Below are 144,179 nucleotides of genomic sequence, written 5' to 3' on the forward strand. Positions count from 1 at the left end.
TCTGTCTGCATGGCTTGCTTGTTCCCTACGTTATAGTTTCCACTGTGTTGTCCAGTCACCTTTAAAAGTCCTAAGTACTGGAGTTTCCACCATTTCCTTTAGGGGACTGTTTCACAATTTGAAATGTCTTGCTGTCAAGGAGGTTTTCCTGACATTCATCCTAAAATTTCCTTCTGTTAATTTCATTTCATTATTCCTAATTAAACACTCATGTAAATAATTCTTTCCCACAACTAGAGCCAGATTGCAGCTGTTTTTTCATGTACATGTAAACTGAAGAAGGTAAAGGGAACCTGAATTTACTCCTGCCCTGTGAGGTAAATGCAGAACCAGTACCAAATGAATCTCTAAAGATTCTTCCAAAATTCTCTAAATTCTTCCAATTTTGAAGTGATGAACATATTAATATATACAGTTAGTTTGAACTCAGATGCTGTAGAAAATATGAATCAGAAATGAAAACAAATAGGCAATTCAAGAGAAGTAGAAGGTGTAGTGGATGTTCACTGACCTAAATCTTTTTTAAGAATGCTTACTGCTATTTTGTACTAAAGATACAGTGCCACATACGTATCTGTTAATCTTTCTTTGAAAATGTATTGTCACACTTAAGTATCCCAACTGTTTTGTAGAGCTTCTTGTGAAACTCCCTGACCACAACAACAACTCTTAAGTGTTTAACAAGTTACTCCAAAGCTTTATTGCTTGTAACTTAGTAGTAACAGATTATCCCTCAAAGCAGGGATTTGTGATTAGGCATGGTGATAAGAAACCCTGGATTCATAGATTTGACTAAAACTCATCAGCACTTTGGGCGATAATAAAAGATTAGGTCCATGTTGTCCTGGTTAAGTTCTGATTTATCTCTCTTGTGCTGACATTTAGTTCTCCTTTAGTTTCAAATTGACTGTGCTGGTTTTAATATCCCTTCTCAAAAATGGCTGTACAACATTGCTTGTAGACAGTGGCTGCTTTGGTTACATCTATCTTAAACACTGAGACTCAACACTGAGTGGAATAACTGGTTAGATACTTCAACCCTTAAATATTCTGCAGGGAAACAAAAAGCTCTATCCATATAGAAAATTAGCAGTAGACACATTTTTTTGTTAAAATGAATAACTGTTCACAAAGTTTGCTCTTAATAAACTCATGCTTTTCCTTGCATATGTCAAGTTTATCTCTGGTTTGATTTCAGAAAAATCAGAATAGTTTCACCTGAGACCCAAAGGGACTAAACTGACTTTTAGCACTCAAAAGCCTACAGAAATAAAAATTAATTCTGAAAAATGCTCTAATTCAAATGAAATAATCTACATTTAAAATATTCTTGTATTCTTTAAGATATCTGGGAAGAGATCAGCTTGTCTTAAGAAACGGTTTGGCTTTAAAAAGCACACCAAATACCAACTATTGAGACTTAGGTCTGTTAACAGGGATAACAAAAAAAATGATGCTGCTTTCATGGTTTTTCCTGCTTGGGACAGAGAAGCACCACACAATTGAGAGCCCAAGCAAGGATGGCTTTTCCTACTCTGTGCATGGCTGGATTTGTGGCTTTGTTTCCAGCACCTGGGCATGCCAAGGAACATTGGTTAATTACCTCCCCTGGCTCATCTCAGCAGGGTGGATTTGATCTGGGGATGGGCAGTAACACGATGCTGACCCTGATTTCAGGGTGAGTTAGGAGAGCACAGGTCCAGCTCACTGTCCCTGCGGATGAGCTGGGGCACTTCTGTGGATTGCAAGTGGAAAGCCTGCTCCCTGCTCTGCCTGTGTGTTGGAAAGGGCCTTGTCTGGAGTAAAGCAAAGCAGGCAGGGAAATAGAAAGAACAAATCTGGTTTCTTTGAGGCCTTACAGAAATTTTGAGTGCAAAACAGGTATAGTAATAGCAATATTTTTTTCTTCCTTGGGTGCAACGTGAAAAAGGAAGTGTGTAAAGGCTGAGGTGAGTAGCTGGAACAAACCGGGTTCACAAAGCTCTGTGGGTAGCACTTTCATGCTGGTAGGTTATTAACAATTTGTGACAGCCTATCATTATGATCCATTTCAAATCATAAAAGGTGCCCATTAACTCTGTAAAGAGTCATCATGAGAAAGGGTAAGTTTTATAGACTGTCAGAAGTTCTGTGTTTCATTACTTTCCGGCCTCAGAACCAGACTTTTGACAGGAGGATTTTTCCCTCTTTCATGCTATATAGAAAATTATTCTGAATGAGCAATTATGTTTATTTGAGCATAATCTATTCTTAAAATCAGATGGACTATAAGAGGAGGATAAATATTAAGCTACAGAGTTTCTATCCAATAGCCATAGAGGATTATTTTTATCAAATATGTAACTTTGGGACAAAAGAAACACCTATTGTATTAAAGCAAGGCAGATAGAGCAACTCTTCAGAAGCAGATCAGTGGCTGGAAGAACTAACACAGCAGTCTTATACAGATCACCTCTACTTAATATGTTTTTGAATTCCAATGGATAATCACATAAACTTTTGTGTTCCAATAGGTAATCACATAAACATCATCTGCATGCTTTCATGTTGAATTTAACATTTCAAATCACAAGCTGGATGCCTCTTAAAAGCTGGTGTGAAGGACTTAGCTTGGGAACCACAGCTTATGCAGAACACTTGCATACACATTTGCTGTGCAGATGAAGAAAGTGGCTCACCTTTGGGGTACTACAGCAGTTGAGTCTTCAAGTAACTGTTTCCCTGCTTGGGAGTAGCAGAGGCCCTTACCAAGGATCTGGCTGAGTATCCTCACTTCCTCTTTTCAATGAGAACTGGGAAATTCAGCACCTTGCAAGAACTGGGCAATGTTAGGGAACTAGTGTCATGTTTTGCTGTGATTTGCTGTAAAGCTGAGAAAACTTTCCTTTGGTAAATCATAGCTGAAGTATTATTTAAGCAAACTGCAAGTCAAATTTTTGATGCTCTAAGCACTAGGACTATTTTCTGTAACCTACTTATCTGCAATTTTATCCAAAACACATTGAAATAAATATTCACAGTGTCTGATATTAGACATGTAACATATGTGTTCTGACTAGTCTTCTGAACAGACCTGTTTCCCTCTCCATTAACTCTGTCAGGAGCTCAGGTATCCAGGCTCCCCTCTTCTGCATTGTCTCTCACTGTTACAAGCCCAAAGTGGCTCAAAATATCAAGAGCACACAATTGCACAAGCCACAGCTCCACTTTCCTGAGCTCAAGTGCCAGGAGCTGCTAGCTGGTGCATGAAGAAAAACACCCTCATCATGACTTCTCCGGATGGACAAGCCTGTGCTCTGCATGGGGAGGGACTGGGGGTGAGGAGGTGTGCCCGTCAGCGAACACTGCTGAGCGTTTACACCCACATGTTCTCTGCTGTGCTCTCCTGGACAGATCCCTTCACCATGAACAACCATGCTTGAGCTTCCTCTGTCTTCCAGGGGAATGCCGCAGGGTCCCATAAAGCTAGGACAGTTATAACAAAGGCACACAGAGCACAGTAAGAAGCCTAGCAAAGCAGCCTTTTTACTATTTTTCAAGAATAGGTGATATTATTATGAACTGTTTAGCTCCTGCTTTGTTCTCTAATAGGATGTGATCTGTCTTGCAGTTGCAAAGTGCTTTAAATCTTATCCTTTAGTGACATAACGTTTTATGAAGCCTGTGAAAATGATGAGACACGTCAGAGACTGAGGACTGTTTGCTTAGTGAATTACAGGAGCAGATTATTAGTGCTAACACACAGAGGATCTTTGTGTGGTTGATCTCTCCATCTATCTGTTTTAGTGAAATCTGTTGGCAAAGAAGATGAAAAGGGAATCTATGTTACAGGCAGCCATGGGTGAATGAAATGAAAATGAAAACGTCTTCATAGTCTATGAGTTGTTTTTCTACTAGTGCATTGAAGAAGTAGAAGTTTAAGGAGTGTGCTCTTTGCTGGTCACAAAGAAAATGTTACAAGTAACCAATAAGTTCAAGTCCAAATTTTACTGCTCCCAAACCCAATAAAATAAAGGTTTACAAAACCTAAAAATTATTGAAATATCTTTCAGATGAATGTGTTACTGAAAGATAATTTTTACTTTGGATTTTTTAAACACCAGTAAATGATACTACACCTGATTTATAAGAATAGTTTATCTGATTAATCCTATTTTTCTGAACTGAATGAAGGCAAGCACTGAGCAAACATGGGAAATAATTATAAATGTATGGACTTGAAAAAGTACGACTGAAGTTCAAGAATCAAATTCTAGATCTGCCAATGCAAAAATTGTTAACTGAGTTTACGGTGAAAATGTCTGACTGTCCCTTGCTAGGGAGCAGGGATCTTCATTTGCACAGAGACATGGTGGCATTCCTGTTATGCCTGAGCAGGTGCTACTTTCCACCCCGGCCATGCATGTTAAAGGAATGGTGCAGACATTGCACAATGTGGATGCAAGGAATCAGTGTGGTGTGGGCCGCTCTCTGTCAGACTACAACCCTTCATCTCCCACCCACCCTGCTCAGCATGGCACAGAGCTCGTCAGTAATTCTATCTGCTGAGTAAAAAAAAAAAAAAAAGATAGATCACCTTCTTTGAGTCTATTTTTTAATCCTGTGTTGAATCACATTCCATGTACATTCTTGAAAATGCCATCCTGTGGAAAGATATCCAAAACATGTGGTCTTACAAGGACAGTCCCTTTTTCCCCTGCAAAAACTTGACTGTTCTTAGCTTCCCTTCACCCTTGCAGAATATCTTGATTTGTCTCTGGTTTGAAGAGTAAATTCTGATAATTTTCTTTAGCTATACTGATCCTGCAGATACTCAAATGGTATTCTGGAGTCTGAAATTTGATCTTGTTCTCCTTCACTCAGATTTAGGGTATATTCCCTGCTATTCTAAGTTACTACATGACAATTTTCACCCATGGAGAATCTGTTTCCTAGGTTCTGAACCAGTATCAGATCAACCCTAAATAATCTTGCTTTTTAATCCAGTTCTTAGCAGAAATCTCTCACTCCCTTTCTGGGACCATCTCTCTCCCACATGTGGGACATTTAAGGCTCCAGGTTTTTTTTCCACCGTGACTCCGGAATTGTTCTGTTTACTTAGAGTGAAAAAAATCAAGACATAACCAGAATCAGACATTCAGTTTCTGATTTGGTTTCATCTTGAAAGTGGACTTTGCATGAAAATTAGCCATTTCAGTAAATTCAGCTAGCTTTTTCAACATACTATCTGCCTAGCCTAGCAGCTGGAAAAAACAGATGTATTGATCTGAGTAGTTCGTAGTACACACACGAACTGTAGCACAGAACTTTCCAGTGAGATCAATCACCATGAAAAGAAGACATCCAGACTGGCCAAGCAGAGATGTATCATAAGCCTGCATATATGTTCCTTTTGCACACAAAATCAAAACTCAGGCTTTTGGTTGGGAATATACATGATTTAGGAGATGAAACCCATAAAACAACTGAAAGTTTAACACTTTATGTTTTAGCAGGCTAAGTTTAAACTTTTGTTCATCTTAGACTTAAAGACAAAAATAATAAACAGGAACAATTTCATAAGTGATCTAACAATTGGAAAACAATTAATTCAGGGACCAAATAAAATCTAGATTTATTGTTATGTTATTTCTGCTGTATAAAATAGGTTTCTAATATCCATAACATTATTTTCTTGTAATGTGGAAAAAAACAATTACAAGAGAAATCGCTGGTGATGGGTTTTGTGATGCTCTGGCAGCACAGTAAATCCAAAAACCTCAGGAAATCTGAAATATTTTGGTGGACTTCATAGGATTCATGCTGATGTAAGAGATTAAGATTGTCTTCACAGTTATATACGGCAGGCAGGCATCAATCTTGCTATGCATTATAAAAATCTTAATCTACATAATAACTTTACATGTGGAAAATTAACAAAAACAATATTGCAGTTGAGCACAAGAATTATGTTACTACCAGTTGCATCCTGTAGACAGCTATTTCCAGTATTGTCTTGAGAGTGCTGATTCACTCCCACAGACTGAACTGTGGTGCTAAAGTTATCAGGGAAAAAAATAACACAGAGAAAACCCCTGCTCCTTAAGTTATTGCTATTTGTTAACCATCTCATTTGGAGTCACCTGGGCATGTACTGTGCAGATACAGCCTCTGTGGATGGTGTGGCTGCCAAGCAGAGAACATACAACCTCTCCTCCCTTTCTCATGCTCACTGCCTGGTGAATGTAGGTTGTCTCACTGTGCAAGCTAACAACCTTTGCAACGTAGGTGGTTTCAGACATGTAGAAGAAAGTCAAACAGCATGTCTGAGAAGGGAACAGTAGGCTTGTCTGGCATCCCCATGCTAAGGGATGATTCAGGAGCTCATGTGGGTTTCTTTTCTCTTTTCCCAGCTTATTAACCTATTCATTGTCAGACATCTTATGACAAACCAGAAATGACAATGCAGAATGTAGATTGACTGTTCAGCTTCTAGGTAGATTTCCACAAACTGGCACTTACTGGAGCTTGCTGAAATTTCTGTCCAGGGCACGCGTCTGTGTTCACTTTACGGCTGTGTTGTTGGTCTCACTCCTGAACAGAAAAACAATAGAGGCAGAGTGTGCCAGGGCCTGGGGAGCAGCCTGTGCAGCTGAGGGTGAAGGCTAGAGAACTTCTGCAGCCAAAGAATTTGATTTTCTCTTGATCTGAGACTTCAGTCTTACCAAAAAAACCCACCAACCACAAGAAAGGGAATTATGATCAGACATTATTGTCTAGGTCTGATAGCATTTTAGACTGAGAAAGTCTCTCAGAGGGACAGTCCAGTGAGGAGGAAACCATACAGCAACAGTACCGTTGTTTTAGTGGTCTAATCTATCCCCGTGAAAAGGGACCAGTTGTGATATACATTAGTGAGAAAGGAAGAACCAGTCCAATGAAGTTAAGAGACTTGGAACAATGTAAAGTAATCAGGCCTTACAGCAACTTTTATGAAGGATTTCTTGTTGGATAGAGACAGCGAAAGGCAGAAAACAGTATGTAGACAATCACTGTAATCATTGGTGCAAATGGGTGATTTAGATCACTTAAAGAACCACTGTCAAAGTGCAAAAGTGGTTTTAATATGATGTTGTAAAAGTGTGACTTAACAGAGTTTGATGTTTCCTCTATTACTGTATGGCACAATAATTTTAACAATGATTCAAAACTACAGAGGCACAAATCAATGTTACCAATTCACAAATCAAAGTTACCAAGGCAAAAGCAAGGTCACCAAAGCACAAATTAAAGTTACCAAGACAAAAATCAAAGCTACTAAGTCACAAATAAAAGTTACTATACTACAAGTTTATGCATGGTATTGGTCGCTTACCAAAGATCTGTTGTTGGTAAAAGGCATCTCTGCCTCAAGGAGCAACCTAGAGAGGTATCCCAGCTCAAGGGGAGATCACAGCTGTACAGCCATGCTGCCTAGCAGTGAAAGCTCAAAGATGGCTCACTTAAACTGTCAGATTTATGAAATAAAGTGGTTGGCTCATAGTCAAATTTCATGCGATGGGAAAGGTATGCCTGAGACTCCTTGTACCCATAACTTTCTTTGTTCCTTGATAAATGAATATTGGAAAAGCCATCTGCTATTCATATATTAATCGCATGATCGGTGTTCCAAGCTCATATGGATCAATGCTCACTGTGTCACTCTGCTTCTTTGTGGGTTTTCAGAGAACAGATTGAAAACAGAGGAGTTCTTGGCCTGTTAAATGCTTAGGCCTTTACCTCCTTCGGAGTCTGTACCAAACTACCACTAGTTTGGTTAAGGGGTTGAGTGCATCTGTCACAACAGTGCTTCTAGCTGCAGTCCATTAACAGTGCTCTACCTCAAGCAGCAAGAGAAAACGTCTAGCTTTTTGAGTCTGTGGTTGACGGGAGATGAACAAAACTGCAGCAAATTCAGCACATAAACATACAAGCCTAAGAGCCCAGAGATAGTAACTGTTCTGTAACTGCAGTCTTCAGTTCTGCCCCATGTTGTTTTTCCATCCTCCTTTTTAATGACTGTTGCCTAGGACCAAGTGTTGCCAGTCAAAAATCTCAACAGACTTTAAAAAATAAATAAAACTGCCCTACCAAATCACACTGTTATTTATTAGTCACTACACACGCACACACAGACAGCTTCTTCAGAAATATTCTGGAGCTATCCAACACTATTTACTGAGCAATAACTTCTTAGAAGGGATATTCTAGTATTATGTATACACAGAAAGGCCATCAGTAGTGTTGTATTGGTATGTTTTTTGTGTAGGACCTGAAGCGAGCAGCCCTGATGAGCAAAAGGGAAATGCACAGCTGAAGAAATCCCAGTGGCAAGTCTTCTAGTGTAGTCTGAGGTTTTTCCTGTAAATGGGGTTTTTTCCTGTGCTTTAAGTTATAACCAAATGCTTGACTACAAAACAATAGCAGTCTCAGCAAAAGTGTTTTGTTAAAATGAAAAAAAACAAGGACCAAAACCAAAACCCATTTAAACTTTTTGAAGAACAGAGGAAATCTAACAGACCTAAGAGCTCAACTTTTCTTTTTCCATACTTATTCTTGGCTAGATGTCTTAACACTCACTTTTTATTTATTGATAACTGCTTTGAACTCCTGTGAGCTCATGTGTCAATCCATATGCGCTGTCACACACAGTCAATTAGTTTACATTGTCTGACTACTGGCTGCAGCCTTTAATACGTGTGGGACGTAACACAAGTATCTCCAGTTAATGAGAAGTCTTACATCGGTCTGTAGGAGCATCAAATGAATGAGGACTGCAGGAGTACAGTGTTTGCTCTGTCTAGTATTTCCTAAGTGTCAAGGTGAAAAACAAACTCTGAAACACAAAAAATCCAAACCCAAACCCCAGCTAAAGAATCAGACCCTCAAACTCCAATCTAAACACAAGTATAAGGATTCTTCCTTTCTTTCTCTAAAGCACAGAGAGTTTCAAAAAGCCTTAGAGACACAATTTATCATCATTCACACAGGTGTGGAATACTGATTTCCCAAGAGCTTTCTTGGCTCTCCAGTCTAACAGTTATAAATCAGAGGTGCACTGCTTGGTAGCAGAATTGTTGGGTTTTCACTATTTGTGTTTTGCTACCAGAAAGGGCCTTTTTTTAAGTGCCCACAGCACTTCAACTGTAGCACAAGCACTGAATACTTTGGGAAAATATCATAAGCTAAAGGACAAAATCATATCTCAAAAATCATTACAACTATTTATTTCATACAAGACAGAGACTACATTAGCTAAGTGACTAAAATAATTAATATGAAAATGAGTGCAATTGCAGATTGATTACAAAAATTTGATAAATTCAGATCCATTTCAAAATTATCTTGAAATATACTGTCAGGCTTCCAGAAGAAGTATTGTCATGTTATCAGACCTAACAACTTAAGAAACATCATTGGATGGGGAAGAATATGTAAACATATATTTTCCTTATATTTTCTAGAGAGTCAGATATTTTTCAACCTTAGATGCCCAGCCTAAGCCTGTAAACATGTTAAATAATTTCAGATGTTACAGTACATTTAGTGAACATTAGAGTACATGAACACTCTTGATCAAGTAAGATCACCAAGAAAGATCAGAACAAATGTTGAATGAACTTCCCAGTCTAAGAGGCAAAACTGAAGGCTTTACTACTGCCAAATGGCCAGCTTTGAGAAACCACTAAAAACTTGGTGGGGTACTTTACTTTCCACATGTTAACACTTCAAAGGTGACACCAGATTCAAACATACTGACCAAAGCCAAGTTCTTGTCCACCTCTGACCTGAATACAATCCTGCTCACATAACTTTAGGTATGTTAAAAGATGAAAACACGTCCTCTTAATCATACCATCTTATTTTAAAATAGCTTTTGATGGTATTGTTTTAATAAAGGTAGTTGTGATGATTACACACAGGGTACAGGAAAAGCCTGTCTTTAAATCACTGCAGCCAATGTCATTTACCAGAAATGAGTTTGGCCCAGGATGAGTTATAAAGGCCACTTTAAATTATACTAAGGTGTTTATTGTCAGGAAAGCTCCTCTCTTTAGTACAAATCCCCAATTTCTCTCCCCAAAACAATTGACAGATGTGGTTGGTCCAAAGTTTATAGTCTGCAAATATTCATTCAAGTGGTGATTAGATATTATTTACCTCAAAAGTAAAAAATATGAAAGATGGGTAGTAGTGTAAAGCATCTGGAATATTTTCTAATAGTCTAATATTTTCCAATCTGAGAAACTAAATTAAATACATATAGTATGACTACAATAATTAAAAAAAAAAAAAAAAAAAAGTAGCCCTGGAGATATATTATTGAGTAACAGTGTATACAGGCTTAATGCGTAGCAATACAACAAATCACATATATAGCCAAATATTGGTAACTAGAGCCACGTTCTCCACATGATGCAGCACAGAAGAGAAGCCCTTTAGACTCAGTTCCACTTGTCTCTGGTCCCATTAGCATTCTGCCAGCTCATTCCTGAACAGTCTACAGTAAACATGCAATGCAGACAAGAAACCAGGAAAGCACAGCAGAGAGTGACTTACGGAAAACAATTAGGTGTCCTTCAGTTTTTTTGTCTCTAAGTGAGAAGGGTATTATTTTTACTCAGTTAAAATGCCACAGGTATACTGTAGACAGGAAGGAAGATATTAATCTTGTTTTTTTTACAGAGAGTTCAAATGTATATGTTTATTGTCCTAAAGCAATCAAACAAAACAGTAAATGCCCCTGGTCTCATTTTCTCAGGATGAAGTGACATGTTATTGCTGCTGCAGTTATCTCTGTGTTCTATCTATGCTGGATTCTCTTATATCTATGCTGGATAGGGCTCAAATTATTTTTACCATACTGAAATGTTTTATTTCATTCTTATTTTGAACATATAGGAAAACATCCCTGCTGTCACTGAAAAGAGCCTCTGAAACACAATTTATTCCCTACTGGAGTTAAAAAAAAAAAAAAAAAGAAAAAGAAAAAAAAATCAAGGCCTTAACATAAATGTCAGTCTGGTTGAAGATCTAGTCTAATCACACAGGCTAGTACAAGAGGAAACTTCCTTGTGCTCGGTACTTACCCTGACCATGACCACAAGAATGTTTTTTTCCTGGCCACTCCTCACAAGAGACTATGTACTGGACCCAGGAAGCACTTACACTTGAAGTTGTTCACTTATTTGCATTGAGGATGGCACTGCACCTTTCTGAATTTGTATCAGTGGCTTCATTTTGGTAACAGCACAGTGAGAAAAGGTCAAAAAAAGAAGGCAGCTAACACTTCTTCGGAAATATGTTCTGAAATACAGCTTAATTTGTCCCTTAAAACCTGGGTAGATTTCATAAATAGTGTCATCTGTTGTGACTTGGTTTGCATAACTCTAGGTATCAATGATTTTGGCTAAGCTTTTCTTTCTCCACAGTCAGTGACTGCACAGGCAGCAATATTGCAAGGTATTTTTCTGGCATGAAAATCACAGTTTCAGTGTCTCTTCCTCCTTTGGCTGTGATTTTCTGGCAACAGTTGGAAGAAATTGGCAGAAGTAAGAGCAAGACAAACATTACAGTGGCTGCATGCTGGGAAGCAAGATTATTCTACCGGGCCTTGGATGTGGCAACTAAATCAGTCCTGAAAACTTGGATGGTGGAACAGCTGCTGAAAATGGGACCTGAGGTAGGATTAGCAAAGACCTTACATCTCCTGCTCTCCTTGCTGAAGTAAGGGGCTCTCATAGTGTCCTTCAATCAGAATAGCAAAGTCTTATAACCTGTTGAAGATGTCACATGGATGTTTGTGCCCAGCTTCTTAGCTTTGCAATCTTCAAGAAAGGGAAACCTGCTACTTGAAGTAGGGGACATGTGTGACAACTAAGTCTTTCATAAAGGACTACACAGACTATTACACAACCTCAGTGACTTATATAAGAATTATCCTAACTTGGCCAGTATAGGTTTTCAGCTAACTACTGCAGTGTGTTCCCAGTGGAGAGAAACAAAATGATATGTAATGGCAGTCTTCAGGGTCTCATTAGCTTGGCATGCCTGACAAATAAATAAATAACACAAACTTAAACAGCCTGGAAGCTGCTACCATCTTTAAGATCTTGAAAAACAATTTCAAAACAAAATAAATTTTTTTAGCTGTTCGACTGACCCCACGGAACATTCATTTGTTGGCTTCCCAGGCCTCTTTATTTCCCTTGTGTTTAGCATGCACTAGAGATCTGTTTGATTAGGTCCTCCAGCCTCAAGGGTGTATCAAGGATTTAATTTGCAGTATATACCCTAAGTGCATTGCATTCCTTTGCTTTTAAAATTCACCCTTCTGTTCCGCTTTCGCCCACTCCAGGGAACACTGGTGATGTTGTAAGGCCGGAGATCACTCATAGCACCTGCATTGGTCTGTCATATACTGATGTCCATTATCAGAACTTTCAGTTTCTGAATATTAAAATAAAAGCCTCTCCAGCCAAATCGCTGCTAGAAGTCTTCTGGAAATAGTACCAGGAACTCCATGAAGGTACACAGGTGCCAAAGAGCTATGTCCTATGTTGGTTTACAGCGTATCAATTCTCATTGTACAGTAAAAGAAATAATAATTTTTATGGTGTAGCTTCCAACTCATCCTCCCATTAACACTGGATTTGCACCAATAACTCAGTTGATTTCAGCAGCATTCATCTAGCTATTGCTCCTGGATCAAAGTCTGGATGGACAGTTTATAGGACAGGGACATTTAAAATGAGGGTTTTTTTGTGTCTTTCACAGAACTCAACCCTGAATTGCTCGCTGATGATCAGCCCCACCCTCGGTACCACATTACAAGGTCAAATGAAAATGCAGACCCAGTGACAGTGTGAAGGTGTTTACTGGCAAGAATGTTAGAATGAAAAAAAAAAAAATAGTGGGGGAAAAAAAAGGGGAGCATCTAATCACTCTAAGTGGACTTCAGATTATAGATAAAGTTAGGGGAAAACACACAAGCAAACAAAAACACAATGAAGCACAATGGACTAAACTTATCCCAAGTATAACTCCAGCCAGCTGGCCAGTATCTGGTTGTCAAAATACGTTTAATGGGAAAAGAAACAAAATAAAGTACAAAATATGTCTTAGAACATAGCATACTGGTTTTGTTTGTATAAATCAGGATGTCTTTTATAATGCAATTCTTTGAGATAAATTACTTATTACTGCAACTCCAATATCAAGTTAGGATCATCACCATTTTTGCGACCCCTTTGATCCCCCTTTTTATTTCACAGCATTCTATAAATACCGAATGTGCTATTTTTTTGTCATCGCAGTAAAAAGGGGTTTTAGGAAATTTTATACCTATATCACCATGGAAACAAGTTATGTGTATACATCTATGATCACTCCTTCTCTAGAGTAAAAGCCTACAATATCTGTGCAAGCTTATGGCTAATTGTTCTGCATAAGACATGAGTGTCTTATTCCTACCCACTGCTTCGGAAATTCATTTCATGTAGTTACACATAGCAAGCTGTAAAATAGGTTTTATGAAGCCAATAATGCAGATATAATACTTGAGGAATTCCTTTTGCTTTGGATATATTTATTTTTCCAAACATTTTGTTTGAGAGAAAACGAGATTGTTATCTGCTGTTTCCTTATTTTTTTGCAGGAAAGCAAAGGGTTGTTGACTTCCTCTCCCCTCCCTTCCTTCCTTCTTTCTGAAGGTACTGTACTCATCTGAAAAAAAGAGAACAAAATGATTGTTCCTGTTCTCTTTCTTAAGTCATTTGAAACACTGTCCCTGCTAGTTTTCTAAGTTTACTGCAATCTCTGCACAGGGGGAGGGAGAGAGAGGGGGGGGGGGGGGGAGAGAGAGACAGAGATTACCAACATGAGAGCAGGTAGAGAGTTTAGGGCAAGACTCCTTCCAGCTTCAACAACTGGTAAGTTAAGTAAAAATGCTTTTATGGTTAGCTCTTTAGAAGTACGATATATATACTTTTGTATTAAGAAAAGGCATTAATCAGATACACATTTAACTGATAAGAATATAATAACCCTCTGCATTGACAAGCAGCATATTTATGCTATACCTATAGTCTGGTTTTTAGATACTGGTGGTAATAGCATACGGTTTAACTAATGAAGACAAGAAAGTGTTTTCCATTGAGGCTGATAATATTCATAACATAATCTGCTGTGAATTTTGCATATATGGCTTCTGCTACCAGAATCTTATTACAGGCTTCACTAACTTTATCTTGAATGTTTCAGCAAGATTCACTGGGCCATTGGTGAAATAAAAAGAGGAGCTGTGTCATGTGTAAATTGATGTATTTAATATATCATCTGCCACTACTGAAGTCTGCTCCAACCCACCAGCTTGTGCTATAGTGGGAGAAGAATTACTAGGACTTTTTTTTTCCTTCAAACTGTCTTGCGTTTATGATTACAAATGTTTATCTCTACTCATCTGTGTATATGATTAGTCTAGGAACAGTGACCTTTAAGACATGGTAAGACAGTTCCAGGTTCTCACTTGAAAAAAAAAAGAAAATGTTCATGTTGTGTAGTACATAGCAACACCGAGTCTGGCCACCAGCATCACTAATAGGATGATCTCAAACATGTATTTGTTTTTTTCATTGCTCTATATATCGGTAATATATTTCATGTGGGGCATAAATGTATCAGAATGATCACAAGTGGCACATAAAATGAGTGATTGAATGCGAGAGTGTGTTTCAAATATTGGAAGAGAAAAATCCCCACCACCACCCCCCCAATGCTTTTATAAAACCAGAATGCAGAGCTGAGGGGAAGAATTAGGAGACGTGTCCATTTCTCTACAGAAGGAGAGCTTGGTCATCTTCTGATCCAGTATTTCTTCCAGCTGCAACTCTCTGAAGTGCAGGGTCCACTGCAGGGTGCCCAGAGCCCAGGCAGAGTTGCTCCAAAGGGTGGGCAGGCATCATGTAGGGCCAGCAGGCAGATCGAGCTGCCCGCTCCCGCTCCCACCGGGGCACCTGGGCTGTGCTTCCGTCCCGGGACAGCCTTCTGCTCCCACCCCTCGCTGAACCAACTAGTGGAAAGGATTTTCTTCCCCCTCTATCTGGTGTCTTTCTGCATTTTTTTCTGTAGGAAGGAGTGATCTACCCCAAATTCAGCCTGATTTCTGGGTAAGTTGTAGATTCCCTTGGGTGTAGGAGCAGCAGATGGGTTCTGCCAAAGGAGGTGGAAATAACTTGTTTCTCAAACTCCGTAGCTTAGTGTTGCAACTCGGTCTAGTTTGGTACCAGTTATTAGGTTTATTTGATTATACTTAACACACAATAGCAAGTTAATGCTAGATACTGGCATGAAAACCACTTGCCGTATCTTTTGCTCAGATACCTGGGTTTATATTTTATGTGACTAAATACTGATTCAAATTAAATAGATGATTTGGACAGATATTTTGACGGTTACATGTCAAACATCTGGAAAACTACTTTTCACTTCAAGTAAGAAGTAGAGGAGTCTCTAAAATATTAAAAAACCCATAAGGTCTGTGTCTGTAGTGGCATTTTGCTAATACTGCAGAGTGTTAGTCTGGTTTCAATCACCTGTAAGTTTTGATCTGGTTAGTTCAGAAGTTCAAATTATCATATAGGTAAGAGACAATTGCAGCCTTTAGGTATAAATTTTGGTTTTGAAGATACTAAACATTGATGTATTCTTGGTTTGGACCCTGTATACGACAAATGCTTTCTCTTGAGATATTGTTTGAAATACATAAATAAGAATATGTATGTTCATATTTATAGTAGGTTGCCAAAAGCAGTACATGCTGTTTTCAAACCCATTCCCCAATAAAGAGCACACAGAAATATCATTTTTAAAGGAATGCTTAATAGTTTGACAAAAAAACAGACCTTGAATTTTTAACTTCATTCTTAGATTTCACCTATTGGGTTTACTTTTCCTCCAGATAATACATCTTTGCAATCATTTGGACTTTATTTGTTTTCACACAGTATAATTTATTGTTGGGATGAGAGTAACATGATTTAGTATAAAGGTGATTTACAACATTAAAGTAAAACAACTACTATCTTTCTTGAGGTATCTGGAAGAGGAGATTTTTGTCTGCTGTGTTATCCTTATCCCACATTGCTGAGATATTTACAATCAGAGAAGAGTATAGTCTGAGGCTGAAATGAGTACACATCTACCACCATCTTATGGTACAAATTAAATGTTTGTGAAATGAGTTTTCAGTTATTCACCTCAACGTTATAAAAAAAAAAAAATACTGAAGCAATAAACCAAGAACAAAAAGAAAGAGGTGCTGTCTATTTTGGTTAAAGTCTTATTGCTTCTATTGCTAAGAGACATATTTATGTATATAGCATACATAAGTAAATGGTCAGTCAGCATATGTATTTTCCTAGAAAATTATTCAAAGCCATTATTTCCATTTGTTTTCTTCTCAATTATAATGAAACAAAATATACAGAGATTTTGGTTTTGTTCAGAAAAATAAAAACAAAACTACACCAGTGATGGAAAAGATTTAACAGAAAAAAAGTTGTAGCCCATGTGAATCCTAAGTTAACAGGTCTGATTCAAAAAGCATAGTCATTGATAGAAATCTTTCTGTAAATGTCAGTTGGATTCTTATAATTAGGACTGGCCTCTTTAATGGTGAAAACTGAGGACAATGTGAGTTTTAAATGCAGAATAGGAGCACTGAGTTACATTCCTAGTAACATTTTGGCATCTCTAACATAGATTTTTGATCAGGAAATAGTTTCAGTATTTGAATTTTAAGATTTTGTTGGTTTCACATTCTTTCAAACAAGCACACTGATAAGAGCCTTGCTTTAGGACTATCTGGATGTAGAGCAGATAGTGGTGGACTGAGAGGCATGATGTGCATCTCACAGATGAACATATGGGCATGTCTTTTAGGTGCTGTTTCTAGCAGTGCCAGATAGATAGGCAGGATTTAGAGTGGGAGAAGCACAGCACAGGGGGATGGATCATGATAGCAACCCGAGACAAGCCTCGTATACTGAGGCAGAAGGGTATGGGTTACTCCAGATAGCACCTGTATTGTTTTCAAACTTTGATACTGCAAAGCCTCGATGATGCAGAAAGACATCTATCTGAATGGACCTCTACACTCAGCCAGACATGTCGGCAGAACACCACCATGAGAATCAAAAGCAGTAAAGGCTGTGTAAGGAAAGAGGGTTTTTCTGGGCCCATAGTTTAATGAGACATGTCAGGCAAAGGTGTGTAAGAAACAGTAGCTTCTTACTAGTTGGTAAGAAATGATCCATAGCTTCTGAGCACTAATGCATGTTCCCCAGTACTAACTGGTTGAATGAAACAAAACAGCTTCTTCAAACAAACTTTACAAGTGCTCTGCAGACTGCTATAGGTAGTTGTAAAGCTATTAATTTGTTTGATGGACTAATTTTATACCCCAGCTGATTTTTAAAAGTAGACCACCTGTTAAAACCAAATGAACATTTTCTTCTTAAATGCAGTGGTTTTTCCCATTCTACTTAACCATCCCAGAAGACCACTGAAAAGGAAGGAATGACAGCTTGGAGAAGAAAGAATTATAGAGACAAATAATGTGAAGCCTTTATTAAGAAAAAAAGCAAGTCTAAAAAGAAAGATGTCTTGGTATTATCCTCTTTCTGCTGAAAAGCTGGTATTCTGAAACTGAGGCCGCAGCTTTCCATTGCTATTAAAATGCAGTGGAATTTGATGAATGCTACTCAGATTTTCATCCAGTGAAGAGGCCTAAGTCAATACTTATTGGTTATTTAAAACACGTATTCAAATGCATGCTGAATGTCTGATTTTTCTCTGTATCTATCTAGCAGGACTAGTACTTCTTGCCTGGTTTCTAAAATGCTAAAGATCCAATGAAAAATATTTAATCTTTGTTTGAGTTCCTTCCAAGCATAATATCTTTGTGACTTGATTTTGTAAAACAAATGGTTTTATACTAGTGTTACCTTGATCTTGATAAACAAAATACAGCATTTTCCTTCTAAACCATGTTTAATCTATTGTAAAGAATTCTAGTGTGACTGGAAATTATTAAGCTAAGTAATCATATATTGAAAGAAAATACTGTCATACTCTGAAGGTTACAGGAAGAAATTATGTGAAAATTTGCCTTTTTTTTTTTACTTTCACTCATTATTTCCTGCTTTGTATGTTAAAAAGACACATTATTAATTATTTGAATGAAGGATGAAAAAAAATATTATTCTTACTTTCTCTTTCCTCCCTTTTCAACTATGAAAGCTGAAACACTGACACATTTTCTTCCTACTTTGTAGGTGTTTATGAATTCATACGATTTAAAGAAAAAAGGATAAAAAGTGTGCTTCCTGAAAACCTATTTTCCCCTTGCCAATATTTATAAAGAGTTAACGTGGAAACATCTAACTTTCCAGCTGCTTATGCTCATTAACAGCACTAGAGTTCAAAGAACACTAAAAAATACAAATGTTCATTGAATCTGAAGGTTCATTTAGTTAGAAAAAAAAAAACCTACAAGGTAAACTGAGTGTCATACACTGATAACATCACTTTTCACTAGTGGATTAGAGAAAGTTACAATTGACTTGAAATTGAAATAGGCGGGCAACTTATTCTGACACCAGGCCCTCTGATAAGCCACAGGTGTGTTTTCTGGGAGGGACAAGACAACTTCCAGTCTTCCGCTTCACTGGTTTGTTGCTATTCCTGACTGTGCAAAAAGCCACTGGTTAGGGTTGCAATGTAACTGCTAGATTCTTTTTGCAGTGATGAAAGACCTTTTGTTTTGTGCAGGGCTCTATGTTGGATCTGCTACTAAAGACTTTGTAAATTGGAAACAGTATGTCCTTTTACCAATACCCAATATACTAGATATAAACCAAATAAAATATACTATTTCTGGTTTAGTTTTCTGTCTGAGGTGCTTTCAAAAGCAAATATTGTTTCAGCTTTCTGTTTCAGTCCCAGGTAAAAGTGACTTGAAATATTTTTTTTTTATTTGAAAAGCGTGTGTCTTTCATACAGTACTTCCAGGTAGCACTATACTTTTCTACCTGTCTACTTTTTCTTAAAAGTATTTGGATTACATGTGTAATGAAACAATATCAGGAGGTGAAAAGGAAAGGGATGACCTGTTTTTAGAGCATCTGTCAGCTTCTAAGAAACAGCAGAACGTGTCTGAACCATCTGGTAGTCATCAGCCCATGCTGGGTTACTTCCCTAGTGCATGTTTCTGAAGCTTTGAAGAGTGTCCCATATTTGTTCAAAACTATTACCCTGTGATAGGAATTCCAGAAAACTGTGGAGGACCTCCTGGAAGAGCAAGTTGACAACAATGTTCTTGTAGGTTTACCAGAAACTGAACCCATTCATTTTTAAAGGTGCAGGAAAATAGTATTTTTTCTGCAGCACTACAGCAAGGAATCACATCATCATGAGTATCTATCAAACAGTTTTTCTGCATAATGCTGCATCACATGAAGTCACCAAAGTTTCCAGAATATTTTTATGTCTGTAGGTAGCATTTGGTCAGGATGCTATGGAAGCAGTCACATGCATCAGAGAAATGGTGCTGACTGACTTCTCTGTATCTCCTCTTCCCTCTGCCAGAAAAATCAAAATACTAATTAAATTCTTTTGATCCCAAATACATTAATTTATATTTTCATATCCCATGAAAAGGAAACCTCTCATAAGCTAAAGCCACAGGTGAAGAAATGCAATTGAACAGATGTCACTGTATTCTGTAGACAAATTATCAGGCCTTGGGATTCCTTCTAATGACTGTAGTGAGCATTTTCACTAACTTGTTCCCTAGTAAACACAAAAAAGTTACATGGACAGACACTCAGGGAAGGCACTGAACATGGTTAGGACAATAAGTTGGTACAGAATTCACAGAAGTATTTATCCTCTGGATAATATCCCCCTGACCATACTGCAGCCTTGCCTGTTACTCATCCCAAAACACAACAATAATTTCTATCACATATTCCAGGGTTTTGTATGTGGCACTTGGCATTTTTATAGGGAAAAAGCCCTGAATAGAATCATTGGGGATGAAGGGGGTGGGTCAGGACTGAGAGAAATAGTTACATTAATATATACAGTGTTTTTTTTAAGAAAACTTAATTTTATATTACTCGTTGGCCATTCTTATTCATGGGGCAGAGTCACAATGGTTTGATGTTTTATTTTTGTTTCTTTTTTCTTGTGATGAAAACCTGAACTGAGATAGCATGCCAGAAATTTGGCATCAGTAATGGTGAAGGATTAGTACTAGTGTGGTTTGGGAACTGTTTAGAATTTTGGATTTCAAACCATGTTTCTTCTTACTGTCTTTTTTAATTTTTTTTTTTCTTTTGGCAAAAATTAATTTCTTATTTGTTTGTAGTTCTAGTCTCTGTTATGGTATATGCTGATGAAATCTGGCTAAATCTGAACTGCCATTCCCACTCCGTATGCTAGTATATTGAATTCAGTAAAACTGCCATTTTAAATGTTTCAGCTTAAAATAATTAACCTCAAGAATTTTTCCCTGCTAGTTGATTTACATAGAGATTTATTTTCCAATTGATCAAAATTACAGCAGTAATATAAAATTTGCTTAAAATTTCAGATTTTCTTTAGTTGTGGCAACAAGCTAAAGCTTATTTTTAAACCTTTTTAGAAGTTAACAAAATAATTAAGAGCAATATGCAGGATGCATTCTGAGGATGAGAGAGGGAAAGCATTTGCTTTTTGCTGTTCAGTCAAGGAGGAGATTCAAGTTTGGCATCACAGGTGAAGGGCAAATCCAGAGAGGAAGTTATCTTAAATTACTTTCTTGCAGGCACTTCATAAGATCAGTCAAAAATACCATTTTATCCTGGAACTGAAGAACTAAACACATTCCTTTTTAAACAAAATAAACTGATTTTTAAAAATGAACTCTCATTTGAATGCAATTGTGAGATGTATGTGAAGGTGATAATTTTTCTAAATACATATTCAGCATGGTTTCAGTGCTTTAACACAGATATTATGCTCTGGCAGTCTGGAAAAGAGAGCTCTCTAATCACAGTGCAGATACATCAAAAGTAGTTTCCTCAAATGCCCCAGTAATTTGCCTTAGAAGCCATTTTTAACTCTGTTTCATTGCTCATGATTCTTAGCTTTTTTTCTATTTGGGTAGCAATCAAATAAACACAGGGGTGTCCTAGGAATAGCACTAACATCTCTAGTTCATTTGCTTTGTTTCCTACTGAACTTATGTTCAGAGTGAAATGCCTGAATCACTGCTGAGTCAGTTTAATTTCAAGTGAGTAATAGAGATTAATAAAGATTAACCAGTGTTTTCAGCTAAGTAGCTTTTCCAGCAAGAATTCTGCTCAAACTGCAGCTGAAAACAAATTTATTCATATTTCTTAAATGATTAGGAAAGCATCATCTGCTAATGACTTTTAATGAACTGAACACCAGCAGACATGTCTAGTAGCAGATATATTTTTCCCAATTCTCTCAGTTTCTGGATGAAATTCTCTTTTTTCAGTTCTTGTAGGATACAGCATGTCTTACTGTAACATGCGATACCTACCACTTCAGCAACCTTCAGTTTCACTATGAATTTTGAATTGTGTGAAAGAAATAATTGAACACAAATTAAATACAAAAAGCAATGGTCCTGCTGAAGACTAATAATACTACCTCATGTTTAAGTAAAACTAGACTTTAATTGAAAAACTAATCTGTTTTGGAGACTTTATATGGCAACTCTCCCATACAATCCTCTTCTCCCTTGGCCCTTCTCCAAGCATATGTACACAATTTACCAGGTACTTTATTTTTTGAGGTACCTGTTGCTCTACACATTCAATGCCCAGAAGGTACAATTAACTACTAATAGTATAGGAGTGTGCCAGCCAGCTGGCTTGAAGAACTAAAGCTGAAGGTGGCCCTTAGCTACCCTTTAAGATAACAAAGAAGTAGGGGGAGACCATACCACCTCTCTGGCCTCCATAGAGGTGATAATGACACTGGGACTACAGTAGGAAGGAAAGCTCAATCTATTTCCTTTTTAAAGTTCATGAATACCAGTGAAAGCTTTACTTTCAAAACAACAGCCGAAGCAGGACAGCTTAAGGGTTATGGCAGGGCATGATTTTTTGATCATTTAATTTTGGGTGTTCTGCACAGCTTCATTATTTGTTTTAAAACAATATTACTGTACGGCTTAGTCCCCCTCTGTCTCCACTTCACTCTGTGGCGTTTAATGATTGTGCTTTGTAGGTGGAAATTTTATGTCCAAAGTGTTCTTTCAAGGACTCCACACTCTATTCAATATTACTATTTTACTACCAGATCCTTCCTTATACTCTTTATTTGTTCTTCTGTTCACCCTGTCTCCTATAATATCTGTATGGTGAGAAAAAAAAATCTGAAAACTGCATTAGTTGTATTTGATAATTTTCCAGAGGAAAAACTATTTATTACATAGGATTCCTATGGTGCCAAAAATGTGCTGTTTTATTTTGCAGTGGTAGATATGAAAGTAGACAGGAAACAGGGATGGAGTGTTAGGACTTCTATAAACAGTGATTAAAGTGACTCCACATACTTTATAAAGGCAGGGGCAGATCCATGGTTCCAGCCTTTGACATGTGAATTTCTTATCCACTTAAGAAGAGGAAGAAATTTTTCTTATTGGCATCACCTCATAACAACCAAATCCAAATCTTGTTCTCAGCTACACCCCAGATTTTCCATAATGATTTCGGTACAACATGGATGATTCCAGGGAGAGAATTAGGACAGTTACTTAGGATGAATTACTGCCATTGTTTAACTAAGTAATTAACTGAGCTGGCCAACCCATCCTCAATTCCAATAACTAGTGAGGGCAGGATCAAATTGCATTTCCACCCAGTCTGCTGGCACCAGTTTAGCTTTGCACATTTGAAGGTTTGCTACTGTATGTGCTCCCGATGTCACCATCATGGCCAATCTGGTCCTGTCGGTCCTGAACTCTGGGCAGGGTCTGAAAACCCAGTATACCTATACCCAAATGTTCTTGGGGACCCAGTCCTTTAAGAATATTTATATGAAAATGAATATATACCAACGTCATCAAATCCAGTGCAAAATATAACAGCCACAAGGCAGGAGACTTTGATTCATTTCCTTCTTCCCCCCTGAGGAGTTTGAACCCATATGTCTACCCTCTTAGGGGATTGCCCTAACTAGAACCTGGGAGGGTAGCTGCTGTCCTCTGGCTGGAGCTGGGCCATTACACAGAGAGAGAAGCAACTGCCAAGGGGCGGGCAGCGGAGAGAAGCCAGACAGGGCAGTTAGGGTCTGCAGACTACATCCCTCTACAGATAGGTCTGGGCTCCCCTCCAGGTGTCACTTCTACAGGTTTATCAGAAGTTAAAGGCACTTCACCCTCCTGAGCGGATGCATTTATGGCTTGGCTGCGGTGTCAGGCTCCTTTCAGTTAATTCTTCCCCGTAACCCTTTCTCTGCAGTACCATAGCTCTGGAAGAAGGGACGCAGGGTCCAGTAAGGGTGAATGCAATTTGTTAATGTACATGCTCAGCCTAAACTCAGACCTGTACTCATTTCCTGGAAAACAGCTCTCAGCCCTCAACCTTGTGTTTTTGTTTTCTTTTCAAAACAAGCAAAACTAGTCTGGGGTACCTAAGATAATTTCTTATTGACATGAGCACAGGAGCATCTTCAAAAGCAGCTCAGTGTCACACACTCGTTAGCCTGATTGAGTCGATAGCTCACCCTCGCATATTCTGCAAACTTCTATTCAAAATATGAATGTATTTCGCTTTCTTGTTTTGGTGGAAAAAAAAGAGAGGCATTGTACATTTAAAAAACCCTAACCAATAAAGACTATGCAATTAAAGGGTTACCACCAAAAATGACCCATTTTTTCAGTGGCAAAATAATGGTCTCTAAAGATGTGAGAAATTTAAGAAGAATGGGGTCATCTGTTCAGGTAGTTGGCGGGGAAATGGAAGATGGAGCATGAGTGAAGTAATCTACAGTACACATGAATTTCAGGGGATTTTAAGGAGAGGAAATAGAAGTATTTCAGGGAGAAGTAGGTTGAGAAGAATGTAGGTGGGCATCTGTTCTCCTGCACAATGCAGCTTTCACTGCCCTGGCTCCTCTCTAAATCTCTGGAGGTATAAGACCCTCTGTCAAAGCACACACAGATATTTCCATATGCCACTCAGCCCACAAGAGAGAGTTGTCTTTGGATTTTTGTATTACATAACTTCTATCTACATTCATCCTCCATGGAATAAAAAAAAAAAAGAAAAAAGAAATCAGAATGCAACATCACAGCCACAGACAACTGGAGACCTGAAGACAATGCTGGGAAGTTATCAGGATACTCTCTCCTGTTTCTTGCATTCTTTACAAGACTAGTAACTTGGGTTAGCTACTACCGAGTACGATTGGGTTAGCTTGGGTTAGCTACTACTGAGCTGATATGACTGGTTTTACATCCTCCTGAACCTCGCCAGCAGCTATGTTTCAGGCTACACTTAGAAGATTTCTGTGGAGGGAAAGAGAAAGACAAGAGGGTGGGCCAGAGCCCACCCTGCTGTGGGCAGAGGTGGGGGAGAGCTGTCCTGTGGACCCAGAGGTAGAGTTCTACCAGCAAATGGCTGTTCAGACCCCACTTCCTCCCTACCCCAAAGTAGCCTTGATTTCCTCGCTGGTACCAGGCAATCAGGTAGGTCGATGTTCTCAGCCAAAGACATGTAATCTTTGTCCCCTTACACACTTTCAGGCCAGATAATTTGTTGTGCTTTGCAGGATCCCACCATGTGTAGCTGTGGTTTGGGGTGACTTTGTGTAAATAGCTAACACTTCAGAGCCTATGGACTTAACATCCACTTTGTTATCCAGGTTATATATGTATTGCTGACCATTTTAGCAGACAGAATAGAGAAACAGAGAGGGACTGAACCACAGATGGAATAGAGAAGTGAAGAGGGAAGGAAACATAAGAGAAGAACTAAGAAAACTCATAAAGAGGAAGAAAAAAGAAAAAAAAAAAAAAAAAAGAGAAAGGAGGATAAGAAAAAGAGAAATAATAAGCCATAACAGCAGTAAGCCTACACTGTACTCAAAGGGCACTTCATATATACATGTACATATGACTAGAGATGGTCTGTGAGGCTTAAGTACTGAAAGGGGCATTACCAGTAAGACCCTATTGCAAATGTTCAGTGGTTAACTCAGCCATACTGCTCTGTGACCTCCACCCACTGTCTTGTTAGGCAGCAGAAAAGTAGTGAGAATCATAGCAAAGGTTTTGCTAAACTAAGGACAGAGCACTCCTAAAAGCAATGAGAGGGATAGTGCACAATTTTGCTAAACTCAGAACACAGCACTCATACTGGAGAGAATAAAATTATCTACAGCTCCATCAGTAGAGCACAAGGCAATTTTTTTAAAATCTCATCAATGCCACCACTTAAAAGCAAATTATGCTATAAACCACTCTATAAGCACATCTGATGTCACAAACAGTGCCCCAGCTTTGGCAGGATGGTAGAACTGCTCCAGGCATTTGGCTGAGGAAATCTCAGAATCTAATTTAACACTTTCAATAATTATCAAAACAAAAATTATATGTAAGTTGTAGGAAAGTGAATGTGCATTCATTGTGATATTATTTGAAGCATTTTCTCTAGTACAAGAAATATCAAAGTAACTGTACTCCTGTAAAAGTGTTTATAGTGTCCTTCTCCCTGAAAATTGAGAAGAAATCCAAATTACACATATATCCAAGATGATTCCAAAAGCCACTCCATAAGCAGTGCAGGCACATGGGTATGTTTCCTAGAATTCTGTATTTCCCATCTGAAATAAAACTAAGATTATGTAAGTTAAAATCATTAAATTTGGGAATAACAAAGACAATGCAGGTAGGGTATTTCTATTGCACAGTTTTCTGAGAGAAGAATCATTTCTTTGTATTAGTGCCATTTCCCAGGCAGTTTTAATGCAGCTATACTGCATAGGAAGCCCTTAGAGCAGAAGGAACATTGAAAATGATCAAACTTCAAACACGAAAAAAGGAAGACATGACAAAACAGAGTCAGTGAAGGAAAAAGAATTATTATTTAATATATGATACCTTTGCAAGTTTGTTCCTTGTTTACAGTTCATCTGTTTACTGTGTCATGTTAAGCTGTTTAAGCATGTCAGATTTTTTAATCAATTAAGTTTCTTAGGTGTGTGTTTGTATGGTTTTCATTAAGCTTGTCTGCAAAGGTTATCATCTTTTAACATACTGTCTCAGGACACAAGTTATTTTTTTCTGTATATATATACAATACAATTGTCAAAAGTATAAAATTTTTGTCATGGCATAGATGGGTTCATATCTCACTGGACAACAGAATCCATAAAAAATAACAAGGAAGATTGTGAAAGATTAGTTTCAGGGTTCATTGAAAGTCTTTCCATAAACCTTAGTGAGCTCTGATTGTGCCCTAAGATGAGTTACCAAGGCTGTCAGTTTTCTTTTACCAAGCATTTGCTGAGAAAAAACCCACATTTGTTGCTGGAAAGAAGAAGTTTTATCCTGAAGCCTGATACCAGCAGATGAAGGTAATTTCCCAGGGAGAAGTGAAAAGGCACCAAGCTCCTCAGGACTATCATACTAATGTAGGAACCACAAATCTGATCTGGTCCACTTCTCATTTTCAGTCATTCCAGATCATTTTCATGAACAAGTTTACTTATTTCCAATTATAATTATATTAATGATGGTAATCCAAAAGAGGAAGAGAAATATTTATGGCAATATCTTTGTCTTGATAGTGTTCTTAATTTAAGCAGACATATCTATCTCATAAAAGTCATGGGACGAGAAGTCTTATCTCAGACGACAATTAAGCTGGTGGTTAAATCATGGACTTCACTCAACACCAGGTCTACATGCATGTGTGAGAGAAAAAAACAAGTGTTTGTAGAAGCAGTATTGGAAAAGATTTGACTAAACTCCACAGTGGCTATTATTCCCAGCTCAGGCCGTTTTTTTTAAGGCTTCCCCAACATTTGTGTCCCCCTAATCAGTATCTGCATTCATTGATTTTGGATACTTTCCCTAAATCTGTGTTTATTTTTGCAGGATAGTCCAAATTTCTGTCTTTTCCCAGATCCACACTGTGGCAGAAAAAGTGCTATCTTCATTTAAAATTTAGGTTAGCTTCAAATAAGGTAGCGTAAGGACTTCAAGGCTGACTGGGGTCTATTAACATATACTGGATTTATATATAACTTGTACTCAGTTTATATATTCAGTTTGAGTATATTAACGTACACTCAATATATGTTAATGGAGTTGTTTTTTCAGATTTGTGTGCTTCAGATGTGGATTTTTATGCCTGGAGAACATGGATGAAAAACACAATTTGCATAGACTTCTCTAAAGAATAAGAGAGTAGGATTGACACTGATTTCAGAGAAGTTCTGGTATGGGTTTGAACATGGACTTTTACCTGCTGCCCTAATCTATGATTGTAATTATGCAAGCCCATAGTAAACAGAATAACTTAATTTGAAACAAACTATACAAATAATCCATAATTGAATAAGAATAGCAGTTGAGCCAGTATCTAGTGAAACTAGTACTGAAATAAATAAATATTCTGAGCATGTTTTAAACTATTGCATCATTCTTCAAGGCAGCACCTACAAACAAAAATCTGACTGTACAAATGACAAGCAGGTGTACTGATTTTACAGATATGAAACATTATTATAGTCTAATCCAAATTCTTACTCAAGACAGGCCATAGAACCAGAAAATCAGATAAGACATACTTGAAAATTACATGTTAAAAATATCCACATGGTTGTTTTCCAACTCTCAGTAATTATGAAATTCCCTATAGAAAAGGAAATGAGGAACAGCAACTTTATTGCATTACTTCACTCACACACTGGAGGTAACAAGAAAAGAAAGAAAAAAGCAGTTTATGGAGCGTTCATGCTGTCACTGAAGGAAACTAGCAGGGAAAATCATAAAGAGGGATCAGATGTGCACTAAATGAAAATACTTGGTTACTGGTAATGGATACATTAATGTTTGTACAGATATTCCCAGCATTTTCAAAGTCTGACAAATAACTCAAAGCAGTGTAGATTCAGTAAGAAACACTGCTTTGCTGATGAAATGAGATTAATTCATCATAGTAAAGCCCCTCGGGTCAGATCCTGAGACTGATGCAAGTTTTACATAAATAGCAAATGAGTGAAAACTAAGTGAAATATTTGGTGCTTAGTTCAACAGCTGTATGAATGAATACATTTAAACCCCAAACCTATTTGAAAATTTGAACTGAATGAAGGACATCACATTAAAATCATTAGGACAGCCATAACCATCTCTGTAACAGTTTACAAAAGTCAGTGACTGAAAAAAAACAAAACAGCTCATTGTTTTATAAGGCTGAAGCTCTCCAACTCTTCAATTTTAGCTCAAGGAATGAAATAGTGTGTCATTTGTCACTGATCCTCATCATATCCAACACAGAAACAGATGTTTAATTTCATTATTTTGTTATAGATGCCAATATTTCAGTACCCAAGAGGAGAGCAGAAATGCACTTTTACAGGTCACCGTTTCTACAGTCATACTTGTTCAATTAAATGTGAAGTTTCTCTTCCAGCTAAGAGAAGCTGTTCAGCCTATTCAGCCACCTTTAGACTTCCTACACTTTCCTCTGTTTCATCTTCTAAAATAGCAGCCACAAGTGCAAACCTCCTGATAAAGTAGCCTGTTTCACTTTGTCAGAGGGTACATATCACTTTCACTCATCTTGGTCTCATTTCTGGTTTTACCATTCTCTTGCCCAAGAGCAAAATTACAACAGTAGTAGTCAGTGTTTAAGCTTGAGAGACTTCATAACCTCGCATTTTTATGGCTGGGCTTATAAACAGAAGTCTATAAACAGGAGACATTTTCATACAGGAAACAGAATCTTGGTTCTACTGAAGTCTAAAGAAAATTTTCTGTTGACTTCAGCACAGAATATTAACTGGAGACTGTAACAATGCATGTGCTTCTAGAGTGAATATCATGACTTACACACATTTTTAATCCTTTGTAGAAATGAGATGAGTGGAAATGAGAAAGTAAATCGTGATTCACATTCTGTATTAAAGTCTCTTCATCTTTCATGGAAGTTAACAATATTATTAGCTGATGCACAGATATTCAATTTTGGAAATACCTCAAAAACTATTTGAACTCATTGCAGCCTTTCCTTTCTTTTTTTGAAAGGTCAGAGAGAGAGCATTTGTGGTTTTATTTTTCAAAAGAATATATTTCCAAATATACTTATTTGTATAAAGAAGGAAACTGTGAAGATTTTTGCTTGTTCTAAAGAAATTAATTTTTTAATAAGCTCTGGAGTGATAGGTTTAGGGGTTTTTTATGCTTAAGTGCCCATATAGCATGGAAACCTTTGTCTCATTGAGCTTTTCAGATCAAGTTTTCAAAACTGGGGAGCTGAAATACTGCAGATAAAATTTAATGTCTGTCCAGGTTTAAGATAATATCAGTGTTTAGAATCACACCCCATTGTGCTGCATAGAATTACTTTTTAAATACTAAGTGCTGAAGAAAGAAAGAAGTTTTAAAGTGCTTGTATAGGAAACACAAAATGTCCCTAAGAGCTATTTAAACCAAAGCATTTTCAATTCACCCTTCCTTATTTGTTGTTGAGTATTAAAATGAGATCACATCCAGAGTCACATAGAATAAAATTATTGTGGAACTGTGCTATTAAAAGCTTTAAAATTCTCCACTGAAGTTATTTAAATAAGGGACTGATCCTGAACTATTTCTTACATGGTGGTCAAATTTGCAGTGTCTTCTGCGGTTTCCTCAAGACTCACACTTTTATACAGTTAAGTTCTGGCCAAGGTGAAGATCATACCTCAGTTCAAATTAGCAAGGGTTTGCTACCAACATGAAAGGAGATGAGAAGAGAAGCTGCATTTAATCTTTCCTCAATTTCTACATCATGGGGTTTAGCAGATTGGAGGGGGGAAAAAAAGCAACAGGGTGATCCTTATTTAGACTGGAAATCTGTACTTTCCCTCCCCTTTTAGGTGCTCTTTTGTTGGATTATATAGCACCTCTTTGATTGTGCTGGTCATTTACTATTTAAACTCTTTCCCTCGTAGGCTTGGTCCTGTGATGTGTGTCGCTGTGGACAGTGGAATAAATCCATATGCTCAGTGAAAGCAGCCAGAGGTTAGTATTGCAAGGAAATTATTTCTTTCTAGTAATTTCAAGCACTTCTACAGCTTCTGCCATAACTCCATGTTCCAGAAAGATTGAAATTTTGCATAAAACAGACTGTGGAAGAAGGGAGTAACCAGCAGCCAAGACAAGAAAGCAATTAGACATAACTCACTGTCACTTCTGTGTATTTTTGGCAGCATTTCAATAATCTAACAAAAGCAGTAAATAACATAGCTGGGTTCTCAATTGCTATGGGATTTCTGAGGCATTTTATACCCATATTGCTGGGATAGATTCAGATACACAGGATGAAAGATATCTGAGGGACAGGCCCATACTTCGAAGTGAAGATTTTGGTCTACAGGCATATTTCATGTACAAATTGTGTGAGTTTAACTTTGTTTAAAATGAATTTTGAAAGAAAACATTTTCCCTTTTGGAAAGAAGTGGTCTTTTTTGGTATTCAGAGGATTCCTATCCCTTTCTTCCTTTTTAATATGTCAAGCCTTTGTGCCAAAGAGTCCTCAGTATCTAACTGTTCCTTATTTTGCCCAGAGACAGAGTGACAAGGAAACAGCAGAATGCATACTCCCTAACAATCCTCTCTGATGCAACATACACACTTATATATATATTGCATATATATGCATACAGACACAAATATAGTATACACATATATATATATATATATATAGTGCATATATATATGTACTCTATTTCCAATCAGTAAGCTAGGGACTGAAAGTTACATCCTGATATAATTATTAGATACTTGTCCCAGATGTAAGAAAGTTTTTTTAGCCTTTTCCACTATCACAAGTGTTTTCTGAATCATTGTTTTAGAGACCCAACAATTTTTGCTTTAATCACTACTCTTCTTCTTTGCATTGATCGATCCCTTTGTCTAAAGTTTCCATCTTAAAGTTTCATCACTGGGCCTTTGGCTTCACACAGTATCTTAAAGATAATTCCACAGTCTACCCTGTTAGAAGGAAGTAATCTGTTTGCATGCAGGTTTTTAAGATGCCTTCTCTTGTCCACAGACTAACTAGGCCACAGAGATGTGCTTTTATCTATCTTTAGAAACAGGTTTATCCAGCACAGAGCTTCCTGAAAAAGAAAGAGGAGTGTCTTTAGTACTACAACCATCTTCATGCTCTCCACCCAACATTTCCAAGAATGGTGTTTTAAATAGCATCAGTATGTCACAGGTGACAGAAGGAAAATATGTCTAATTTTCCAACCTAACATCTGCCTGGTTGTATAGATGTGTGTACCCAAACACACATTCAGATAAGTGCATCCCTCAGGATGACTACAAGGATGCCATAAAGTTATGCGGGGTAAAAATTAGAAGGACCAAATCCCTGCTAGAACTTAACCTGGCTACTGCTGTAAAAGACAATAAAAAAATGTTTCTATAAATACATTAGGACAAAGGAAGGGTTAAGGAGAATCTCCATCCTTTACAGAATGTGGAGGGAAACATAGTCACAAAGGATGAGGAAAAGGCTGGGGTACTTAATGTCTTCTTTGTCTCAACATTTTATAGTAAGACCAGTTGTTCTTGGGGTTCCTAGACCCCTGAGTTGGAAGACAGAGACAAGGAGCAGAATGAAGTCCCCATAATCCAAGGGGACATGGTTAGTGACCTACTACATCACTTAGATACACACAACTCAATAGGACTGGGTGAAATCCACCCAAGGATTCCCAAGGATCCTCACTGAGTGAGCTGGTGAAATTGCTCACCAAGCCACTTTTCATCATTTATTAGCAGTCCTGGATAACTGGGGAGGTCCCTGATGACTGGAAGTTAACAAATGTGATGATGCCCATCTACAAGGGCCAGAAGGAGGTTTCAGGATGCTATAGGCCTGTCGGTCTGACCTCAGTGACAGGGAAGGTTATGGAGCAGATCATCTTGAGTGCCATCACATGGCACATACAAGACAACAAGGTGACCAGGCCCAGTCAGCATGGGTTTATGAAATGCGGGTCCTGATTGACTGACTTAATCTCCTTCTACAACAAGATGACCTACTTAGTGGATGAGGGAAAGGCAGTGGATATTGTCTACCTAGACTTTAGAAAAAATTTGACATTTCCCACAGCATTCTCCTGGAGAAACTGGCTTGGATGGTCATACTCTTTGTTGAATAAAGAAACCAGCTGTATGGCCAGGTGCAAAGAGTTGTAAATGGAGTTAAATCCAGTTAGTGGCTGGTCACAAGTAGTGTTCCTCAGGGCTCAGTATTGGGACCAGTTCTGTTTAATATCTTTATCAATGATCTGGATGAGGAGATCAAGTGGACCCTCAGTAAGTTTGCAGACACCAAATTGGAAGAAAGTGTTGGTCTGCTTGCAGGTAAGAAGGCTCTACCAAGGGATTTGGACAGGCTGGATTGATAGGCCAAGGCCAATTGTGTGAGATTCAACAAGGCTGAGTGCCAGATCCTTCACTTGGGTCACAACAACCCCACACAATGATACAGGCTCAGGGAAGAATGGCTGGAAAGCTGCCTGATGGAAAAGGACCTGGGGGTGTTGGTCGACAACCAGCTGAATATGAGCCGGCAGTGTGCCCAGGTGGCCAAGAAGGCCAATGGCATCCTGTCTTGTGTCAGAAATAGTGTGTCCATCAGGACTAGGGAAGTGATTGTCCCCTTGTATTTGGCACTGGTGAAGCCAAAACTTGAACACTGTGTTCAGGTTTAGGTCCTTCATTAGAAGAAAGACATTGATGTGCTGGAGCACATCAAAGAAGGGCAATGAAACTGGTGAAGGGTCTAGAACACAAGTCTTATGAGAAGTGGCTGAGGGAACTGGGGTTGTTTAGTCTGAAGAAAAGGAGACTGAGGGGAGACCTTATTGCTCTCTGCAACTCCCTGGAAAGAGGTTGTAGCAAAGTGACTGTTGTTCTCTTTTCCCAAGTAACAAATGATAGGACAAGAGGAAATGGCCTCAAGTTGTGCCAGTGAAAGTTTAGCTTAGATATTAGGAAAAAATTCTTCACTAAAAGGGTTGTCAAGCATTGGAACAGGCTGTCCAGGGAAGGGGCTGGATAACCATCCCTGAAGGCATTTAAAAGAGTAGAGGTGTTTAAAAGTGTAGACGTGGTGCTTAGGGACATGATTTAGTGGTGGACTTGGTAGTGCTATGTTAACAGCTGGGCTTGATGATCTTAAAGGTCTTTTCCAACCTAAATGATTCTATGATTCTATAATTCTAGAGAGCTCAGGCAAAAGGTAACAGCCTTATTTATCATGAACCAAAATTCATAACCAATATTTTAGATGAACTCCAAATTCAGGTGAATTTCCCTGTATGATCAGTGGAACATAAAATTTTGCTGGAAGAAAATTATTAGTCTGCCTTGTCACACTGTACCACTAGAAAGGCTTGGAGCATTCTTAAATGTCAATGACTCTGAAGACCTGCAAGGTTTTTGACATTAATTCTATATTTAGCTTTAGAGTGGAGACTTTGCCCACCTATTCAGAAATGAAAAACCCCCTAGATTAAGTCTATAAAACTGAATGCGATTTGGAGAGTCGTCAAAGGTCTTTCCTCCCCCTAATCTACAGGTAAATATCTCTGGGATTAAAACAAAGAAAATAAATTAATGTCTGCCTTCTTATTACAATACAAAGTGAGAGAAGCCAGGAAACATGGTGCAAAACCTGATGGTACACAGTGTCCTCAGATCACTTGCCCATTGTTTTCTCTCACAGCAGCACATGTTAATGATACAAAGAAGTTTAACATTTTTTGGCTTTGGCTTTTCATGTCAGAACCATAATAAATGTGCACATTATTGTTTGTATTGCCATATCCTTTAGATGCACCGCCAATTTCTAGAGCCTGTGCATGCACAGCCAATGACAAGATTTTGCCCCCAAGTAGCCTGGCTGAATTAAATTATGGAGAAACATTGCCATATAGATTTGGGTGCAAAGTAGTGTGTCACAGTACAACATGTTTCTGTTGCAGAGATGTTGCATGGGTCAAACTTGATTTAAACCACCAATTCCACTGCAGGAAGACCAACGCTTCTTCGTTCTTCACTAAAAATTTAATTCTGCCTTAAAAAGCCATTGTCTTATATGGGCTTAAGACAATCTTTGTTGTATTTAGTTAAAAAAAGCCAGCAACATCCAAAACAATAAAACAGACAATAAAATGTTAAACCTAGGAGAACAGGAAGAAATAAAGATATTTGGTCTTTTGTTTGTTTTAAGGAATTTGGGCAACACAGAGAAAATCAAATATGATGAAGAACGAAGAAATGAATTTTAACATGGACACTACCCGAGCCCCTCCCTTCTCCCGCTGCCTGCAGCCGCTGAGCCCTGTCACAAAGCCACAGAGAACAACTCCTTTTGGTGAAGAATTTAGACCGCACCTCTCACATTTCCGCTATGGCCCTCCTCCTCTTGGAGACATGGAAACATTCCAGGGATCCTTGGAAGGAGGGTCGCGGAAACGCAAGAGCATGCCAACAAAAATGCCTCCTTCTATTGCCCTTGAAGGTTCCTCATCACCACCAGATAGACCTGAAGATCACAATGACATAGGGCCTTCCAGTATCCCCCTGGTGTTCCAACAGCCAACACAGCCAAAGTACAGTTCTCAGATGATTGATCTCTGCAACTTTGGTTTCCAGTTCTACAGAACTCTGGAGCACTTTGGAGCCAAACCCATTAAGCAAGAACCAGTGAAGTCTAACATGTCATGGCCCAGTAGCCCAGCATTCATGCGGGCTCCTTACCCCTATTATCCTAAAGTCCACCCTGGATTAATGTTTCCTTTTATTGTGCCACCAAACTTTCATTTCAGGAACCCCTTTCAGATGAAAAGACCTCCAGATCCACCCTTCAGGAAGGCTGAAGTAAGAGAAAGTGGTGAAAATAAACAGAAGGTGGAAAGAGTAGATGTCAACCTTCAGATAGATGACAGTTACTATGTTGATGTGGGGGGTGAACAAAAACGCTGGCAATGTCCCATGTGTGAGAAGTCCTATACATCCAAGTACAATTTGGTCACCCATATCTTGGGGCACAGCGGCATTAAGCCACATGCTTGCAACCGATGTGGCAAGCTTTTCAAGCAGCTGAGCCACCTGCACACACACATGTTGACACACCAAGGCACTCGGCCACATAAGTGCCAGGTGTGCCACAAGGCTTTCACTCAAACGAGTCACCTTAAAAGACACATGATGCAACACAGTGACATCAAGCCTTACAACTGCAGGATCTGTGGCAGAGGTTTTGCCTACCCCAGTGAGCTGAAAGCACATGAGTCTAAGCACGAGAGTGGCCGAGAAAACATCTGTGTGGAGTGCGGTCTGGATTTCCCAACCCTGGCCCAGCTGAAGAGACACTTAACAACCCACCGTGGCCCTATACAGTACAATTGCACTGAATGTGATAAGACCTTCCAGTACCCGAGTCAGCTGCAAAACCACATGATGAAGCACAAAGACATCCGCCCTTACATCTGCACTGAATGTGGCATGGAGTTTGTGCAGCCCCACCATCTCAAACAACACTCCCTAACTCACAAGGTAAGCCGGCGTGGGTTGCGCTCTCACCTTGCATCAGAAGGTAGCACAAGGGTTACAGCCTACTAGAGATACACGTATGCACCTCCTCGGAAAGAAGGTAATCAGTCTTACAGAGCCTCATGCTGGTCCTTTGCCAGCTGCAGAGTTTTATGCAGAGCAAAAGCCCCAGCAGCTCTATCAACAGTAGAAGCTAGATGTCTCTGTCAGTCTTAAGAAAGTAAACACAAACCCCACTTTATTATAAACAGCAGTTCAATTAAACCACCTGTATTACTTCCCAAAACTGTATTCACATCTCTTTGTTGCTGGGTTTTATCTTCAGAATGACCTTCTGTAACATAACATAATTTTGTAGAGCTGTATAAGCCCCCCAAAATTTTAACAGAGATTTTCTACTGAAAACCAATTCTATTGCTCTGCTCCTGTAATTGGGAAGTAGGTGGATTTGTAGTAGACTGTATGTGTGCAGCAAAAGAAAGTGTACTATTGCTCAACAGATTTTGAAGAATCATTATAATGCAACATTTAGGGAAAACAAACAAACAAACAACAACCTAAGAAAAATTCCCCTTTGTGCATAAGTTATCCAGAATGCCAGTTCATAAAAGTGGACTAGCAGGACCATAATCCCGGCCAATTTGTATCAAGTGGCAGTCTTGCCACTGCTGAAAGCAAAGACAGCAGAGTCAGTTTAGGGTAGGAGAGGGCATTGGAACACATCCAGAATGATCATTTTCAAAAATAGGAAAAACGTAGCTGTTCCACTCAAGAATGTCTGAAATTGCTTATCCACCTTCACAAAAAAGTTAAGACAAGTCAAACCCCCAAACATTTTATAAAAAGTTTCTTCCAGCTTTGCATATTTTTCCTTTAACACTTGAATCTTGGCTTTTATATGAAAAAAATTAAAATACAGAAAGCTACAACATTTCAGCCTTATGGACACATTTTCTTTTAAAAACCAACGACCCCTACTTCCACATTTGCTTTTGCTTCCCTACTATACAATAATAATTTCAGCTCTTTTTGGAGATTCCCTGGTCTCTGGATTTACCATGCAAAATTCTACTAATTTAAGACTTGGTCGTTTTTTTTGTCAAAGGAAATGCAATGCCCCTGAGGCTTTAGAGCTTCTGCTTCTTTGTCGACAGCCACAGGTGGATTCAGCTGTGAACGTAATTAACAGTGCTTAGCTGACCAAATGCAGTATAACATCTGATAGGCAGACATGTATAATTGCTGTTGGTGCTCACAGTTTTAGCTTTGCAATTGACTGTGAAAACCAATGACTGCCACAAAAGTAGAGACTGTTTCAAGTTTTCTTTGTAATGGGGGCCTGCAGGAGGAGTAATTGCTTTCGGCACTTCAGTAGTAAATCCTTACTGTCTTCAGCAAATTATACTCAAACTTTTAAAGTGTTTAGTGATACGCTCATTGATTTTCATAGCACCTAAATCTTTTTTGTAGGAGCTGACAGTTAGACCACATAAGTGTGAGCAAGAATATTGAATTATACATTAGTAAATTGACTGGGTAGCATAAAAAGTGCTAGAAATGCTCTGTAAACACTGGGTAAATTGAGATCACTCCATTAGTGTTAATGCAAGTCCCACTAACAGTGAACAGTTTTTTCTGTTCATTGAATGTAACATGTATATCTTTATTTGGTGACATTACTTACTACTTCTCAATTACTTGAGATTCTTCTCTATAGCTTTCTTCAAATCAGGGCTATGTCTTTTTTAGAAGCCAGTGATGTTCAATTATCAAATGCAAGTACTACTTTAGTCTCTTAAATGATTAGCTTTTATTCTTGGTCAATAAGTGTACACATTTGACCAATATGTTACATAAGCAGCAGAGTAGGGCAGAGAAACTCTACTACTGACTGTCTCATTGATTTGTAAACTTACTGATGGAAACAAAGCTCATCATTTCATTAAACTTATATTTTGTCCTTCTTTGCTTCTCAGATTCTTGTAAGAATTTGCCAGGAAAAAAAAATAAGTATCTATTACTTGAGCATGTCATGTTAAAAGTGAAATAATCTATTACCTGCTTTGCTAACGCAGAATGAGTAATTCTGCGCTGAAGATTACATGATCTAGAAAATTTTCCATCTACAGAATTTTCTTATCTTTTTTTCTTTCCTTACAGGGTGTGAAAGAGCACAAATGTGGAATTTGTGGCCGGGAATTTACTCTGCTGGCCAACATGAAACGACATGTCCTGATCCACACCAATATCAGAGCCTATCAGTGCCATTTGTGCTTCAAGAGCTTTGTGCAAAAGCAGACTCTCAAGGCCCACATGATTGTTCACTCTGATGTCAAACCTTTTAAATGCAAGGTAAGTGCATTTGGTGGCAGAGGCATTAATCCACTGGGTATTTCTGTGATATTATCATCTTGTGATATGGTAGAATTAGAAAAACAAGACTTTCTAACACATACTGCAGTTGCATTTAAATTAGCATAAATCAGCCTGGTTTTCTTTCTTTATCCAGGCTCTGCTTACATAGAACAAAATAATGGAGGCAAATATCAATGGTTTACTGCCTTCCTCTTTATTATCAGCAACTTTCATCCTCAATTTTTTTTTTTTTTTTTTTTGGTGAGCATTGCCACAGCTGTTTGAGGTCAATAAACATATCTGACATTTGCTTAGTACAGACATCCAGAAAGAAATCTAAGTGCTTAATAGCTTGAAACACCAACTAAAAGCATAGATCAAGTTGTGCACCCCACAGAGGACCATGGAAAAGCAGCAGCCACAACTTCACACAGTGATGTTATGTAACAGTTCAGGGAAGGACTCAAAGAAATCCACAGCAAAATACAACTGCAGAGGAAACTTGAATGGATCAAGTGTAATTACCAGACTGAAATTCAGGGCAGGACATCAGTATCTTAATGAAACAGCTTCTGAAACCATCTGGCATTTTTAGGACCCTGTGTGAATTCCAGGTTGCTGCCTCTGTTCAGCACATTGGGGTTTGATATTCCCTTTCCATCCTCTCTTCTCTTTCTTCCCCATAAGCCTTTGAGGCTTTAGCTTTCTTGACCATGCTCATCTCTAATATCTTCCTTATGAATTGTTTATGTTTATAGTCTTACTCAGTATTGGACACTACATCTGTTCCTTTTGCTGCCTATTTCTCTGGTTCATTATTGTAGCAATATCTTGTGTAGTCAAACGTTGTAGGCTCTATTCCCCCTTTGATCTTCCCTAAGAGGACTATAAATACGTAGTGGAACATAATACCCAGTTAATGCCTAAGTAAGTGAAGATTGATCTGGAAGCAATTTCTAGAAGTCTTTTGACCAACATTTTATGGAATTAAGTATTTTCTTGAAAGGAACGTTTCATCAAGAAACAAAGCTGGATGAAATATTTAAAATGGAATTATTTTCCCTTGAAAAATGTAGAACTTCAAAATGTCATAAGAGAATATGGCATTCAGTGATAATTTTAATAATAAAATGTCAAAATTAATCTTTTTAAGTTCCTCGTATTGCTTTGATAACTTTGAAGCATTTACCTTTGAAAAAACAACAGCAAAGATTTTCAAATTTAACATTTTGTTTCATTTTAATTCATGTCCTATAAAAATATTATTTTGTATCATAGAACATGTTATTCTACATTCATGAAATAATTTCTGCTACTGAAATGCTTGGGTAGTTCCATGTCAAGTCTGCTGGAGACTTTAATTCTTTGAGAACACTTGTAGACTTGTTTTTTTGTTCCCATTTGGTCAAAGTCCTTGTCCTCTGACCCCTCAAATTTCAGAAAAGGAACTCAATAGTTTGATCAACTATTCTGGATGCAGCATCTAGACCCACAATATTTTTTAGGTATATGCAGACTAGCTGGAAATTTGTGTTCAGGTTAGAGTTTGATGATGACAGACTATTAGAACTTGAAGATGGCAATAGTTTGAACAGGAAACTGGAGTACCACCAGTATGTTTTCCAGCCAGTAACAAAAGCTCTACAGGAACACCTGTTTTTCTTATTTTTTTACTTCCTTGTCCCCACCCAATGTTCCTAAGAGGAAAGAAACAAGTAAGCACAGTGCAACAGTTTCTCCTATGGCTGAAGGGGTATGAATCAACAGCAGTGCCCTTGAAGAAATGGAGATTGTAACAAGAAGCAAAGGGAGAATCGGGAATTGTTCTCTGGCATTAGGAACACCCCTTGCGTCTCTGGCAGACCCCTTGAAAGACTCAAGCAAGTATTTCTGGCTGGTATTCAGGGGGTTAAGGCAATGACCAGATAGCAGCCTTTTGGCACCAAGCTCCTCCTCAGCAGAAGGAAGGATATAGCTGTATGAACAGCCTGCTTAACAATGGCTCACATGTCCCCGGGGAACCGCCTGCAAATAGATTTCATCTTGCTTTCTCTTGTACTTTTCAAAGCTTCCTGTTTTCTCACGGTCCTTTTGGACAGTTTACAGTCTTTCTCCCTCTCCCTCTCTCTTTGAGGAAAGGAACACCCTTCTTATAAAGAAAAAAAAAAAAAAAAAAAAAAAAAGAAGAAGAATGCAAGGGAAAGAGAGCACAGCAGTAGCCTTTCTACTTCACCACATGCAATGGTTTTCTTTACCTTTTTCTCACAGCAAAAGAAAACATAAGGCTTTCCTATGTGTCTAATCACAGCTAAGCACAGACTATCTGAAGTGAGAGAGTAGCAAATAGTTGTCCCTTCTGCTTCCTCATCCAGCTGCAGCCTAGATCTGTGTTTGATTTTCCTCTTAAGAGTGAACTTCTCTGTAACACTTAAAGGCCTGAGCCTGTGCTGCCTTGTTTATTTCGGTTTAAACCAAACCAAACCAAAACACTAAGGAGTTCTGAAGGAGTTGCACCAACTGGTGCAATAGAGTTAATTATGATTTGTAGAGAAAAATTCTATGAAATTTTTAATTGCTTTTAATGCTGGAGTTAGCTATGTTTCAGACCTCCAGCAAAGAATGCAATTAAGTTTTCTCCTGCCCAGCCAAATACACCTTGTGTCAGATGTTTGAACTCTACTTTTTTCCTATCTAAAATCATGGGTTTAGATCAGGAGTCAAAACAAAAGGCAATGTGAGAGATAAGTAGGGAAGAAATAAAACAGACCGACAAATCTAGAAGGGTGATACATCATGTGGTGGCTTAGTGAACAAAAGCTATTGTTGAACTCTTAGCTTTTCTAGCAAACTGTATTGAAGTCCATTTCACCAGCCAGTGCAACTAAACGTGTTCAGCAGACTTGCAGCTGAGGTCTTTCTCTTCAGGGCTTGAATTTCATCTAGAGAGCCTAACAAAAGGTCCACAAGTAAACCATGTTGTTCCTGCCATCACAAGATATCTTGCACGAGCTTCTCATCTCCCTGAGTGCTAAGGTGCTCTGTGGTGAGTCCTGATGGAGCTTTCCCCCATGCAACTGGCTCAGGGTCATCTTTCACATTCCGTTCATCAGTGCTCACACCCTTGCTCTGTCACAGAGAAAGAAAATCTTGTACACCTTCCCAGTTTGGTCTGTAGGCTCGGACTGTTCTTTAAGCACTGGCTGTGAACCCCAGATAGCTCCAAGTTTCTGTTTTCTAGCATGTGAAACCTGTTCTTTTCACCTTCTCAATCATAGTCATTAATCTGAAAGCTGCCTTATGCCATTTGAAAAGGATAGGTTACTCAGAAATCATGCCACACAGAGATACCATTCCAAAAAAACAGGATTTTCATATCTGAATTTCTTTCATTTTCCTGCCACACCTTTCCACTTTAGTACCATTTCCTCATGTCCCCAGAGGAGATTTTAGGACATGAACACATTACACAGCCCTAAGACTGTGCATGACTTTGGGAAATGGAAAACCTATCCCCTTTATTCAGAGATAAAAAACTTCTATGCTGTAAGGAACTATCCTTTACGAAGTCCCCTGCCTTTTCATTATGAAGAAAGAGAAATACAAGTTGCCTTGACAGAAACAAAAACACCCCACTCCTTCTAGAACCATTTTAATACTCAGTACCTTATAAAGATATAGATTCTCATGAAGTACTCTAACCATTCACCCGTTCAACACAATTTTCCTTGATTAACAGCAAAAGCTGTTGAGAACAGAGGTCAACCACAATACAGGCAAATAACCAGAAGCTTTCTGCTAAGATATATTAGGGAAGTATTATTATTATTGGCATTCTTGTAGACAGAGAAATATTGACATGTCATACGTCATTCCAGCAGCTGTCAAGATACAGTCAGCTGCTGTTCTTCCTTGTGAATTTTCTTTGCTCATCAGTGCTGCTTCTCCTCTTTGTTTCCTCCCAGCACTTTCAGAGTGCTTTTTTGTTGCCTTAATTTACCTGGATATAAATCATCCAGCATATTATCTTTATTTGAATGCAAAAAAGAGGTAAACCTCTTTTCTAAATGGATGGATGACCCTTGGAATCAGATATCTTACTTTTACAAATTAATAACTAATTTACACACACACACACACACACACACACACACATATATACTGCTTCCCCCCCCCCCCCCCCCCCCCCCACTCCCCAGCACTGTCTTGGTGGACACTTTGATGTTAACTTTGTTATAATGTCTATTGTAGCAAAATGACAGAGAGCAAATCATAGAAGAGAACTTAAGAAGCTGAAGCAAATAATTTTTAAAAAGCAAGTGAATATTTCCAGACTTTCTTTTTGCAGCACAGGTTCAGCTCTAGTTTATATTTATAAACAATACCCCACAGAATGTAGTAGAATGACTATTTTGTATTAATGAACTGCTTCCATTTTCCCTCAAGAGGTGGTTTAAAATGCAAAAGCTATAGTACTATTTTATAAATGATCATTCCACTGTCTACATTCATCCAGGTATTCCAAGTGATAGCTTTGTGAGTTTGAATCAACAAGCACTGTAGCAGACATTCTGTACTATCAAAATAAATCAGATTAGACCAAAAATTTGGTGGAATTTCAGTAATTGATTTTTACAATTTTGTCCCTAATTTTCTCCCAGATGAGATGTTTTTTACCATTTTCTCCCTAATTTCCTCCCAGATGAGCACACTTCTTGATGGAAGCTTCAGTTACTCAGTAATGGTGATTTTTGCTCAGATAATAATAAAGAATGTAAAAAAAAATACAGTCTAGTGGTAAAAGTATTTGTCTAAAACCATTCCAAAAAAAAAGGAGCTGAAGTAGAAAGCAAACACAGAAATTTGCAGAGGATGGAAACAGCCACTTGAATGTGAATAAAATTTTAACTCCTGATAAGGAAAGACCAGAAGACAAATAAGACTAGAAGCTTGCAATAGTGATGTCAAACTCTCATGTCTTGAGAATACGTTTGATTTATAAGTGACCAGACTACAAAAGGACCCGTCTTGATAAATGATATAAATGAAAAAAAAACCCCTTATTGTTTTGTCAAAGGGAAACCTGCATGTTCAATGTCTTGAGCTGACAGGAACATGCTTCAGGGAAAGCTGAGTCATTCTTGCAGCCTCATGACTGTTTAAATTCCAACTTACTCACCAGAGACACCAAAACACAGAAGTTGGTAAACAGAAGATAAGAGGATCAGAGAAAAATGGGGGAGCAAGAAACAAAGAAAAAAAGGAATTTCTTTTTCTAGCTTTAAGCAAAATGTGCAACCATTTTATTTCTACTTAAGGAGAAGTAATATTCTGCTTGACTGTTCCACAGAAACCCTTCATTGGTTTTATTTTGTATCTCCATTTCTGACTGGCTTTGTTCATGATTAAAGGCTATATTTATAAACTACAAACTAAATGGTTCACCAGGGCAGAAAGTTATGCTTTGAATTTCATTCAAGTTAAAATCCTTCCAGGTTACATATTTAAGCGTCTCCCCTACTTACAACAACAATCTCTGCTTTTGGGGAATACCTGACTGTGTGTCCCAGTCACTAAATTTAAAAAATGGCAGCAGTGCAGAGGGCCCTAGATGGACCAGACTCAACTGCATATTCTCATGTGTAGGATTTTTGCCCAAATCTTTGAAAAAAATGCAGTCAGAATCTGCCAGGTCTCAAGTTGAGAAGAGTAGGTCCTATTTCTTTTTAAAATATTCTCCTTGGAAGTACCCCTTCAAACTAACAATTTTCATTTTTACTGGTTTTACAGCTGTGTGGAAAGGAATTTAACAGGATGCACAATTTAATGGGACACATGCACTTGCACTCAGACAGTAAGCCTTTCAAGTGCCTCTACTGTCCCAGCAAATTCACCTTGAAGGGGAACCTAACCAGGCACATGAAAGTCAAACATGGAGTCATGGAAAGAGGATTTCATTCTCAAGGTAATATTTTTCAGTAAGGTTATTTTAAAGATGCGTATCAATGAACACAAATGGGCTTTGTACCACAGATCCACGATCTTGTACCATTGATCCAATACTATTGGAAGAGATTGAATCCCATAAGCCTGGGAGGTTGTTATAAGCTACCCATATTACTCCAGCGTTACAGATCAGAGATCCCCAAGGTAACAACCCTTGTCTCAGACACCTTTCAGACTAGAAATCTGGTGACACAGAGGTACAGACTGAGATGGAGGAGTAGATGGAGACAAAATGAGACAGTATTTATAAGCACAAAGGAAATAATCTTGGCACACTAAGTTGCTGTCGCCAGGTGTTAGGGAGAATATGGTTAGTAGTGTGAGAGCAGAAGATTTATCAAGCCATACCAAACATTCTTGTACTTAAGCCCAGGTCTCCCTGTCCATTACTGTGAGAAGGTGCAATATCCACAGCACCACAGAGCTTCTCCCAGCATGTGGGTACCCCAAGACACAAATGGGAGTGAGCCGGTGGAGATTCAGCCTTACTGAAGCTGTGGTACGCGTAGTTGGCCAGGGGAATAATTGGATGACATAATCTTCCTGACTGAAGGTGTAGTTCCATTATTTTTTATTAAAAGTTACAGTTTCAAGGGGCTTGATTCCCAGAGGCTGACAGACCACAACCTAGCAGCCATGGAAAAGCAGACATTTTTCCCTAGACACATCTGGTTAGGAGTTTGTATTTTTTCTCTCATGTTCAAGGTACATCATAAACCATAAATTATTTCAAATCTGACAGAAGCAAAAGATCTAGAAGACTTCATGGGTCTTTTTCACTGTTTATTGGATTCCAGTCTGGAATAGAAATTGAAGCCCAAATGAATCTATGTCTAAGATCCTTGGCTATTCTGTACCATATTGACATAATTGATGTTAGTCAAGGCCCATAGGCTTGAGACTCATTTTACAAAGGAACATGTGAATGGGAGGAGACACTCCTCCCTCATCTCAAAGTATAAGGATTTTTGACTACCCAGGGTATCCTACAAAGCATTTCCTATTTCCCACCTACTGCGTATACTTCCTAAAGTCAACATCATGTGTGCACACATTCCAATGTCATCTAAAGAAGTGGTGGAATTAGGCAGATTGTTTTGAGATTATCCAAAATACTTTGTTTAAGATTTTCTGGATAAATAAGTCTTTCATAGGTAAGATTTCTTGGTGTTCCTCAAATTTAAGATTTAGGGCAGCCTAGCATCTGTGTAAAACACATACTCTAATGACAGTTGGCTACCAAGATCCACGCAGGTGATGAAATAAATGACTGACTCTTTTTTTTTTTTTTTTCCCTGTAAATCTCCTACAATACCATGCTAGTTACACAATCACTTGTAATTGAAGATAAAGAGCTTTTCAGTGTTCAGAGATATTCAGCCCTTGAGGCTTATCAGAACACAAAACAATTTGTAAGGTCTGCCACCTGCTCATGAACCATTTTGACAAATACAACCTGTTGCAAAGTAGCAGCTGTTTCTAGTGAGGCTCCATAGGTCCTGCAGAAATTGTATTTAATTACTGAGGGAAAAAAAAAAACAAAACAAACCCAATCAAATCAAGTAAAATAATGATTTTCACAGATATTTGGTATTGGGTGAAATCCTCCCCCCAGTGATGTCACTATTCTTTTAATTGAGATAAACTATGCCTTCAGTGTCTGAATCTTCTTTGGTGCATCCCTATATTCAGAGCACATTTGAGTCCACAGATGTCTCCTGGGTAACCTCTGTATTTCCAGCAAGAGAGGAGACACTGGCAAATATTAAGACACATCAGATCCAGGAGTACACTCAAACTTACACTGCACCACTCAAACTCATCATTTGTTTATAAAAATTTCCTCAATCAGAAGTACTATCTTATGTATAGAGATTTTCAGTGGCATGAATGTCTTCTCAGTGGTAGAAAAAGGAAAAATTAAGGAGGGTGGAGGTGATAGACTGTTGAGACTTGACAGACTTGTCATTTTTAAAGTAGTAACTTGGAACCAGAGTGTCCACAGAACAAGCACATTAACATGTTTTTAATCTCTTCCACTCCTCTGAAAAAAAAAAAGTGTACAAAACCTGGGACTTTGATTATGTCCTGTGATGCTTTAGATCAAAGTTTTCATTAAAAAAAAAAAAAAAATAGGAAGGAGGAAGTGGGTAGGTTCACTGGCAAAAAATAGTTCACAACAGGCCAGGCCACTTCACTTTTATTCCTAACTCCATCATCAAGTGTCTGGCATGTATAGCACAATGTTTTGTGTGTCCTGACCTGGCTGTGAAGTGTATACAATAGTACTTCTTTTAACATCTCAAAGAAGACATGAGATATAAACAGTAAAATACTTGGAGATAGCTGGGTGGAAAACAAATGTAAAGTATGAAACAGAAGGCCACCTCAAGCTTTGTCTTTTAACCATGTACTACATAGTGAAATCTCCTATATATAAATTATTCCTTTTCTCCTCCCCTCAAACCACTACAAGGTTTTGGAAGAGGAAGAATTGCTCTGTCCCAGACAAATGTCTTGAGAAGCTTGGAACAGGAAGAGCCCTTTGATCTTTCCCAGAAAAGCCAAGGGAAGGGAATCTCGTTTCATTCGGATGGCGAGAGTGCCAAGGGGAGTTCATGCCAGGAAGAAGAGGAAGACAACTGCTATGAGACAGAGCGGTACAGCCCTCCCATGTACCACCACGACAACAACAAGCTGTATGTGGCTCAAGATCTGTCTGGCAAACCCGAGTGCATGATGAATGACTTCAGAGAATCCTACTGTAATGAGAAGGAAGAAGTGCTAAGTGAGGGAGGACTGGAGAAAAGAATTGGAAATTCAGACAAACAGGAGAGAAAAGGAGAGAGAGACCATGCAAACAACAAAGAATGCCTCAGCTTTAGATCCTTTGAAAAGGCCAGAATTGGCCAGTCTCTCTCTGATTACTTGTATTTCAAGCACAAGAACAAGAGTTTGAAAGAATTGCTGGAAAGAAAAATGGAAAAACAAACAATGCTTATAGGCATTTAAAATGGACATTTTAAATAAGCTGGAAAATGGGGATCAGATAGCTTTTACATGAACTGTAATTTACCAAAGCCTGGAAGTTCATAGTAGTCTTTAGAAATAAACAAGCAAAATTAATAAAATAATTTAAGGTAAAACACGTACATTAAAAGAATAAAACAGTCCAAGGTGATCAAGAAATGCAATAGATATTGGCCAATAACATTTTTATACTTATCCATTTGATGTATAAGCAGACAATAGGGTAGGTGTAGAGGTTTATTTTCTTTTATCTGGGGTGATAGTGACTTATACGCAATTTTCTAGTTATCAAAAAAACAACATACTTTAGCATTTGACTTATTATCTGACTAAATATATAGGAACATTTCTAACTATATGACTCAAAAAAAAAATCTGAAAATACTAAGTATTTCACAGTGTAAGCAAGAGTATTATTAAGCATGGTGTGTATGAAAGTGCTGTCACTCAGAACTAACACAGTCCAAATACTTTCATTTACTGAAGTGACTGTTAGTTCAAGCACTTACAATAAGAAATGGGAAACAAATTAAGAAGAAGAAATAATGTCTTGTGAGATAGTGAAGGGCAGATCTGTAAGGCTTTGAAAGGACTAGAATTTTATGGTCACAGAAGCTTTTCCTCTGGCACAAGGGATGTTTGTGCTCTGCTATGTTTTAATTAGTATGGGAGTATTCAGCAATGCTTCAAGTGAATTAGCTTAGACTGTGTTGACATTTTGTTCCACTGTCTGCTCAGACCAATACATCTCATGAACAGCAGCGTGTAACATTTGCAAGTCTTGCTGTAATTACACATAAGGAAATAGAAGTAATTTCATTGAGAAAATTGTGCCATTTTGCCATTTATCTCTTCAGTTTATCTTGGCTAGCAAGAATGATTTTGAAATACACAGTTATGATCAGATTTTATTTTTAAAGGTATGCCAAAAAGAGCCCTTACAGGGCAAGCTGTAACGTACAATGGAAAGCAGGTTTTGGATTTCCTCTTACGGGAGTCAGAAATTTTCCCTTATCAGCATGGCTTGACCATTAAGTAAGCTCTAGGTCTTTCAGGAGAATTCTGCTCATGCTGTTTTTTATTGAGTCACTCTCAACTTTTTATCCTCTGATTCCCATATAACTATATGTTCATAACAAAAATGCTAAAAGCACATTCCATTAATTACATGACTAGTTTGACCAGCACCTTGATTACTGCATCTTCAAAATAGGTGAAAAATGGCCCCACACCATCCTATTGCTTATAAGGAAATAAAGATCTATTAAGTCATTTGATTAGTCCTATGTCATTCTGACATACCAGCTCAAAAGGTTAGAATCTATAGGTATGGTACATCTTTTCCATATATTACTATCTTCTTCACTTACCTGCCAAGTTTTTGATTTGTAAGACTTTGCTATCATGCTCAATATATAGCAAGTTATAATTAAATACAGTCATATACTTATGGCTTGCTAAGGCTAGAGTGATGTAGCTGCAGCTCTCTGCTATTATAAGAAGCCATTCATCTTACAGAACTAATGATTCTCACACCTACCAGTTAATCAGCATTCGCAGGGCATCAACCATTATTCATCATATAAAATTGGGTTTGTGTAGTCCAAGGTTGCAGAAAGTAGTTTAATTTTTCAGGTCTCAAACACAGCATAATAAAGATTTTGAATGAATGGCAGAAAAAGCTGTTGATAAAAGAAGCTGTAACATATGTTGACTCTTCTAAATGTAATTAACTCTACAGCTGATAGACATTTTCAAAATAAAAAAAGGCGTACCAGATTGAAGTGGAGCATACATCACTTTAGTACTAGAATTAAAGATTTCTTTGAAAATTAGGTATATTTCAGAGGTACATAGCCATGTGTTTTCAGTGATGAACTGTTTAATCATATACATTCAGCTTCCTTGTTTCCACTGCAAGATAACTCCTCTTGAAAAAGGAGCCATCTTGATTTAGAGGAAGACATCGTTGTCAAGAAGAATCAGAAAATTTTCAGTCATGTGTGCAACCGTATTCTTTCTTAAATCAGAGCTAAAATGATCAGGTAGAAATTCAGCATGGTCTAGGAGGCTGTATCTTAGAAATGGGAACAAGTCCTTCAGCTACCTTCCCGGCAATATCTTGTTTCTGTCAGATAAATGCTCCTATTTGAGAATATATACAACAAAAAGCTGGGAGCCACTGACTGTTAGAAATGTCTCTCTCAAGGTGGTGTAGTTTCCCACTGTTCATGATTCAAGACCAGTCTAATCCACCTTTGCAGCTGTATTATTTCCTATGTTAAGAGGAATAAGAAAGGAATCAGGAACCTGGTTACAATTTCTAGACTAGTGATCACATAGATGAGTTGAATTTAGCAAGTCCCTTCACTTCTGTGGCATGCAGAAAGGCATGCAGCCCTTCCATTGCAAAGCCCTGCTGTCTATGCATTGGAGAGTGTTAAGGGACAGCTAGACAATGTTTATCAAGAAAGAAACAGATGTTTACATACCAACAGTACTCCAGGCAAATGGACCAAAAGAGACATTTTCAGCAGAGCTCAGCTCCCAGTAGATAACATCGCAACCAGAAAAATGATGTCTACTGGATGTACACAGTCCAGAGTTCCCTTACAGACCTTGTAAGGGAATGTGCCAGACACATCCTTAGGAAAGGAAATCACTGCAAATGGTTCTGGGTTGTCTGAGTGTTTAACTGAAACACTTTCAACCACACCACCACTGCAACCAATTTATCCATTTCTACAAACCCACTTCTTATTGGAGCAGAAGCAACTGCCAACCATATATAGCCAGGTGGAAAGGGGTAGAGGTCCCCAGAATGGCTATGCTATCTGGGAGTGAATTGTAACATGAATCTCTTTTCTTGCATTCTTCCTAGAAAGCAGAGAACACTCCATGACAATGAAGCCTTGAGACTGTGCCCAGTCACATAGTAGCACTGAGATAATTCACAGACACCCAAGGCTAATTCATGTTAGAATAGCAAAGAACTCATCTAAAATTGTAAGTCACCAGTCAGAGGAATTGGAAACAAAACTATTAGTGAGATAAGGAGACAGTGTCAAGTGACCCAGGCAAAGAGATTAGGAGGTGATAGTCCTCCCTACTGCAGAACATAATGCAGCTGGGTCTAAGACACTTGTTACAAAGAGGCCCCAAGGGACAAATTAAAAGTGAAATAACAGCCCTCATTGTGAAGCACCTTGCTTTTCAAACATAAGTTATTTTCATGCTATTTACATTGGCACTGCTTTGGGAACAGACAGTAACAGCCTTTGCTTTTTAATAGCTTTGAAAATGCTTTATAGAGATTAGCTCTCATAATGAAGTTATTTCCCATTTCTAATTTTTGAGGGATCAGTTTCCTTGTTTTGCTTTGAATAGAGGCTCAGAAGTCCTGTAGGGACATTGCCTGTGTCCTGGACCTTGCGGACGCATTTTCTTTTTACCCTCCTTCTTAGTATGAGTCTATCTACCTTCTTGCTGTTTTGTGGACAAAAAATGTATTTATCTGACTCTTCTCTTTTATTAGTGTTTTTAGCTTGTGGTAACACATGAAATTAAAGTCCAGTCTCCACCACCTCTATATTAAATCACATCCATAGTATTTCCTTTCATTATTTTATGAAGCCTAACTTCATGTCTAGGAGACCATTAGAGCAAGTAAGAGTGGTCACAAACTCATAAAACCGAGATGTTTTCCAAACTAATACAAACTGAGATGCTTCAAGAAGCTGTGCTGTGGAAAGGTAAATTAGCCACATGATAATGAGTCTGGGCAAGTGAAGGCATGTGGTTTGTTCAATTAGAGGCTTTTCTCTTGTTAAGGGCAGTAGGGAGAATTCTGCAATACACTGTACAGAACAGAGTAGGTGGACGAAACGTCAAAAGTTGGGTTGGTAAAATTTGAGGATAAAGAAATACAATGTAGTTACTAAGAAAGTGAAGTCATAGGTAACCCTGGAACAAGTTGTTTTGACTCTGGCCACCAAGACTCAGTCATCTTCTTGTGAACCTGAGTTCTCCCGGCTGCCAGGCAGCCTCCTGTCCGTGAAGACAAAGACTGGTGCTCTGCGTTCAGCAGTTCAAGGGGATAGAATACTTTATGATAATATTATAATAGAAGCTTATTCTGTGCTGTGTCCTATAAAACATGTTGCTGGAAAGACCAAGCAATGCTACTACATCCACTTTTTACAACTTTGTCTTGGTCTACTAGCTATTCTCCTATTTCTCTCTTCATATGGTGCTGCTGGATTCTGCTGTTATGAGTGTACAGTTAAGAAGTAATATAAGTACCATATTTATTATTCCAAGAAGTTTTTAATAATTATTAACAGTTTTGAAAATAAGTCGTGTCTGCTTAGCTGAACAAGATGTAACAGAGCTAACATTTTGTACTCCTAACAGATTTTGCAAATAATGTGGTGTATATTTATTTCACATAGAACACTGGGTTCCTATTTAAAGCCCTATAACAAAAAGTGGACCAACTATGTGTGAATATTTAGTTTCTGGCCTTCTATCTCAGTAGTAAAAGCATGTATGATGTATGGTATTAATTTAAACAAATAAATATTTACTGGAGAAGCTGCTGTACTTTGTATTGAAATGGATCTGGAGTTCCTGGCACTCTAGCTATTTTATATAGTAAATGCATGGGTCTGGTCTGACAAGGTCACACTTTGTGCACCACCACTGAAGAGTGGTCCTTGTAAAGGGAAGCCTAAATCAGTGATGGAGGATTACTTAGAAGACAACGGCAGAAGAGCTGCCAGATCCTCTGAAGCAGACAGGTCACTTTATTATTACAGACTGCAGGGAGGTCATAAAGAATGCTCTGGAGTGATTATGATAGTTGTTAACTTGGCCTCAGATAAGCTGAAAAAAAAGGAAAACGTAATCCTTATCTTAAAGATGTTTCAAAGATCTGAATCATGTAAAAAGAGAGGAAAAAACAACCAGATGTGTTATATGATTGCAGTTAAGAAAGCAGGCATACCTTTATAACTTAAGGAATAAGCAGAAGACACTGAACTCAGAGGATCAGAGTTTCTTTTTCTAATGGAAAACATCACTTTTAAATAATGAGTAAACTCCTGAATTTGTTTGCTTTAATGAGATCCTGATGGAATTGAAATCATCAGGCTTCACAGAAAATATTTTAAGTTGTTTTTGAGCAGAAAGAGAAAGATACTAGAATGTTTACTATAAGATAACTGAAGTAATAAAGAAAATAAAGATATTCAGTTTCTAATTCTCAGAGGCATATACATTAAAAAGTACAAAAAGGCTTATACAAACACTAGAACTACATGCAAAAGACTAAATGAAACAGAAATAAGCCTGTTCTGGTTTCCTGTTTTCTTCTTTTCTCTTTTTTTTTTTTTTTTTTTTTTTTTTCCACTTCTGTTTTGATTGTAGGTAACAATCAATATGAAGACCATAAGGTACCTCTACATGAGGAGGAGGAGAAGGATATGTTGGGGAGTGGCCTAGTTCATTCCCATATGACTCAATATCAGTGAATCTGTTTCCCTTTTATCAGTCACAAAAATATAGTTTAGAAAAACATAAGTTTGTTGCTTTCCACAAATTTCCTTTTAATTTCTGTTGAAAACTGAGCTATGCTCCCTTATATCTTCAAACAAGGAGAAATGAAGTAGAAGAGAAAGACAGCTTCTCAGATGTTCCTGGGGGGCTTTTCTGTGCCTATGGTGAAATGGTGAAAGGCACATTATATCTAAAATGTTTTCATGAAGACAGCCAAATTAATATTGATGATATGATGAAAAGCTGTGAATCATTAAAAGGAAAAACAACCCTAGCTAGATACAAATGGCATGGGATATCTCTAAGAAGAACCAGTCATTGTCAAGTTGCAGTGTGTTAGGCCTTCAAAAGATTAAAATCCTAGTTTAAGTAACAAGGCTGCATACACAACCTCTTGTCAGATTTGTCCCATTAATGAACTCTATAGCTTGTGAGTTGTGATACAGCTAAATGTGTTTGCCCACTGGTTCATGATGCAAAAATCTGATCTAAAACCATGTTCAGGCTGTCAGTCATTTCAGCAATTGTGAATGATGAAACAATAAGTAGGGATCGCTACTAATACTGTCCCAGATATGATATGATGGTGTGTTGGATCATACAGCATAAATTTTCCCAGTGATCAACCTGCAATAAAAGAACAGACGAACAGACATTAGCACTTCGTGAATAAACCTTCTGATGTCCTATCATTCTGTTTACCCTTTCTGAAAGAATACTGTGTATTCAGTCCAATCATATAAATGGTTGAATTTGGATGGAGCCAGACACCATTCCCTTTCAGTGAATTACTTCCTGGATTGAAAAGTCTCTTGTAGTGTGAACATTTTTGTTCAACATACCCCTTTCAATTTACATCAGTGGAGAATGTTGGCTTGTGTTTTTTGAGCTGGGATTGTCTATTTGTATTGTATTTCTTTCAGTACTTAAGTACCTTTACAGTTCTGAATGCAAAATCACTAAACAATAAATTACAATCGAGACACTAATTAGCCAACTGAAAGACAGGGTGTAGTCAAATGAGAACGATGGAGTTGGTGTGAAAACAAGAAATGTATCTCTACCGTATGGAGACCTATTATAAAATTAACAGAGATGGGAACAGTATAAAGGTGACAGACAAGGTGTCACAGAAATGTCTCTGAAAGAAATATAGTTTAGCAAGATAAGTGGCAGATATAAACTCAGGAAAAAACTATCAATACAGATTGATATCATGCAAGGGAATCATGCAATCTGCTTAATGCTTTACAGACCTTGCCATTTTCTACTACAAGCTATGACTTCTCTAGAAATAGTAACTCTTGATCTTTTTTATTTGTTTCATAGGCCAATAGGATTTTTCTAAATCAGTAGATAAAATATTTATACAAAAGAATCAACTCTCCATCCAGCCACATAAATATAATTAAAACTGACAACAATGGTGAAGTCTTGTGTTAAGAGAGTTACACTAAAACTGAAACAGGATTGGGCCTAGTACAACCTGTCAAGGAAGTCTATGAGAGCAGTACCAAGAACAGACAGGTCCAAGATGATACAGGTCTGATAAATGCACAGGCAAACAATGCCTGGGAGTTTAGAAAGAAACATGATCTTACTTAAGGAAAATTTAAAAGCTGTTACCTAATGTGAGTTTTTATTAAACTGAGATTATCTATATTGCAAGTTCTAAACAGATTGTATGAAGCAGACTGCGCATGAGCAGTCAGTTGATATTAGACAGAAACAAAACTAATGCCACTCTGAAACCTTTCCTACAGAAATGTCTGGTGTTGTTCACAGTAACAGTAGTTCATACATGCTTGTTACCATCACTTTCCAGGAGGCAACCACTCCACATCCAACCAGCTGAATGGATCATGAGAGCACTGCAGTGCAGCTAGTCCATTTTAACTATATCATCTCCCAATTAAGTAAACCTGCCTAATTTCGCTCTGAAGGGGATGAGACATGCTCATGCAGACTGTTCCACCCACTCTTCTGTAACATCTGATGAGGACATCCACTAACACACCTGATTTCAGTAGTCAGGTCAGTGGTTCTTCTACCTGATTTGTATTAGCAGATCCAACACATGTGCAGCATGAAACCACCGAACTACTCATACCCTGTTGGATAATGTAGGGCATTTTCATTTCCATTGCCCTAGTAGTCTTGTTGTGGGAGTCTAATAATCCTGTAGATTGTTTGACCTTCTTCCTCAGTTTCTTACAATCACATAGTTCCAGGTTTATTTTTCCAGGGCTTTAGTTCTGTATTTTTAGGCTTCCATGCAGAAGCAATTTTTGTGTAGATCTTATCATGCATACTGAGAAGAGTAAGGCAAGTGATTACTTGCATGTATTTTTGACAGAGGGTAACAAACTAGCAAATTATAATTTCTTATGCTTTGCTTTTTTATTTTGTACTTTTAAAAAATGTTTCCTCTTTTCCCATTTTACTTTTTCTGATGAACTCTTTGGGACCCTAGTGCGTAGACCACTGATCAGCTTCCTACAGTGGACCCTAAGTGTTCACGGTGATCTAATCTGAGACTGCTGGTGCAGAGCCATTTCCATCCTTTTCTTAATAAATGCTTGAAAGAAAAAAGAACACCTCGATGTGATAGACAAGCAGACAGAATGACAGACCCATGTGCACTTAGTTTCATTTTCAAGATCCAGCACTGTGAGTACGGCACATTAGTCCTCAGTTCTAAGAAAGACGCAGATTTAAACATTTTTAGATTTATTTTTAAAAATTATTGCAGTGTTCTGGGGTTTGTACTTTTCAGATTAGAGGCTGAATATGTGAATAATATCATGCAGTGGAAACATACTGATTCACTCAGAGAGGACAAAGATTGTTAATCTCCCTTTTATCTTTATATCCCATCAATTAGTCAGCAAGACTATATTTATAATGCATTTATTTCCGTATGTGGGTTCTTTCAAAGACACATGAAAAAAATCCCTTTAGATTGACAGCAACCATAAATTCCTAACAATCAGGATATGAAGGGTGGTCTCATCCCCTTAATATCATCCCAGAACAACAGCTTCATAAAGCAGCACAGCCAGCAAACCTAGACTTGCTCTTGTGCAAATGCAGGTTTATAAATGCACAGTTAAAGATTCCTTTGCCAAAAATAATCTGCCTTTTTCTCTCTTCTGCAGCTCAAACACCTTAATTATGTCATTGTCAAAAGGAGAGGAACATTCGCTTGTACATCAGAAGATTTTCCCCATTTTATTTTTTTGTTTTCAACTGTCTTAAATTTTTGACCTTGAAGTCTCAACCTGAATTGCCATCAGTCATACAGAAAAATAAAAGTTAGGAGAGCCGGAAAAGACAGCATAATCATTTTGGAGATCTAGGTTGATAAAAAAATGGTACTCTTACTAATATTAAACACCTTCCAACCTGTACCTTAAACATCCCTAAAATTTCTTTTGGTTTAGAGCTTCCTTATGATGGTAACTTAAAGATGAGGCCTAGTTTCCCAGCAAGTAGAAAGTTATCTTACACTGTTCAAATCTGAAATCTCTCCAAAAACATTTAATTAAATATGTAGGTTTTCAAGCCTTACTCTGCAGGTTTTTTTGTTATATTTTACTTTCACATTACTGACACTCCTGCCACTTTCTGAATCAGTTATGCGGGAGCATGCCCATAGGCAAGGCTGTCAGAGCAATCAAACCTTTTTGCCCTGCAGCCCTGTCCTCTCCTGCCAAGGCGTCTCCTCAGCTGGTATCTCCTGAACACTGCATTTTACAAACTTGTTACTAAGCAAAAGCCTTCCAGTTTGGTCTTGTGGGGTGCAAGCCATTACAATTGGTTTTACAAGAGAGATGTGAGGCTTTTCCATACCATGTTAGAGAGTGACAAGCTTCAAACAGACCCAATGGCTTCCAGGGCTGAAATGGCTGCACCACAGCTGCCAGGGTTGCCCAGTGGACCACAGTAAGGTTGGGGCACTGGGGTCAGCCTCCCAGGTCAGCAAGAAGGGAGAAAGGGATACAAAAGGTGTGCAAAAAGGGACTACATTACATCTGTGTGTCACCACTACCATGAATAACCACTTACACTTTCTCCCATAAAGCTCAATCCAAGTGGATGCAAGAGATAGAGTCAACCTGCTCTGTGGATTGGCAGGAATTATTTTAAGAAATGTGCTTTTCAGGAGAGCATGAATACTCCCAAGAGCAGCCAGCTCTCTTGAAAACCAGCTCCAGAGCTCATCGGGGAGAAACATGCAGACATAACCGAGATGCGGTTGTGTATTTCACTTCTGTCTTCTCTCTGCATTTAGACCTACCTCCATTTTCTGAGGTCCTTCACCACTTCAGGGTACAAACCCTCCCATGACACCTCCAGTAACCATGTGACAATGGTAGCCAGTCCTTACATGCCTCTTCTTATTTTTTGTTACAAGTTTCCATCACCTTTAAAGCAAAGTTACATATCAAAACCTCATTTTTTCCTCCAAAGACTGAATAAACAGGACTTCTTCCCTCTGGACTTCCTGACTCTCCACCTCACTGCTCCCACTGATGAATCTCCATTACTGAGTGGGTGACCTCACTTGGTTTCCACACTGATGGAGGTGCTTGAACCCATTGTTCTCCTAGACAGAACCCTCCTGCTCACACCTTCTTTACTTTGTCTTCTGCTAACATTTGGGTGTTTGACGTTACAACCTGAATAATGCTCTGTAACGGTATATATTTTGTTATTACAGAGCTCTCCTTTCTGAGAGGAGGAATAGCATCACTGGCCTCAAGTGACATCAGACTGTGCTCTGTCCTTCTATCAATCTTTTCTCTTAGCATCACTGGCCTTAAGTGACATCAGACTGTGCTCTGTCTTTTCTATCAATCTTTTCTCTTAGCAGCCATCTTTTTCCTCCTGCTCTTTATTCCTTTTGCTTGTTTTTTTATTCTTTCCTATTGTCCTGGTTTGGGCTGGAAGAGAGTTAATGTTTCTTTTTGGCAACTAGAATAGTGCTGTGTTTCGGATTCAGTGTGGGGTTTGGTATAAGAAGAATGCTGACAGCACACTGATGTTTTCGGCTGTTGCTGAGATTTCAAGGACTCTCCAATTCCCCATGTCTTGCCTGTGTGCAAGTGCACAAGAAGCAGGGAGGGAGCATGGCCAGAGCACCAGACCCAAACTGGACAATTAAATATTCCATATCATGTAACATCATGCTTGCTATATAGAGGAGGGGCAGTTGGGAAGGGACTCTCTCTCTCTCGCTTTCAGGATTGTGATTGTGGGATCTTGGTATTTTGGGATCGCTAGCCAGGAACGGGCTGGGTATTGATCAGTGGGTGGTGAGCAATTGAATTGTGCATTGCCCATTTATATTTTCTATTACTGTAATTGTTTTAATTTTATTACCATTATTAAACTGTTTCTATCTCAACCTGCAAGTCTCCCTTTACCCTTCCAATTCCCTCCCCCCTTCCCAGGTTGGGGAGGAGGGTGTGTGAGCAGCTGAGTGGTGTTTGGCTGCCTACCAGGCTCAAACCACAACACCTCTAGTCAGATACAACTGACACATCCTCTTTTCAGGTGGGAAACAGTAGGTAGTTATGTTAGTCAGACTGTAAGACCAAATGAAAATACAGAGCAAAACTGCATGCTGCACTAACTGTGCAGCTGAAGCACCTGTAAAGGTTCACTGTGCAAGAAAGTAATAGTACCTTTGTATTTATAGCAGATGTGATTGCACTCTCCACCTTTAAATGAAAGTTTTAATTCTATTATCTTTAACCATCTCAGGGATGTTGTTTTTAAAAGGGTAAATTTTAAAACCATAATCCATAGGAAAGTTGAATTGACTTTCAGAACTGACTTCCACTTTAACACAAACCAATTGTGACACATGTGTTCACATAGAGCCAGTTCAGCATGCATGAACAGCATCCCAGGTCTGTTCCCTGTTCTAACGGGCAGCAGGTTTGGCCTGAGAGCTAGAACAGTGGTTTCCTCATCCAACAGTGATGATGGTATCAACCTGAGCTGTGTGCCCATAGGCAGGGCAAACATGAGGAACTTACAGATCAACGTAGTCTACCACACAGCTGAAATGGAAAACGGCTTTAGCTGTCAGTTGAAGCTACTGCCTGATGCTTACGCTTCCAGCCCACTAACTGAGGAAGGGATGTACCTAAAACAGGTGCCACTAGACCTTTCAACTTCAAATGCCTGACCAGCTGCCAGTTGGCTATTTACAGTAGAAGATAAAACAAGGTTTCTGACAGCCAAACTTCCTCTGCTCTCTCTTCCTCCTCCCATGGTTGAGCACACACTGATCTGAAAATGCTCCTGTGTTGGTGTCTGACTACACAGCATTACCCCGGTAAAGTGCAAACCTGACCCAGTTTGACTTGGCTGTTCAATTTTGAATGGCAGACAGCCAACTTGCTACCAGTTGGGTTATTCATGCTGCAATAGGAAGCAATCTTCCTGACATGCAAACTTCCTTCTTCTTCTGCCTGAGTAGCAGTGCAGGCAGTCAAAGATGCTGAGCTAGATAAAGAACTATTTGACCCTGTAAATATATGGGTCTCGACCCAAGACTGTACTTCAGGTTCATTGTGCTAGCCAGCAACAAAAAACATCATTGCCCATGGCAAATCCTGGAAAGACAAAAAGGAGTTCTTGCAATGGAGAATTGCTCTTACAGCTACTATAACAGCACTTACCACATATTCAGATGCAAATGTGTGATCTGGAAATCTTTGGTATATAAAACAGGCCATGGGAGCTGGTAATCTAAATTGGCATTCAGTGTGCCACTGCAGAGTTTGATTAAATTCATCTTGCTGTCCAGAATGCTAACCTATTATAAAGGACTTCATCATCTGTGGGTTAGACTGCTTATATAGGATTACTTTCTTCCTCTCCCTTTCTGTCCTTATGGAAACTTCTAAGACTTTAATCCTGTTTTTTGTTTTGTTTTGAGTTTTTTTTTTTTTGCAATGGGTTTCATTAGTCTGATCACTTGAGCTGGAGCACAGTATTCTTCCTGGAGGGCAGCAAACTAGAACTCTCTGTCCCATCTAAGAACACCAAGGCTCCAATACAAGCAGTGTGTTTATATAAGGCTCTCTTCAGCTCCTCATCTGAAGGGGAATGAGAGCCTTGGAATAAGAGGAGGAAAGAAATGGGGAGCCTGTATTTTAGTTTCCAACTGAAACAAAGATGTTCTGTTACTGCTTATACCTTCACACTCTCATAATTTTTACGCATTCTCACAGTTTGTTGCACCATTGTATCATGGGTATAGCTGTGGGACTGGTTTACACTCAAACCCTGAAAGCAAGGTGGTGGACTTTGGAGGTTTATCATACTGTTCAGTTGAGCAACTAGAAATCAAAGTCAGTGATGAGAAAACATTTAGGGAAATTAAAATCATTGGAAGCTTGTTAATACCAACTGTAGACTCAATGGCGTGAAGTGTATTTGTCTAAACCAGAGAGATAAGATAGCCACAGCAGGAATAAAGTAAGCGTATTCATAGAAGAATATCATTCTTCACGCAGAATAACTTCCCCTTCAAGCTGCTTCATCATTGTGACCCTGGTGGTTTTGAGTCAGGCTACTCTGAGCATCTTTAACCTCTTGTTGATCATTTCCACTAGTTTCCCAGAAGACTGAAAGGTGAGCTTATGGAAGGGATGTTCTCATAAAGTTGCTGTGTCACATAAGAGGATGTGGGTTCACATTGGCTGAAAACAGCCCAGCCCACCAACCAGGGAACTTCCCCCAGAAATTAGGACCTTGTGTTAACCATCCCCTCAGTAATTTTGCAGATGACACCAAGTTGGGAGGGAGTGTCAATATGTTTGAGGGTAGGAAGGCTCTACAGAGGGACCTGGACAGGCTGGATCAATGGGCCATGGACAATTGTGTGAGGTTCAACAAGGCTGAGTGCTGGGTCCTGCATTTGGGTCACAACAACCCCATGCAATGCTACAGGCTTGGGGAAGAGTGGCTGGAAAGCTGCCCAGTGGAAAAAGACCTGGGGGTATTGGTTGACAGACGGCCTAATAAGAGCCAAAAGTGTGCCCAGGTGGCCAAGATGGCCAATGGCATCCTGGCTTGTGCCAGAAATTTTGTGTCCAGTAGGACTAGGGAAGTGATTGTCCCCCTCTACTTGGCACTGATGAGACTGCATCTCAAATACTGTGTTCAGGTTTAGGTGCCTCATTACAAGAAAGACACTGAGGTACTGGAATGCGTCCAAAGAAGAGCAACAGAGCTGGTGAAGGGTCTCAAGCATGAGTCTTATGAAGAGCAGCTGAGAGAGGGCAGATCTTATCATTCTCTACAACTACCTGAAATGAGGTTGTAGTGAGGCGAGTTTCAGTCTCTTTTTCCAAGTAACAATAGGCAATGGCCTCAAGTTGTGTCAGTGAAGGTTTAGATTGGATATTAGGAAAAACTTCTGCAACAGAAGTGTTGTTAAGCACTGGAACAGGCTACTCAGGAACATGGTTGAGTTACCATCCCTGGAGGTGTTGAAAAGACTTGTAGATGTGGCACTTAGGGACATGGTTTAGTGGTGGACTTGGTAGTGCTACGTTAACAGTTGAGCTTGATAATCTTAAAGGCCTTTTCTAACCTAAATGATTCTATGTCTTTCTGGAGGGCTGCTCTGCATCGTCATGGAGAGTGTAAGAAGAGAAAGATATACTGACTTGGTTTGATGCTTACATCAATGCACAACATGCAAGGAGACAAAACGAGTAGTGTTTAGATTCTCGAATTGATCATTTTTTCCTTCCAAGGCTTGGTACCCACTCGTAGCTGTGCAAAATAATAAGAAGAATAGAGTTAACAAAGGCAGCAGGTTTTAGAAAAACAATATGAACAAAATATCAAGTACTCCAGGCATATATCTCTGCTTTCAGCCAAGACTCTTGATGTAAAACAAATTAAATCTGGAGAGTTTGAGATCTGGTGTGTGTGTTGTTCTCTATTTACAAAGAAAGTACACAGAAATCTGTCTCTTTGAATACAGTAGGGACAAACAACAGGAGGCAGTTTCTTTGTTCAGAAAACCAAATCTGTTTTAAGCCAGCATTCTGTCCAAAATTAGAACTTTCTCTCCCTCTTTGGATTTCTTCCAGGACCATGATGCTGGTACTTCCTTGGCCGGCCCTAGCCCTTTTTTGAATGTTTTTTTGTTAGGTTCAATTCACACTCACACATATGAATCTTTATGATCTAGTCTGAGCCCATTGTCTGTATTTGCAAAATGTCCCAGATAAATCTTTTTGACTGGTACAGTCCAGGCCTTCCTTAGCACATTGCTGGTCTGTGACTTGTGTAGCAGTTTCTACTATTTCATTTGTTACTAAGCAAGAGGGCATTTAATTGTTTTATCAATGAGGTTATATGAGAGTCTTCTGGTCAGCTATACTGAGGTTTGAGATCACCAATATGTCAACATTATGGACCCTGACAGCCACCAGCATCTTCCGGCCTAGAAGTGTTGTGTTTATTAAAAGAAAACAAGTAAAAATTTGCAGAAATTCAACTGGCAGGTTGACCACTTGATCAGAATTGAGAAGATAAATCTGAATTATGCAAAGGTGTGTATTTAAAGTGGAGTGCTCTTATAGCTTTAGATTGTTAGCTGCTAAGGTAGCGTGAATTTGATTTGATGAAATTCCCTTTGAATTTGAATTAAACTACATAAAAGTTTAATTCCTAAAAACAGTATCCAAAAAGGGATTAAATGCAGTTTGCCTAATCTACTTTAATATTAATTTGGCTTCACACACCTGAGGGTCACCTCGTATGTCTAAAACGTAAATATTACCTCCCTGACTCTTTTCATGACATCCATGAAAATGAAATATGGCCAGTCTGTGTAATATTAATATATACTGACATGCTTGAAACAGTATGTAATAGACATTCAGCATTGTTCTGAAAAATAACTCCAACTGATGATATACAAAACAGAAGGGTATAACAATGCAATCCTTCTGCCAGATTTTCTCTTAGCAGCAGTGGTTTTTAGATGTGATTCAAAAATACTGTGATTTAGTAAATGCTTTGCTGCTTGGGAGCGTGTCATATCCCTAGCTAGTCCAGTTTAGGAATCAAATAGGAGATTTGACTTAATTAATGAGTGGGAAAGGGGCATGAGCAAGGTGTTTGGTTGCTCCTAAAGCTGGCTGAAATCCACTTTAATGAGAGTGGCAGTTTGATGTTTGTTTTATTGTTTGTGTCACTTGAGAAGTAATTTAACACATTCCCTTAGAAAAATGCCTTCGGAGCTCAAGATTCTGTACTGCCTTTTTAGCAAATGGAGGGCAGCAATTGTCTCATTCTCCAAATCTACTATGTTCTTGTGGACCACCATCACAGAAAACAGATACTTAAATCTGTTTCTCTGTTGGATATGGAAGGAGACTGGCTTCCTACTGAGCAGCCAGCTTACCTGGATAAAATTAAGTAGCATATATACCAGCTTCTTCTCTCCAAAATATTTCAGTATAAATAAAATCTAAATCACTTGTTGCACTAGACAAATTAAGAGGTAGTGATGGCAAGAAACATAAGCTAGTAGGTGCCCAGAAACATTTACAATCACAACTTACGTTATTTTTATAATATCATCTAATGACATTTTTTTTTTTTTTTTGCACAATAGATTCCAAAATATAATCTGAATCTTTTCTGAAGTAAACCCATTTCTGACTGTAGAAATTTTCACTGAAACCAATACAGCTTTGCAGGAGAGAAATAGGTTGATTTTAAACAGCTTTTTCTGACAGAAGTTACTCAGAAAGTGTTTCTCAACTGTAGCCACTCCTGACCTTATAAAAACTTCAACTGTTCTCTAAAACAAGAAAGCTGTAATGGTTACATGTGCAGTACTGTGTTCCTTTGACTTTTCCCCTTCCTTTAAAATATAAACCCATGACAGATCCATCTATTTGTTTATCTTTCATAGTACAGAGCCATGCACTTTTCTTGTTCTATATAAATGATTAATAATGTCATGACTTTTTAGCCACTGACTATGAAGAAACACTTTGCTTCTTACCCTCTGCTTCATAATTTGAAGTCTCCCACCCCCATCCATGACACACGGGCCTGTCATTCTATTTCACTGTCATTTCCTTCTATTTTATCTAAGTGTTTCAGAGTTTTCCCCAGGAAATTCTTTTCTATTCATTTTTAGTGTTTTTAAGGGAGCAAACAAGATGAAAGCTTAAGGAAAAAAATGTTGTCTTTCTTGACATTGTAAATATAGCTGATGTTTCCCTTTTTGTAGCTATGTGGGGTGCAATCTGAAAACTACTAAGGTAAATATCAGCTAGTGAAGCCTTCATTTTACAGCACAGCAGCCTGCTGAAACTGACTATCTTTCTGTATCAGTTAAAAAGAAACACAAAATCAGAGCAATGGAATAAGAGATTTCAGGAGCTTTCTAAAGTCTAATTGCTCCTCCCCACAGCAAGACATGTTTAATGTTTAACTGTTTGTTGGTTCTTATTAGTAGTTTTAAACTCAGGAATATAATTTGATTGTCTTCTTATGGTGAACTTGATTTCCTTCTTATAGTGTAAACCAGGAATAACTCATTTGAAGTTGGGTTGTTCTCATGTGGGATGTTGATAATCAGACTGGTAAAACAGATGAGAGTAGTGTCCTTTTCTCTAGCTACTTTTGTGCACTAAGCAACAGGCAAAAGATGAAATGTCTCTGCAAATCTTCTATGGGCACAAACAGCCACTATGCACACAACGTGTTGAACACTCTCTTCCAAAATCTGGTAGAGTAACTGAATAGTACATCTTAGTAAAAAACCCCAATAATCCAGTAGTAAACAGGAATTCCTCCACATTCAGTTAGGTCTTCTTAAAATATGGTAATTAAACTAACAAGTAGGAAAAATTTGAGAAAGAGGAATTCTTCTTGTTAGCATGGATATTAAAGCTTGTCTGACTGACAACAGGAAATAGATTTTCTGTATTAATAACTGCAGCAGCTGAAGAGGACACAATATATGTAGAATTGGAGAATCACAGGATAACTGAGGTTGGAAGGGACCTCTGGAGGTCATATAGTCCAACTTCTTGTTCAAAATGGGTCTAACTAGATGAGATGGTTCAGGCCATTGACCAGTTGAGCTTTGAGCGTCTCCCAATGATGGAGTCTCCACAGTCTTTCAGTGAAATCTGTTCCAGTGCAATGGAAATTTTCCAGTGAAAACTGTTACTTATTCCCATGTTCTGATTTGAGCCTGTTGCCTCCAGACCTGTGCACCACCAGGAAGAGTCTGGCTCTGTCTTCTCTGTATCTTCCTATGAGGTAGTTGCAGATAGCACTTAAATATCCTCTGTAAAGTTAGTTTCCAACCACTCATCCCACTCTCTGTAGTGCTGCATGTGGTTATTCTCTACCAGGATTTTGGACATGTCAAACTTGCCAAGGCTACTGCCACCCCATTTCTCTAGCCTCTTGAAAATTTCAGGTTCCTGTCAGCATGCCCTCCGGCATATCTATGGTCCCCTGGCTTGGTATCATTGTCAGACTTGCTGAAGGTGAACTTCCTATCATCCACGTCATTAGCAGAGATGTTAAACAGCAAGGGTCAGTATCTGTCCCTGAGGGACACAGTGAGTAACCAGCCAATAGTTGGACTTTCTGCTCATGGTTGCACAACCCCTTGAGCCCAGAATCCTGACAATTTTCCACCTACTCGATCATTTGTGAATTTAATCTCTAGCTCACCAATTTGGATGCTAGGATACTATGGGAGGCTATGTCAAAAGTCTTGCAAATTGTGGTGAAGTCATCTTATCATATGAGTCAGTTGGTTTGGTGGCAGTGACCTTTGAGCTGCTAAAGATTCATATTGTTTTATTGATTTTTGTCCGTTTCTTTTCAGCCAGTAGTTTTTACCCTGCTGTTTATACTCATTTAAAGCTTATGGTTTCTGTTGTCCAGTTGATCCGGTTCTGTTTGAAAACTCAAATATTGTGTCAAGTAAGTGAAAGGAGGAGCAGGAACCCATGAAACGATACCTGCACTGTCATATGGACCCAGCTAGGTAGTAGAACACAGTCGCCTTTGAAACAGATTTTTCTGTCAGAAAGCTGTTTTTCTCTACTGGCCAGGAATCCGTAACTGGCTGAAGCCTCTGGAAAGGCACTATGTGCTCTCCTCCTCTGAAAAGAAGTAAAATTATGTATTGTGCTTGCAGAGCCAAGGCATATGGTAGAAGATGTAGTTTATCCATTGTTGATAGACAACACTTTGCAAAGGCACCATTCAGAAAACAAGTCTTTAATTTCAGCTGAAATATAATAAACTTCAACCACAAAGAAAACCTTTACTGATTTCAAAGAATTCTATGATTTGGCCAAAAAGAAAAGTTTATTCTTCTTCATGGAAGACAGAAAATCTTTGGGGAAAATTTCATCCAAAATTTAGTATTCTGCTAAAAGCAGTTTAGATAGAAAATATTTCCAATCTGTCAGCTAAGGCTAGGTGTGGCGAGTCACTGGAACCTAGCTGAAAATTGAGTCCTGTCATTTAAAAGTAAAGATAGAACTAATGACACTTATGTACACTTTGTAAAATGCTCCAAGTCACTCTAATAATAAAATATGTGTTTGCAAACCACTATAAAAACTTTTGTTGAAATTACTCAAATTAACATTTCAAGTATGTGTTTGAACAACCAACATAGACTATTATTAATACAAAATACATAACACAGTGTGTATAGTCCATTTTTTTCCTTACAACATTACTATAATGAAGGAGAACCACAAGACTTACAAATGTTAGCAATAGTTGTGTGATGTTAGGGGAACTGAGTAAAATAATTGCCCTAGATCTCTGATTCATCAGACCTCAGGGCTGTTTGCCCACTCTTCAGCATCTATTTGACCTCGTAAATGGCTGACGTGCTCTAACAACTCTCCATTGCATTCTTTCTCAGGATATTGTAATTACTTCCTTGTACCTTGCAGTAAAAGTATTAGAATAGTAGCTCATGTATCGTTATCTTTGCATGACATCAGTTCTTTCAAATATCTTCTTAGCACATATCTAAGTAGTTCCCATTTGAATTTGTGTAAACATTTTGTGCTATTGAACTAGAAGTCACTTAATTTTGCACCTGTCCCTTCCTTAGTTTAAATAATACACACATATTTCTCCTTCCTGCTATTGTTCTCACATATAGGAAAAGTAAGAAGATCTAGAGTTTACAACTTGTAAAGGAAATTACATTAATGTATATTGGAAAAGCGCATTAATAATAAATGAGTTAACAAGTGCCCAAGTTTTCTATAGAAAAAATCCAACCTACATTATCAAAAGCATTTTCCCATTAATTACAGGTATCTATTCTTATTGGCATGTAGTCTACATCAATTTTTTATTTCACCCAATGAGAATGGACTTGTTTTCTTTCTCCAGTACTGACAAAATCTGTGAAGACCAAGAGGGCAACTATTTATATATTCTGATTATTCAAAGTCCCCATGTATGTCATTAACCATGAGGGATTGTATACCACATGGATGAGAGGAGGTTTAAATCAATAGTGGTGGAGCTGTGAAGGATTCAAAGGAGAGGATCTCTAGATGCAGAGAAACCTCTTGAGCAACGTAATTGAAATGTCACGCTATTCAAAGTTAAGTGGCAGACACAATAAGTTCCAGTCTCAGTGCAGAGAGATCTTGATAAATATAAGGACTGGGCCAACAGGTGCCTCATGAATTTCAATAAAGTGCAAGACGCCCATGCACTGGTGTGGCTGAGAATGAACTGGATAAGAACACTCTTGCTACACATTAGGAAAACCTGGATGACATGCTGGGCTACTTTAGGAGGACTATAGCCATCAGGTCAAGGAAATATCACACACTATTCTGTGCTGCTGAGGCTGGGTCTGAAATATTGCCTCCAGTTTTGTTCATCTCCCTTCGAGAAGGATGTGGGCAAAATAGAAAGGGTCCAGTAAAGGGTTACCAACAGGACCAGGGGCTTAGAACATATATGCTGTGAAGAAAGGCTGAAGGATTTACTTAACCTGGGAAGCAGAAGGCTAAGTGTATAGTCCATTTTTTTGCATGTAGTGAAGTTAGGTTTCAGTTGTGTTCACTATAATGTGTCGGTACAGCATGTGGTCATTTTTCAGACATTTCAGGAGTTTTTCTAAGTATAGTGTTGATCAGGCAACACTAGACTTCTGGCTACTGACAGCCATGGATATCAAACTTGGGGTACCAGTGCAAAACAGTAGAACACGTATCCAGAATAGAAAAGTCTGTCATGTTTAGTAAGTATGATGGGATATTTGTTTTTTATTTAGCAATTTGGTAAAGTGTGTACTGTGAGTCAAGAGTAGAAAATATCTTTAACCACAAAATTCTTCTAATTGTTCTTTTATGTATAGAGGTGGATGGATGAAGGTCACTATGACCTCTGCAGCTTCTTTAAAACCAGATATAACTATAACTAGCATTTTTCTGTATTTCCATTACTCTTTGAAACCATTCCAAAGATGCAATCACTTCGATAGAACTGTAGTTTGTGAAGTTCTTGAGAGCTAGCATCTCATGCTGAAAATGATAGAGGGCATATTTTTACTGTATCAGTGTCACAGTAAGACAAATTTTAATTCTGTGAACAAAATCTTTTACACAACAAGGTGTTTCCTCAATGTTATCTGTTCTGATAGCTGAAACTAAGGTCATAGTCAAATGAAGTTGCAAAAACAATGGTGGAGTTGAAGCAGAGCGTCTTTTAAGTACATGCCAGTGTACTTAAAGTGCAGCCAGTAAATGTCTGTTCTATGTAAGAATACCAGCAAGTGAGAATATAGGATTCAGCAGGTATACAATATGAATCAAAAGTAGTGTTTATCTGTGAAGAATCCATAAGAGACATTTTGTCTTATGGATGTTGAACACAGAACAGAGCTGTGTTGAAAATACCTAAATTGCAGCAAGTACTTGGACTTAGGTAAACAGCGCTTATGGGGTCAATGACAAACTTGCAGTTGTCCTAATACATCAGAAATATTAACTACGTACTGCATTGCATCCACAGTATGTAAGGAATTTATTTTATTTATGTGTCACATACAATGCACTCAGTAAATTTTAAGCAACTATTTCCTAGGTGAAATATTATCTCCTAGTAATAGATGATTTTTTTCTGCAACATATTAATAGATTTTGCTTTGTAGAATACCCAGTATAACTAGCACTTGCTATCTAGATCCCCAGCTGCAGAAGATTTCTCCTACGTACATGGAGTTTTCTTGAAATTGTTGTTCTGTATTTGACATACAGGATTTTGAGATTCAGATCTTTTTGCAATGCTTGAACAGTTCTTCCTTTTTCTTGTCTTCATCTGCCTTCTGATGTCATTGATTCAGCATGATGATATTTCTATTACCAGGTCTGATTCCAGCCATAAGTGTTTTGTGATACTGTGAGCTGATCTCACTTTATTTCATCTACCATGCTTCAAAGAGTACGTGCAACTATCTGGTCCCATGAAAAAGCAAAATACCGTTCTGTGTATTTGACCAGTTTCTGTTCAAGCTGCTGAAATTTACAGGCTACAAATACAATTTATAGTTTATGCACACAAAAAGTTGTTCTATGCCAGAAGAGCAGTATCACATTTATCATTAGCAAAAGGAAGTGCACAAAGCACCAGCTAGCTTAACAATGGAGTATACAAGGAGAACATTTTCTTTTCTCAGAAAGGCCCTTGGCCTTACTAGTTTTCAAAGATTTGAATCTGTTCGTAAAAATAATTGCAGTCTCATTCTAGCTTCACAAACATGACAGGGGTGGGTCCAGATTTAACAAGACATCATCGCCACCATTTTGCTGTAGGAATGGTGAATTCAGAGTCTTAGTTTATTCCATAAGTGTAAAGGAACAAGAAACAATAAAGAATGTCTGCAGCTACAGACAGCAGCAGCAGATGGGAGATGCACAAAGAAAGATCTGTCTATAACAAAGGTAAAGGTCCCTGCCTCCTGTCTTACCTGGCAGGGCATAAGGTGCATGCTCAGCAGTGATACTGCCCCAACAGAGAAAGAGGAAATTATGTGCACAGATAAAGATCAATACAAGGAGAATAGCTTCCTTGCAGGTCAGGGCATACCAAAATAACCTTGCCAATCACGAGGCATAAATCTTACATAAAAAGTAGAGTTTATTCATTTACACAAAGAAGAAAATAAGTCAAATTAGACAAGGCCAAAATTAGCATTTTGCGATAAATTGCAAATCTACTGCAGGTTTTTCTACACTTCTGAACTGAATCTGTCTTTATTACTCAAAAAGGCAATTTTTGAAAATGTCTGATATTCTCAGTTTTATACCTTCAATTTTTTCCCTTAGGGTCATTTAGGGAAACAGGAAGCATTCTCACTCATTATGTTTCTCCTTATTGTTTAAACAACAACACTCTCCGGCCTGCCCTTTTAACCGCATTAACAAAGTCTACAGATTGGGTGCTTGGTGTTGGAACCCTATGGAAAACAGCAAAAGTAATCAGAGCTGAGCTGAAGCAAGGAGACACACAACAATCTATACCAGTGAAGGTCTGGCTTTTATATTTTCTTGAGTTTCCACGGAAGCTTCTACAGGAGCTTCATGTATCTGAATGAATGCTACTGGGATGCTAAAATACAAAAGTAGTTCTATTCCACGATAACATGTTTTATGGAAACATTCAGACACCTTGGGTTTTATGAAGATTTCATGTTAATTGTGCCAAAATTTTCAAGATTTCAGTATCTTTAGATTTGCAAGACATGTAGAAATATTAGAAGATCCCATCACTCCCCATCATCCTCTTGCACCTCTATTTCTGGCACAAGGAAGGACTTTGGAAGTAAAACAGCTTGGTTAAGAACAAGTACAGTGAGCATGTGACTTGGCCACCAGGAGCTATTGATTCATTTCACAGCTGGAATTCACTGAGATAACCTATAGCTACCAGCCAAAACTGTCAACACTTCTACAAAAGGCATCAAGCCTGGGGTGCCTTGTTTCTGGGACACCCTATCTTCTACCTGATTTTCTGAGCTACAGAAAAACACAGAAAATCCATGTGAAACAGCATCTGAAAATCAGTCCCTAGATTTCCAGAGATGATCTCTTCAAAACTGAGGCAAATATCAAGAATTTGGCTATAAGTACGTATTTGACTATAAAATACATGGAATAATCCCATCGCATAAATGTTACTTCTTAGTCCCTCAGTCTTTTTGGCTAGCAACTCAGGAATCAGGTTGGCTCAATTATCTCAGGTGGTCCTAAGGAACAGGTTTCAGTTCTCACACAAGCTATTATGTTCACTGCAACATACAGAGGATAGATCTCTATTTGTGCTCAGAATCAGAGAGACATGGCAGTACCTCATACCATTCCCCAAAGATTTTCTAAGTTATTGCATTACGTTGTGGAACTGATTCAATTCTTCAGCATTACAGTGATTGTCTATGTGTTTTATTGTTAAATAATATATTAACTGGAAACATATTGGGCTATTTATTAGGATATCATGGGTTTTGAAACAGCTCTCGGCATAGCTATGAATCAGCTGATTTGTTACTACCCTTCTTCATTTCTCTGATTTGCCTTAATTCACATCAGGAATTGTGACTGCATCCAGGATAGGAAAACAGGTCTGATGAAGTCAACACCCACTGATGTAGTTGTCTTCTGACACTAAGAAGCAGTTCTCACTTCCTCTTCCCCATCACTCTGTTTTCATGGGTCTCCTTTCTGAACATGCAAGTTTAAAGAACGAAATATTAAGAAACCAAATAGAAGACCAGCACAGTATGACTCTAACTTCAGCTTCCAGGTTCTTTACATAAATGTCCAGACTAATTAAACGAGCAGTCTTGCTCAAAACACACACTAATAGCCTGACTCACTAATTATAAGACTGACTTTGAATATTTGTAAGACAAAAACCACATGTGTAAATTATTCCCTGCAGCTACCAGGAAGACTAAGCATTTATGCAAGAAAAATGTTCTAATAACATTCATTATATTCTCACTGACAAATTAACCAAAGTGTTACACCTCTTGCTAAATGATAGGGACAGAACAGAACCAAGCAGAATGCAATAAGGGAAAAAAGAAATAACTCTTGGATTTATACATGAGCACAAGGGAGAAGAAACATACACTGACGTGTCATCTTGGAACCACAGAAAACACCTAACTGCTGAAACTCACTTTGGGAAGAAAACAGCTTGCTCTTTGGACATCCAATTCTGAGCAAGGGAGAAGAGCCAGAACAGGAAGGCCTGTATTGCTTATAAGCCTTATACACAATATACATCTCATACAAGAACAATCAGAGCCATACTGGAATATTGCTTCTTATTTCTGCTATTTTGGCAGTATGCAAACTCTTTCTGTGATCTGGATATTTCTATGTATGTCATCAGGATTTGGCAAGAGGGCTTTATACAAATATCCTTGGGAAAAACTTGACTACCATCCCCATCCCTAGGACTTCCAAGAAATAAAGGTGGATAATTATATAGGTATTCCATTAAATAACCAACGTGGGAAATCCTGACTTGGTTCAGGAAGTTGAACATCCACTCTGAACCTAAGAAGAAGAAATTTAGAAATATTAGTGAAATAAATAGGACTTCAGTTGTGTAGTAGTTGATAGGAAAGATTCACTTGTGGTGGAGAGTGACTGATTAAATTTAGCCAGTAGGTAAGAAATAGACTGTGGGCAGAATAAAATGGTGCTACAGCCGTGAGATATTTAAAATCATCTGTCAGTGGAAGAATATTTCTCTGCTCCACTCTCTGGAGACCAGAGGATATTTTTAGGCACCCTTGTTTAGGAAGTAAACAAAAGCTAGTTACTAGTACAGGCCCTGATTCGGAGATGTTCTCGGCCCATACTTAAAACATTCTACTGCGGAGTCTGGAGCATAGTCATTTTAGGAGTAGCAGAAACAAGAGCTAACTATAACCAGGTATGAAGCAAGATATTTAACTGAAAATACATGGCTCTTAAAATGAATAAAAGGTGAAAGAATAAGCTTGGTTTCACTGGAAGAAAAGGGAGCAACACCCATATGGATACAACTGCACAGGCAAAGATTTGAACTTCCTTTCTCTGACTTAACGTTTCATTGCTATTCTCTGCTGGTATGTACTGACGGGGGGTTGGAACAAGATGACCTCCAGAAATCCCTTCCAATGTAAGTTACTCTACAGTTCTGTGATTAGTATGAAGAAAAAAAAAAATAAAAAAAGTCAACCCAAGACATAGTTGTCACTAACATGGTTAAAAATATATGTAAAACAAACAAAAAAATCTAAAACTGGCTTTGGTAATGCAAACATGACAAGACATCACAGTTTTTCCATCACATTTTTCAAGGTAGAAAACTACTCAGTCTGAATACCCACAGCAAGGAAAAATACATGGCAACTTGAGGGAGAAATGCCTTGCAGCCCAACCAGTTCTGCCCATGCAAAAGTGCATACTGTGTAAACTTTCAGGCCTGAAATTTGTCATGCTGATGTTTTCATCTGTGTGACTGCCCATGCAGAGCTGTATTAGGGCAACAGCCATCACAGGCTGTTTTCTAAAATGAAGCATACACTTTTTTTAGCATTGTGTGAGGCATTTTTCAAAGCTTTCATTTGCCAATGCTTACAAATCTTAAACCCTTCCAAAGGGTAGTAAAAGTAGAGCAGAGCAGATTCTGTGGTCTGAATTTCCCCTAAAAGTATTTAACCACTAAGGCCATTTTGTAGATGTATCATTCTTTCTCCATCACAGTTCTCTTTTTCTGTCACTCTGATGTGAGAACTGATAAAGCTTCGAACATAAAGAAGAAGTTTTCAACAATGGCTCTGCCTTTTATTTCTCCTTTTTTTTCCTCCCTTCCCTTTACCTCTCCCGAAGTGGTGTTATTATAGAGAAGGAGGATGAGAAGTTTCTCAAATTATTTTGCTAATGTTTAACTATACACTTGGGACTTTTTTAATTAGGCAAATTGAATTTGTGAACTGATTCCCTTTCCTGTTCTAATTAGTTATGCTGGACTCTCTAACTCCAGCTCTACAGCATATGGTGCCTGCAAGGAGTGCAGCACCACTCTTTCCAATGGTTAAGCCAGCAACAAAAAAATTATCAAGATCCTACCATCCAGATCAAGGTCCATTTACTGTCATAAAACTGAAAGAAGTGCTACAGCACTGGTAGAGGAGTTATAAATGGAGTAATTACCAAGGAGATGTTACCTGGGAATTCACACTGCTCTCCCTCAGCTGTTCCAAATGTTACTATTAAGTTACCTTTCCCATTATTCTTTTCTAGAATTTTCCATCAAGATTGGTGCTGCCAAGTCTCCTGCTACGAGACATTTCCTGCTCTTCAAGTAAATGTGATAATTTCTTGCATGGTAGTCAGCCTGAATTACCTAGCACAGGCAAGACTGGAAGTGGGTAATTTTCTATTTTATTTTGATATTGCATTTTCTGCTGGATACAGCTGAGGTCCTAATCTCTCTTCAAGCATCTCACAAAGGTCAATGAGACTGAGACCCCACAAACTTTCATTAACTGCATAGAAACTGAAAGCAAGAACTAGCTCAGGACTATGAAATTGGGCATGAAAAGCATATCTTACAATCTACCTTGGGCACAAAGGCTTGGGAAAAAAACCTTTAATGTGAATGAGGAGGAGAATTTATTTTTTGGAGTAGGTGATGGAGTAGATTCATGGGTAGGTCACTGCAAGCACCCATCCCCTTGGGATTCCAGAAACTAAGAGCCCCATCTATTTCAGACAACAGTCATGTCACCTGTCCAAGGATATCTTCAGCCCAAGCAGTCAAGTCAAAGATTTGTGTGTGACAGAAGTGAATCCACTTTTTTTTTTCTGCCTCGTTCCTGAAGCAGGCAGTGGGTATGACTTGCACATAGAGCTGTGGCTATTTGGTAAGAAAATTAGAGCAGACTGCTGGTAACATGGTTGTAGTCTACATCCTTATCTGATTTGATATTGTATGTGAAAAGGAGATGTTTGTTTAAATTACCCCAAAGATAACAAGAAACATTAAGACTGTTGCTTTAATGGTCTGTTCTGAATGGTATGGTAAAGCAAATCTCATCTGAGATGCGCATTTTCCTTTATCCTGGTAAATTATGAAGTTTCAGAAGACAAATAAAGGCTGATACTATGTGGAATTAAAAGGCCATACACATGAGCTGTTTGTGAAAACTCTGTACCAGCATATCAAGCCAAAATACCAGGAGTTATGTTATATTCAAATAAATGAGAGAAGTAGCAATAATTTGGTGACTTAATGGAGAATCTATCAATTGAACATTTGAATCAGAGGCTGAGGACACCAGTTGTGTCTAGAACAATCCAGGTAGCAACACAATATTGATCTTAGCCCTTTCAGTCTTGAATTTTACAATATGAATCAGACAAGCTGTAGGAAAGGAATAAAATGTGTTGCAGTTCCACTGTAGATAAAAGTAACTGACATTGTTCTTGAGCTAATTTCAAATCCACTACCAAAGAATTTTGGACATTTGATTTTAGAGAATTTTGCCAGCAAAAAAGGAGTAGTATTTGACCACATAACACAGGTCCTATAAAGAACTGGTGAAAAGACTATTTATAGCCATTCAGGATGTCTACTAGATCATTGCTGACTATAGAGTTCCCAAGGCCACTGTGGTCTTATACCACATCTAGCTAAATTTGGTGATTTCCTGTCCAAAGAGTGGAATTAGCCAGATATGTTATCATCTTGCCTATTTGTACAGCACATGTTTGGAAATTTGCATTGCTATGTTCTGGATAGCAAAGGGGCATCAGAGAGGCCAGGTCTGAGTCCAGAATTTCTATTGTAACTCATGACCCTGACAGCCCAAATGAGCATGAGGACCAGGCAATCCTCTCCAGCTGGGTGATCACTGTCCTCAATACAGAAGAGACCAAAAAAGAGAGCCTTTTCTATACAAACGCATAGCTGCCATCTACTAAGCCAGTTATTTTGTGGCATGTTGGGAGTTTGAAATCTTCATGTACATTTGTTTCTTGCAGGACAGTGGGGGAATGCAAGCCAGGATAGTCAGTAGCTCACCTGGGTGTATAACAGAACAATTCATTTTGGAATGAACCTCCAAAGGTCATCCAGTCCAAACCCCAGCTCAGATCAGGCCTAATCAGGTCAGGTTGCTTAGTTGGGTCTTGAACACCTCCAAGAACAGAGATTTTACATCCTCTCTGGACAATCTGTTCCAGGGTTTGATCACCCTCCTGATTACTTTTTAAAACCTAATACCTCATCAGAACGTCCCATGTTTCAACTCGTGTCCATTGCCCCATCTTATCATCACGCATCTCTGAGAAGAGTCTAGCTCCATCTTCTCTTTGTCCTCTGATCAGGTTGCTGTAGACAGGAATAAGGTTTTCCCTGAGTCTTCTCTTCTTAAGGCTGAGCAAACCCATTTCTTCCAGCCTCTCTTTCACTGATCAGCTTGGTGGCAAAAAGGCGGAGTACCTCAGTCTTTTCCCTGTCACATGTCACTAGTTCCCCTGCCTTACTGACCAGTAGGCCCACATTCTGTCTAACCCTTCTTTTGCTGCCAATATACTTAGAAAAACTTTTCTTACCATCCTTCACCTCTCTTTGTAGTTTCAACTCCAGCTAAGCTTTGGATTTCCTGACTCCATTTCTACATGCACAGATGTCTTTGCATTCCTCCTGGGTAGCCTATCCCTTCTTCCACCTTCTGTGTGCATCTTTTTTGTCTGAGCTCAGCCAGGAGCTCCATGTTCATCCATACTGGCCTTTTTCCAGCTTGCTTGACTTTCTGCACACTGAGATGGATCATTCCTGTGCTCCAAGGATGCAGTCCTTGAATATCAACCAGGTCTCCGAGGCCCCTTTTCTTTCAGAAAAGTTTCCTACGGGGTCCTTCAAGCAGGTCTCTCAACAAGCCAAAACTTACTCTTCTGAATTCCTGGATCTAGCTTACTCTTCTCAGGAACTTAAACTCCACAAGTCTCATTGTTACTGCAGCAAAGGATCCCCTTGCCCTTTACACTATCTACCAGTTTTTGCTCAATTGTGAGTCGCAGGTCTAACAGAGAACCTTCCCTCACCAGTTCACCAGTCACGTGCATCAGGAAATTATCTTCAATACATTCCAGAAATCTCCTGGATAGGTTGTGCCCAGCCACGTTACCCTTCCAGCTGGGTGATTAAAGTCACTCACAGGTACTAGGATCCAAGACTGAGACTTTCTCCAGCTGCCTAAAGAACGTTTCACCTGCCCCCACTCCTTTACCAGATGGGATGTAGCAGATACCCATTGCAGCATCACCTGTGCTGGTCGGTCTTCTGATCCATACCCACAAGCCTGCTACTGGCTCCTCACCTGTCCCAAGGCAAAGTTCCATCCATATGACTCCTTTATACAGAGCTCAACTTCTCTGCCATTCCTGGCCACCCGTCTTTCCTGTATCTCTCCATTGCAGCACTCTAGTCATGACAGTTATCCCACCACACCACCATGATCCCAGTGAGGTCTTAGCTCTGGAGCTGTGCATTGACTGTCCTCCCTGTTCCTCATGCGACATGGATTTGTGTACGGGCATTTGATATGGGTTCCATCATCAGTTGTGCTGCTTTTACAGGGGAAGTGTGAGAGCCTCCCCTGCCATGCCATCTCCCAGACGTGTCTGCTCTGCCTTTTGTGTCCTTGGTTCTCTCCAGGTTATGATAACTGTCCCTGGCATACCTCATGTAAAGCCCTCCTTGTTAGGTTAGGAAGCCTGTTTGCAAAGACACCCTTGCCACATTTTGTCAAGCATGCCCCATTCCCAGTTCAGTAGCCCTCGCTGTGACTGTGAGCCAAAGCCCTACCTGTGACACCACCCATGTAGCCCAGCCATGGCACCCTGGACCAGTCCATCTCTGCTTAGGCCTTTCCCTCCCTCAGATGGAATTGAGGAGACACCAGCTGCACCCCTCATCGCCAGTGCTCTGTAGCCACCCTTAACGCATTCCAGGTTAGGCCCAGCAGCATCACCAGTGCCCACACAGAAGATCAAGAAGGGGTGACAGTCCAAAGGATGAACAAGCCTGGGAAGCACCTCCACGACTTCCAGACTGGTTGTCAGATTGCTGCCTTCAGCTCCATAGAAGGGTTGTAACTACCCTGTAACTACCACACCACTTTTACCCTTCACATGGACACCAGAATCAGGCTCTGCTGGTTCTGATCCTGTTTGTCTGATTTGCACAGGTGGTCCCTAACTCAACTTCCCTCTGATATCAGTGGTCCTGCATTTATTTTCAGTTGCTGCTTGGCATAAGAACTTGGGAGCTGACCCTACCTGACAGTATACAAACAGTTTTGTAGTTAGTTAGAGCATCAGTACTTGCAAACCCCAGCATCTACACTTTGAGGAGGTGAAGTCAGACTATATTGGTTTTCACTGCATGTGCTTCTGTAATTACTAAGAGGTCCAGACAACTGCACAGAGCAAAAACACAGCAAAACCTCCTGAACATCTTCAGCCAACCATCTTCAGTAGCACAGCAAAGACAGATATGGACCTTCCTAGTCCCCTTACTGCTTAAATTTATCAATCAGATGAAAATAAGGTGACTTAAAAAGTAGCCTGGAAGGGGAGCAGACAATGAAACATCTGCTGAGTTCAAAACACTGTTCATAAGCAGTAGGTGAAAAGAAACAGAAGAGGAAGGGGGTGTATGAGCATCTACTTTTAATAAATTTGCTAAGGAGTATGTGGCAGCAGAAGGGCATGTAAGCAGCCACAACAGATGTAGTTTTAAAACAAACAAGTCTCCACTTATTTCACAATAAAAAAAATTTAGGATGCAATCTGAAATAACCCTGAGGAAAAAGAAAAGCAAACCCAAAGTTGAATAGGTCTAGACCTATATACTATGGGTCTCCCTACTTTCTATAGGACTGCAAAGTTCTAACAAGTCTTTGTTTCAGAAGTTATTTAAAAACATGTAGAAGGTCCATTAAATATGTCAAAAATACTCCTGAGGCCTGGAAGCATTCTTGAGTTCCCTGGCAATGACTAAACCTTTCACCTTTTTATTGAAGCAGAAAATTAACTTGGGAGAAGCACAGAGGAAGTGATCCTTCCTTACCAAGACTTAAGATGCTTGTGGAAAGGAGTATGAAAAAGAAAGAGGTATTAACCCATGGAGAAAAGCAGAAGCATTGATAGCAGAGGAACATCAATCCTTTGAAGACTGCACACAATCCAGGTCCCATGTGAATACAAAAATGAGTGCGTTTACAATTCAAGCTGGAAAAGGTGCCCAACTTTCTCTCAAAGGTAAAGTAAGCCTTTGTAAGTGTGATTGGTGTGCTAGAAGTAACATCAGCAGCCTGTCTCCCATCATTGATTAATATTTCCACAGAATACTGTAAAAACTGGATTGTGATCATTGGCAAAGATGAGTTGTTTCAATAAATGCAGTACATCTCAAATTAAATGCTGTAAATCTATAGGTTTGCCATCTATGCCCAACACTAGACATTTGAGGCTGTTGATTAATGCCTGGATTTTCCATTTTACGGTGGCATGCATTAAACATGGGGCAAACCTTTCATTCTGCCCCACCTTTATATAACTGACACTGCAGGTAAAAGTCATCCCTGGAAATCACATTGGTAGGAAAGCATGAGCAAGAAACGCCACCTGCTGTCTCCTGGATCACTGTTCCAAAAAGCTGATGGAGCACAAGGACACATGTACAAAACTCATGTTTAATTTTATTGCAGGAAGAATATTTGAATATGATAAACAGCAATCCCTCCCCATATAACAGCACTCAACAGAGCCCTCAGATCCCCATCTGAGCTGCTTACTACATAAAACTTGAGCCGCATTTCCTACAGAAGTCTCTTGTAGCAAAACCTAGAAAAAAAAAAATGCAGCAATTAACTTTGAAATGCAAATGCCTTCTTTTTTTTTTTTTTCCCAGATTGTTCACAAAAAGTGGTCTATTCATCGATTTTCACAATGTTGGCTTCTCTTGATTAAAACTCTGCATAAGTAAAGTATAATTATTTCACTGGCTACAATGTAGTGCACATCCTATTCTCTGAGGCTGTCTCCAAGAAATGTTCTCTAGTAACTCAGCCCTTCACATTCCAGCCACTCTGACCCAGCAAAACTCCTTAGTATTTGCTTAATTTTAGACAAAGTTGGTTTCCTGATCTTGGGTGCTGGGAAGCCAGAAGCCAAGCACACCTAAATACACTAAACTAAGCACATGGCTGAAGACTCTTCTGCACAAAAGCCAGCGTGCTCAGAACCTTGGTATACCAAAAGGTAAATTTATAAATAGATATTCAAATTCAAGCTTTCCCAATTAACAAGTCTCTGTGCAACTTTTATGAAACACATTAGACTTTGTTTGAAATCAGCTGCATAAATATTAGAAGTTAACCTTTCCTCCTACCTTTTTTCCTAAGGGAGGATGTTCCCAGTTTTCTATACCACTTCCAGAGCAACCGTCAATATTCTAATGTTTAACTGTCCGAATTTTGTTTGTGTTTCTTCGAACTACCCTTTAATCCTTCTTGGGTCTCTGCTTTCTTTTTCTACTGGAGTATTGATAGTTATTTGAGGGCATCGCCCTTCTCTCTCAAGACAAAGAACTGGTGTTTCTTCGAAACAAATAGTCAACTTAATAGTTAGCTAGAGTAAATCAGCCTCAGGAAAACAAGTAGTCAAGAGAACAAAAAATAGAATACATCAGTTATATTGACAATTGTAATAGAAGTTATCATTCCTTCAGATGCAGGTAGGATACAGCCTCGGTCAGGAAACAAACTTCTTGCAATTAATACAAGCTTCAAAGTGCCAAATGAGGAAACGAAATAGAATTGACCTTATATATTTGCTATACAACAAGCTAGATGGGTCAAACTATCTTCTATTGTCTATCAAAATGTATTTTTATATCAAACAGTTGTCCTGATAGTGCCAACCAAGTAAACTGAAGTGTGGTTCACTCTAATTTTTTTTTTTTTAAATAATTATTGCCACACTGTGAGCAACTTTCACAAATCCTGTATCAAGTTTATTTGTGGAGAAAAGATTGGGAGCTACTTAAGGGTCCAAATTGTATTGGAAGTGTTAAAAGAATTTCCAACTGAGGGAAAAGAAAAGGATTAAACACCTGTACTCCTGAATTATGTGTGTAATTATGAGATACACAGTATTACAGAAGTAATTAGCTGTGTTCTTAGACTAACGTATGTAGTACTTTAACCTATGCAACCACTCGTAAAAAGTGCGCACATATTTCACAAAAAAGTGATACAAATTACAAACTATTCTTCAGTTACACTTGCACGAAATTCCATCCACTCTGTAACACTTCTGTGCACTTTAGCATTAATAAGACACAATGGCAACAGAAATGAGTTACAGCACTAGAGCCTCAGAAGGAACTCCCTGACCTGCTAAAGATGCATTTCTGCATGGATGGATTCTTGTTTCTTCACAGTGACTCAGTGGCTTCAACAAAGTCTCATATAGCATGCAAAGATTCATTCACAGAAAGAATCCTCTGAATTCTGACATTTGCTTGAGGAAGGTAGAGAGACAAAATAAAAAGAAAAGAAGCCAAAGGAGAGATTAGGTGGCCCAACTTGGAGAGTACTACGCTGGGCTCTACCAAGTCTTGTGCTCACAGGACTGCTAAGTTCTGTAACAGGCTCATCACTTCATACACAGAAGTAAACCAAAAGTACCTGAGTGACACCCAAGGTATGGCTGTTTCCAATTCCTTCTACTCCAGATGGTGAATGAGAAAAGATCTTGGGGTATGCAAGACTCATAGTTACAAACAGCTTTTTACTACTAGGACCAAGCACATTTAGCCTGGAGTCATTCAAGATGCATCAACGTGAAGCTTCTTTGTACTGCTTTTACGATCACTTACTCTACATATGAGTGAATTATGCAGATGATACATAATTCCAGTCTAAAAAATTGATTGTGCTTGCTCTAAGAAACTTGTTAGGATTCAGTTGCAAATTTCTATCAAGATCTGCTTATCCTGGGAGGCTTAGTATCAAAAAATTTGAAGGAAGCAGTATGTGGGGCCACTCACTGTGAGACTCTTTTTCAGTAATCTCCTTCAAGTGAAAACACGACCAGTTGGTTACCATGCTACCTCCTACAGCATTTCCATGATCCCATTTGATATGAAAAAACATACTAATATTTTGCTTCTGAAGAAAAAGATATTAAAGGGATCAAAAAATGCTTGCTTTCCTCTGATTTCTTGAGATGTACAGAATTTGAATAAATGGTTAAGGCACTTCCCCACTCTTTTATCTAGACTTTGCACTGCATCTATGCTTTCAGTCAGAACATTACATTTTATGAAGACTGAATTTTCTTCTCATGAACCACAGAAGTCAGGTCAGATATACATACTATTTTGTTCACTTCCATCAGGATGTTCAGCAAAGGAAAATCCTGATTTAAGTGCCCGAGGAAAAAATTCAAACCATTCCATCACTCCATTTCTGAACAAGATACAAATAAATACCCACAGTCGCGACTTGTTTCTAGCATCAAAACGGAAATCTGGAAGCTACATGATCTGCATTTAAAATGCCGTTTCACACAAACAACTTAAACAATTGCTCATTGTGAAGGAGGGGAGAAATTTTATTTGAACCTGGCTTCTAAGAGATGCTAACAGCAGTTCAGTTTGCCATCAAATACGGAACTATTCCAAAAAGAGATTTGACCAAAGAGGTTTAGCAGCCTGATAGCCCAATTGCTTCTGATTTAAAAGCTTTGCAGGGGTCTTTTTTGAACTAGAAATCTGGAAAAGCATGTCTTCCAGCGTGCACATGGTTATCCGTCCTGAAGTTTGTAGTTTCGTACAAATATCTCTTAATTTGGCAGAGAGGTCAGGGTTTTCTTCCATCTTTTTCCTGACTGTAGCCAGCTAAGGAGGAGAAAATGTCAGACAATTACAGTTCAGCAAGTGAGATCTCATTCAACCATCATGTTGAAGACCAGCAATCACTCAAATGAAAAAAAAAGTACACAAAGATGTGTCTAATGCAGTGACTCATAAGAGGATCTTATGCAGCACACGTTATATATCACCAGACAATGGTGGAAATGCACTGGATACCTATTAGAGAGAGTTTATTAGATTTAAAACTTCCTCAAAGTTGTACAGCCCTATTTCCAGCCATACTATAGACTAACACTGTTATTTTATATTTAAACCCAGGAAATGTAATTGCTTCCTGGAATCTACTTTCTAGGTCAGCACTATTCTAATTATTATTGTGTATCACATTAAATGTACAGTACGGTACAAATCAATAAAAATCAGACTACAGAACACTGAGAAGTTCTGTATGCCATAGACAGAGTATGAGTTCGAGTATAAGTGAATCTCTTAAAAACTGTTATTGATTAACAACCTCTTGTGGAAGGAATGGATTAGGACTAACGCCTAGTCTTCTTAGGGACTGTTACAAATTTGCCAAACAAAATCAAAAAACAACATTTACACAGTCAGCATTTATTGAAATTAATTTACAAAACTAAATGCTGCTTAAAAAGAATTCTTTTCAACATAGCAGTTAATATATATGGGCAATGTTTTGAAAGGTACGCCCTCGTTTTATCTAGTATCTGTGTTTTACATATCAGTTATTCAATTGTTTAACAGGCTGCAGTGAAAAGCTAAGTACTTAACCATTAACACAGTTTTAAAATATCTTGTTCCATAGACACATTCAAAATTAATACCCTACAAGTTTCAGGAAAAGCAGCAGGAGTGCTGCCAAGCTAATAGGGGTACATATGTGCTCTGAAGGAAGCCTTCTTCGTGATCAGTACTGTAAAAGCTATTTTTTATAGTAAGATAGTAAATGTTATTATTTCCCATATCACATTTCCCTGTATAGCATCACAGTTCTTTGCAAATATTATCAATCTAACAGTATCTCTGTGATCAGAATTTTATTCTCATTTTTACATCAAATGAAAACAGCATAGAAGTCAAGGGATTAAATTATTTAATGCCACTAGGGAACACTTCATCTACACTCAGATGAAATCTGAGCTTCTACAAGTAAGATCCACAATAAAAGAGGGAAGAGGACAGCTAAGTGTTTTGTCCAACAGTACAGAAGTCCAGCCAGCTGGCATTTGGCATTTGAATGCATCAGAACCCAAACAACCTTGGTAAGGTGAACTCAGGCACCTGAAGTTCTGTAGCTGAACCACCATCATCATGGCTCAGCCAGGCACCTTGGACCCCTTCACATTACTGTATACTTACCACCTGCTCAGAAAACTCAATTTTTTTCACAAAGGGAGGAGAATCTACTTCCACTGCTGCCTCTAATGTCTTGATTACTTCTTCTAGTGAACTAGATCTGAGCTGGACAAGAACCTTAAAAATAAAATAAAACCACACCGTACAAATAGTACTTATCAGAAAGCAAATTTTTTAAAAAGTGTTTAAGGAAGACATGAAGCAAAGCAGAACAAAATACATTTCTAGATGCTGTAATGATAACAATTCACTATTCATGAAGAAAGCAGAGAGAATGATCAATTTCCACAGAGGTTTGCTTTTTTTTCACAGCTGAGACCTGGAAAGGGAGGGTAAGCCTGGTGGTAGAGCTCATCTGATGGAGCTGCATTAGCTGTTCTTGAATAAAGTGTTTTTTCCCATAGCTTAGAGAGATCACTTACAGGGCACATGCAGTAGACTTTCTCTCAAGTTGCAGACCATGCAACTAAAGAAAAAGATTGTTTTATTTACATACGTGGTTAAGGTTCATAGGGCTGAAGGAAGCCTGAAGTGGGCAGAGCACAGCTAAGGGAGGCATCTAGTTGGAGCTGTGTTTTTTTTAAATCTCTGGTAGCAGGAAAGCCAAAAGTCACAATGTCATAATTAGAAATTGTTCACGGCTCTGTACTTGCAGATGTAGGACTGGTCTACTTTCCATTCCCATTTTTTGTAGGAAGAGATTTTAAAAAATGGGGGAGGGGTCTTAACAATTCAGAATGTAACTCATCCAACTGACAGAAATTATCTGTTGGCTCAAAAATAAGCTCAGCAACAGTACTGATACATGTTGGTGCTACTAAGAAGCTGGACTTCTGCTACTTTGCACATGGGAGGTTTTTTCCCAGTATAGTATATTTCTCTGAATGATTCTAATACAAAGAAAGCATACTTACATTAAGATTACTGTATAATTTGTTTTCCGTTTCCATTATCTGTGAACAATAAAATTTGGCTTGCGCTACATAATTCTAGGAAGGAATTATAAATAATGAAAAAAAATACAGTTAAACATGTGTGACACTCTTTCACAATAAAAGTTCAAGAAAAACGATAGCCTTTCACAACTTCTCAAAGAATCACAAACCATCATCTAGAACCCCTCTGCCAAGACCAATAGACTCCAAACAGCATCCAGCCTGTGGAAAGAACACTCCACGCTGGAGTTGCTATGTTATCTGGCCCTTTAGCACATCACAGTACTCTCTGCCTCAGATCAGCAGGGAAAGGAAGTGTAACCAACACTTAACACAAGAGATCCTAAAAGACAGAAGATCTACACATATGCTCCAGTTTGGTACATCTCAGAGTACTTAAATGAACTGCAACATATTTTAATATGGGTATTTACCGTGCCCAGCACTTTTAACCTTTTGGACATAGGCACTTAAGTACTGTATCTATGCCATCAACTGATTCGTACAGACAGTAAATGTTGCACTGACATTTACTAGACCAGCTACTGCTACTTGGGATCAAAACTCATTTTACAGCAAGATGTACTGTCAAAGATCATGGAGCTTAAGGAATAGTTAAGCATAATCTGGAGCATTATTCTGCTTGCAGAACAGGAATTTAAACTGATTTTTACATAAAGCAACAGCATCAAGGATATTTCATGTTGTTTCAAAGACAAAGATTTTGTTTTTTAATCTCAATGCCAATGAGAAGCCCTGTCATGTCATCATGCACACGAATAAATTAATTTTAATGATGCTTTAATTAAGTGTCTCTATTCACAGAGACAGTGCTAAAAAGACCCCAGAGTGCATAAGAAAAATGTAAAAATTCTACTTCATTCATTCAAATCTGTGAACATCAAATCGCTAGCTCTTACAGTGCCCCTGAGCTCTGTTTAGACATGAAACAGGTTCAGAATTTCCTCAAGCTGTATACACAAATTAATGGCAGAGGAAATACTGGACTTTAGAATTTCCTAATTGTTATTATTCTGCTCAATCTTTCACCCTGTTCAGCCTCAGACCCTCTTCGTAACAGTGCCTAAGGCACCAGAGGTATATGAAAACCTCCCTGTGAAGAAACATGTTGTGGAGAAAGACAGGCCATGTCCCAGGCAGCAGGGAAATACACATCACAGCCTTTGAGTTTGCTTCCCAAGGTAAACATTTTAAGGAGATGATTGTGCAAATATTTTAAATTATCATTCTAATTCTATTTAAAGGAAATCATCACTAAATAGCAGTATCTACATGACTGGGTCCATAGGTACATCTGATCTGGTGGCCCAATTCTCTTCCATTTTCTAAAAATATTCTATATGGCATTGTCACTAACAGAAAACATCTGTGCATTAGACTCACAACATACGTTCAGATTTCAGAATTTCCACATTCACTCTGTGTGAGAGTTGTCTACACTCCTACACTTTCAGGTGCCTAGAAGTTCAAGTACTTGAGGGTATTACATAGATTAGTTACACTTCCTCTATGTTAGCTTCCTTTCACTGGCTAACTTACTACAATAAAACTACAGAAATTCAGGCACAAATCAAAACAAGAGGTACTGTACCTGTTTCAGTGCAGTTGCCACAGCAAAGCATAATGCTCGCAGTGGTAATGTGTCACCTTTTAGCTGTGCTTCTTCAAGCAGTTTCACAGAGGCTTTCCAAGACTCCAAGCTGTCCTGCATAGAAATTTCAAACATAAGTTGCACTTGTTATTTGTGTGATCTGAAAGGACTGTAGGCAATTGCATTTAGAAGTAAACATACATAAGATCACCAAGGCAATCCATATATGAACTCAACCAAGCAGATTCTGCGTAGTACTTCTTGGGAAACACAACATCAAAAGACGATATGCAAAGCTACAGATTTCAGAAGAGGGTAGAAAGCACTTTCATTATTTTAACAACTACACCTTGCCCTAGCTGTCTGGGCTTCTGTAAGAGATAAAACAACCCTGGCAGTACGCTAAAACCAACAGACACTTTCCTTTCCACTTTCCAATCATTCCTACATTAGGAAGAAAGATGACTTTTTGTCCTTACTTTATTCTACAAGCTACATTGGATAGCTGTGGCAGGTGCTCCCCACCATTGCCCTCCCAACACTAGAAACTTCTCAACTGTCAAAAAAAGCTAGTAGCTGGGACCTGGGTATCCAGCCACCCAATTAACAGGGCAAAGTTGTACAGTGACAATGGTTGGAAGATGGGTCCCCAACCAATTAAATACTTTGGTTAAAAAAAACTTTGACATTTAAATTGGCATAGTCTGCAGGATGTCAATAGAGCAATTATTCAGGAGGCATGGCTGTAGCCTTTCTCCCCCAGGTACAAAATGGGTGAAGGAAAAGTAGTCCGATCCAGCAGTGGTTGTAGAGAGAACAGAATGTTGTCACGGAAATAGTAGAGTGGTAAAGGCAAAGGTGCCATCCTAGGCACCTGCTTGATTTAAGAACAAGAACAAAATAACAATTTTGACAGATTGGCAAAGGACAATTTTAAAAAGCAATTGGAAATAGAATGTTTAAAGGGAGACCAGAAACAAGAAAGAGAGTGGACATGTCTATTAAAACAAAAAATTAAAATCATCCTAGCACAAGTTAAAAAGCCTCCCAGTATTGTCCAAATCCAGAAGTTGTTTGGGGGTGCGGACCCCAGGGATTGGGATGGGGGACATCTGGAAAGATCCTGATGAGAATAATTCTGAAGAAGTGGAGCAGTTGAAGGAAAAGTATGTGCGTCCTCTTATTAAAATAGAGTCATATGGGCTCACAAGGTGGGAACCCCAAAACCACTGTCCACATGACCCCCTGGACAGGACCTGAGCTCAGTGATTTACAAGCTAAGTTCTTGCCCAAGTAAAATAGAAAGCAAGTATCTGTGTAGAGTTTTTGTAACTGAGGGCAACTGGATATTGCCGAGTGATGACGAAGCAGGGGGCTTCTGGTGTCTGGGAGTATTTCTGAGTGATGGGCCAGCAGACGACCAGTCAATAATATCTCGAGTGGCCTAGTGGGCTGGGGGTATGGACCCCACCTTGACAATGCTAAAAACTTCTCAATTGTCAGAAAAAAACAATAGTTAAGATTGAGGAGTCCGGCTGCCCAATCAGCAGGGCAAAGTCATTCAGTGACTGGTTGGAAGACAGTTTCCCAATCAATGAAATACTTCTGTCAAAAGAAACTTCTGGACTATTAACCATGTATGACCACAGAGCAAATTTGACTAGGGTATAAATGGAGCCCCACTGAAGGGCCATTTCGAGTCAGTCCTCCTGGAAGCAGTGGGTCTGCAATTGGGGACTCTCTCCCTGGGTTGGGATGTCCCCTAAGAAAACTCCTCAAGGTTGAGAGCCCTCATCTTATACGTCATGATTGCATGCCTTGACTCATCATTCCAAGCTTAGGATCCCAAGTTGGCTGTGTAGTATTAACTCCATTTGGCATCTTGAACCTGTGGTTTACTAATGTCTGTTGGAGCGTTAAGCGATTTTGATTAAAACAGACTTCATTCCTAGTTTATCACCTGTTGAACAATTTTGGTTAAAATAAATTTCCTTTGATTCTGCAAGCCTCTGTGACAACAGTTAATGGCAATCAATGTTTTCTAAGCACTGAACTACTCAGCACCATTACACTAAAGAAATCCGTGTATGTTCAAATTTGAACATTCAGCAATTTTTAGCCTCTTTTATATATTAAATCTTGAAAGACATTTCCAAAGTATATATTCTAGTACAATAGATTCGACATTTTCCTGCCTTCCAACACAGAAAGCTTCCATTATTGCTGTACTGTTTTCAATAGGAGTCTATAGTAAAAGGCAATGAGTTTATCTGTGTGTTATCTTACAAACCACCAACTCTCAAAATCAATGCTCCTCACACTGGAAATTATGAGTAGAGCTGACTCTAACCCAAACAAAGTAATACCTGCCAAACTTAAAAGCTGGCAGAAGCAAGGTCTTTTAAGAACTGGTACCACCAATATGGACAAGAGCTTTCACATTCCTTCATTGTATTTGGTGTTGATTTCTGTTCCGACTGTTCGAAGTGTCATTCCTGCAAAATACAGGCCATGATTTAAGGGATAAGGTCATCTTTTGGGTGTTTAAGGGATGCTTTTCAATTCCACTGCTGAATGCTTTGCACATCTTGTGAAAATACCTTTTAAGCCACATAAGAAACCTGTGGTTTAAAACATGTTCTTTGAAAAATTAGAAACATTCTGATCATCATAAGATTGATTATTATTACATAAATGTTTTGTTGCCATCAAAAGGCCTATGGCCCTTTCCTGCACTAACAGAAGGACCATCTATTACCTTAGAGGATAGCAGTGCCTTACAGTGACTTAAAACATCCCAGAATTGTTTTAGAGTTGACCTCTACAACACTTCTGTACAAAGGTTAAACATTAATTCCTTTGTTTATCCACTAGAATTAATCTGAGCTTTAAACCTTGAAAATTTTTCTGTACTAGTTTCTGGCATGGTTATTCAAAAGAAACCAAGAATTAACCTTGTAAAAATCCAGCGCTGCTCTTAATGATACCAGCACCATTATTTCCAGTATTCAAGTAGCATATCTTGAAGATATTTCCCTTCAAGATTTTTTCTGAAGTTTCTTATGTTGCATCATGAATAAAACCACTTCTGAGCTTCATGGTTCCTCCTCCTACTAGTAACAGTTGAATCAAAAGATAAAGCTTTTGAAAGAGCTCCACCTAATTCTGTGCAGTGCATAAATGGTTACTACAGCTTATTTCCTTATTGATAGTATTTTATCTGAATTTTAAAAAAACCTCCACAAATTCATTGTGGCTGTTAAAACAAATGGGTGACAGTTTAGATAATTTCCCCTCTATTTTTATCAACTCACTAAATGGTGGGTCAGATTCTCTATTAAAAAAACAGGTATGGCCAGAAGTAGTAGAAAATAGAAGTTTCAGGAACCTGTTCCTGTTGCACATGCCATGGATCCAAGCCTTCTGACAGCAAGACACAGAAAGAACCATGTAAAGATTTTAGAGAAGAAGCTACAGCAGGGGGAGTAAAAGATACCTCAGAGAAACACAGTGAGTTCCTGTGAAAGCCTCTATCAAAATGGGTATAGACCAAGGAATATGCTTGCAGTGGTAAATATTGCCTCAGTACATACTAGTAGCAAACACCATCTTATAAACTTGGATTGTAGCACAGTGTCAGTGTCTTTGTGCATTTGTAACTTTCTAAACAGGTGCCCTCTACATAGAACCAATAACATCCCCAAACCAACTGTAACCATCTGTCTCTAGCTGTTTTTAACATCAGGCAACTTCCACAGCTCTTTCTTAGCTCTGCCTACTGCCCCACTCTCCAAATATCAAGGCCATATGGCAATTTCTATCTCCCCTGACCTAAAGGCAGCCCTGATTCATTAGACCTGAGAATTTCAGAAGCACCACATAAATTACTGCTGAGCTATCATTTTAGGCTAACTCCTCTTTACCACATATGCACAGTTTCATTGTAAGGTTAACTGAGAAACCTGAGGAAGTTTAGTCTAGTGCTATAACTCTTCCTCTGCTAGTGTCTTTCTTCCTAAAACCATGAAGAAATTGAAGAAGAGTTTCCTACTGAATTTGGGAAGGGCCTATGTCAATATTTCAAATTTCAGAACTGATTCAAAACTGGAGGGGAAATTAAAACAAAATAGTTTGGGGGTCTCACTTTGCTATAAAAGGGAAACACTCCTAAGGAAACACTCATAGGACCTGTATAGCCTAGTTTCTTACTGTATTCATGCTCTTTCTCTCAGAGCTAAAAATACAGTTAAGCTTAAGAGGCAGCCTGTCTCTCACTGAAGGCATTTAGGTTTCTTTTCTCCACTCAGCTGCTCATTTTGATCAGGCATGTAGGAACAGATTACCTTTGAGAACTCTAATCCTTGTCAAATTTGGCTGCAATTACAGAAATGGTTAAAGGTTACTTGGAAGGGGAGGAGAGAAATGGATGGGAAATGTCTGACAAACAGAGTATTCCATATATATGCGTTATTTCTTAAGGAAGTCAGATTATAAATCAAGCACAGAGTGTAGCCTGAAGTGATGCGCAGACTCTAGAGTAAGAATCCTATCAGCTAATTAAAGGCTGTACCAAATTTGTTCCTTAGTGTTTAAGTCCATGCAATTTTATAGGGATTTACTTTGTGACATTAGTTTGTATGCGAAGCTATATATGTGCACCATATTATTCACAATGAAGCAATTTAGGACTTAAATATGTCTAAAATATTTGTACTAGGTAAGAAATCATGACTAGGAAGATATGGAAATTTTAAAATCCAAAAAAAAGACATAGAGAAGGCATTTCAAATACTTTATCATCACATAAATTGAAAATACTTACCAGTTTGTAACATATTGCAAATGCAAGTAGATAGGTTTCTTTGTTGAATGGTATACCTTGTTTTTTCATTTCTATCAGAACTTCAAAAGCACCTGTAAAAAATACATTAGTGTTACTCACTTTACAAATTTAATGCTGTACATTTAATAATTGAAAAAAAAAAATTTCAACGTGGTATGAGTTCAGTAAGTCTATTTCAAAATAAGAATGTAAACGGAGATCTATTATTTAAAAAAAAAAAACCTAATACATTTCAAAAAGGTTTAATTTAGGGTCAGTTGGATGTAAATATTTCTTCCCAGTGAGAAGGTTTTCAATCTACACTAGTATCTGGTCTTACTGTTTTATTATTTTCATACAAATCTAAAACTAAATTCTGAATACTTTACAAAGACACACGATCAAAGCTTCTACCATTTTAGGGAAACTAGTAACACCTGATCTAACAATCAGTTCCCATCTGAAACTAGCTTCTCAGTAACATCCATGCTCCACTACACCACAACACTGCATTCAGGCTCTGATCTAGTTATTTTTACAGTGGTTCAGTCTCAACTTTTAGGACAACTGCTGGACTTAGATCTGCCAAATGTCAAGACACCAAGCGCTGCATGTTCAACCGTTTTCAATAATGGGATTTGCTTGAAAAGCTTACTTCATACTAAATTTAAGCTCTTCTCATGGAAAGTATTTTCAGTCAGGTCAGATGGTTCCCCCTTATCCTCACAAAGGGCCAAACTGATTTAAAGCATTTAACTTAAATATTGCAGTAGCCAGTCTGTGTGGTCACACTAATAAGACAAACCAAGACTATGGTCTGGGTTTGTTTGCAAAGGAAAAAAGGCACTCTTCCCTGCTCTGACATAAATGCAGAATAGCCAGAAAGACTGCTGAAGAACTTACTGCTCCAAAAATGTAAAACAAACTTGGAATAGAGAAAACAAAAAGCCATGGGAAATTAAAAACCAAAGAGAAGTTAAGCCTTCATAGAAGAGTTTCTGTGTTTAGGAAACAAGCCATCTGGATAATCACAATTCCGTGCAACTGAGAATGGTAAGAATGCCATTGGAAGTATGAAACAAATACAGCCTTCCATTTTTACTATACACTACAGTGCAGCTTATTCACATCTACAGTGATTTACATGATGTTTGGCCTTCTAAACCCATAAACCAGTCAGTAATATTCATTTAAAATACATGTATATTTATATACACACACACTTACAGTGAGAAGCATCCTCCTCAAAATACATTTCCCTTAGCAAACATGGTACTTACTTTCAAAACGGCCCTTTTTAAACAACATAGTCATCAAAATATGGAATGATGTACTCTCTGAGAAAAAACCATGCAAATTCTGGAGAAGAAACATACAAACAGTATAAGCATAAATAAAGTTAGTACAGTGAGTATTCTTACTGTGCACAGCATTTAGCTGGTCTTCTGACTGGAATAAACCACATCTTCACAAGCTCAACATTTAACTCTGTGGATTTCCTGACTGTCCCTCTGTCAATTAACCTCTAAAATACCAGTGACCCAGTATGGTCAAAAGCTCACTAAAACTAAACAGAAATTTCCCACAGATTCACACTATCGTTTTTTCTTAGTGATAGAACATCTAAGTTCATGCAGGCAGAAGTCACTAATGGCAATTCCAAAATCTCAGAAGAAATACAGCTTGCAGCTGATTAACAATATCTTTGGGGCAAAGTATCACCACAATGAAACAGAAAGAATTTTTTGCTAATCACAGTATCAAATGATGAACAGATCAACACAAGGGCTTGAGTGATGACAAGCAGAGTAGCAAAAGAAAGAGCAAGTATATTTTACTTTACACTTCAATCACAGTGAGTGTTTGGAATAGCCAAATAAAATGACAGAAGTATTAAGTCTAAATTTCTGCAGCAGAGTCTGAAGAAGTAGTGCTGTGCCTTATGATCAGTTACAAAGTCCTGAACATACTGCAGGACCTGTCTTAATGACATAGATCTCAATCAGAAAAAAACAAAACAAAACAAAATCCACACATATTTTTCCATATGCCTAATTTAATAAAAGTAGCCCAAGCAAGACTTCTCCCATTTCTGGCTAGGCATATCTCATGCCTTAATGAATTAACATGATACAGATGACTTTCCACTGATCACCAGGGATTTTTGAAGACACAATATTATTGCACAGAATCTTTTTAATTTATTATACACTGGACATGATTAATACCTTGTCATAATAGCACACACAGCATTTTACAGATGTTCTAAACCAAATCCTTAAGTTTCTTCGGTACTAAAATGGCCAAGTTCCTGATCTTATGAGTATCATACCACCTCTACAGGGCTCAGAGGGATTTTGAAGTACAGAGTAACATGATAAATCTGTTGGTGCAAACAATCTAAGGAATTTCAGAGGACTACTATATAAAAACTCACAAGTGTTCATTTCCAAGAATCACCTAATGCAACACAAGATGCAGGAAGACATGTATCAGTTGTGTTCATTTGAGGAATGACTTTTCTAAATCAATACCTTTTATTCAAATGATGCCATTATACACAAATACAATAATAATCAATTGAACTAGCATTTAATTTTCTTTTAGTTGCTGTTTGCCTATTTTTAAAATAAAACCTATGTAATCTGCATCCTTACATTAATGTCATAGACGTCCTTGCTGCTGCAACACATGTACTTCAAGTCAGTAAGCTCATGCAAGGCTCATGTGTAGCATACCAATTACTCATATTGAACTAGTAATAACAACAATATTTCTAAAATATATAGGGGAATTACCTGATCTTTGATAAGTTCTACTGCAGGTCTTTCAAGGTCCAGCTCATAACATAACCTCATAAAGAGGGGCCCAAATTTAAAATTATCTAAGTCTGCGATTCCATTCTGTTCATGGTACCTATTAGAAAGATTTAAAAAAAGTTAACCACACAAGGCATGGAATTTGTTAAGGGGAAACAGCTTTAAACAGAAAGCAAGATCTGTATGTGCAATCACAGAGGCCCACTTCTCTATCTGCACCAGCTGAAGACATTTAGATAACAGGAGAATAATTTTATGGAAAAAATATTGTTTTGATAAAGCTAATAAATTAACTAGTTATATGTAATTTCTTTAATTTCCAGTAAAGTAACCTGCATTGAATTAGAAATAGAATGGGTCTCTGCCACAAAAATTCCAAGCTACTTTACCTTTCATTCACAGAGCAATAGCACAGGAAGTTGCAGCAGTCTACTTTAGCAGCAGTACCTGCTAAAATACCTCAACTTTTTCTCTCCTACACTAAAAAATAATAATAAACAAAAGATAAATATAAAGTATTTCACTTTTTTCTTTATAGCACATAGACTGTAATTGCTGGTAAGGTTTTTATTCACAAAACCTCTTGACCTGCCGCTGCTGGGCCCAGACAAGTTTATGACCAGGCATGTCTTGGCTGGAAATGCCACTGAGCACACCACTACCTCTCAAGCTGAGAGAAGACGTTTCTATATGGCTCACCACCCATTCTGCATTCAGTAGGATACCACTTTGCTCCTGTAGCTCAACCCTCCTTTGATCTGAGACTGTCTGGAGTATTGGAAAACCCAAAATAAATTAAAATACAGCCTTAGTTCAAGTGATTAACTATGCATATAGCCACTGAATTAGGACAAGCCCTCAACTGCAGACATAACCTGAGATGATCTATTAAAAACAAAAAAATAAAGACAGAAAAGAGTGTTACCTGGATTGTTAAAAATACCTGTAAATAACTTTTCTGGCTAGTTCCACATCAGATGAAGTCTCACATAAATGCAGCAATTTTTGTAATTCATTTTTAAAAACAATTCCATTTTTCTTTAATTTTTCTTTCATACTTTTAAAATACAGATCTGAAAATAAAACACATTATAGTAGCAGTCTGTAGACAATTCCCTGTGTTGCATAGTTAGTACCTGAAGCATGGAGATTCAATGAAGAAGAAAGCTTGTTTTTTTCAACACAGAAAACGCATAAAGCTTCTCAGAGACAAGCATGCCTAAGTGTGCCCATGAAGTCATGTCAGAGTTGGAAAACCAAGAAGATGCTCACTGTGAACTTAATTTCATTGTGTGGGTTATGGAATATGTCAGGTAAAAGAAAAATCTTAAAGATTAAAAAAGTTTTGTAAGTGACATTTTCTGCCTTATGTTCTTTTTTTGAAAAGCAATCAAACAAACCCAATCCCACTTAGCTTTCATTCTATTCAACAATGTTCATACAGAAGATTTAAATTCCTTCACAACTGATGCAAACACAGAGTCTCATACAAATTCTATGTATTTCTGTACATAGACATAAACTTAGTGTCGCTTCCCTTCTCCTCTGAAAAGAGGTTTCTCTATCCAGCATATTTAAGTATGATAAAACAAGCACAAAGACGAGTCCTTCAGTTGTTAATCTCAAGGCTCTGATTCAGACATACATAAGATTAAAATTGCACGCACCACACCTGGCATGCCCATTCCTCTAATGGTGCTGTCCCGTTTTGGGCAGGGAAGTGAACTTTTTTGTAGCAGCTGCTGGGTCACTGCTGTTTCCAACCTAGTAACCTAGACAAGAGGTGCAAAGAGAGCACCTCAGAGAACAACATATTCAGCTACTGGATGTGTATGGGTTGCTACACGCAAATACAGGTCCTGACTCAAGACAGATGCAGAGCTGAGTCCTGCGAAGTCAGAAGAATGTGTATGTGTATGTGTGTGTGTATCTATCTATCTATCTATCTATCTATCTATCTATCTATCTATCTATCTATCTATCTATCTATCTATCTATCTATCTATCTATCTATCTATCTATCTATCTATCTATCTATCTATCTATATGTGTGTCCTGGGTTTGAGTGAGTGATGGGGTTTTTTGGTAGCAGGGGAGGTGGCTACAGGGGTGGCCCCTGTGAGAAGCTTCTCGAAGCTCCCCCAGCTCCACATCAGCACCAAAACTGAGCTAATCGGCTGCGCCTCTGCGATAACGTATTTAAGAAGGGACGTGGTGACGAGCGGTGGGACTTGTGAGGAGGAGTTGCAGCAGCTGTGTGAACACCAAGGTCAGTGGAGGAATGGAGGAAGAAAGGAGGGGGGAGGTGTGCCGGAGCAGAGACCCCCTGTATCCTGTGGGGAGATGGCAAGGCGGCCCCCCCTACCACCCATGGAGGTCTGTGGTGGAGCAGACATTGTTTTATGGCCTGTGGCTTCTGCCAGGATGATCAAGGTGCTGTGCCCAAAGAAGGCTGGGGTCTTGTGGGAAAAGGTAGCCCCTCTGTTGTAGTTTGGCACTGGGAGGATTGCAGCATGTGGGGGTGTCCCACGCTGGAGCAGCTTGGGAAGGGCTGCAGCCATGGGAGGGAATCCAGTTGGAGAAAGTTGGTGTCCCACGATGGAGCAGTGTGGGGAACGCTGCAGCCCATGGGAGGGACTCATGTCGGAAAAAGTTTGTGGAGTACTGCCTCCTGTGAGAGGGGGATCACAATGGAGCAGGGGGAACAAGTTCCAAAAGCTTTCCCCACTGAAGATGGAAAAAGAGGCAGCACTGACTGCACCCCCCATTCCCTGCCCCTGTGCCTCTGGGGGCGGAGGTAGAGATATCGGGAGCAGAACTGAGCCCGGGGAGAAGAGAGGAGAAGACGGAAGGTGTTCTCAAGATATGGCAATGTTTCTCACTGTCCTACTCTGTTACGTATTGTTAGTGTCTGTAATAAATGTATGTTCTTTTTTTCTTCCCCTAATGAATCTGCCTTTTACTCGTGGCCATATGGGTGATTTTTTCCCCATCCCAGTCCTATCTCAAACCCGAAGCCTGGCTCTCTGTCCCCTCTTATTGCCAGAAGAGAAGGGGGAGAGAGTGGCTACGTGATGTTTGACTGCCAACCAGCCTCAAACTACGACAATGTGTATGCATATATAATGGTTGTGATGTGTTCAAACGTGCACATAAATTTAAATACCTGGGATCCAAACTGTATTTGTAAAGAACACATAATAGTTATTATAACTACTGTAGTCAATTAACTGCTGTAGTTAAAAGTATAATTATTATAGTTAATGTTGCATTTTAACTATAATAAATATATGTAACAGAATAGTAAATATTATTATATGTAACAGAATAGTTATTACTTCTTTTTCCACTTCTATACCAAGTTTATTACTAGTCCTAATTGCTTCTTTCAAACTTTCAAGTGTTAGACTAAGCACTGAGTATAGAAATCATGCAAACATACACACAAAGAGGTGCTTAGGACATTGTTTTCATCAGTTGTCAGGCACTACTATTTGTACAAAATAAAAAGGCCAACTCTGACCTGTAAAGCCAAATATTTGGCTTCTATAATCCTGTTTTAGCAAGAGTGATTAACTCTTAGCAATAAATTCAAAGTATCTCAACTACAGGATGAATAATCCCCAACATAACTACCTCATCATCACAGCAAAATATAATAGCACAATGACTTGCCACTGCCCGATTTAAATTCTACTTTTACTTAATACAGAAAAACTATCATGTTGACTTTACCTCTCTCTCAGTTCCAGAAGACTAGTTTATATAAAACTATATTTGATTATTTGTTTCTTCCTTGCCACAACTAAAAACCCTAGAATTTACTACATCCTTTGGAACAATTGACAATTTGTATCACTAGAACACCAGCATATGTCTAAAGAGGTGCAGGAAATTGAGTTTTACGTAACCTTTCTTAAATATTAAGGACATATTTATGTTTTTACTTATGTTCCTTAAAGAAAGAAATTTGTATACACTTTGAACAGCATGACAAAGTCCCCAACAGAAGAAATGCACCAATCTTGCTCCTTCATTAGTCTGGAAAACATGAATTTGTTTTTCACATTCTGAGTATGCATACGTCATCTGGAATTGGGTGTACAACTGAGAACTTACATTAGGTAAAGGGAATAAAATCTATACGAATAACCTAACTAGTTACCAAGCAGATTAAAACAGAATTACTGGCATACTTCTGTGGGTAGTTAAGTAGTTATTAGGCTTTGTATTAACTTTCTCTGCTAATACATTTAAAGCAAGATTTGTAGACTGAAACAGTATTTTCTATTAGACTATCTGATGAAGTTGGAAAAACAATGACATAGACATTTCAGATCTTATTTAGACACCTTGCATACATGAAAGCTTTTACACATTTTACAGCACAGGATAACTAATACTGTTGCATTCTACAGAGCCTCCAATCTTCCAATAATTTTGGCTACAAAAAATTTGCAAGAGGAAGACATAAGTTGTTGCTTTAAATAGGGACAATTGGTGTCATATTATAATTACTTTCCTAGGACTCCTGCTGAAATTGAGAATGGTGATTATGAAATAAATACTAATACCTTTATTGCCATGAACTTCATTTCTAATTGCCACTTTCAGCTGCTGGAATTCTTGTAACTTTATATCACATTCTGTTAGCAGATACCGCTTCCCTACCATAAGAGAAAAAGAGAAAGGTTGAGTTCTATGTCATGCTGTCTGTTTTAATACTACAGAACTTTGCATTGATGAATTACTGCTGTTAATTATTGTGTGACATCAGACCACTGGTGACGTGACAATAAAAAAAAGACTACAAAAATTGCAGTTGTTCATGTCACTGATAAAAGAACCTGAGCACTACGTCACAGCTTTACAGAGTTAATGTGTACAAGGATGAAGAAGTATATATTTATTGCATGTTAAAAAGAAAAACTAGAGACACCATTCCTCTCCACCTAGCCAAGGTACAAGAGGATTCTCCACAAGAATAAGACCTTTTTCCCCTTTCATGCTTTTATAATGATTTGTCTTGTCATCTCTTTGTTCACCACAATGGCACAGCTTGCTTTCTTCACATGTGCTGTCCCTGCTATTGTAGAATGCATTGTTCTGGAAACTCCAAATGCAGTAGGAACACAAAAGTTAAAAACACAGAGTTTATTATTTGGATTGTAGTAACACTCAGGAGATCTAGTGAAGTTCTGGTGCAGTATAGACATCAAATAAAAAAAGTAAGACTGTCACTGAGCCTAGAATCTCAATTAACTTTGTGTGTTGACCTCAACTGTATTGTGTTGTAACCTCCTTTAAAAAAAGTGGCATGTAAATGCTATTTGTGAAGCTTTTGCTGTCACAAAACCAGCTCTGAAGTAGATTTTTATTTGGAACCAATGAATTTGTAACAGACAGTCACTGTAATAGTTTATGTTGTCACAGCCAAATCTTTTAAGTTTTTGGCTTCTTAAAGAATGATTCTAATCATGAAGGGACAAAAGCAAGTATTGATCTGAGACTAGTTATTTATTTCTGCATTTCCCTAGCAAAATGTAACAGGCCATGCAAATAAAACCCACTTGTTTTTCATGTAAGCAAAGCATGCTAATGACACACTTCATAAAATCTGAAGAAAAAACCCCATTAAATGGCACCTTTATCCATTACATTTAATGAAAACAGTTCCAGTGGGTAAACAAATACACTTTATCTGGGATGAAGTTGGCCTGGATTACCCTTCCATTTACTTCCCACAGATTTTCTCAGCTGGTCTCACACCGAAAGACTGTCCCTGACCTGGACCTCTCCAGAGCTGATGCACAAATTATGCCAATGCCTGGGGTGGGACAGGTGCACCACCCTACAGGGACACTCAGCAGTCACAGGCGGTATCAGCAGAGAGCCTGCAGCAGCAGAATTCTACCCTTCTTGAATTCAGTTTGCTTAATTCTACCACTTCTTTAAATTCATACCTTACAGTGTTATAGAAACAAACCAGTGCAATTCCAAATAAGAAGGTCTCTGAGGAAAGAGGGAGGATTGATAGGATGGCTGGCACACACAGGCGATGCAGGCCATTATGGAGAACTTAACCAGCCAGCCTGCTTTATTTCAGACATCTTGCAATGCTCTATAAAGGTGGCCAGTGAAGAGCAGTGGGCAGACGACCGTGCAGGGAGGATCTTCATGTCTCTGAGGGGGTCTAACAGAGCTGTAAACTGAGTGAAACCTCCAGGGATGTTGGGGCAGGAAGCTAGGAGCCAAGATGGGGCCTACGCTGGGGAGCCCTCTGCCATACACTGCCTTTCCATGTTCCCTCATTTTGTTTTCTGATGAGGGAATGCCTTTGGAAAGGCCTCTGAAACCCGGTGCTGTGGTGGTGGGGACAACCAGCAGGCACAGCCCTTCCATTTATTCTCGGAGGATGACAGTGTTAACCAGACTGTAATCCTTCCAGAATAAATATGCACTTATGAAGTTGCATGGGTTTGTTTTGGTTTGGCTTTTTAAGTGTCTTGTACTCAGCCAACGGCAAGCACGGGATTATATGGAGCAACGCTGCTGCCAACCCTCCCCGTAGGATAACTCTGACACACCAGCCCGGCCTGCCCACCGCATCACAAACCAAACCGCTCTGAAGCCCACCGGGAGCCCCTCGGCGCTCCCCGTCCCCGCACCCTGCGCCGAAGGGGGCATCCCCACAGCAACTACAACTCCCGCCGGGCACACGGCTGGTGGAGGTCGCAGGGCCTGACGGGAGTTGTAGTATTCCGGTCGGCTCGGCCCGCCCCGACCCCAGCCGGCCCGGCAGCGGGCAGCCCAGGGCCTCGGCCGCGCACCCCGCCGCCTGTCCCCGCCGCGCAGCCCGCGGTACCTGCAGGCGCACAGCCCCAGCAGCCCAAGGCGGGAGGACAAGCCGCCGAGCGCCACACCATCTCCCACACCACCCGCTGGGAGCCGCCGGTGAGTGCTACCGCCATCTTCTGCCTGGGCCGCCCGGGGGCGGAGCGCTCGCAGGCCTGCCCCCCTCCCCTCGCCGCCTCCGCTCGTCTCCTCCCTCCGCGCCATGGCCGCCACCGTGCTCAGGCCAGGCGTGCTGTGGAGCGGCAGGGTGCTCGGCGCCGCGGCAGGTCGGTGGTCCGTTGGCGGGCGGTAGCGGGGCTCGCTACGGCGGCGGGGTGCGGGTGGCGGGGCGGGCTGAGGGACGGCGCGGGCCGGGCCGGGCCGGGCCGCTGGGGATCGGCCGTGGCGGGACGGGCCCTCGAGTCGCCGTGATTGCCTCTGGCTGCGGTGGCCGGGGACGGGAAGCTGTGTGGGGACTTTATCTTCGCCTTTAGACATATATGTGTGTGTATATATATATATATATATTTATATATATATGTAAAATTGGAGACTTGTCTGAGGACGCCGTATCACTAGCATGCCGTGCGGGAGAGTATTCTTGTTTTGCTTTTTTTAAGAGATACTCCGCTTTGCCGGTTTCATAGCTTGATATATTAGGACCTGCCCTTTTGGGTCATGGGAAGCCACACGGGGTTGTTGAGGGCGCCAAACAAACCCGCGGCAGTAAGTGTTCAGCAAAACCTAGTAACTCAGGTGACAGAAGCACGACCAAGACTGTTTTTGAAAAGCCACCTTTCCAAAAATCCTGACCTTTGGCAAGAACTGAACTCACTAATTGTTACTTAAAATGTGGTGATGATAGGTAACTTTATTGTGCCTTTTCAGCTTCCCCAAGCAGAAATTGCTCAGCGCTGTTTCCCGGTAGTTCGATGCCCATGTCGCAAAAACACTGCTCTTTCCTCCGGCGCTGGAGCCTGTCTGCAGTGAACCTGCATGAATAGCTCAAACCTGACTGCCAGCTTACCTGAGCGAAGCACTGTCATGCAGACAGTTGCCTGTGCTATAGCAAATAGGTCTTTAAACCCTCATGCTTACCCTAACGGTGTCCTTAGCTGTGAATGAGCATGCAGAAGTTTATCCTAAAAAAAAACCAAACCTCAGATCTTTTCTGTGCCTCCTTTATCAACATAATGAAAAATAGCCTCAGAAGAAACCCCACCAACCAAACAAAAATACCTCTTCTTCTTTTCCAACTGTTTGGTAACGCATTGTACATATTCTCATAGTCTGACTGCGGAATTCTGTGTACCAGGTCTTTTTGACAAAAATGTGCAAAGGTGTTCAGAGCTGGACTCGTGTATAATTGCATGTCAGAAGGATGATAAGGAGTAAAATTGTTTCAGACCCAAGAATAACAAACTTCTAGTGGCAGCAGATAACTTTTCAGATAAAGGCTTTAAGGTAGTTGCTAAGAATTTCGTGTAGCACAGCAATGTCTTTTTAAAATCCTTAATGTTTGTTAACATTAATATCTGCAGCCTTCAGCATGTATTTCTATATCTTCCTTCAACAAATTTTATCCAGCTGTTCCTCATTCATCTTCCAGGTCTCATCATCTGTGAGTGGTGCACAAACATGGCTTGTTCTTCCAACTGAAGCAATTTCCATTTTGTTTCAAAAACTAGAAAAGTATCTTGAGCAAATTTCAAAGGTGGTACAAAGAGTATTTGGAAAAAAAACTTCCAGAAACATTTGAGTTAACTCTGCAGTTCACAGGAGATGCAAGAAAAGGAGATGGTTAAAAAATTGAGTATTTCCAGATGAGTATATACCTTTCATTTACAGTGAGACAAATCTTTGCAGATGGAAAAAATAGGCATCCAGCAACAGCAGAAAAGCCTTTTTGTGTGTGTTCATATTTTTTGCTTATGCTTTTGTGCCTACATTTAGGCAATTGCTAGCATTTGATTAAAAAGTTATGTGTGCACAAAGCAGCAGTCCTTTATTGTTGTTTGGGTTTTTTTCTGCCTTTACAAATTTATAATTTTCCTAAATACAGAGTTCAGGTTTGAGAATATTTGTTTCATGCTGAAAAAAATCTTAGGGGAAAGCTTTTCTGTTTTAAAAATGACCAGGTAAGGGCTCATCCACGTACAAGGAATCTGAACTGTTATGGTATCTGCTGCTGACAGGTATGTTATAAAGACAGTTTAATGCATCCAACTCAGTAAATGTGACAGAAAAGGGTGATATCTAATAAAGTATTTGTTTAGAGATGTCTAAGCAGCCTGTCTTATGTAGTGATTTCTTTCTTCATTAGGTAGAAGATACCTTCTTTCTGCAGCCTATGTGGACAGCTCAAAATGGGAAAAGAGACAAAAAGAAGAGCATAGCCTGGGTAAGAAAAGTTTGTTTCTTTTTTTCTACTTTGACTAATTAATTGCGACTTGAACTAATTGATGACTAGCTCAACATCTATAAATACTTCAAAATAAAAAAAAATGTGTGGAACAAAATGCTTCTGAGGGTCTTTGTTAAAATCTGCTCAACATGTTAAAAATCTGTCATTTATATTCAAACTCTAATACAGAAGCAAGATAGAATTTGCCCATTTAGTAAATGTTTGGTTTCTACAAGCTTATTTCTTTCTTTCACAAAATCCAAAGCTTTTATGAATGTCTTAGTTTTGTCTCTGACAGTTAAGACTGTCTCCAAGTGTCCTCATCATTGACATTGTTGTAATTGTAATGCCGTGCGAAAGAAAATCTATTCTGTAAGTATTAGAGGGCAATCCTGTTTAAAAACATTTTTTTAAAATAACATTTTCCTCAGAGTTTTACAGGAGGGAAAGTTACATTTCTTGTTAAAATGTTAGACTTTTATTTTGGGGAAAAATGAAACTAAACATTTTTTTTCCACAAAGTTATATTTTAAACTGGGTCTGCATATGGTACTGGGATCCCCCCGTGTGAATTTCATAGCTAAATTCTTAGGATAGATTTCATTTAAAATAACATTCCACTATCTTTTTGCTGACTATGTTAAACAGAAAACATAATGCAAAACATTTTTCCATGCTAAAGATGCATATGCATTATTTTGTATCACAAGTGTTTTGAAGACCCCTTAATGCATAATCTTTGTCTTCCATTTTCCACTCTTGGGCCTCTGAACTGTGTTTGTTAATTGTAAAACAGATTGTGAGGCCGAAAGAAGAACCAGCAGATGAATCTCAAGGGCTTTTGTCCAGCAGGAAAAGGACCAGAGTGGTGGTTTTTATGTACTAATTTGTTTCTGTTAGTTGCCTATAAACAGCTAGATTGGTATTGTCAACATGTTTTACTGTACATGGGCCAGAAACATCTGATGGACACTCATGACTGTAACTTGGATCCTGCAGAGACTGTTAATATCTTGTAACCCTTTACTGCCAGTAGGACTGCTCATGGAGTGTATTTTGGGCTGGAGCCACAGACTAGTGCCCTGGGATGCATTTGAACCAGTCACCTCCAGATGAAAAAGGGTTCTTATTTTGACAAATGTCAAAGGCAATAGAAATCCACTGTAGAAGAAAATGTTGTACAAGTGCTGGTACAGTCCATATTTGGCTTTTCCCAGGTCTGGCAAGACTTTTCGTGACTGTTTGGCAAGCACAGTTTTTGCTGGTGCTCTGCCAATGATCTTGATCCAAAGCAGATGTCTGTTCCATGCTTTTCAAAGGAATGCTTTGCATTTTCATTTTTTATTCACAGAAAAGAGAAAACAAGTTAACACGGTGTCAGCTGTATTAGCATTTTCAAAGAGGAGACAGCCCTGCAGACATCTGCTCTGTAGCTGTCAGTTGCATGGTTGCACATAAAATCTTGTCTGTAGTAGCTGGCGACTGTAGCTAGAGTCAATTCCTTGTATTGAGGAGATGCTCTTTTATTTGTGTGTTTCAAACACTGTTTCAGAACTGTTATTCTGCAAAGCTATGTTGTGAGAATACCTTTAAAGGAAAAAGAAGCCTTTTTGATTTAAATTCAGTTCCATTTCTCTGCTGCAGTGATGTGGTGCCATCCCAGACTCAAACTCATTTACTGTGTCCATATAAGATATGCCTTACTCTCTTCTCTGTAGACTCAGTTTAGTGTTCAAACATGACTGAGTTAAGCAAACTTCAGTACTGAAAAAAGCCTGGGAAAGAACAAAGACTGCATTTTGTGTACAGAAGCACATTTGTTCAAGATGTTAGGAATTGAAAATGTGTTAATTTGGCATTTACAAGCTGCTTGCTGGTAGGAAGATATCTGTCCAGAAGTAATTTGGACTCCACTTATTAAAAATGAGGTATCAAGGAAACAGGAGGCATGGCTGGACTTAGATTCTCCAGTGTTTCATCATTAACAAAGATAAAATTAAGTGATAATAAGCATCTTTATGAAAAGAATAGTAATTACCAGAATCCCTGGGAATGACAGAATCCAAGTGAGACACAAAATGTCTTTTTTTGTTAGAAAAACTCCAGGTACCCAAAGTGGTTTATCTGCAACACCAGGTGGCAGTGCTGCCTTTATAGACTTTAATATTTTCCATTGAAATCCTTCTGTACAAAGCTGTAGGTCTCTCCAGAAGCTGCTAGGGATGTGGAAATACTGAGAGATGTGAAACACATAGATTTGTAAGGCAAAGTACTTGCCTCAGCCTTCCTTTATATTTTAATTTGGTCTTTAAAATAAATCAAGACTTTATGTGGAAGATAAAATGTTAGCCTGTGAGTTAAGGTATTAGCTCTGCCCATCATTCCCAGGACAGGTAAACTTTGCATCACCATTGCATCCACTTTCCCATTGCTGCCCCATTGCTGGAATTTCAAACCTGTCCTGGATGGACTGCTTCTAAGCATAAGAGGGTAGTGACCTTGCATGGTGGCCAAATATGCCGCTTGTTGATGTGACTGTGTCGTGTGGATAGGTACACACTGTGAATCAAGCTGAAACTGTTGTCTTCGTAGGCCAACAAACTAGTATCAGTTTTCATAACCACTGAGGTGAGGGTATTTTCCCAGTCATTGTCCTGAATAGCCCTGTTGTAGGCAGCTAGACACTGAGTTGCTATGCAAAAATGAAAATAAACGTGAACATGAAATCTCAGATACCAATATTCTAGACACAACTGTGACATCATGTCCAGAAGTTAAATGACCTCAGCTCAGACTTAGGGTTTATTTTGTTAGTTTGCTTAAATCCATGAGGTTCTGCAATATGCAGAAATATGTCCTTAGAGAAATAAGTTTTGTAAAAGTTAATCTCAAAAAATTGTATTTTTAGGCAATGTTTATGAGAGATAATATACACTAGTGTCCTCTTTTGTAATGACTATCAGGTAAAAGCACTTACAACATGTATCTGCTAGAATGTGCATAGAATTTTGTTTTGGCCATTAAAACATTTATTTGGTTTAGACACCAATGTGAGCACTCAAGTTTTACCGCCAACAGTGCTAAGAGACTTGGGCATTCCCATTCTTGCATTCTTGTACTTTTGTCAGGATCTTTTTAACTAAAAAGCTGCTTTAATCTCGCTTATTGAATAGCAACTTATGGAGGAAACTTGGTTTACAAAAGGTAGGTGAGTTATTTGAAATCATGAATATGAGAAAAACCGTCTGGTTTTAAGTGCTCTTCACAGAAGACAAACCAGGAAATAATTACTTGCTGCAAATTATTCATATCTAGAGAGTACAGCAGAAATGACAGTTTGTCTGGAAACAAAGCTAAATTTCCCATTAACTCGATTTGTCTTCCATTCTTTAAGGTTTAATCAGTTTTCATTTTATTGTGACTCTTACAGTGGAGCTGATAGCTAAGTGCTTCATGTTACATTCCATGCTAAAGTTCTGATGCAGAGTTCCAGCTTTGTAGACAGCATAAAAGGTCAATCATTAAAATTCTGTGTGAGAACTCTCCCAGAGGAGGTTTGTGCATAAATGGCCAACAGTCTTGGGATCTTGTACTCATAGCATTGTGTTCATTTGGTTTATATTCTACTTAGGTACTCAGTGTTTCCTGAAATGGGCTCTTTACCTTCCTGAGCACCTAGACAAAACTTTCAAGCTCAGATGTTGAGTATGGCCCCAAATGGTCTTAGGTATCACCTTCCAGTTTTCAGAGAGTAACAATAATAGTTCTGTAATAGATAAATGAACTCCCAACCTATGCAATTGTCTCTCAGGTCCACATTGCTATGTCATCAAACATAGCAGATTTTGGAGTGAATGCTTTCTTCCAGCTGTCTCGAAATGCAGATGAAGAATGTTGGATGACAGTTGTCCTAGTATGTTTAGGCAAGGATCTAGCTAGTTCTTTGTTCCCAAGTAGTTGGCTTGACCGAAGCATCTGCTCTCTCTAACTTGTAGCACTACTGGGAATGCCCCCAAAGTCTTTACCTATGTGCTCCATCATGACCTTTGTGAGTGCTGGAGGGACAGGTAATAGAGAGTCAAATACAGACACTTCTTGAAAGGATATTCCCACAGAAATTTCTTTACCATTAAAAAAGTTGATCCATTATTTCAGTGGTTCTCTGGCATAGCATGGCCTTGGTGTACCACGACAGATCAGCATCCTGTGTTGTATTTTGTAGGAGCTGGTACTTTCCTCAGTAATTTTGTCCCAGATTTCTCTTTGCTTTTATGGTCATGAAATGCTTGCCTATCCTCAGCCAGACATAAATGCTCGTTTTGTGTTTTGAAGAACACCTTAGAGTGCCTCAGGAAGAAATACTGCTATGTGACAGACAGCAGCATTGTACAGACTAAAAGTCGACCATTTTATTCCAAATCAAGACTCTTGTGGTACCAGAACTGTTTCTAAACTGATGAATAGTGATATCACTTGTTCTGTGGACAGAACATACATGGACTATATCCTTGGGAGACACAGCGTGTTACTGGTGCAATGCTGCTTCCAGCCCCTATCAACTTTACTGGAGTAGAAGGCTTAGTCAGTTCTGATGCGGTGCTGCAAGTTTTGCTCACCTCACATTTTATTGACAGCTATGGAGGTTGGATCACCTTTTTGGAAAATGAATTGTATAACAAGCCAAGCAATCATCTCTTGAAGGATGGCCAATGGGACTAACTGAGAGGTGTCAAAGGAGAGGCTCATTTAAGTAGCAGTTGTAGTCTTGGGATGCAAAGGATGAAGCAAGATGCTAATGGTGCAGAGAGGGTGTGTTGGATTCCTGGTCCTGGAAGATGCAGGAGAATAGAAGAAAAGAATATGATTGAAGTCTCCTAAGTTTTATAGACAGAGTATCATCAGTTCATGTCTCAGCTAAGAATCAAACAGCTGACACTAAGTGTACCATAAACAGCTTACTCTTCCTGAGTCATCATTATTTTCCAGGAACAGTACAAAACTAAAATTCATTTAACTTCCAATTAAATTCATTAAAGGCAGTGGTTGGCTACCTGTTCAACAGTCAGAAGTTTGAAGTTCCTGTATTAATATTGTTTTACGACTGCTGGAGCAGAATGCTATAATGTTAATAAGGTATTGGCACAATGCCCGGTTTGATTAACAGGATTTCTTTGGATGGCTGTTTGTGAGTACGGTTTATCAGTATGGTACTGCTTGTTTCTCTGTCTCACTGTTTTAGCATAAAATAAAGGACAAACCCATGCCAAAAGCACTGTCCAACATATGCTAAGCTTGAAAGTGTGAATTTTAAGGACATCTGCTCAATTTTTTTCTATGAGTTATGCTAGTTACACTAATTTTGTCCAACACATTATAGGGTAGTTTGTTTTTTTTCCCCTCTTCTTTTTACTAAGCTAAAATCATGTTGAGAGCCTTTCCATGTATTATTTTCTGAAGTATTTAACAATAATTGAAAGTATTGTTTTCATACAGCTTCAAAATGAGATGTTAACAAGGAACCAGAATTTTATTTCCTTGACAGAGGTTCTATTTTAGGTTATATGATGGCGCTCTGCAGATTTTCCTGTAAAGCCAGTTGATTAAACATACTCATTTTCTTTTTTCTCCAGCTGACTTAGCCCACTTAATGGACAGAACCTATGAAAGAAAGCTGCCTGTCAGCTCTTTGACAATAGGCCGGGTAAGGAAATAAATCCCAATCATAAAGTGATGGAAATGACAGTGGAATGCTTATGAAATCAAGTGAGCTGAGAGGGGATAAATGGTATCACCTCTGCTGGGAGTTCTGGGATCATAAATGTCTTGTTATACTGTTAAATTGCTGTGTAAAGCTGTTTTATTGTCACTTTGTACTCATTAATTAGTACCTGGACTGTGTGGTCTTCAAAACAGAAATAGGCTTTTTCCCCCTCATAAAATCGGGACTTACTGTTACTGACCTATGTGTTTTCTTAATATATGTTCCCTGCCTTCCTGTGGTTTCTTAGTGAGAGCTTTAACACCCCCTCAGGCACTTTATAAGAACTGAGGTTACTAAGGGACTGCAGTGAATTAGCACACTGCCTGTCTGCATACATCTTCCTCTGCTTCCACGCTCCTTTCAGAGTGAGACAGAGGTAGATATATTTTGCCTCCACAGTTTTCTTTCCTTGCCTAAGCAGACTGAAGCAGGACAAATGCTAATGTAGGATAAATGAAGCCATATTTTTTTCTGGAATTAGTAACCAGTTCCATCCTCTGCATGGGTTAATCTGGGGAGGGGGAGTGAAATCAGAAATGTGAGATATGCTTTTAAGTTCTCTGTGTAAATGAGTGTACTGAAGAAGGAGAATAAATATGTCACTTGTTTTTTTTTTTTTTAAACAAACGAAAAAACCCACCTAATTTTGATCTTCAAAATTATCTAGAAAAGCTTAGTCACCACCCTGGTACCTTAGTAACACCACTAATTAGGATCATTGGCACCACTAGCTGAGGAGCCACAGAACATTCTGTACAGTTACAAGATCAGACATTTACACAGATCAAACATTCTTGATCATTGCTTCTGAGACAGTGTCCGTGGGGGAAATGGGTGTTCCTCTCCTTTTTATTACTTCATCACCTTTATTCCTTTCTTTCATGTTCCTGCTTTAGGCTGACCTCTTCCCTGGAGAAGTGGCATTTTCAGATTGTCTAACAGCCCCACTTCCTAATACCTGGAGCTCACATCAGATTCTTATTTTCTAAAATGTAAATAAAGCACACAGGCATGCTATTGCTACACTCAAAAGATGAGACCTGCATGTATACAGCATGCAAGGAGAGTTAAAAAACTGGAGAGCAAGTACCAGTCAGCTGAAACTATTATTTTTAGCTTATGCTTAGGATAAAGAGAAGTACTGACCTTGAGAACATGTTTTTTATATAATTTGAGTTAAAAGTATTACATTGGGAAGACTCTGGATTGTTCCAGCATCTTTATGCTTATGTGACTAAAACCTACAGGAAGACAGGATTCACTGTTACCATAAGACAAAGTTTGGTTGAAAACTTGGCTTTTATTTAAGTAGTTGATAGCACTGGGAATTTTGGAATATTACCTGGAGTAGGCAAGGTTTTAAATGAGAGGAGAATTGTTCTTTATGGCATGGACAGTGATTTTTTTTCTTACTGTTATTTATACACGTGGTGAAATACAAAATGCTGTTGCCCCTGTCTTTCAGAATTTATAGTATGAATAGGGACAACAGGGAAATTTTAAGGAAAAAATACTTGATAGAGAAGTAAGGCGTGTTCAGACTCACTCAAAATTGGGGAGAAAAAAATGTAAGGAACTGAATGTGTTCTCAAATTCAAAGGATGTGATTAAAGAACAAAAAATTCAGAGATGAGCAGCAAAAATATGGGGTACTGTGCTATATGAACATAATTCTGACATGGTCTCCATGTTTTCGAGGTGCATACTGTTTTTTAGATGAGGAGGGGAGTTGTCTCAGTTTAAAAAGAGTTGACTTTTAGCAGTCTAGAAGAAACCTCAGTTAGGTGTAAGCAAAGGCTTGAAGACTTCCAGTAATGTCAGACACCTAAATATGTCAAAAAAATGTACTTTGTTTATTGAAGTGGCATTTGCTTCTAATATGCTTTGTGAATACTTCCTCTGAAGCTTCTATTTCTTATTTTTTAATCAGTTTGTTGACAACATTTCTTCACGAGAGGAAGTGGATCAAGCTGAATACTACCTTTACAAGTAAGCATATTTTCTCCTGAACATCAACATTGAGACATACAAGTAAATGACATGAAGGCTTGCCCTTTTAAGACTTTGACCCTTCCAGCTTACTGGCTTTGATTTCTCTTTAGCAAAATATGTGCAACTACTTGTCTTACAGCTCACAGTTAAGGGCCTTTGTGGTAGCTTCTCCTTTGGTTATGACTGCCGTCCTTCTGGACCTCTGACATTGACTCCTGTCAAGCACATTAGTCAGAGCTACTGAACAGTTCATACAACCTCCAGCTATGAATTATGTCAGAGATGCTGAAGTTATAAGGAATTTTGTTTGTTTACAGTTTTACTTTCTGATACTTTTTTTGTGTTCTAAAACATATTTTAACTAAATTTGCTATATGGATATTTGCATGTGCAAGTGTAGGACTCAAGGAAGGTTGTTTCCTTAGAATGAATGGAAATGAGAATGGGCATGCTATGGTAGTGATCAAGTCAGAAACTCTAAATGAAGTATAGCTTTAGTTTTTGTCCCCTTAATACTTTATGTTCCCCAGATAAGCTCTGTAGTGCACCTTATGCATGGGTCATTAGTGTTTTCTGCAACTATTTTAGTGTTGAGTGAATTGTATTGGGTACCTTTTCTGCTAGTGTCAGGTTGCTTGCTTGCTTGCTTGATTCAGGTCAATACATCTCAATATCAACTTTAAGAGGGCAATAATTCTTGCTGATAACTAAAATAAATTAGTTCTTTTATGGATGATTGCACACACATTTCGAGAGCTAAGTTTCCTGATGGAGTAACTCATCCTATCAAAATGCATGAGAGAGCACATTTACAAATAATGTCAAGTTGTCATTTGTGAGTAATAATGATTGTTATTTTAATAAAGAAGTTTACTGGATGACTGTTTTAAGTATACGCATAGTTGTAAGTACATGACTATGTTAGACTTGAGATGTCTCTGATTCTCTGGTACCTCTGGGGTAGTATCTGAACCTCAGAGCCTCAAGATAGAAACAAGAGAAACCTAGTTTGATAATACTAGCAATATCCTGTAATAAAAAAAGAAAAGGGGGAAGAAAAATCTCTCGCAGAGAGGAGGTTAGTGGAGCTTTCATTCATTCTGATCAAGATTTCACTAGGCGTGTTAGAATCTGTGGTCAGAAATCAGTTTTCCATCCTGCAACAGGTGAGATGAAAACAGGAGATCGTAAAGTCAGTTTAAGGCACGCCCTTGTTTTTGTTTTACAGATGTGCTATTAATACCTTTTAAGATTGTAACATACATTGTGTCATGCAGACTTAAGTTCTCTGTGATGGACTTGGGCCCTGTAGGGTATGGGATGCCAAGAGACCTTTGAATGCCTTAACACCAAAAGGAAAATGTGGTAGTTTAATTGCTGAGTCTCAAAATTGTACAGATAAAATCCAGTTAGTCAGAGTGAGATGTTCATACATAATGTGTCTTACAGGTTTGTTCTTTTAGAAAACGAGGTTCCGAGAGAGCGGCAAAAATTAGAAGCATAGGAAACATTCCGTAGCAAGAGGGAGAGAATAGAATGGGAATCTCTAACATCTAAATATACTTCCCACCCTTCATCTGTGCCTGGTTAGTACATCTGTTTAAAATACAGGGGTTTTATCCTTAAAAATACATTCTAAAGGAGAGATTGTCAGTTCAAAAATAATTACAGTTATTTACTGTTTCTCTAAGAAATAATTCACCTGCAACTGGTCAGAGTATAGTTATGTACACATCAAATATGATAATTCATAACTGATACAGATTTTGGTAGTTTTTGTGGAGATAATAGAAATACTGATGTGTCGCATGTCTTGTGAGACATACTTTGATTGGAATTTTTCTTGTTTGTGTCCCTGTAATGCTGCTTTATTTTGGTATTGCAAAATGCTTAGTCTTTTGGTGCTGTTAGCATCAGTTTTCCAGGAGACTTCTTTCCAGCATGATCTTTGAAACTGTTCTCAAAATGCATTTATATGCAGGTAGTGAAACATGTAGCGAGGTCCATAATTCATGTGAAAATGTAAAAATCTCAATTATAACATCAGCTTCCCTTTCAAATGAAAATAAGCATGCCAGCTTCAGGAAATAGGAGATGTGGTTTGTATCCGCAAGGCCCTTTTTATTGTTCTTTGCATTTTGTACTTATGCTGGAGTTCAAATAAAGGACATGTTTATAAAGATACCTCTTTGCAGCGGAGAGGATATTTGACACAGAAAAAGTCTGGAAAATTGACCACACCATCAGTCATAAAGGAGATGATGGAGAGTTAAGAAACAGAGAAGTTTTGACAAGAAATCTCTTTTTCTGGTTTATTGAGAAACAGTTCAAAGCACAGTTTTTGTACTTTATGTATGGAACATAAGCTTCTAAAAAAAGAGAAAAGCAGTATCAACAAAAAGCTTTTTTATATCTTCTAAGGTATACAAATCCATTGTGAGCACATGACATGCATATGGCCTGGTAGGTTGTCTGTATGTGCTTTTGCCTGAACGTAAATAAGCAGAATGCTCCCAGAGTCCTGTGTTTTTCCCCTTAAGTGCTTGTAGAATATAAGGGGGAGATTTTGATGTCTCTCTCCAGTGTTGGTTGCCTCTGGCAATCTGAGATGAAGGGTAGTCAGTTCCAAGTCCCCTACAAGGTTGTAAGATGTTCCTGGTACTAAAGGGCAAACTGTGCCTGTGGGAAGAACCAGAGGAAAGTAAATGGCATTTCCATGCTCTCTTGAGTGGGTTTTTCCTGGAGATGGGGGTGCCAGAACCTGTAAACTTTGTAGACTGGAGGCTTTCCTTGTAGTGTGTCAGGCAGAACATAGTTTCAAAAAGTAGCATTCTGGAGCATTACCATAATGCATTTAGGGTCCTGAAATACAATATACATATTATATTTAGACCTGTTTCAACTGTCCATGCTTTTAAAGCAGTGGCTCTTCCAGCCATACAGTCTCCACAGAGGATCTTGAGGTCTCAAGAATAGCTGTGTGGAAACTGCTATGCTACATTGTGGAACATGTCAGTAAGATGGTAAAGGCCATTTTGAGGCATGACGTCATGTGCTTTCAGTGCTCCTCTTTTTGTTCTCTTCTGAATACCTCCCCCCCTCTGTTAACTGTCAGACTTTAAGAAATCCTTTCATCTCCTAGGATCCCAGCAGAAATTCTAATCAGAATGCAGAGCATTTTTCAGCCATATCAAAGACCTGCAGTTCGCCTTACTTTGTCCTGTCTCACTGAGATGTCACTGTTTCACACTTCAGGGTGTTTTTCATATGATAGAAACATTAGCATAATGGAGAGAGGTTTTGTGGTGAGGTAACTCTGCTGATTCTGTATATAGTTTTTATGCCAGCAAAGATTTTCAATGTGTGTGAAAGCAGTCGTGGAAGTTTTATGTTGAGATTCTGAAGGAGGATTTTTAATTGCATTAAACCCATGTGTAGAAAAAAGTATATATGCTGTCTGTAACATGTAAATGTTTCTGTGTGTGTATGCTCTGCAAATTATTGCACAACCTACCTTGATTGACAATTGCTTTTTTGGAAATTGCATTATTACTCCAGATTTCAGGATTTATTACCTGGTGTTGATACTTGATTATAATTACAAAATGAGACAATAGCAAACTATTGGAAGTTATTCTTAGCTATGCTGTTACGTCTTTCATGGTAGCAAGTTACAGTTTTGAGGCCTGATTTCAGCCGTTAAATCATTTCGGGATGATAGTGGTCTCCATATATATGAAATTGTGCTTATTCCTTATAATGCCAGTATATCAGTAGATAGTCCAACACCACATAAAAAATAAGTTTCACATGCACTGTTCCTAGCTGCATGTCTGTTCTGTGGGTACAGAAATTGCAGTTTTTGATACTTTCATGCCAATCAAGCACTTCAGCATCTGAAAATGTTCAGTTACTCTAAATCATTGCTTGTCATAAGTGATCATAATGGACCAAAAAAAAAAAAAAATTTACTCTTTAAATATACTTCGCATGTCATTCATTCCCCCAATATGATATTTTGTTTCTGTGTATAAATCTACAGGATGTAATAAATATCATTAACCTCTTCCAGCACAAATAGAAAAATGAAAAGAGATGTAGACAGAATCAAACAACAATTTAATTCTTCCTTTGAGATGTTTTCATAGTCCTAAGGCTGTAGCTGACACAGACTTCATCAGATCATCAGGTCTTGGGTTTTGCTCTCTCCAGTGAAATATGTGGGTAGGAAAAAAAAGAATTATAAAAATAAATGGGTCAGAAATATTTGCCTATTATTAAAGTTATGCAGCAGTTATGTTTTGAAATTATATTGAGAAGTGTTGGAAGCATCTGAGAGAAAAATACACTTTTTAGCCAGAATGGTTTTACCAGTTTGGATACCTGCCTCAGCTGAGCAATCCAAAATAACTTCATTTGCAGAAGATCTGGCCTGCTCTTTGGCAGGTTGGGAGGCACAGGGAAGGGGACCATCAGAGAGATTTTACTGTATTAGAATGTTTCAGTAATCTGCACGTGAATGACAGAAATACCAGTGTTTAATGAATGCTATTGCATTATGGTGGCCAGTGTGTGATTCTACTTCATGGGAGGGAACTGTTGGTCACTGTCCAAGCTAGTGCTGTCAGATGTAAGTGTTTTTGTTTTAGAGACTCTGCTGCTTTACTGGCTCTAGCATTCCCTCATTTCTGCACAGAGGGGCACATGTGCTTAACTTTCCCTGTCATCTTTAATAGTTTCCTCTGTTGTCATTATCTGTCCATGGTTTGTCAGAGTCTGAGCTATAGGAATCTTTGGAGAAAATAGCTAGCAACTGCATTTCAGAACCCAGAACCAAATTTCAGTGAGCCTAATCCTGTAACATCTCATTCAAGTAGTTGTGCTCCATCAGTGTAACTGTGCTGTAAGGGTGGGAGAACCATCAGTAAAGATAAAATACTGAAAAGCATTCAGAAAGATCTCTTCCTGTAACACAGGCCTTTTCAGTCATCTGCTTTTCATAGTTCATCTGTCCTTCTGTATACACTTTCCTTTAAGCTTGGCAGAAACAGGACAAGAATTTTTTTAGGCACTGCATATCAGAAAAATTTGGAAGACTTTCCTTCAACACTGATACTTTCTTTTTTTCATGTCGCCAACCTTTCTATTTAAAATAAGGGAAAAAGAAAGATTCTTCTACAAACAGAATGAATATATCAACCTTAGAGGGAACCCCCCCAAAATATTTCTGGAGTAGATAGATAAAGCCAGTCAGATTCAGAAATGGAAGGAACTGACTTAGTCCGCACCCTATATAGATACATTTTTCGTTTAATATTGGGAGAAAAGCTTTCGTTACTATTCTTGTAAGAAAATAATATTAGCAGAATTTTCGTATCTTTCAACAGTATCTTTCTTGACAACATCTCAAAGGATTCTATTGTAGATAGTATTAGAAGTAGGCTGATATACAATGTGAGCAGTAATTATTTAGGACCAGACCTTGAATGTTGTACTGGTTATATGTTGATGGAGAAAAGGCAATTTTATCTCAGAATTTGACTCATACTCACCTTAAAGATCAATTTTGCTATATCCAGTGGCATTCTAAAGGTTGTTTTGTAAATTCCTGCACCAGCAAAAAGCCTGTCTGGTGGCAGAACTTGCATTATATTTTAGAAATACTGAAAGTCTAGACAGAGGTTAAATTGCAGCCAAAAATGTAGAGCGTGAGCTGGTCATATGAATACAAATGACCAAGACAGAGTAAAGCCTTTTATAAGCTCCAGAATTTAAAACACAAACACATGCATAGAGATTTATTCATTTGCTAGCTTTGATGACTAATAATTGTAAAGATATACTTGAGAATTAACCCCCTCCATCTTTCCCTGAAAGGAACTTAAGATTCCATGACAGCCCCTGAGCAGTAATGGCAGACAGAGCCAGACAGCAGTTCCAAACACATGTAAACAGAAGAAAAAAGCATATAAGGTTATTATTTTTGTTGAGTTCCCTCTCTTACAGCTTTTCTAAGTAGTGTTAAATAGTACAGCAATGTTTTCCCTTTAAGTAATGTTGAAGATGGTAATTACTAGCATAAAAACCTGAATGTTTTATTAGGCTTACAACCATACCCAGAGCTGCCATGATCCCTTCTTCGGGAACTGCTAATTGTGTGGTTATTGTATCCATTAGCCTAAATAATTTCTATACGATGCAAGTATTTATTCTGTTTTGAATCAAAATAAATACAGCAGAAAAAATAATTATGAACTACATTGTTAAGGAATAATCTTGACACAGTGTAGACCAGAGGTGTCTTATTACAAATAGGTCGATTAGAATTAGAATTATTTGAATTGTTGAATTTGATCTCAGTTTAAATCAGCAAGCAAGAATCCTTAATTCAAATAAAAGACTTCAATTATGTTTCATGTTTATGATTCTATTTATCTTTCTAAGGAAAGCCTTATTGTCGTTTCCTGGTAAACCTTTAAACCATTTTGATTTTCTTTGAAATTATTTTACTAAATTTGGAACCATTTTTTTACAGAGCAAAGAGACAATCGTTTGTAGGTGCCCTATTTATTTACAGGTTTAATTTATGTATTTGATTATCTTTTAAAAAATAAATGTTTACCAGAATGGTGTTTTCATGGATGTGGACAACTCTCTTGAGAAAGAAACTTCAATGAAAATATTACTTACCTGCAAATGCACACATTTTAATGGTTATGTAAGCATTAATTATACTAGATACAAGATGGAATGCATTTATCAGAACATGTTTTGCATTTAAAACTTATCAACTACAGGAAATCTTGATTTTATTTGGTGAAGTTAACAGATTCTTGAGATGTCAGGATTTTACTATTTGTAAGTAAAGTTGTATTGTAAGATGCCAGGTTTTATTCTTCTTTTATTTAGTAGAGGCATGCATGTGTTCATGCTGTTTTCAGTCACAGGTTACTCATTATTGAGTTGAACTAAACATAAGATAGGAGAATAAGGAATATATTATGATTGCAGCTGTAGAAAGGGCAACAGTCATTAAAAATTCTTCTTTCAGTTGCTTAGCTAGTAACTTTCTCTAGTCTGTGGTGTCCTGCTAGTAAAATTAGCTGTAAAATATATGTTTCTTGAGGAAAAAAAATAGTTAATACAAAATATTGAATTGGGGGGGGGGGGGGGGGAGTAGTGAGCAGTTTATTTCTAACAGAAATTCTGTTAATTTTTTCTTAGTTTTAACTTACTGAGTCACACTACTGAGTAGCACTGGATTGTGTTGTGAGCAAAAGTGAGGGTAGCCATTCAAATGAAAACATTAGGCTATTTTAACTTAATCTAATCTTCACACACCAGGTATAAAATGACAAAATAGTCTAACAATGGGAGGGCGTTTTTCCTATACTTTGGGAAATACAGGTTTTTCTGCTGCTGCGACCAGCATGTATTCAAAATGCTGAATGGTTTAAATGTCACAAGACAGAGGAGTAAGTACAAAGTTAAAAGACTTCTAGATGAGGCAGAAAATATCTTAGGAAAGTCAGTGCTTGTGATTATTTTACTGTAATCAGTAGTAAAAGAGAGACTAAAGGCAATTTATGAGGTAAGTTATGGTGTTGATTTGTTGTCATTAGTGATGTTTTTTTATGGGGTGAATCAGAGTATTCATGGCTTAGATGGACTGTGCAAGCAACTGTGAATGAGCTTCTGATAAGATGAAGACAAGTATTTTATTGAAAATGGATTTTTAAGAACAGGATGAGTATTTATCGCTTGGACGTGGTTTTGACTTTGTCAGTTTTGTTCTGGAAAAGTTTACATTAGAAGCTGGGGAAGAAAGTTACACAGAAAGTAGTGATGGCTCTCTAGTGTCCTGATGTTGGGTATAGGAGTTGCATAGCCTGCCACAGCTGTTATGGTGGAAGTATATCTTGGGTTGAATGTACATGTTGTAAAGCTGATCCACTTACCTGAGTTCACTCAGGATTTTCTGTCTTAATTGTTTTCTCTTATTTGTAACTAAAAGTAATGCTTGTAAGAAAGTGGGACTGGAGAACCACAAAGAAGGTGAAATGTTTTAAAACATTCTGGGCCATGTTATACTGTAGGTTATCATGGAAAGGGATTTTTGTCTATCTGTTTTCTACTGATTTTTTTTTTCTTTATAATGTTTGAAAGAAAAGTTTCTCCAGGAGACTAATATGAGTGGTAGCAATTTACCTATACAATCAGTTTCATGACACTACTGGTTTTCTACCATGGAAATAATATCCGCTCTTGCAGAGTGCATGGAAACAGAACTGGAACCGAAGTATCTCTTTGACATTCCACCACATGAGAATTCCTATTCTGCACCACCTTTATTAAGATTGTCAGTATGGTTGAAAGATGGCCAGTCATGTGCTGGAGAGAAGGACAAAGGCACTGAAGTATTTTTTCCTGTGTTACCTCAGCCAACATATGACATGCAAGGCTCATGTGCCTTTCCAGTGAGAATTTCCCTTCATCTTACTGTATATAAGGGAAAAGCTGTATGATCTTAATTTTAGAAAAATCATTGTTGTATATAAGCTGTTGTGTTCCACAAGGTGTGTAGGATGAACACAGTCTGATCAAGCACATAAAAAAGGCCTGCACCATCTTACTGGATTTCCTACTAGTAGAGAAAAGTGTTCTGTGCTTTGTTGGTAACAGTGAAGATGTTCTACTAAGGTACTCTGCTGGATCATAATACTGTTGTGTTGTGCTCTGAGAATATCTGTGGCTTGATGCATGTTGAGGCATAATATGTAGTAACAGGTAGCAGATGTGATGCAGGTTCTAGAAGGTGAAAGCCTTGGGAAATTGAGATAATGTTAAGGTGACCATGGTAAGGATGAAATAATGCAACACAGGTATAGATATTATCTTCTTTTGTTCTATTTTTCACCATTATAGACAAATAGTTATTAAAAAAAAAAAATCAAAATTACTGTGACAGGGTGGAGATCTGCTTTAGCATACATCTTTCTTTAGATAACAAACAACTGAATGTTAATTTTCAAATAGCTGGCTGTTTTTATTTACAGGAATGGATGTTAATGCTTCTATAGGAGTAAAAATGTTTGGTCAACAATAAGTTATCAAGACATTTAGAAAATTATCTGATTATATCCATCAGGCCGTAGATTTCTTTTTTGATCCCAGTAATAAAGACATTTGAAAAGACAGCTGATGTTGCTTGATTCCAATGGGTCATTTTTTCTAAATAATTCCATCTTCTTCATAAATGTCCAAAAACATTAGAGTGAAGAACAAAAATTAAAATAAGCAGGCACATTTATTTAACTTTTATGGCTGCTTATTTCTGCATATACATTCATGCCTGTGAAAAACTGTTCTATTCCTTAAGGGTTGAAGAAGCTTGTATTGCAAACAGACCCACAAAACAATGCTTTGCTGTAATTGAATAGTGATACTGATGAGCAAAGGTCATAATTTAAATTTTCTTGAGGTCATTTCTAAGGTTATTACTCTCTCTTTTTGTTTTCAGGAATGGGAGATTAAGGTACAATTTTCTGAATGTAAGGTGGCCAGTAGCAAGGTGAAAAAAATGGTTATTCAGGATGCCTACTTTTGGGGGTTTGGGGTTTTTTTTGAGTTGTTCTAATCCTTCTTTAATAGGAGCTATTTTTAAAGCTGCATTCTCCAGATATATGTCCTGTCTATTGGAATGAGGCCAGATGCATTTTCAGTGCTACTCTGTACCAAGTGCTCCAGTCACTCTGCTCAGCTACCTGCGACTGTTCTTTCTGGCAGAGTCTCTGTTAACTCTTCTTCTCTTTCTGTCCTTTACTTAGTAAATCTTTGGTTTCTAGGCAGAATAAGTCCTTCCTTACTGTTTTTGTTTTGTTTTGTTTTGTTTTTTTCTTTGAAGGGGGTAAGAGGTAGGACAGGGTGGGGCAGGGGAAGTTTAAATAGAAGCCCAATCCCCTCCTATCAGCTGATGATATACCCTTACCCATTTCCTAAAATCCTGGCCTGTGTCCTGTCCCTGAAGGAGAATGTCCCCAGGCATTTCAGTGGCCTCCCTGTCTCCCCTTTGCTGAATTAGTTTGAAAACATGAGGAGCTCTGTTAAATGTGGAGTTGGTCATTTCAGGAATAAGGCTGCGGCAGCTCTCAGCGGTTGGTTTCCATCTTCACCACCCTGACAGATTTCGTGGGGTGCTGGGCTACACATCCATGAAAGGTGCTGGAGTTGTTCTTGCCTCCCAGCTTTAGTCTAATTAATGATTCATGTGCCTGTGTGGTGTACCAGGTTCTCAGTGTATTGAGGCAGATCACTGGTAGCTGGTGGAACCATGTGTTTTGATCCAGGATCTAGTTCAGGGAGCATTTAAATGGACAACAAAGAATGCTTTCTTGGGTTTGATGTTAAGATTGGAAAGGGTATACAAGAGAGCAGCTGGTAGAAACTCCTGTTTTATCAACAGCAAATGTAGACACAATAAACATTCCTTCTTGCTAAAAATGAATGGAGATTCTGATCTAATTTTTTTTTTCTTTTTCCCCTTCACTGTAGAGCTTGTCAATCTGAAAGCTCATAGATTTTGGCAACTGGCCTTGCAAGCAGAATTACACCTTTAGGAGTAGTACCTTTGTTCCAAAAATTGTTGTGGATATAAAGGTAGCTTTAATCTCTAAAGTAAACTTTATGATCATCCTCTTTAAATTCCCATTTATTTCATTCTGATCTCTCCTCTTTCACTACTGTTTTCATTTAACAAATGGAAAAAATATTCCTTTCTTCAGTCTAATCAGCCACTTTCTACTTAGTTCCATTAGGGAGTGAGTAGAGCAGGGCTAAATCCAGCCACAAGCAAAATAGATGGCCTCTGGCAGCAGACAGCTTGACGTAAAATGGACAGCCTATCCCCACCCCCTCCTTGCATACACTGCCTGTGCCAAAATTCTGACAAACCAGACTGACTGCTGGTGCTTGTAACTGGGGGTGGACAAGGTGTAGCAGCTACTGTGAGAGCATGACAGAGGAGCATTTGCAGCAGGAGTAGCACGATGCTTTCTCTGCAGAGGGGTTTCTTGTCTTCCATTGAAGTTATTGTCCTGCAGCAATCACCCCTTTTCACAGAGTTTCTCTTTTCCAGGTTAAGTCATAAAGCAGCAAGTTCATCTTGCATAAGGTACTCTTGTGTTGTTTTGAAAGTCATGATTCTTTGGAGGAATAAAATAAAAAAATCCAGACTGAAACACATCCAGTACATAATTGCACATGGTTGCAGTGTTTTCCTTTCTCTTCTCTGTTCTCCTGTGCTGCAAGTAACATGACGTGTGTAAGCGTCCTATACTGTGAGTCCCTTGGAGAACCGAATGCATGCAAACGTCAGTTTGGAGCCTGAATACAAGATCTGTGTAGGCCACTGCAGCACGGGGAAGTGTCAGGGCATCCTGGCCTTGCATCCCGCACTGATGCTCATCAGCAAAGCCAGTAGTGGGTTACATTCATAACTAGCCGTCTTGGCTGTATTCCTGTCTCAAAAGGAGAGGGGCTACAAAGTATATTGTTGCATTTTGAAATCCTCTGCCTGCTTTGAGTAGCACAGCCTCATTTTACTGCACAGCTTGTACCTACACAAGAGAATGTTTGTTCTACAGTACATGCAGTACTTAAAGTGAGGTACCTACTGTCTCACTCTTTAAATAAGACACCTGACAGTACAGTATTTTTGTGAAAAAAATAAGAGTAAACCAATCACAAAGATGCTAAGAGCTCACAAATTTCAAACTGCCTGACAAAATGCTTGAGTCAGTTTTGCCATGTTTTTTCTTGATTTGCTTACTGATCTGTGTGCTTGACATCATATACAATGGAAAAAAGGACATTTCTGTTGCAGTGGGCTTGGAAAAAGTTAAATACACTAGGAGATATGCTAACTAGAAGTTAGCCTCTGAAGTACTGTGGTTAGGGAACAGTTTAAAATATATCATGAAGGACTCAAGGATTTTTGGTTTTCATTGCTAAAAATATTTTTCTCAGGAAAATGCATGGTTGGAAGAACAAAAAAATAGCAATAAGCTGTTGCTCACTGTGATATGACATGAAATGTAAGTAGATTCATGGTGGATTGCCTGGTAGTCAAGACCTGTCTATGCACCTAACGTTTACTCTTTGAAAATGGTTATCTTTTTGATAGTGGCTGTGGCTGAAACCAGAGGTGAACATGAGCTATTTTGTCCCCTCTGTTGCAGGTGTTTATACTTAATATGAAAACCTTATTTGTTTACCTTGACAGCTTATCCTGCAGCTCTGCCTCCCCTTTGTTCATGGAGTACAGAAGGATAGCAGTGCACAAGGAAATCAGAATTTAGTAGCGAAGAATGAAAAAGGCACAGGTAGTAGGTCAAAATCAGGTTAACTTGAACTGTGGGACTATGGCAGCAAATCTGAAAAGTTGAAATCTGAACTGTGCAAATTCAGTTTTTGGAGTGTTTGGCAGCAAATGTAAGGTTTGGCTCTTCCCTTGCTTAAATTGGCTACTAAGATCCATTCAGTATTTTTATTCCTGCATCACTCTCTTACCAGCACCATTTTTTTGCCTATGTTGCATGTGGTGTGAAACTGAACAACTTTGCAGAATAAGTGGTTTGGCTCATATGCTTCTGTATTGCAATCTTTGATACTCAAGCCAGAGGAATACATCGATTGTAACCTGTGCAAGTTCAACCATGATCAAACTGAAAAGTGTCAAGGGTTGTGTCAGTGGGTGTAACATTATAGTAGTTTGAAGCTAGTGTGTGATGTATTTCCGGAAGGTATTTTGTGAAGCCTGAAGAGTTTGAGTTGAATAAATGGAAAATGCAACATTGTTATAATGTGGACTCCAGCTTTCAGTGATTTAGGTGTCTGACAAAATTATGTTAATTTTGTCTCAGGTTAAATTTAGACACCATGGTAGGCACTGTTAAAAAGTTACTGTTTGCAAATACTGTAATAGCAATGTATAGTTACAGGCTGGCTTTTTTTCCTGCTCTTAAAATTAGAAGTCACTATTGGCTTTTGTTGACTGGTTTTTACCTATACCCATGAAGTGTGCCTTTTTAATATAAAATGACAGAGGGTACTGTCATTGTTTAAGCTTAGCGCTAGAAGGCAGAAATTCTTGAACGTTGGTCCTAACTCTGATTCAGTTCCATCTGACACTGAATAAACTATTATAAAACTTGTAGTCACTGTTTTGTCAGCTTGAAGAGCCTTTGGTGCTACCTCTCTGTCCAGCTTGGTTAATGGTTACTGGAATGCAAGCTCTGCTGTAGCATCTTTGCAATAATTAATGACTAAGAGATAAAGGTTTTCTAAAGCATCTGAAGTAATATATTTTTTAAAAATGAAAAATCCAACTAGCTTTGAAGCAATTTATTACCTAAAATCACATAATCTTATGGATAGCCCTGGTTGAAGAAAGCCCATGACATAAGTACTGTTTGGTACCCAGAAGGTTTTAAATTTACTTCCAGTATAGTTCCAAGTAGAAACTAGCTTTCTGCTAGAAACAGAATTTCTGGCAGTCTTTAGCAGGAGATCTCTCTCACTCTGCAAAGTGAATCAGAAGCAAAGGTGATTTCAGCAATTGCAAATTACAAATGTGGTTTCACAGAAATTTATTTTTCGTTTTTAAAAAATTAATCTAGTCAATAACTTGTATACGAGCTTTCAGACAGGTGGAGAATTAATTGAAGTGATGATGGGTGTAGCTGGGCTAGTAAAATGGTAACGGTCAAATCTGTACTTTACTTATATGTGCCATTTTTTACAGCCTTTGTGTTAATCATTTTTTGAAGACCTGAGTAAAGATTCCAGCAGAACTGACCATTTGTTGAGCTTTAATACAGCAAGTTTTAGCCTGACACACTTAGAAATTTCTGAGATTCAGAAATCTCCCTGAGGCAAGAAATGTAGTGTGTTGTACGTTTCTTAATTTCTCTATATATGTTTTTATATGCCAGGATACCAGCAGAAGATATAATTAATAGAAGAGTTGGTTTTAAATTCGACTTTATTGTGGTTGCATGGGGACAAGTAAAGGCACTAGAGAGTATCTTACCAGAATCACTATAGCAACAGCTCACCCCATCATTCCTTGTGTTTTCCTCAGCCTATGATACCATCTATTCAGTCACTAGATTATTAATGGCATTTATATTCAGAACAAGTCATTTCAACTGTAAGCCCAGAAGTATTTTTAATAGAGGGGAATTCTAGGAGCCGTGTCCTTTACAGTCAATAGTTTGTTTAAATGTTGGGCTTTTTATTATTATTATGACAAGACTTTTACTTTTTGTTGTTAACTGTTGCTCTTTGAGTGGATTTCAGCTTTATGTGAAAGTAGCATAGATTCTTCATGTGTGTGAGAAGAAAATCTGATTTTTCTGCCTGTCTTTTCCAAAAGGAGTGAGAGAGGTAGAGGGTGTTGGGTAACAAGATGCTATTATCCTAGGAGGAGGAGAAAAATAGAAATACTATATTAAAGTTTCCCTTTATCTATTTTCTTTCCATTTGGAATATCCATTGGAGATGTGACTCTAAGCAATAAGTGAAGCAAACTTCCATGCTATTCACCTCATCATTCGCTTTTGACTGTAAAGGAGTAAAGCCGGAGAGGGGGGGTTGCTTGTTTCATAGTTTATGTTTGAAACAAAGCTTCTGAATGTTGATGAAGTGGCCCAGTTTTATTTTCTGCATGAAACTGAACTGGGCACCACCACCTTTTCTTGGTAGCAGTACTTGTACCATCGCAATGTTCTTTTCTCTGCCAGTCACACTGGGGATCCCCCCAATGGCCAGTTTTAGCTTTAGTGAGCTAGCTGGTGACCTTCCCTATAACCTGCTATGTTTAAGTATTACGGTTAGAACAAGGAACCATGTTGATACTGGATTTTTAAATGTTAAGACCATTAGTTTTTATCTAGACAAGGCCTGTGACTGATGTCCTGTTTTGCCAGGTTGAAGCAGGCATACAGAGCACCTTCAACTGAGATGATACGGAAGAAATCCTGACTTGTATTCTTCTGAGAAGTGAACTGCCATTGGTATCCTTCTGGGGAGTGCGTGGTTCTGGAACATTTGTGGCTAGAGGAGCTTTTTAGTAAACACATTTAACTGCCTGAAAGAGTTTTCCCAGGGATGAAGACTGTACTGAGAAGCAGTATGTTGTCTGAGCCTGGATGTTGCTTTTTCAGTCTGGTTATGAACTGATTAGTATAAAAGTTCAAGGCATTCAAGGCAAGCCTGTGGGATACTTAAGTTGATTGAATTGTCTGAAGGATTCCTCCTCTGCTTTGCAGATGATTGTAGAGAGGTTCAAGGCTGCCTGGTTTAACCCGATGGCGGTAGGTTGGAAGAGCTGCTACTCTCCAGTTCTGTTATGTTCACTGCCTGTGGATGAAAGGACAGATAAATAATTCAGGTACTTTTCAGAGCCAGGAATTCCAATAAATTGCCTCAGACGTTGCTGTAGGCTCTGAATCTGTTGCTGTTACTGTTTCTTTTGTGGTGGTTCTTATGTCTATGTATAAGCAGCATTTCCTTTGTGCTGCTGTAAAATGTTTCTCCATTCATACATTGTTTTGAAATTTTTAACATCTAAGATTTTGCAACTGTTTGATGATACTATTTTTTCTTTTTAACATAATGAGGCTGTTCCTTGTGTTTTACTCACAAAGATGCCTTAAATCCATCAAAAGGAGAAAAGCATTTAGTGATACAAGAGATTGACAACAATGGGCAGAAATGCCTGTTGTATCAGAAATTCAGATTGTTGTTTGTTAATCAACACTTAATAACTGGCTGTCAAAGTAGCTAGGTCAGTAAAGAATAAGCTAGATTCTAACTGCTATATGGTTGATTGCTGTATGTGGTAGTGATTGTTAGAGACTTTGCAAAGCTGAGATTTCTGTGCAGGGATGTGGTTTTGAGCAATGCAATAGATACTCTGAGTCTGCTGAATGGTGAATTCTGTGACTTCAGTTGTTAGGAGATAGTGGTTACCGAGGTGATATCCCGAGACTTCTTAAATGACTGAGTAGTATGTACTTCTACCCAGAATACCTCTCTCCCAGATCTGGTCCTTTTACCAAGTATAAGGGTTAAGAAACGAGTAAACCCATAACATCGGGGTGGACAGAAAGAAAAGCTGCATGTGGTATAACTGGAAAGCAAGACCCAATACTAAAAGTATTCTTTAAGTCTTCTGTTCAGCCTTGATGTTTGACTGTACTTCTGTACTCTAGTTTCTCCATATTTGAAAATTGATCACTTAGGCCTGTTTTAAGGCCGCATTCATCAGTGGTGTTAGAGCTCTGTGCAACTTCTAAACAAAAGATGCTGTGCAAGAAATACGCATAGGTGTGGAGGCGGAGCAAGCCTAATTTAGAAGAATTACTTTTATGGTCAAAGCAATTGAGAGCTAAATCAGTTTAAAATGGAAGATTGGGGAAAGTCAATAGAAATTAAAATAGAATAAGGGCTGAATGTGGGCTTTCTTCAGGGCGTCTGCAAACCACTTATCTTCTTGTGTAAGAGCACATTTCTGCCTCAGCATCAGACTATCCGCTATTGTAGTTGACTCATCTAATTCTTAAAGCAGTCCTGTTACTGCTTTTGGTATTTGATTTCTTATACTACGTATGCTAGTTGAATTTTTTTATTTCAACACAAAAGTGTTCCCTCTGTTTTTGCTTGAGTATAGTCAGTTAATGCATGGGCTACTTCCTGTAGGACTGATATGTTTATATGTGAAATTTTTGAAAGGTTGAATGCAAAGAAAGGTGTATGCTAAGATGCCGGCAAAGAAGAGATGGAAAAATAAAGTTTTGTTCCTGTTTAAAAGGAAATTTCAGTCCACAAAGATTTTTTCAGGGTTGTTGTCTTTGATGCTGACACATGAGCAATGCCTCTGGGTCCATTTAGAATGCAGTTGATTTTTTCCCAAGGCCTGTGTCTTTAAATGACAAACAAAGGGAGAGTTTTGGGTGATGTTTCCTTAGCCTTCCAGTTTCCAAGCTAAGTCTGCCTGGAATCCATTTGATCATTATGCATTGTAGCTTAAAAAAATGTGCCTGAGAAGAAAAAAACATGGCATTGCCAAGGAGCTTCACAGCCCTGTATGACTTGTGTAAAATGTGTTGTGGCTTTGGATTCGTTCCATTGAGAGAGCTTCTTCCTGACTTGCAGAGACATTTCTTCCAATATTTATTCATTTTAAATCTCCTTACTTACACTTTGCTTTGGACTTCTTAGAATTTTAAATGGATATAAAGAAATCTGGCACACTCCCTTCCTGATTAAAGCAAATGAACATGCAAACCCATATTTCTCTCTAGTTCTAAAAGACGTAAGAGAGATCTGAAGTATAGGTGGAAGAAATTTGTTACAGTGACTACGACTAGGCAGGTTCCTTCCTTTCCTGGACTAGATCCTACAAGGGGACTAGCAACATATGAAACCTTTTTGGTTTTAACTCTGAGAAAAGCACAGTAACACATCGAAGTGATGTGTATTAGAAATAAAGAATGGAGATTTCTCAGTCTTTCTGTTGTTAATTTCTCCACTTCCTTGCAGTGTGGCACAAGATGGCACAGGAATCTCTAAAGCATGAGAACAGAGAACAACATTATAGTACAAGAGGTTTTATTTAAGGAGTTGATTTTATGTATGGTAATGCAAAATTAGCAAAGAAAAATTCAGGTGAAATTTAGAAAGCCTTGATAAAATTTGGAGGTGTAAGAGATCATACAGTTCTGTGCACAGATCATTATGAAATACTTTCTCATTAGGTCAGACAAAGTTGGAGAAATTAAGGGGACTCTTCTTATTTCACAGATGAGGATAAAAGAAAAAACAGTGCATTACATGAGGATTGCACTGGGAATTGGATTGACCCTTAAGAAAGCCACAGAATACAAAACGCCAACTTCTGATCAGCTTAGCAAAGAATTAGAACAGATCTGCTGATGTGGCTTTTCCACTATACAGCAGAGCTGTTTCTGGTAGTATAGTACTTCTGCAGCACTTGCTCTTCTATAATCCAGCAAATCTTCCTTCACTGTCCTCCTCATTTGTGACTGTCCCCAAAGCAATGAACTCTGCTATACCAAACCTAGGGAAAATAATGCAGTCCAGCATCTTGGTGCTTCTGTTTGCTCTCAGGGTTGCTGTATTACTTCCCTTGCGAATACAAAGTATGTGAAAGCAGCACCAGAGTGCGTCACCACTTGATGGCACCAGACAAATTTGAAAGACCATTTAAAATAAATAAAGGAAGCAACTCAGCTTTTCTGCAGTGTGAGAGGGTACTAATAGAAGTAAGTCACCCTCAGCATCTGATAAACCTTTCCATTGTTCAGTTTCTTTAACACAGCATGAATACTTCAGCAGTGTTGTAAATAATGAGCAACAGGGCCTTATGCAGGAAATTAGTAAACTAAAAATGTATTCTTAGCCCAATATGCTGGCCAGTTTGTGAGCAAGAGAGAGTATGCATTTACTTGTCTAAAAACGTCCTGGTTGCCTTGTACTGAGCCTTTACATTCACTGTATCTCTTCCAGGTAACAATCATTTTGCAAATACAAAGTAATGGTTTAATGAAAATCAATTTCTGACTGCAGCATTTGAACAATTTTCCAAAATAAGGAGAATTCTAGTACCATTGCACTGTGTGCTGCTGAGATTCACAATGACCTTGATACTTCAGGAACTCCTTGTCTTGTAGATACTCCTCTTGTTCCCTATGGGGACAGATGTTCTCAGTTCAATGACTGGAAGGATGACCATATTGATTCTTTAGCCATTAACATTAAAGTGTAGCAAGAGGGAAATCCCCTAGTACTGTTGTGGATGCTTTTCCTTGTCTTTGCTGAACACATTATAAGAATCTTGTGCTTTTCAGGTTTTTATTAGTTCTCAGAAAAATGAGTTTCAGCAGCAGACATCTGCAAGATAACCTCCTAGACTTTCCATTGAATACACAGCAATTGCTAGAGGCTTCCTTTATTTAATCCACTCTGAATCCTCTGCTTTCTGTAGTTTTAACTTCCTTCTGTCTTTTCATCTGTCCATGAACATATTGCCTTGCTTAATTGTATCCTGTTTTGTGCTTCATGGAGAAAGAGAAGGAGGAAGATGTTAATGCTTGTCAAAATGACCAGCAATCTCCTCTTTTCCCTCATTCATTTTCAAATAAAAATGTCTGTGACAACATTTGGTTAGTTTGCCTAGGTTAGCTGAAAAAACAAATAGTCTGTTGGCCTCTTTTCTCATCTGGTAGAACAGAGACAGAGCTCATCCCAGCATTATATGGGTCAGAAATAATTAAAGATTGCAGCGTACCTGTTTCCCTTTCACTTCCAATTCTCCTTCTACTGCATCATGGATTAATGGAAGTGTGTACATGTTGAGGTATCATGTACATGTATATGTATTGCATTCTTGTTGACATGACAGAAGAATTTTGGCACCAGTTCCATCTCTTCATTCCCAGGCAACTGTTTTGTAATTAGTTGTTAGAATTAATTAAAAATTCTTTGACTGAGAAGCTGTTTACTTTTTATTTGCATAGTACCTAGTGCAGTGGAGACCTGGTCCCAGCGTAGAGATCTTAATAGTAACATGCAGTGATTGTATGTGATAGAACCTGTAGTTGTCCATACACACGCACACACACTCGAATCAGTCTGAGCCCTATAAAGCTCATGCAAAGATTTTTTTTTTTAAGAGTTTTTCTAACATGTTTCTGAATTTTGTGCATATTGATTCCAGAAACTTGTGTTGATAGAGAATCAATTTCATCTTGTTTCTAGACCACATCACATCCCTGTTAGACCTTTTACTGTCCAAGTGCAATTTGACTTGGTAACCTTGAAGCATTTCACTATTACAGTAGGCTGTAGCATTCCCAAAATGCAGGAGGTATTGAGTGCTGTCTCGCACTGTGGTGTACTCAAGAGAATAAATGCAGCTCTGCAAAAAGTTGGATATTCAAACTCATTAAAACTTCTGGTTTTTGTTGGGTTTTTTTTTTGTTTGTTTGTTTGTTTGTTTTTTTAGTGTTTGCTTTACTCCTATGTACCTAATTAGTACGAAGAATGCCAAAGATTGTATCAAAGGAAAGGCCCAAGTCTTTGTGAGCATCAATATCATGTTTTTTATAAGACAGGTCTGTTGTTTTCCACTTGTGAAACAATATTAACCATTTAACGAAGCAATTTTAAAAGATGCTGGGTGCTGGTATTGCACTATGACCCCTTTTAAATAGCTGGTGAAACAGTCTGTAGCAATTAGATAATTGTTTCATCAAAATATGGTCAAATTCAGCTGCCTGTAATTGATGCTTCCTGTAAGCATTATTGAAACAGGACTTTAATGAAAGCAAATATAAGTTCTCGCTGTTCCTAATATTTGAACTCCAGAGGGAAGAAAATGGAAAGTAATTAGAGCAACAAAATGAATGTTTGTAATTTAATATTCAAAGCATGCTTTTCTTTTTCTGTTAAATTTAATTTAATGGGGAGATTTCATGTGCCACTTATAAAGCTGTATATTTAGACCTTGTACAGTTGTTTAGCTCCGCTTTTGGCACAGATGTCTTCTGCATTCTGAAGGCCCACTAGGCTACAGTACTTTTCCATGCTTGGTCATCTGTGTAGCCCTCAGCTGTGGGATGCAGTACGCAGAGATTTACTGAGGGGGAAAGAGAGTTGGTGGCCATGTTAATCTGATAAATGTTCTGGAAATCATGCTCACTCAGATGGAAGAGCCAACCCTACCTCTAAACGGTGCTGCAGCTTGGCTTGAGGCTGCAAGCATCTGCACATGAGCCCAGCTCAGTCATCGGCGTTTTCTACAGGAAGTGGCAGTCACTTCTGTGCTGGGCACTGAGTCCATTTTTCATGCATACAATTTGAATTGAGAAAGGTTGTGTGCATCTCTTCACTCTGGGGTATGAAATTCAACCCAGGTCCAAGGCAGCAGCTCCTGCCGCTGTACTCTTAATTGGTTCTTGAGTCTTTGCCAAACGTAAAGCTCCATATGCGCTCTGTCACCAGTTCTCCAAATACAGAGCAAAGTATATATGTCTAAATAAGGATGAAATAAAAGAGGCTGAACTTTAAAGTACTTAATTTTACAAATTGATTGAGCACTGGAATTGGTTGCCTGGGAAGACTGCCTGAAGCCATGGCATGAGGTGTTTCGGAACAGGTTAAAGGAACATCCAACCAGAACAAGGCAGCTGGTGCAGGGGGCCAGGGGAGGGCTTTCCAGCAGTTTCCCCTTGCAAGAGATATGCCTCACTGATGAAGCATTTATAAAGCAACTGAAGCATGTAGCAATCCAGGGTTGGCCTATGGTGAGGCACAATGAATTCGTAAGTGGTTGAAGTAAGGCATGAGTTAGAGAGAGTGGGAGACACCAGATTACACAGGCTCCAAAGGTTCAGACCCAGCTGTGTTTTGATGTTATTCTGATACTTGCTGATGTCATCTGTCAGGGAGCAGTGCTTCTCTTTGATGAGACCAGCAACAGTACGATGTTATATGATCAGAAGGACAAGGTTGAAAAGTACTACAGTGTTTATAGCAGCCTCAGCTGACCTTCATAAATATACCACGTTATTATTTTATGGTATTCACATTTTCAGAGGAAAAGCATTAGGCTTTCTGAAAAGTGAGAGGTTTAAAATATTATGCGTTTATGAAGAGGTCAGATTCCCCCTTTGTACACACCATTAAATTGTAGCAAAGTTTTGTTTATCTTACTTGAAAGGGCTATATGGAGCTCTTTGGAGAGCAACGATTGACTGCAAAGTCAAATACAGGCAGATTTATATTTGAGATCATGAAAGGCAGGGGTTCTGAAACTCAGTTTGTTGATTTCAGAATTTATTTCTGTGATAACAAAGAGTCATATTGTCACCTGGACCATTATCATCCTTTAGGTTTCGGCATAGTCCAAATTGCTGGTACTTGAGAGACTGGACTGTGCACAGCTGGATCAGACAGTGCCTAAAATATGGTGCACAAGACAAAGCCTTATACACATTAAAAAACAAGGTAAGTTTTTACAAGGAAAAGCCATGAATATATTTGATCAGCTTTTCTGGACAAGTGTGGCTTACGTGGAATCCCTATTGCAGCCAGATTCTGTAGACTGTGGTTTTAAGTTTATATAATTCTTTGTCAAAACAAAAAATAATGTTGCACTTAAATTTTAGCTAAAGCAGTTTTTATTTCCTCTTCTTTTCTGGGAAGCTTTTTGTTTTTAAACAGTGTTGTTGTCCAAAATATGCTAGATGCAGGAGAGGTATAAAAACCTGATAGGCAATACCCCTCCTGATCCCAAGGGCTCAGATAAAATGCCAAAATAAGTCCAAGACATCAAAAGTTTAAAAGTTTACATCATGGGAGCCATGCTAATCTCCTTGTGTTGCTTGACTAACTGTCACATTGCAGCAGTGTGCAATGCCATAGTTCTCATCTTTCTGATACCTGCAGTGCTGTGCTTGGGAAGATTTGAACAGGTTTTCACGCTGATTTTTTTTTTTTTTTCCCCTTCTTCAGGTTCAATATGGAATTTTCCTAGATAATTTTACATTCAATATTTTGTTGGATTGTTTTATAAAGCAGAAGAAATATGAAGGTAAAAAAATATGTACTAATTCTGCATCTTTAGTTATATGCTCTTATATCTGCAGAGCCTTTCTCTGAATTAAAAAATTTTACCCATATTTTCTCTGAAGTTACCTTAAAATCATGCTTTCGCCTTTCTTTAAATTACTTTTCTGCATGTTTATACCTCATTTGTGATGGGTTTTTATTCATTGTATAGTTTTAAAATACATGCAATTCACAGTTTCTACAAGTCTGACTGGCATGCTAACGACATCATCAGAGTTATTAGTGACAATTAGAGTGTTACAGGAATTGAAATGCATGTTGGTAGAGTTCATCTTACCTACATTTAGCTGTTCAAAAGCTACATATCTAAACTGCTTGTCTAGACTTTCTGCCTGTCACTGGAGAGAGCCAGCTATGCTGAATTGACATGTTGAGGTGCTCATCTTTCACTATTGGCTGTTTTAAGTGTTGAGATGAATAATCCTCTTGTGTTTGATGACAAATATTTAAGATTTTCATTTCACTGCAGGTTTTCTGGTACTGTAGTCTTGCAGTGAGCTTTTCTTTTCATAAATGTCTTGTAAAACGAATAACTGAAAGGGACAAGAGAATTTCAGGACTTCTTTGTAGCTTTTATCGTAAAGGTTTTGCTAAATGGCAGATTAATACCTGTATTTATTGCATTTTGAGAACCCCCTATTCCTCCTTATTCCATCCATATTTATTTTCTGTGACAGGCTCAAGGTCTTTTGTTTAACAAACTGTCCTTGACAAGGAGTGTCACTGGAACTCTGTGGAGCTCCTCCACAGCAGTTTGCTGGATACAGTGAGTGATGTCGGTGATCTGTGACAACATTTCTGCTGCATGGTAGTCTCCTGTCACCTTAAGGGCAGTGAATTTAAACCAGTCTTTTCTTGTTTGTAATCTAAACTCAAGAACAAAGAAGTCATTTGTAGAGATTTTTTTTTTTTAATTTTAATGATTGAAAGGCTGAGCAAAGAAACAATAATTGAAGAATGTAGAGCTAAGATGAGTTTGGAAAGCTCCTTTCCTGTGGTCCCATGCTATTCAACCCATTCTTCCTTCTCACAGGGTGTTTGAATATCCGAAGCGAGTAAGATGAATTTTATCTTACTAGTCATAAGAAATCTTTAACTTTGTCCCTAGCTACTTCAAAACATACTACAGCAATAAAGTATCAGTGAACATGAGCGGGTGCAAAAGGGAGATATGTAAATTTGCACTTGCTGATGATTTATTGTTTTTCTCCATAGATGCTGTGTCAGTAGTAACAGAGATCATGCTTCAAGAAAGTTTTGATGAATTCTCAACACAGCTTATTTCTCTCTATGTTTTATACCAGTACCTGGCAACCAAGTCTGAACATACGGTAAGCTGACCACACTCAAAATGATACACAAAGCCTCCATTTCTAAGTGTCATGGTGCAGTAAGTTGGGCATTCAATCTTGAATGTATTTTTGTTCCCCTAAATTTACCTGGGAAAAATAAAGACTCCGTTTTTTTCCGTCATTTTTACAACACCAGAATAAAGGAAAAAAAAAAGAACAAAATATGAAAGCCATCAAATAACTTGTCACTCCTTTTGCTTTTTTCTCTGAAAATGAAGGTGTGTTGGGATTTTCAGATGTAATGTATGCCCGTTGGAAGGTTACTAAATGACATTTCAGTTCAGTTCAAAAAGGGCTCTGTCAGTTAACAAAAAAAATCCTGTCATCTATTGTACAGGACTCTTAAGATGACTATTGCTCACCATTAAAGCTTGGGTATGGTGATGTTACAGAATGATAAAGCATTTTCATTAGGGTTTCTACTATCCAGTTTGGCTTTATGTGTATTGTTTCTAATATGTTTTTATTTTAAAACTAAATTTGTTCATCTTTCTTGTCTCCGAGGATTAGAGGGTTTCTTGTTCACATCTCAGTTGCTTAAGGCCAAGATGACAGTTCAGGCTCTTGGAAGTGGCATTATTCTACCTTTGCAGAAGGGGCTCAGTTAGGTATCAGCAATGGGCTCTGCCATTTTCATCATTTTAGGCAGTGACTTTTCATGTAGTTTGGCACAAGCCTTCAATAGCATGTTGTCATCCATATGGAAAATGCTTGAAGCCTCCATTTGTTTTACATGAAGCATCTTCCAAAATGCATATTACAATATTACACAAGCCTTAAGGTTTTACTCAACTGGGTTGTAATTTCAATTCTCACTATAGAAAACAGATGCGCATTTGCACTGTTATGTGTTCTCCTTCATTCTCCAGAAGTCAAGTATGCATGATCACTTAAATATAAAAAGTGGAGGGACTGAAATCTCATTTTCCCATTGTGTTTGTCCATGTGTGTGTATCCTCACTGCAAAGACAAGCAATTGTCAATATGTATAGCACTTCATGAAAGCTGAATATGCAAGCAAGGGTGGTGTGGTCATATAACATATTTAAGGCATGCATATTTATATAGCAGCATTTTGAAAAAACCCATGCAAATACAGCAATAAGTCATATTTTTATATGTATACACCATACAGAGTACCATTCAACACCTCATAATGCTCAGTACCATTTTTCTTTGTTTGATTTAAGAAGTGGGGGTAGACAGAGTTATGAGATCTTCTTGACTACTCCTGAAAATCCCCTTCCCTTTTCCCAAGGTGTGAGACAGGTCAGCCAGTGTCCTGTTGCAGACAGACCCTTGGCCATAGCTTAGGGTCCAGCAGCCTGATAAATTGTTTTTTGAGAGCTGAATCTTGGGCAATCTGACTATGTTAGTCCTTAGGGTGTATAGCAGTGGTGATAGAGAGCTTCCATTTTCTGCTGTTGTAAACACCACTGAAAGCCTGACTGGTCTTGGCTCTTCCCAGAAAGTTTCATTCTTAACTGCTGCAAACAATCAGTATGATTGCTAATCCACTGCAAAGATGTTAACATTAAGTTCTTGCAGTTCCTCCAGCTCTTTGAGCCAAATGGGCTATCTCCCAAAATAACCTAGGCTGCTAAAAGCCCTGTTTTTCCAGTTGCATCTAATTTTACTGTAACATTCAGCTGGAGTGCCGAATTCAGTATGAAACAGCCCTATCTCCTTGTATCCCTTTTCTGGGTCAGTCAAATACCTTGCCTGGCTGTCAGGTGATGGTATTTTGTGTCAGATGATAACATGCAAATTCTTGTAGCACCTGAATGGAGACACAGAAAAATGCCATACCTTGAAAAGGCATCTCTGAATAATGCATTAAACCAGAAGGTCGAACCTTTGTGCTTTTAAGGACTCAGGGTACCTCAGGGAATTCTTCAGAAGGCTTCTTCCTTTCACCAGGGATATTTGTTTCAGGTTGTAAGGTAATAAACAAGACAGTGAAGTACCCTGCCACAAAACCCATGTGTTAGAGAGTTAGACTTCCTCCAATCAATTGCCTTTTATAGCTTCCTTTTCCTCATTTTATTCCCAGTTGGAGTTCTTCAGCTTCTTTCACTTGCAGTAAAGAGACACTTATCCTTGATGTTTGTGCTTCTCTGGTCTTGAAAAATATACTGTATGCAAACCAAAATTCACACTACTCTTGTGGTTTTAATATACTTACTGATTGGGTGCCCTTCTTTAGCCATCACTGGTGGTCTGGCTCAGACAGCTGGTACTTCTCTCTAGCTAGGGAGGCAGCTGTATTTAAGATCCTGGGGCATACAGTGATCTTGGTGAGTTGCATATGTTTTCACAGTGCAGATTTTGGACTCAGAGCAGCCATTAGCAGCATATTCTTCTCTCCACATTTTACAATTCTAGTGAGAGTGGAGCATTTATCTTACCACAACTGCTCTAGTGAAGAAGCCGTATAATTTTTTTCTTCAGCAGCGTTAGCCTGAAGCAAGTGGTAGGACATACAGGACAGAGACAGAGCTTGGCCACTGTAACCCTCCGTCCTGAAGAAAATACACTGACTTCCATGCAAAATCTCAAACACTCACATTTCACTGTCTTTTTGAAAGAGAGTTGTTCCTCTGTATAATATGTACTGTTCCTCAGGATATATGTACTGTAACTCTGAACACTAGACATGTTTAATGATTCTTTACTGCTAAGACATGTGATGAAAGCCACATGTTCTGTCTTTGACTGCTGCCAATTCATGTTTGTGTTTGTCAAGGAACACTTACTTAGTTTACATTATTTGCAGTGGGAAGAGGAGAGAAATATTGGAGCATCGCTAATGCTTACAGGTCTAAAGCAAACAAGCACTGTGGGTTTTAGCTCCCAGCTGTATGGCTATGCATTCCTTGGTAAGTTTTACCTCCCTCACAATCACCTTTTCCCTCTTGTCTTCAGTGTCTGAATTAAATTGGCATCTTTGCTTTATTAAAATATAATCAAGGAGATGGTTAAGAAAAAAAAGGCAGAAATAGTGGAAGAAACAATTTCAGAGTTAAAACTGAGTCTGTTTTGTAAGCCTGGAGGGTAGTACTAATTTGAATGGTATGCCCTTTATTAGGCAGCTTCAGAACCTCCTTTAGGGCTCCCTGGAGGTTTGGATTGGCAGCTCAGAGGAAGAAGATGTTCTTAAAGAACAGTAGGGTTAGTTTGTTTGTGGACCAACAAATTTTCACAAAAACCAAAAGTACAGCGTTCGGACATTAGACTTTTCTGGCTAGTGAGCTTCTTAAAATAATTCTTAAACGTCAAGAAGTTCAGAGAGCACAGCCTGAAAAACGCTATGTTTAGAACATTTACTATTCACTGTAAAGTTAATGTTTCTGTTCTGAACAGCAGATAGCAGTGCCTTTATCTGGCATCTGTTAAGGAGTCTTCACTGCTAGTGATATGCTATATTCTATATTATTAAAGAGCAGTTAGATCAGAGTATATCCAGAATTGGAGGGAAGGAGAATAAGGAATGGGCTAAGTAATTCTTGAATTTCCTCTAAGCTTTAGAGGAATATAGTGCAGATAAGTTTTGTCCTTCTCTACAAAATGATTATTTACTTGAAAATAACCAATTAATTTAAAATTTATTATTATTCATTTGTTCCTTTACTGCATTATATTCTATAATTTATTGCAGGTAATAAAACGTGGACTTGTTCTTAAAATGTGGCCTTAAAATATAACGTGTAGTGGCAGAGTTAGGATGCTGATGTCGATTTATCATGACTGTAAGACAAAAAACTCATTTTCAGTCAAAAAGGGGGATAAATGTAAAAATTACTTTGAAAGCAAGATTTTCCATAGAGTTGTAGTTATTCAGTGGAGATACTGATACAAATAGGGGCTTTGCTGCCCAATTGGCATTCAGTTTGGTGTGTTTTTTTATGTCATATAGATTGGTTCAGTAGTGGCTGTATTTCAAAAATGCACCTCACTGTTTCTGTGAGTAATAGTACTTGTTCCATGACACTGACATTCAGTAGATCAAAAGCTATTTACTCTTATGTCACGTATTCCACAGTCTTGCCAGCACTGATAGAACTGACCTCTGAAAGAGTGAAAGATGTCTACAGACACAGAGTGGCCTCAAGCATCTCAGCAGTTCTAATTTAGCCATAGTCCATAACTTTGTGCACTTACTACCTTGCTTTTTCTAAACTGTTCTTTTCAATGTAAAGAAGAGTAAGGTGTGTTTCATACTTTTGTGTCATTATAGCCAGAGTGCAAATTAGATTGAGAGCTTGTATACAACTCTTGTAAGCTACACTGAAGTGGTATTATTTATTACACTGACAAAATCAAAACCTTAAAGTGACAATGATTGTAACTCATCCAACTGCAATGTGATGTACATTTCCTCTATTATGTACGAGTTTTGTGTTGTCTAACAATTACTGTCAGAAGAAAAGCCACATTATCAGTGGTGTTGTGCATCACAGGTCCTGCTAAAGTCAGTGAAGACCTTTTTACACAGAATGTCGTAAATCAAGAACCAAAATTTCTTTTTAGCAGGTCTCCCATATTTCCCATATTTTTTCTTGGGAAGCTCCAGTAGAACTAAGCTGTACTAAGCAGAACTAAGCTGTATAGTAAGCCAGAGTGTATGCTTCGAACACCGCACAGTCTGGCCATGGCGCATGGATGAGTAGACCCTAAAGGCCACAGAGGTGAGTCCAGAGCCTCAGATTTAGTGCACACATGCTGCACAGTCAGTCCCTGAAGTCTAAGCAGACATTTGTCTGAGATCTTCAGACATTGTGCTCAGAGATGCTGTTGCAACTGTCAGACAATGAGGAAACCCTACCACTTTTCCTTTTTTCCATCTGGACATAATTTCTAGATCAGGAGGGAGAGGGAATGGAAAGGAACCAGAAACAAACCTGTAATATCTGTGAAGTTGGGCAAAAAGGTGGCACCTTAATAAAATCAGGTAATAGCAGTTCTGTCAGAGCAGCTTTGTAGAAGAGTGTTGTTTTTACCCCAGAAGCCAGGACAGTTGCTGTCACTTCTAAAAAGCAGAGCCAACCCATATGGATCCTGTTAAAGACTCTAGTACTGAAGTACTAATGCTTAAGTTTTTTTTTTATCACAGGGAAAGTGGAGTTGAATAAAGGGCTGAGAGCTGTATACAATCTAATGCCACTGATGTGGACACCTGGATACTTGAATAGAGGCTTGCAAGTGATGGAGAACGTGGCTTCATTGTCAGGGGACAGCAAAATCTGCAAAGAAGCTGTAAGTATGAAGGCTATAACCCGCTTAACAGAGGAAATTTCATACAAGTCTAACTCCAATAAAAACTATGAATTCTGTGCCTTGCTAATGAGAAGAGGCCCAGAAATACTTCAGAGGACTTTGGAAGACAAGAGAAATAACATTTAGAACAGAACCACTGCTTCAGTTGATGAACCAGTGATTATGTTTACTGTCATGTCCTTGGGGATGTGTGTCTGTTACTGCCACAAACCATTTAAGTATGTTTCCTAAGCCTTCCCCTCTCTATAGAGACGCCTGGGTCTGTGTCACAGGAAGCACGTCTGTGGGGATGGGAAGACACCTTTGTTTCCTAAGCTTTTGAACTCACTCAGAGACATACGTCTTAGCAGTGAGGATGAAATACCACATCTTGTTCCTCTCCAGTCTAATTCCATGTATTCTGTGTCCTCTGAGATGATGTCCTGAGTGATACTGGTCCAAAAACAGTACAGACTGATATCTAGAAGGATTGTAGTGCCCTCAGTTGGGGAGGATGGATAGATTAGGTCCATTTGTGAGGCCAGCACTAGGGGACTTGGAACTTAGGAATGCTGTGGGCCATCAGGCTGATCCTGGAATCAGACAGTTTAGAAGGAGTAACGTAGGAAACCACCACCACATGAACTAGAGCATAGAAACAGCACTGAAGTGTCACTACCTTTTCTTGATACTCTTTCCTGAAGGTGTCTCTGGTGATGGGAGTCTCCCTTTTGCTGCCATCACTATTAGTCTTGCAGTCTCTGCATTTCCCTTGATAAACAAAGGCCAGGGTACTGCTCCTCAGATTCTCCTATCTATTGCTCCATGCTCAGAAGCAGCTCTGTGTGATACTGGGCCATGCAAGAAAGGAAGTATCACATATGCAACTTCCACCATTTTGATTTGCCTCTTCAGGTGTGTGGTTTGGGGGGTTTCCTCCGTAGTCAAAGTCTGAAGAACTCAGCCTAATATGCTTGTGATTTTTTTCTGCCTACAAACTCTAGACAAATAAAGGAACTCCTCAGCTTGGTGGGGATTGTTGATGAACATCCTGGTGTTGAAACAAGGCTGAGTCTGTGTCTGGTACATGTCCATCCTTCTGTGTACTGACACTGTAAAAATAGTAAACACTAGTAATATCTAGCACTGCTTTCTTCACAGAGACACTTTTTACTTTGTTCAGTGAACAACTAAGAACTTAAAAGGTTGTTACTGATTACTCACTACTGCTGCAAGTGTCTCTGTACAAATCCAGTAGTAAAGCCCAAAAAGCAGTGACCATGATAGCCACGCAGAAAATTCCCTGAAGAGATACTTGACCTCATTTAGATTTTAGGTAGCAGTATATAAACAATAGTGCAAGTCATGTAAGTTTCACCAAGCTGAGGACCAAGAGCAGGCTTGGATGGTTTATTATTATCAAAATAATTTTTCTCTAATGCATTTTTGTGACCTCAGTGCAGAAAGGAAAACAAGGAGAATATGTTGTTCCATATCCTTACCTGGTCTAAAGTAATTACAGTGTGCTGATTTGCATTATCTGGCCTTTTCTACCTAAATGGTCATTAATATTTTACTATTAAAATCCATAGAAGATATTTTAAATCACTATTTCCAACTAAAATGCAGTATTCCTAAGGGTGAAGGGCTAAGAGCACTGATCAGGTCAATAATGGGATCAGTCAGCTTCCACTGAATTCAGCAGCAGATATGATAGAAACAACCTCAAGTGCCATAGACCCTTTTTTCCTCCATAGTATCCCAGGCCTCTCTTGGGCAGGACTAGGTTGACCATTATTCTGTTCTCATAAGTCCATACCATAGCACTGAGAAGTGTGGGCTGTGTTGTAAATCATTGTCATTGCATGCCTGTATAATCAGTTACGTGAGAAAGACACAGCCCTGGGTTTGTGTCATGGTTTCAGCTCAGAGGGCAACTGAGTACCACACAACTGTTCACTCCCCCTTCCTCCCCAGTGCTGAGAAGAAGAAAATAAGAAAAGGCTTGGGGATTTGAAATAAGGACAGGGAGGGGTGAGTCACCCATTACGGTCATGGATAAAACACAGACTTGTTAGGGGAAGAAAAAAGAACATAAATTTGATACAGACCCTAACAACAACAACACATAACTGAGTAGGACAGTGAGAAGCATTGCCACATCTTGAGAACACCTTCCCCCCACCCCTCCCTTCTTCCCAGGCTCAGCTCTGCTCCCGATATCTCTACCTCCTCCCCGCACTGGCGCAGGGGCAGGGAATGGGGGGTGCAGTCAGTGCTGCTGCTTCTCCGTCTTGGGTGGGGGGAACTTCTGGAACTTTTTTACCCTGCTCCGGCGTGGTCCACCTCTCACAGGAGACAGTCCTCCACAACTTTTCTCCAGCTTGAGACCCTCCTGTGGGCCACAGCGCTTCCTGAGCTGCTCTGGCATGGGGCATCCCCGCATGTTCTAATCCTCTCAGTGCTGAACTACAACAGCGGGGGCTGCTTCTTCCCACAGGCTCCTGGCTGCCTCGGGCGTGGCCACCTTAAACATTGGGACCCATCCCCCCCAGACCATATGCCAGCACCTGCTCCACCATAGATCTCCATGGGTGGTGGTGCAGGGGGTGGCCCTGCCATCTCACCACGGGATACAGGGGGGTCTCTGCTCTGGCAAACCTCCCTGCCCTTTTCATCCTCCATTCTTCCACTGAACTCTGTGTTCACATAGATGTGGCAACTTCTCCTCACAACTCCCACTGCTCCTCCCAGATTCCCCTTCCTAAAGAAGTTCTCACAAAGGTGCAGCCACTGCTGCTTATTGGCTCAGTCCTGGTACAGAGGTGGGTCGGACTTGGAGCCCTGGAGGAGCTTTTGAGAAGCTTCTCACGGGGGCCACCGCTGTAGCCCCTCCCCTGCTACCAGAAACCCCACGGCTCACTCAAACCCAGGACAGTTTGCAAACTTGGTTCTTTTCCAACATGGAATATTATTTTCTGCCTGAATAAATGTTATCTGAAAGGGAGGTTTTCAAATGAACTTTTTTTAACTGTGAAGTTTTGGTGTAAACATTTTCAAGTGATTTGCCCAGTCATTATCTGTCACTTGCTTTTCTTTCAGGCTTTAAACTTCCATTCATTTCTGACTAGAAGGGTGTTTCTTTTCTCTCTGCCATTACTATCTTAGCAACATAATAGAAACACAATTTCAGTATTGTGATCTATGGTTTAACTATGAACAAGCAAGAAAAGTTCTGTTTTTTTAAATTGTCTGAGAAAGCCTCTAAATAAGTGTATGTATTTCCAAGCACATAGTTATTATTTCATTGCTTATTTCATCCTGTTTCAGTACGGCTAGTTTAAAGATTACATTTCAGTGTCAAGAATGTTATTTCAAATAAGCCTAATTTTTATTCCTATAGCGTTATGTACTTATGCTAGGAAAATGAAACTCTAAAT

At 38.6% G+C, this 144,179-nt stretch overlaps 3 protein-coding genes across 6 annotated transcripts in view; 2 read left to right on the forward strand and 1 right to left on the reverse strand.

The window, feature by feature from the left end:
- The first annotated feature begins 13,816 nt into the window (after window positions 1-13,816).
- Window positions 13,817-51,861, forward strand: ZNF366 (zinc finger protein 366). Of its 2 annotated transcripts, none has more exons than XM_033008700.2 (6): window positions 13,817-13,949; window positions 30,265-30,334; window positions 34,567-35,894; window positions 38,052-38,243; window positions 44,034-44,208; window positions 46,726-51,861. In XM_033008700.2, exons 3-6 carry the CDS (start codon window positions 34,596-34,598, stop codon window positions 47,259-47,261), a joined length of 2,202 nt encoding a protein of 733 aa, XP_032864591.1. In that variant the 5' UTR covers window positions 13,817-13,949; window positions 30,265-30,334; window positions 34,567-34,595; the 3' UTR covers window positions 47,262-51,861. The 2 variants fall into 2 exon arrangements, with proteins under 2 accessions (XP_032864591.1, XP_032864592.1); XM_033008701.2 differs by lacking the exon at window positions 13,817-13,949 and adding an exon at window positions 15,104-15,185.
- A 27,796-nt stretch (window positions 51,862-79,657) lies between these two features.
- Window positions 79,658-101,396, reverse strand: PTCD2 (pentatricopeptide repeat domain 2). Of its 2 annotated transcripts, none has more exons than XM_033008690.2 (10): window positions 101,290-101,396; window positions 98,999-99,091; window positions 95,368-95,497; window positions 94,404-94,521; window positions 92,886-92,964; window positions 91,606-91,697; window positions 86,784-86,897; window positions 85,151-85,189; window positions 84,240-84,353; window positions 79,658-82,883 (listed from the first exon to the last, which is right to left on the reverse strand). In XM_033008690.2, the coding sequence occupies exons 1-10, from the start codon at window positions 101,393-101,395 to the stop codon at window positions 82,659-82,661; spliced, it is 1,110 nt and encodes a 369-aa protein (XP_032864581.1). In that variant the 5' UTR covers window position 101,396; the 3' UTR covers window positions 79,658-82,658. The 2 variants fall into 2 exon arrangements, with proteins under 2 accessions (XP_032864581.1, XP_032864580.1); XM_033008689.2 differs by having other exon boundaries at window positions 85,151-85,225.
- Window positions 101,304-144,179, forward strand: part of MRPS27 (mitochondrial ribosomal protein S27) — a 48,570-nt gene continuing 5,694 nt past the window's right edge. Inside the window, exons 1-9 of one of the 2 annotated variants that reach the window (XM_033008692.2) lie at window positions 101,304-101,378; window positions 103,582-103,659; window positions 109,293-109,363; window positions 111,354-111,412; window positions 133,393-133,507; window positions 134,015-134,093; window positions 135,347-135,462; window positions 138,260-138,362; window positions 140,597-140,739. In XM_033008692.2, the coding sequence (XP_032864583.1) occupies window positions 109,310-109,363; window positions 111,354-111,412; window positions 133,393-133,507; window positions 134,015-134,093; window positions 135,347-135,462; window positions 138,260-138,362; window positions 140,597-140,739 (669 nt within the window). In that variant the 5' untranslated portion in view covers window positions 101,304-101,378; window positions 103,582-103,659; window positions 109,293-109,309. Of the gene's footprint in view, window positions 101,379-101,424; window positions 101,546-103,581; window positions 103,660-109,292; window positions 109,364-111,353; window positions 111,413-133,392; window positions 133,508-134,014; window positions 134,094-135,346; window positions 135,463-138,259; window positions 138,363-140,596; window positions 140,740-144,179 lie in introns of those variants that run through there. The other variant, XM_042804567.1, reaches the window with a different exon arrangement.

This window comes from Tyto alba, unplaced genomic scaffold (genome assembly GCF_018691265.1).
Source record: "Tyto alba isolate M040663 unplaced genomic scaffold, T.alba_DEE_v4.0 Super-Scaffold_42, whole genome shotgun sequence".
Taxonomy (NCBI): Eukaryota; Metazoa; Chordata; class Aves; order Strigiformes; family Tytonidae; genus Tyto; species Tyto alba.

Bases quoted from the DNA above. Each gene is read 5' to 3' on its own strand.
- ZNF366 (XM_033008700.2), top strand. From the start codon at position 34,596: ATGATGAAGAACGAAGAAATGAATTTTAACATGGACACTACCCGAGCC. The intron at 35,895-38,051 runs GTAAGCCGGCGT...CTTTCCTTACAG, and splicing joins AACACTCCCTAACTCACAAG to GGTGTGAAAGAGCACAAATG. The intron at 38,244-44,033 runs GTAAGTGCATTT...CTGGTTTTACAG, and splicing joins TCAAACCTTTTAAATGCAAG to CTGTGTGGAAAGGAATTTAA.
- PTCD2 (XM_033008689.2), bottom strand. From the start codon at position 101,395: ATGGCGGTAGCACTCACCGGCGGCTCCCAGCGGGTGGTGTGGGAGATG. The intron at 95,498-98,998 runs GTATTAGTATTT...TTTTATTTTCAG, and splicing joins TGAAGTTCATGGCAATAAAG to ATCTGTATTTTAAAAGTATG. The intron at 86,898-91,605 runs GTAAGTATTTTC...ATTTCTATGCAG, and splicing joins TTGCAATATGTTACAAACTG to GACAGCTTGGAGTCTTGGAA.